General features: G+C 42.9%; 2 protein-coding genes across 2 annotated transcripts; one reads left to right on the top strand and one right to left on the bottom strand.

Moving 5' to 3' along the window:
* Positions 1 to 2,125: 2,125 nt before the first annotated feature.
* PSMC1 (proteasome 26S subunit, ATPase 1) lies at positions 2,126 to 15,604 on the top strand. The gene is made up of 11 exons (XM_046647126.1): positions 2,126 to 2,192; positions 5,731 to 5,784; positions 6,401 to 6,497; positions 8,081 to 8,205; positions 8,432 to 8,617; positions 8,814 to 8,942; positions 10,223 to 10,319; positions 12,585 to 12,774; positions 13,275 to 13,426; positions 14,061 to 14,215; positions 15,249 to 15,604. Exons 1-11 carry the CDS (start codon positions 2,190 to 2,192, stop codon positions 15,381 to 15,383), a joined length of 1,323 nt encoding a protein of 440 aa, XP_046503082.1. The 5' UTR covers positions 2,126 to 2,189; the 3' UTR covers positions 15,384 to 15,604.
* A 1,374-nt stretch (positions 15,605 to 16,978) lies between these two features.
* Positions 16,979 to 61,713, bottom strand: NRDE2 (NRDE-2, necessary for RNA interference, domain containing). The gene is made up of 14 exons (XM_046647125.1): positions 61,589 to 61,713; positions 50,664 to 50,772; positions 49,392 to 49,625; positions 46,162 to 46,311; positions 39,135 to 39,585; positions 37,890 to 38,295; positions 36,396 to 36,529; positions 33,568 to 33,688; positions 28,580 to 28,755; positions 25,527 to 25,913; positions 23,851 to 24,779; positions 22,669 to 22,807; positions 17,962 to 18,033; positions 16,979 to 17,406 (listed from the first exon to the last, which is right to left on the bottom strand). The coding sequence occupies exons 1-14, from the start codon at positions 61,650 to 61,652 to the stop codon at positions 17,281 to 17,283; spliced, it is 3,498 nt and encodes a 1,165-aa protein (XP_046503081.1). The 5' UTR covers positions 61,653 to 61,713; the 3' UTR covers positions 16,979 to 17,280.
* Positions 61,714 to 107,391: the final 45,678 nt, after the last annotated feature.

Consider the following 107,391-nt stretch of genomic DNA (forward strand, 5'->3'; position numbering starts at 1 on the left):
TTGTGGTCATTTCTCACAGCAGCAATAGGAAACCAATACAGCTAGGAAGTGATGGAGTCCATATTCAGATGCAGGTGTTCTGATGCCAAAGTCTGCTACTCTCTTCCCTAGTGGGTTATATTGCTTCAACTCTAACCCCTGAGCCTCCATTGGGAGTTATGCGCTTGTTTTTGACTTCTTCACCACCTGGTGTCTCTAGTATCCATCCCCTACAGCTCCTACCTCAGGGCCTTTGCACTGGCTGTTCCCTCTGCCTGGAAAGCTCTACCCCCAGATATCTGGAGAGCTCACTCTATCATTCCCTCAGGTTTTTGCTTGGATATCATCCTACTTAAAGTCAGAACCACTCACCACCACCTCAGCACGATCCCTATCCTTCTTCCCAGTTTAATTTTCCCCAAAACATTTATCATCAGGCAGCATACTGTATATTTTACTTACTTGTTAATTGTAAAATCCACTAGGGAAAGGCTTTTTGACTGCTTGTTCACTGCAGTATTCCCCAGACCCTGGAGGAGAGAGTGGCACATGGTAAGTGCTCAGAAGTTACGTGCTGAATGACTCGTGAGATGGAATAATGAAGTCTGAACTAGACAGTGATGGAAAGAGAGATGGGATGATGAAATATGGTGGAGTTAAAGCAACAAGACTTGACCACTGAACTGGCTGGGGATGGGAGAGGGAGAAGGGGACCCTTTGGCTTAGGTCTCTGAATGATCTCATTAGCCAGGATAGAATACACATGACGGTGAACTGGTCCTAGGGGAAGAGGCTAAGTTCAGTTTGCGGTACTTATAAGATACCCACGTGTGTATGTGTGTGTGTGTATACTTTTAATAGCTTCTTGAGGCTATTAAAAATTCAATCTGGAGATTCCTTATGAAAAGCTCCAGCAAAGTAAGTTTAAAAGAGCTTATAGGGGCCAGCCCCATACCAAATGCACAATACTATTTTAATGATAATCACAGGCTTTCTGGGACCCCACAAAGCTCACACTCCAGTGGAGGTGGGTGCTGTTCAAATGCTCGAGGGGAGTGGGGAGCTGAGTGGATACCAAGGTTTTTTCCTTTGTTTCCTTTTTTCTTTTTTTTTATTGAGGAAGATTAGTGCTGAGCTAACATCTGCTGCCAATCTTCCTCTACTTTCTATATGTAGCATACATAGAAAACTTCAGAAGTTTTGATTCTTAGCCTGTGTTTCTTTAAAGGTGACCCCATCTTAGGAACCCTACAGATTGCCTAGACATTCCATACAGCTCTGGCAGTGCTTTCAGCATTCATGAAGGGAGAGTCGTCTTGCCCCTAATCTATCATATCAATTCACGTATCATGTAGTTGCCAGATTTTTTGGTGGAGATCAACAGTGTCAAAACTTTCTATTATGATATTTTAGTGATGACGAAAAGGAAGGAGTAATTTCCTGTATTTTGTACCTCTTTTGTGTTAATTAGTGAAATATGTTTAGTGTTTCATAACTAAAATGCCTACATTAATCTGGAACAGCAAAAACAAAAGATCAAACAAATCCATCTCTTCAGTTCAGCAAGACGCAGCATTTTGAGCACCTGTCATGGAAGTTTCCAGAGGCCAAAGTGACGCTTGCCATCTTCCCGATGTCCTGGTGGATGTAATAAATGACGAGCTTTACCAACTGGGTGCAAGGTGAGGAATTTTAAGACATTTGGCAACATCATAAGTCACAAGTCACGAGGAAAAAAAAATTTAGATGACTCATGAGACAAATACTCTCTCAGGTGAGCAGTTAATTCCAGAGACCAAATAATAACTTAAATGTTGGTGCAAAAGTATATGCCAACTTCGCAGTTCCAAATGTCATTCCAGTTCTTGGAAAAATTAAGTCCTTCCCAGTTATGATTTTTGCATATTTTAAATATTTAAAATTTTTACAATTGTCAGTTCTTTGACAGTCGAGGTCGTTTTCTTAAGTTGTTGACAATAACCTAATGGCTGCGCTTTAAATTTTTTTTAAGTAAAATATTTATGAGGTTCCCAGCTTGCTTATAAGTTATTCCCTATCCCGCCCGCCCGCACAACCCCTTGGAGCGCGCCTTCGTCCGTGCGGGATTTGGTTCCTATCGGCTTCCGTAGCGTCCCTCGGCGACTTCCGCCTTCGACGGGCCGTCTGGTGAAGGCACTTCCGGCAGCGGCGGCTCGAGCGGCCGAGGCAAGATGGTGAGTGACTAAGGGTTTCGGCTGCTGGTCGCGCTGCGACGGGGTCCGAGCGGCCCGAGACGAGAGAGCCAGACTGCTGCTCTAGGCACTAGGCAGCCCGCTCCTCCGCCGCCGGCCCAGGCTCCGCGGGCACGGAGGCTCCGGGGACGGCGTCAGGACCACGGCGGGCCTTGCCCGGGGACCTGGGTTCGGGGCCTGGCGCGAAGGGTCCCCGGCGGGCTGGTGGGCGGCAGAGCGGGGCAGGTCCCTCGGCTTCGCTCCCCGCCGACCGGGGCTCTGCTGCCCAGCGCGGGAGTATCGGCGGGAGTCTCCGCCAGTGACTGGGACGGGCGCCTTCTGAGCCGCGGGTGAAGGATGTGCGACCGGAGAAGAGGGGAGGGGTCGTCCCGGCTGAGCGGGGGAGTCGGAGCCGTGGAGGACCGCGGGAGGGGAGCATCTGGAGGAGGCCGTAGAGACCGACGCTGTTGGGATGGGTGGAACTCCGAGGGAAAGGGCCCGTGGGGCATTAGTAATGGTCACAGCCGCGTTTATTTCTGAGTTCACAGAGCGAGTATTTACTGAGCACCTGCACTTTTGGGGACGAGGACAGGCTCTGCTCTAGCCACTGAGGATCCGGGGTTGGGGGGGGCACATGATTGATGAAGTCTCTGCCTCCGTGGAGCTTACGTTCTGGAGAAGGCAGACAAAAAGGAGAGAAATACGGAATATGATGTCTGGGAGCAGGGTAGAGATGGGTGGGGTGCCCACTGTTATATGGCTGCCTTGTAGAAAGGGCTAGGATGGGGAGGAGTGGCTGTTTTACATAGGGTATCAGCGAAGGTAGCTGAGGAGGTGAGATCTGAGCAGAGATCTAAGTAAAATGAGAGAGTAGCCTATGCCAATATCTGAGGAACCCGTGGTCCAGGCAGAAGGAGCAGCAAGTGCAAAGGGCCTGGGATGGGAATGTGTTTGGCCTGTGTTGTGAACAGCAGGAAAGCCAGACCACATAGTCGTATAATCTTTTTAAGGACTTTTGGGTAATATTCTAAGCACGACACTTTTTTAGTATTTTCTCATTATTCCTCACAACAGTTCCTTGAGGTAATTATTATTGTTATCTTCACTTTACCACGGAGGAAACCGAGCCACAGTAAGCAGCTACGCTAGAACACAAACCCTGTCATCTTCCCTGGAGCCCTTGCTGTGATGTGTTAGATAGCCATGCGGCAGAGAAACACGCAGATGTTGGTGTCCTGTAGACTCTCACAAGCTTTGTGACAGTAGGCAAATCGCTTAACCTCTCTGGGCCGTGGTTTCCTTATCTGTAAACTAGAGATATTGATAGTACCAACTTCATAGTGTCTGTAAGAATTAAGTGAGATGATACCCTGAGAATGTTTAGCCCACTGCTTGGCATATAGTAAGGGCTCACTAATGGGTTACTTGTTACTCTTATTTGAGACTGAGAAACATAGTGTAAAATGCCCCAGACGGGAAGAAGTTCGGGGCCCATTTGAGAAAATGTCCTCCAGCGGGGCCAGACTTGTAGGATCGTGAGAGAAGTAGATGAACCTGGGAAAGGTCAGTTGCAGCCAGTTTGGCGAGGGCCAGGCGTGCCGAGCTGCAGGGTTTGGACATTACACCTTGAATACCAGGGAGCAGTTGAAGGTCCTTAAGGAGAATTAAAGGGTCCGCTGTTTGTTTTAGAAGGTAATAGCCAGATTGGTGAGGGGAGAAACGACCTGGGAATCTCAGTTGAGAGGCTAGAGTCTGTAAGATATGATGGCCTGGACAAAAACAGAAATGGAGGATACACAGAAAGTGAAGAACTGAACCAGAATGGATTGTTGCAGAGCCCAGATTTTGTCACCAAACTGAAAGTTAAAATCCTGATGCTAACTTTTCTTACTTGTTAATAATAAGTTGAGGAGTAGTTACTATGCGTCATGTAGATGTCAAGTCGTTTGCCTGTGTTACGTCGTTTTCAGCGAGAGATAAGAGCTGGTGTCGTCCCCACCTTCCAGTTAAGGGCACCCGACTTACCGAGGTCACAGAGCCTGGGAGTGGTGGAGTCGGAACTGAAACCACACCTGGATGCGTCTCATTCTGGAGCCCATGTTCTTAGGCTGTTGCAGTTCCCCATCTAGACGGTGGGAATATGAGCCCTGCCTTGAAGGACTGTGTGGCCTTGAGGAGACAGTGCAGGAGAAGTCTATACAGACTTGGGCACGTGGACAGTAGGCACCCCACACACATTAGCGGCCCAATCAATGGTAGATTTCCCTGGTAGGTATAGGAATTGTTAAAAGCCTGTAATTCTGGCAGCCCGTTGCAGTGTAACTAATTCTGTTTCCCAAAATTTCTCGGAGCCCTTAATTACCTTCTTCAGAGTAAAGCACGGAGTTTTAAGAGTCCTGCATGTGGGGGATACATTTGACCTTAGCTCGTTTAGGTAACCGTGCTAGGGCTGTTTGGTCTTGTTAGTGAACTTGGCAGTGTATTGATTTAGAGGTGCCTGCCTGCCTGGCAGTGATTTGAGGGGACTGAGAGGGCCCCTGTAATCGAGTCAGTTCACTGTTCCTCATTTAAAATGCCATTATTTCTGAGGCGTTGCTCTGTGTTAACCATTGTCCTGTAACTGAGGGGTCTGTTTTAAAATCAGAAATCCCAGTGAGCTTCCGAACACGCTAAGTTCTTGATACTTCAAGGTGATTCAGCTTTTCAGGTCGGAAGAAAGAGCTGCCCGAGAGCCCCTCGCTTGAGGGATGGGACGCATGTAAGTTGCTGTTGAAAGGAAACTCTCCTGCATCTTCATCTAATGTTAGTAAGGAGTAAATGATTGACAAGTGGTTCTTGGAGAATGGGTAAAATGATTTCGATTTCGTGGCCTAATTTCATGAAATAGACTCTTGGTGGCCTCAGTCACAGTTTTATATTAAAGAATGTCAAGCTCTCTACCTTCCCCTCAAGAAGGGAGGGTCTTAGAATCTTAGCCTCATAATGATACATCAGTTACAGCTATTTCTCTCTTTTTTTTTTAAGATTGGCACCTCAGCTAACATCTGTTGCCAATCTTTTTTTTTTTTAAATTATTCTTCTTTCTCCCCAAAACCCCCCAGTACATAATTGTGTATTCTAGTTGTAGGTCCTTCTGGCTCTGCTATGTGGGACGACACCTCAGCATGGCCTGATGAGCAGTGCTAGGTCCACGCCCAGGATCTGAACTGGTGAAATCCTGGGCCACTGAAGCAGGGGCGTGAACTTAACCATGGGGCTGGCCCCCTATACCTATTTCTTAATTGAGTTGTCCTTAATTTAAGAGGCAATCAATTGCAAGGTGTACCACTGATCTACTAACAGCTTTTCAGGACAAAAAGATTCTGCCACACAAAATGTACATGTTGACTGCTAGGTACGCCTAGAGTTCAGAAATGTTAAAATGAAGGGGAGTGTTGGTATCTTAGAATCAAAGGCAAATCAAAAGGATATTCTTTTGAAGTGATCATTTTCGGAATTTCTACCTCTGTCTGATTTTGGATTTTTTGTTGTTGTTGTTCAGGGTCAAAGTCAGAGTGGTGGTCATGGTCCTGGAGGTGGCAAGAAGGATGACAAGGTAAATAAGCCAGATGTGTCTGTGATGTCAGTAAATTGTAGAAGATGTCATAGATCTCAGCTGAGAAGTTCTTTGGGAATTCATGAATTTAAAAAATACAAAATAAATGATCCTGTAGTTCTTTAACCAGTCTGGCCTACAGATACAGTACCCTTTCATGTTTTAGAAAAGATTGTTGACCTAACTATCAAATAGGTATTTATGAATTAATGATTTTTAATCGTGTGAAAGTAATAACATTATAGAAGTGTTAAAATAAATTGCCTGTAATTTTAGTGTTTAATGTCCTGAGATGTGAAGAATTGTCTCAAATTATTTCAACTCAAACTTCTGGCATATAACTCTGAATTCTAACCTCTCTATTCCTTATTGAATAATCTGTCATTGTGTATTGTAAAAAGAAAGATCAGTTACATTCACATATTAAAATTGCAAGAATATAATAACCCAGTTGTTATTGTTGTTGTTGTTTTAAAAGGACAGTTTTTAATAGCATCCTAAAAGATAAGGAAAATTATATCACCTGGAAATAGGTAATGGTTCTACAGAAATGAATTTGTGTTTTAATATGATTTCCCTGTGGCTTTTTTTTTTCCTGCTGTACTAAACACTCAAGGACAAGAAAAAGAAATATGAACCTCCCGTGCCAACTCGAGTGGGGAAAAAGAAGAAGAAAACAAAGGGACCAGATGCTGCTAGCAAACTGCCACTGGGTAATGACATGGTTCCTCCTTGGGGTCTTTCCGATTGATTCCTAGGGGTTGTCTCTGTGTCTGTAGCTTAGAGGTCTCTGAATGTGGAGACAGGAAATGGGGGGTGGTTGAAGCTCTAGCCCTATGACTATTCTCTCCAGTTCTTCTGTGCGGCATTCCTCTAGGTTGGAATAAGAGCTTTATTTTGGTTTTAACAGCATACACGCAGTATACAACTGTGTCTCACTTTAAGAAACTCCACTAGTTTCCTTTAAATAACCAGCTCCTCTTGTGTATTAAAAGTACAGTTTTAGATTAGAAAACTCATGTCGGGCTTGAGTAACTTAGAAACACAGTTATTTCACAGGGAAATGGAGTGCCACTGTGTTGGAATTCACATCATGCGATGCCTGAACATACACGTTTTCAATGGCTTCCTCCTGACCCGACCCGGTCCCCCCTCCATCCTCAGCGCACACCCTGTGCCTCGCTCCTTGCCCATACTGCTGTCCCTTGTGTTCTTTGACTGCTCTGCATATCAGGGCCTTTGCCCTTTGCTGCCCTCTGCTTAAAAATCTTCCCCCAGTCCTTCCCCTGCTGCCTGCTTCTCATTTCTTCAGGCTGCAGCTCAGATGCCTCCCTCACTGCCATCTAAACAAGTCCCTTCCTGCTTAGATGAAATAACTAATTTTAAAAATATTCCTTGGTTAAGAATGAAGATAGTCAGACAGTAGAAATGTGCCATAATCCACCACAATGAATCAATATGGTATTGATAAAGAATGGATCATCAGATCACCACAAGAGCATAGAAAGTCCAAAAACAACATCGTTTCATGGATAATTTATGGTAAAAGTGACAGTTCTGTAGGAAGAGGATGGATTATTATAAATGCCTGGCATCTTTTATTTGCAGTTGAGAGAAAATGGAATTGCCAGATGGATTACAGATATACATATTAAAATAAGTAAATAAATGAAAATTCAGGAATATATTTATTTAACCTTAGGGGAGGAGAGACCTTTTGAAGAAGTCAGGAAACCCGGAAACCACAAAAGATTGATAGATCTGTCTATATAAATGTTAAAATTCTTGTGTAGCATGAGACTTCAAGCCAAAAGAACACAAAAGAGATTGGGGAAAATGTTCACCAGAAATGCTAATACCTGTAATATTTCACAGTCCTCCTACAAATGTGTGCTTGTGTTACAGCTGCCGTGCAACAGTCTGTGCTGACTGAACAGCACATGTAGCTATTTTTATTAGCACTTCTGGGAAGACTAAAGCCAAGCAATCTACCTTTTAGGTCAATGACTGTTTTCTTCTTTATGTTATATATAGACAGTTCAGTTAGTCTGTGTCGTTTTGTGTTAGCTGTCTGGTCGTAGACCTCATCCCCATTTTTACTTCCTTGCTTATAACTGCCAAAATCCCTTTCCCCTTCACATTTAACACCTGCTTACTTAGGGTCAACAAACTTTTAATTTTTCAGTCCAAATAAAATAAGCTTATTTTAAATCTTAACTTTTTTCCCTTAAGAATGAACTGAATTAATTCAAACTTCAAGCTCCAGGTATAATAAAGTTTTATTTTTTAATTACAGTGACACCTCACACTCAGTGCCGGTTAAAATTATTGAAGTTAGAGAGAATTAAAGACTATCTTCTCATGGAGGAAGAATTCATTAGAAATCAGGAACAAATGAAGCCTTTAGAGGAAAAGCAAGAGGTAAATTGAGAAATTAGTGTAACTTCATTTTTACAAAGTGAATTCTACTTAGAACCTAAAACTGTCAACGAATAAATGAAATTCAAGTAGTTGAACCTTTCAGGCTTTTACAGATCATTATTAGCTGCCTTTTAAAAGCACCAGCTGCTTTGTAAATCTAGTGAACTGTCAGCATCATCTACTTTTTAGTTCTAATCTGTTTCCCTTTTGGTGTACTCTAACGTAGGAGGAAAGATCAAAGGTGGATGACCTGAGAGGGACCCCAATGTCGGTAGGGACCTTGGAAGAGATCATTGATGACAATCACGCCATCGTGTCTACATCTGTGGGCTCAGAACACTACGTCAGCATTCTTTCATTTGTAGACAAGGATCTGCTGGAACCGGGCTGCTCCGTGCTGCTCAACCACAAGGTAAGTTGATCGCCTCTACGAAAGCCCATAGCAGTGCTTTGTCCTTCCTTGTTATCGGTCCACTGTTCCAGACCTGTGGACGTAGATTGCCAAAGCACCCCTAAGAGTAGAAAAATTCTGTGGTTGGCATTGCTTTGTTGTAAACGAATTGTGTGAACCTCACATTCCTGTGCTAAAGCTTAACGTTCCCTGTTAGGTGCATGCTGTGATAGGGGTGCTGATGGATGACACGGATCCCCTGGTCACAGTGATGAAGGTGGAAAAGGCCCCTCAGGAGACCTATGCTGATATTGGAGGGTTGGACAACCAAATTCAGGAAATTAAGGTATGTCTAGGAACCAGCTCTGGGTTTTTAGACTTTGGGTTTCTTACTGCTGTCTCATTTAGGGTGCTAGGAGTTGTTTTGCATGTTTTGTTTTTTCTTTATTGATCAGACCAGTAACTGACTCAGAGCTTGTCAGTTGTGGTGTTTTGTATTTGTTTTTTGGTGGCGGGGGGGGGAGCAGTGGTGTGTGTTGTTCTTTTTTCCCCTAAACCAGCCTTCAGCCCACTAGATCTCATTCTTTTTTTTTTTTTTTAATGCTTTTTTGGTGAAGAAGATTGGCCCTGAGCTAACATCTGTTGCCAGTCTTCCTCTTCTTTTTTCCTCCCCAAAGCCCCAGTACATAGGTGTATATCCTAGCTGTAGATCATTCTAGTTCTTCTATGTGGGACGCTGCCACAGCATGGCCTGAGGAGTGGTGAGTAGGTCCACACCCAGGATCCGAACCAGTGAACCCCTGGCCGCCAGTGTGGAGCGTGTGAACTTAACCACTCAGCCATGAGGCCAGCCCCATGTATTTGTTAATACTGAGTTAGGTACTAGAAATAACAATAAATTGTATGATAGTTCTTGTAGCACCTGTAGCTTAATACTTTTTATATCCAATGTTTAATAATTATCTGTGTGAATATATAATGTTTCCAATTGTGTTGGTGTCAGTTGTGGCTATCTAGAAACTTCCAGTGATGTATGGGGTAGGGTGAGTGACACATTCTTACAGAGTGGTGGGGTCTAGAACATAATCCCAGCCCCTGCCGTGGTCCTAGGGTTGGGGGAAAGTGGTCCTCCAGGATGGCTGTGGGCGAGCTCTCTGCAGGTTCTTTCATCCATAGGGAAGTCATTCAGAGCTATCACAGATCTCCACTGGTGACCTCTCAGACAGCTGGGCACTAGCCATGATGTCCCTGGTTGGTAACAGCAATCAGAAAATGTTGCCAGCTCCTGTCTGTAGTTTAATTGAAGAGGGTGAATTTTAGATTTCTCCAGTTCGTTTTGCTCAGAAAGGCTTAATGTTGTTCAGCACTGACGTCTGCTGGAAAGTGCAAGGGGAATTGGGTGCTATTGGGAAGAGGGGATGGGTGCTGGGAGCTCGAGTAGGACAGATGTCCTCTCCAGTATGCCCTTGTGCCTAGTAGCAGTCAAGCGCATTGTCTCAAACAAGAGTGATTGAAATTTTAGTTTATTTTTGTTGAGAGCGAGATATACTCATGATGCCATAGTAGATCTGCTGATAATTTCAGTAAGAAAGCCTTTCATTTTTACCGAGTGTTTGTTTTCTGCAGGAATCTGTGGAGCTTCCCCTCACTCATCCTGAATATTACGAAGAGATGGGTATAAAGCCCCCTAAGGGGGTCATTCTCTATGGTCCACCTGGCACAGGTATGCATGGTCTGCGTTTGACACTTTCCAGACGCTCAGCTTCTCCCTTGAGCAGCAGCGTTAGCCAGTTAGAATTACTTAACTGTTGAGTGAGGATGCCACAGTTCCTTAGGTTAAAACGATGCTGTAAGACATTTTGGACATTTGTGCGTAAGCAACTCCTTTGGAATCATACCTATTACACAAAAGTATATTTATCTGTAAAGTAGATGCAGTAAGAAACTGAACTTAGACTTGAAGTTGTAGACTTCAACAGAGTTAATGTGTTAAAAAAATATAATAATAATTTGTAAGAAAAAATAAAAATAAACCAGGATGCTCAACTATGGCTGTACATTGAAATCACCTTGGGAGCTTTAAAAAATACTGATGCCTCGTCCCATCACTGAAGATTCTGGTATATTGATTTGGAGTGTGGCCAAGAGTCACAGCAATGGTGGAGAACCACTGATTTAAAAGCTATTGTGTGCTGTTCAGATTAGGTTTATTCTCTAGTCCATTGATACTGAATGAATTAATATTGGATGAATAAATAAAGATATACGTACATACAGTCATGCGTCACTTAACAAGGATGCGTTCTGAGGAATGTGTCTTTCGGCGATTTCATCATTGTGAGAACATCGTAGAATGCAGTGACACAAACCTGGACACCACGCACCTAGGCTCTATGGCACTGATCCTCTGGGACCACCATCGTATACGCCGTCTCTCGTGGACTGAGCTGTTATGTGGCACGTGACTGTGTGCATATTTGGTTCATTATGCAATAAGTTGACCTGAGTAAGTTGTCCGGGACTTAGCAGTTCATTGCTGTATAAGTTCCAAAGGGAGAGCAGTTATTTGATGGAGTGAATCAAAACCATGTTCCCAAGAGGATCTTGAGAGCTGAGGACTGCCCACAGTAGGGGGACTGGGAGACAACTGTGCTCAGAGACAAGGAGCTCTTGCAGCCTGTCATCTTACAGCTCAGGAAATCATTTCACAGAGGCCAGTGACGAGCCCAAGGCCCCATTAGCTCTGCGAGTTGAGCTGGTAGCAGGGCTGGAGCTGGAATCCAGGCCTCCTGACCCGCAGCCACGTGCCTTCTTTGGAGCATGTGTGCTACAAGGGGCTGGCTATGAGGAGCTGGGGTGAGGCACAGGGTAGCAGGCCTGTTGGGAGGAGGAGGAGGAGGAGACTGGTTTAGTGATCCTTCTGGCCACTGAAGTGTCCCAGCAGCTGGACTCGGCTGCTTCTGGACTGTAAGATCCCACCCACTTAGAAGGTCCTTTTTGTCTTCTGTTCACCATCTTTAGTTGATGTTCTCAGGGAGTGGTCCAGCTTTCTGAGCCTTTGCACCTGCTGTTCTGCCTGCCCAACCAAAGGGAACATCATTGCCACATCTTGTCGCAAAGCTTAGTGCTCTGTCCTTCTTCCCACGTGGATGAAGTCTTCTGTGTCACTCACCAGCAGCCCCCTCCTCCTTCCCCTGCAGGCCTAAGGTTGGTCCTTTACGAGTTCAACCTCTCACTGCCTCTGCATCCTGAGGTGACTGCCTAGCCCTTTGCCCATTTCCTCTCAAAGGGGCCAAGGTCGTCCAGGTCTCAAGTTCTCAAATTGTGTGCTTGTAGCTGACTCTTGGTTTTGACATGAAAGAGAAAGGGAATAGAGCAGGATTAAAAGGTGGTTTGAGATCTTCCCTGAGATTGGTGGGGGGAACTTCCTCATAAGGGCACACCACAGACAGGAAAGTCTCCTGAGCTTTCAGCAGCGCTTGGTTGTGGCTTTTTCAGGAGCTGGTCCTGTTTCACTTGTCCAGGCCTGCGGCCCAAGCACCCCCAGCAACAACTCTTGGGTCAGCCCGGGGCACTTGCAGGCCTGGTGCTCAGGAACACTGAGTGTTTCCTTAGGTCAAACCTGGATTCCCAGGCCTTTTTTCATCACTGATAGTTTCATAGTTGAGTTTGGCTCTCTAACCCTGGTTGCATGGGTCAGGTTAAAATTGTATGTAACTTGAATATCCCGGTTGTAAGTATTTTCCGACATTATCATGATGAATTTAGGAAGACAGTTAAAAATAATCAAAATGTTATTTAGGTTTTCCTAATTTTCCTCTTACTGCTTTGGAGAACAGAACGTCAAGACACGTGAATGGTGGCACGCCTTTTCATCACAGGGATCCACCCAATTTGATGTCCATTTAAGGTGGTAATGACAGTTTTTAAGTTAAAACAGCACTTGAAGTTATTTCCCTTTGTCTTTTTCTTTTTTAACCTAAAATAGGTAAAACCTTATTAGCCAAAGCAGTAGCAAACCAAACCTCAGCCACCTTCTTGAGAGTGGTTGGCTCTGAACTTATTCAGAAGTACCTAGGCGATGGGCCCAAACTTGTTCGGGAATTGTTTCGAGTTGCTGAAGAACATGCACCATCCATCGTGTTTATTGATGAAATTGATGCCATTGGGACAAAAAGGTAGACTTTCTCTTACCTATTTTGCATCATTTCGAGGTAAAAACCATGTAGCTCTTCTCTGAGAATGATCAGTCATTGGGCACTCGCTGGATGGCCTGCATGTTGGTTTCCACAGTTCCTACTGTCCATGGCTCTCTGGATGGTTTAGGCTCTTCTCTCCCAAGTGCCGGGTAACAGCTCCCCAGGAGTTGTGAATGTCTGGCACCTGGTCAGTGGATAACTGTGCGTTGAGCACCCACTCTGAGCCAGGCACCATTTGGACTCTGGGGACACAGCCGAGAGCACGAGTCTCTGCCCTCAAGGAGCTCACAGTCAGGTTAGGGGATCAGACACCAAATACGGAGACTGAATAAATATTTCAGGCATGAGAACCACTACAAAGAAAATAATATGTGTAATCGGCTCTTGGGAGGGTGTGACACGTGGGTTGAAACCACAGTGTTTTGTTGTAATTCCCCTTTGGCAGTTGGGTCTTCATTCCTTCTTTTTCTCTTCCAAAGGTATGACTCAAATTCTGGTGGGGAGAGAGAAATTCAGCGAACGATGTTAGAACTGTTGAACCAGTTGGATGGATTTGATTCAAGGGGAGACGTGAAAGTTATCATGGCCACAAACCGAATAGAAACTTTGGACCCAGCACTTATCAGACCAGGTCAAATTTGCTTTTATTTCATCCTTGAGAATTAATGTGGTCATATGTATTTGTGTTTCTTAAGCACACTGTGGAGGGATTGTATAAATGATACATAGAAAGGCAAATACCGTATTAAAACTAGAATAACTTACAAGACTATGTCCCCTTGAGATTACAGCTAAGTAAGAGCGTGATGTAGTCTGTGTAGCTTGGTTCTTTGAATTCCAATCTTGTATTGTGATCTTTTCTTTCCCTTAGTTAATATTCCCCTTTTAACCTCAAGAATTTTTTCTGAAGAAAGAATATATAGGATAGCTCAGGTTCATTTTTTACATTCAGGTAGCACCAAAAGCAGCAGTCGCTCATGTTTTTACTCTCTTTTACGTTTTTACTACTATCAATGCGTCCTTTTCCACTAAATAGGCCTTTTAGGAACTCCTCCTTTCATTTGTTTCTAAAGGTACCAGAGCAGGGAGGATTTCTTTTAAATGGGAGGAATTCAAACAGAGGTTTACAAACTGTAAAGATAAATGTTTACATGTTAAGATTTGGACCTCCTTCCCACAGGATGCTGCTGTCTGACCTCTCCCTGAGCTGGGGGCAGCGCCTGGGGCTGCACAGGTGTGTCACTGAAAACCTTTTATACCTGCAGGCCGCATTGACAGGAAGATCGAGTTCCCCCTGCCTGATGAAAAGACCAAGAAGCGCATCTTTCAGATCCACACAAGCAGGATGACGCTGGCTGACGATGTTACCCTGGACGACTTGATCATGGCTAAAGACGACCTCTCCGGTGCCGACATCAAGGTGAGAACGTGGGCTGGATCATACCTCTTAGTTTCATCACATATATGTATGAGTTAGGATGTTTCTTCCCAGATGACCAGAATTTAGAGCAAGGCCTGGCAGCATTGAATGTGGGTGCAAGCTGCTTTTCATCGGAAGACCTGGGTTTTCATGAGGCATGAATGCCGTGGTTAGGTAGGGACGGCACACGCAGGGCCTTCTCATGCTGGTGCCTGTACTGAACTGCGTGTCACTGTCATCTGTGTAGATGAGTATCTTAGTTCGTGAGTAAAACTCTTTTTAAAATTGAAATTATTTTTGAATTTTGCACCAACTTTTTATTTTGAAAAATTTCAAGCCTTCAGAAAAGCTGCAACAGTAGTAAACACCCGTAGGCCCATCACCTCAGTTTACCAAATGTCACCCTTTTGCCTATTTGGTTTCTCTTTTCTACTGAACCATCTTGAATATCCTGAGGGCCAAAACCAAATAGAAACTTCAGTGCCAGGATTAACTGTGTTTTTGTCACATTGTATTACATAGGTTCTTGTTTTGTTCTACTTTTGGCAAGTAATTATTGAGAAAATAAACATATTACCATAAATACTGTACTGAAACTTCTTTAACTAGAATACATGTTCTGAGTATGGGTAAATGAAATGGAGGTATAATCTCTGTTGCCTCTAGATTTCCAGGCCGGGTATAATTTCATCTGTTTTCTAGGAGTATGACTCCCTTTAACGAAAGTGGGGCTGTGAGAACTTACTGACCTGCCAGGCCACACAGCTGTTAGAAGCTGAGCCAGTACTAGAACCTGGAGCCCCGATTCCTGGGCCAGTCCTCCTCTTTGTTAATCACTCCCAGTTTAAGCCACCGCAGATCCTTTGAGAAAATAATTAGAATGCTACAACGTTTAAGAGATCTAATCTTTCCCAAATGATTTGAGCAGTGTGTGCTTAGTCTAAGTGTCTTACACCTTATTTCAAAATGGCTCTTTTAATTGTTAGAATAAAAATAAAGTGTTTCACTTTCTCAACATACTGTTCTGTTACAGGCAATCTGTACAGAAGCTGGTCTGATGGCCTTGAGAGAACGCAGAATGAAAGTAACAAATGAAGACTTCAAAAAATCTAAAGAAAATGTCCTTTATAAGAAGCAGGAAGGCACCCCTGAGGGGCTGTATCTCTAGTGGACCACAGGTGCCTTCAAGGAAATGGCAGTGGGGGGTCCCAGCGCCTCAGAGGGATGAGGCTGGGGAAGCTGCCCCAGGAGTCCGTGTTCCAGTTGGTCTTTATTAGCAAAACATCCCCTGTATGTTTTTGAGCATAAGTGTAGGATGCCCACCGGGCTGCCTTCGTCTGTTGGTCACGTGCAGTGCTCTCTGCCCAATAAAGCGCGCTCTTTCTCTAACAGTTCATCTTCTTTCTGGTGTCTCCACACCTGCTGCTCAGCAGCACCAAGTGGGTGGATCCAGGTGTTAGGGAAGCTTCTGTGAGTGATTACATGGAGTGCAGACTTCAGTACCTGTTGCCCCCAGAGCTGGTGGTGGAGTTACTGTACAACAGCAGCTAATGGGAAAGAAATGATCCTAACCACATAGCCAGCGATCTTTCTTGTTTAAGCAACAAAGTCTGAGTTCATGTGGCTGTGGCTTCAAAGGAAGAAAAGACAGCTTTCCCTTATGGAAGTTCTGTGGGTTCTCAGCACTGTGGGGCCAGGAAGGAAGTACTGATGGTGCGAAGAGATTGAGGGTTCCTTAAAAATCTCAAAAGGTCAGGGCTGAAGAATCCCATACCAGCCCTGCCTGTTGTCGGATTCAGAAACCTCATCTCTCTCAAGAGCGTTTGGAAATGTGTCAGTTTCCCCTTCCTTTTCTTTGTCTGTTTCCTGCACTGCTCTTTCCTTTCTGAGCAGTTCAGGGTATAGCAAGGTAAGCATCCACATGGTTGGCTGGCAACTTCCTTGGGGGCTCTGAGACGCTGCCCCAGAAAGTACTCTATGTTGCCTTCCCAACCAATGTCCGTCAGTTTCTAGCCAAAACTATTCTGCAACACTGGCTTTTCTGGATGAGGTGCCAAGGAAATATGTCTTCAGCAATTCTCAAGATCATGACTTTTTTTTAAAAAGCCAGAGAAGCTGGGAACCCCTCAGAAATCAAAATAACATGGCCAGTCTGGGCCTTCGTATCTTAAGCAGTGCGGATGCATAGCAGAGGAGGGCGTACCTTCCGCACATCTCACAGGCAGGGCTGGGTTTGGTCGGAAGGAGCTGGCTCCATTCCACTCTCCTCTGAGACAGAGGTCACTGGCAGGCTCCCTCCCCTGCAGCAGAGGCCTTATGTCTTTGGGCAGTGCCTTCCACACCAGTGTGCACACAAGTCCCCAGGAAGGCCTGTTCGGATGCAGATTCTGACTCAGCAGTGCTAGGAAGGGGCCTGAGAGTCTGCATTTCTAACAAGCTCCCAGGTGATGCTGCTGGTCCACAGATGGAAGTGTCACAGAGTAGGGCTTAGGGAATAATGAGAAACTCTTAATACACTTGATAGAGGCCAGAACACCAAGTTTTAAATGACTTCCCACTGCTCTGAAGATAAGGGCAAGATCTGCTCTCCTGCTAACCTGCCCAGGGGAGGAGATCCTAGTGTTGAGTAACCAGACCTTTCATATCAAAGGCTGCAAGACCCATAAGACTTGGCAGGACCACCAAGGATGCCAACTGAGGGGGTACACTCACCATGGTGGGGGCTGGCACCGGCTGGGCTAAGAAAGCCAAAGGAACGAGAACTTGCACACACCAACCACAGTAGGTTTTGTAATCACTTAGCGTGATTCTTGTCTACAGACATATATACACATGTGCACATATATAATATGTAAAACAATAGCTTTTGTGTCATCTGCACATGCAAAAAATATGCAAGAGGTGAGAGACTGGTAACCCAGACATTCTCAAGAGAAACTTCTAAAGCAAAAGTCTGTTAACACACGCTTGCACATGTGCATCACTGGTCTCCTCTTGCCCATCCTGGTTCCGACAGGGCAGGCAACGTTGCCTCAGAGATGTGGTCCCCATTCCCTTCCTGGTCTCTAGTCCTCAAGCAGAAGCTCCAGCTCCTCCAGCGGCAGGCGCACCCGGAGCTCCTTCTCAGTCATCAGGTCCAGGATCTCCTGCATCTCATCGGGGAAGTACTCCACAGCGTCCATGTGCAACACCTAGGACGGAGAGCCACCGCCCTCGTCAGCCAGCCGCTTCCAGCCCAGCGATCCCGCCCTCCTGCTGCTCCCTCCACAGCCTGCACTGCCCTCTGCTGTCCTAACTCAGCAGCACCCAGGCATGCTTCAGGAAGGACACCGAACCCACAGAGCAGACTCAAAGTGAGGAAACTCACAAGGAGGCCGCCTCCTTCCAAAGTGGGACAGGAGTTGCTGGCAGACACTGCAGTCACCCACAGTCTGACTTCTGAGTGTCTCCTGACCTGGGACTTCAGAGTGAGGACATGGATCCCAACGGGTCAGCACCTGGGCTGAACTCTGGCAAATGCTGGGAAAACCGCCCACAGCAACACTCCCAGGAAACACCAGCTCCAGTGCAGGGACAGTAGACAAATGCCTGCAGGCTCAGGCTCCATGGGGACCGCTTCACTAAGAAATGGCCCAGGATGTGCCCTGTCCCCAGTGACAGGTGCAGGCCAGGCAGACACTGGCTGGACTGAGGCTTGGCAGGAAAGTCCCTTGGAATCTGAAGATACCACGGTCTTTAGAACTCACCTTTGCCCAAGGACAATTCTGAAGTGCTTTGTAGAACACACCTTTGCTTCTTTCCTTGTTTCCTAAGGAAACCTGAGGTGAGGGAAAAAAACACAAATGTGATGAAACGGAGGCTAAGGCCATAGAAACCACCGCTGTACTGATTCACATGGGGGCTCCTCGGCTGCAGTCAGCCAGCCCACGGGGAGAGCTGGCACCATCACGGTGGCTGCTGGGTTTGGGCCCATGTACCATGGGACGCTCTCGGGCCACTACTGTGTTGGGTCATTTCCTCTCCACCAACGGGCCCAGAGTGTTGACCTTTAACACTGCTGACTTGCCTTTGTCTCCTCCTTCACTCTGAGCCATCATCACACCTTGCGTTACTAACAGTGCCTGGAATGTGGCCTGACTTTATACAAACAGAAAATACCTGCAGAAGCTGGAGCAGCATGTGGCATCTCCTACCTGGGGCCTCTCCCAAGTCCCAGGAAGGGAAGGGATCTGTCGTTTGGTGGCTCCCCCAGAGGATCACAGCCCCCAGGCCGCTCTCCAGGCTGCTGAGCGTCTGTGGCTGTGAGTGGGCACAGGCAGAGCTCGTGGAGCTGATGTCTATCTCTGGGCTTTCCTCCTCCGCATGTGGCCTTCCCAGAGGAGAGCCTGCTAGCAGACACCAGCTCTTCCCACCGGGAAGCCGGTGCAGGGGACCAGGGAGGGCTGTTGACCGGCCTCCCAGAAACCGGGCGATGGCATCTAGAGACTTGTCTTTGGCTCAGGAGCTCGCTCTACCAAGGGCAGCCTCACTGACTCCCTTCTCAGTTCCTTCAGGTTCACTCCCACAGTCACCAAGACTGTACCTTTGGGCTGTAACCAGCGTCTGTGATAACCTTGCTTCAGGCGAGGCTCAGGCCTTCCCAGCCCCCTCCAAGTGCCACCACAGAACCAGCCTCATGGTGGACTCCTGTCTTCCCTCCCTGGCATGAGCCTCGGCCATTCTGAGGTTGGACGTCTGAACTTATACCCAAGGAGCCAGTGTGAGCTGTCCTTCCTTTGCACACCAAAACACTTCAATATCCTCTCCTAAAATACTGACTAAACTTAAGACTTTTTTTCCTTGTTTTTCAAAGAAGAAAGAAAAATTGTATTACTGTTCTTTCTCAACCCCTGCCTTTGTGAGACTCACAGGTACTCCTGGAGCCCAGCAAATCCAGGTGCATAAATTGACCAGCCTCAAATGATACTCGCTCTCTGCGATTTCCTTCACCAATCGGCCGCCGGAAGATGCCTTCGTGTTATCAGGTGTGAAGGGCTCAATGCCAGGTGAAAGCTGGGTGCTGACTTGGTTTCTTCCATTCAGGATTTCATATTCTAAGACATGGCCTTGTATAGATCTTTTCTCTCTCACTAGAGCAGAGCCTCAAATGGGAAGAAAGTTCATGAGCGGTACTCTGGCTCTCTACGTCCTCCTTCCTCACCTTCTAAGTGTTCTCATCTTAGCAAACCATGACTCCTTATGAAATTCCTAAGTCAAGGCTGACATACCACTGTGGGGGACTCCCATGGCACCCGGTTACCCCAGGGTATCGGGACTGAGTAAGCGTGTCTCCTCAGGCAGACCGGGAACATCTTGGGGCACTGACCAGGTGCATGCACAGAACTGAAGACGACACAGCTTGTGAAGGAGCAGAGCTGCTGGTATGGGTCCCCAAGTAAACCGCCAATTCCACCAAGACAGTCTCCAGAGTGAAGTGGGGGCCGAGATTTCACACAGAGGCTGCCCTCTGTGCCCCACACCAAGCCCCAGGAAGCAAGTCTCACACGCACTACATGCACGACTCAGCAAACAAGACCTTTGTAAACAGATGACGCGACCCTCTGGAAAGCCCTCGTGCTGTGGGCCTTCTGCCCAAACCTGAGCTCTCTCGACACGGGCAGGTATGGGGTCGGGGAGGGGCCAGGGGACAGGACCCATGGCAGTGTGGATGGCAGCTGCCCCTCTTCAGTAACAGGGTGTCCAAGCTCTCCATTTAGAGAAGCTGTCTGATGCTTAGTAATCACCTGTTTGGGCATTTCTGTGCCTTCATAGCTGATATGCGCCACCTCCACATGGGGGAGTAACAGCTCTAAGAAAATGAGAAGGCTGACGGTCTTTGGGCTTTTGCAAAATTTGATTCTCTTTTCTTATCTGAGTATAAAGAAATCTAAGTAACTGTGAGCTTATCTAACTTTTTAAAGTAATTTGACAAAACTGATATCCAGCCCTCCCCAAATAAGAACAGGATCCATTTCTGTAACACGTCATCAGAGTATTCATTCCGAGAGGAGGCTGGTGCTCTTGCTGGAGGTTTATTTACTCACCACCAGAAAGGAGAGCTGAGGAGGTTCTCTTCCCTCCCACCAGCTCCTGTAAACGGTGGCCTTTCAATATATGCTAACTGCTGTCAACACAGTGGGAGAAGAAATCATACTGGAGACTGAACAGAAACCCAGGGACTACCAATTCAAAAATGCCACTTTCCCTTTCTATTTCCTGAGACTTCTCTCATCAGGCCCAGGGAATCAGCTAACTGGTTTATACACTTAAATTTCTTTCTTTATTGTGGAGGTAGATGACCAAATTAAAGAACTCTAGGAATCTTAAAAACAACCAATTTTAGCCAAAACAGCAAAAAAAAAAAAAGGTTTGGCTGAGAAAAACAGCACATTTGAAAGCACCCCCCAAGTAGATGTTTTAACCTAAATTCCAACCTTAGCGGAAAATTTCAACTGCTGTTTGTCCAGTTCCTTTCTTCTCCCATATTCTCCATAGCCAACAATCAGTTTTAACTCCTTCATTCATTTTTGCAGGGAAAAAAAGCAATCAAGCAAATAAGCTTGCACGCATGTAAGTATGCTTGGATGCACGTACATACGCACACAGGAAGGCACACACACACGACCGAAGACATCAACAACCCTCCACACAGCCTCATCCTCCCACGACAGGCCCCGGCTCCCTCCTCCCGCCCTCTCCTGGCACTTGCAGCATACACCGTGCATTTTGGTCTTAATTTGATTGTTTTCAATGTGTTTATCAAAGCCTTAGGAGCCTACCCAGATGCCTCCAGAAATGCTAGAGGAAGTCACTGCTCTCATTAATCCTTGGTCCAATAACCTTTCTAAAAAGACAGAAATTCCTTAAGGGCCCCAATCACTTTTTCTAAGTCAACAAGAATCTTTCTATCTACAATCTCACTAAACTTGGCTCATGGCAGATCCTCGGTAGAAATACTTTCAGTCTGCACTCACTCTACCTGTAAAAGTTAAACTGGCAAATTTGCAGGCTCTCCCTTTTTAATTGTAAAGGTCTTTCATTTGCTTGGGAAGACTAACAGAATATCAGTGCTGGAAATAACACGAGCATCTCATCTGCTCCTTCGGCTGAGTGGCCAAACGACAGGAGTGGAGATTCAACTGGAACCCAGTTACCCTGACAGCTCCCCCAGCTGCCACCTCGGATGCACAGGCACGCCTGCTTATAGACCACGAATGCGCCATGATGTGGACTTCTGAAGGTTTCCATTTCACACAAGAGAATCAAGCCATAAAACGTGAGCTTTCAGGTCTGAAGAATAAATGTAAGGAAACACATAAACTCTTGTAGTTATTCATCGTGATACCAACTTCTGCCCACAGAGACGTGCCCATCTGTCCTGGGTGTGCCAGTGAGCTACTGTCCTGAGATAATACGTCCTCCCCAACTCTCAGGCCTTTCAGAATCAGGGGAGGCAGACCCAGATGAATTCTGGAATCTAAGGAGATAGGGGGAGCCCACACTTCTCCTAACCCCTGACTTTCTCTCTCTCTCTCTCTTTACACCTGACTCTGTCATGTGTCAGTTGGAAATGTTCATCTACCTTGATCGAGTTTTGAGAATTTATGCTATGGAAATGATCAGAGATATACATAAGATTTGCATATAAGGAAGTCACTCCTGGCTCCTGAAAGGCACAATGTTCATTGCAGGTCACGTGACTGAGTAGACTTGAACTAAAACAACAGTCACGTGGCCTAGAAGACTGTCTTTCTAAAAAGCATGAAACTTGGCAGTAGATGTGTTCCAGCAAATGAGCCCGTCCCACTGCAGGCCTCTAACCACAGGCAAAGCCAGCGCACAGACCCCGTGAAGCCCCAGAACCACCTTTCAGCCTGCGCATGCTCATTAACAAAATTAAACTGTGTCTTCCATATGCAATCACTATGGTGCTTTTAAGTAAAAACAAAGCTGCTTTAGAAATATCTATTTTAAAAACCACAATCTAGATTGAATCTTATCTTTTAACAACAGCAGAATCAGGACCTGGAAATTCTTATGAGCAGAATGGCAAAGAATTTAGGTCTCTTTCAAATGAAAACTCTTGGACCATTTCCAATTGTTGACTCTACGAAGTCAACTCAGAGAAACCCTATCAAGTTCTGCTGCTCCAAACAGCCCTGTAATTACTCTTCAGTTTCATTCCACCAAACACCTTGAAGAAAAGTGCAACTTTCGACCCCTTCCCAAGTCCTGAGACCTGACATTATTCCACCAGGGTTCCCATTAGGGTTAACAAGGCCAAGAAGCTGCGAGGGCAGAAATAAGCCCCTCTCAGCTTCCCCTGCAGCGGCTCCTGGACACCTGCACTTTCTCACCTGCGAAGGAAGAAGCAGAGCCCAGCATAAAAACAAAAAGTCGAAATATTTTCTTACCAAAAAATTCAAATACATCCTCCACAGTAAGGGGCACTGGCTGCCACTGTCACTCCGCATTGCATTTTCAAACAGGGCTTTGATGCGATGTGTCAAGCCGGTCTCAGGAATTGTGGCGTGGACCTCTCTACCATCTACCCTGCAAGACAAAGGCCCATGTCACCCCGAGACAAGTTCTCGCATCCTACCTCGCAGGAGAAGAGCACTGTCAGGGTCAGCAACAACTGGACTAGAGCGTGTCAGAGGCAGTGCTGGCCCTCGGGACGGGGGGCACTGGGGGTACAGAGGACAGATGTGATGTGGCTCCTCCAAGGCCAGAGCAAGGCAGTGTCCTGGGTTTCTACACCACGCTGAATCTGCCAGAAGTCACAAACAAACTCCTCGCTTCTGTTTTCTAAAGAAAACCTACCCTTTCATCAGCAGAATGCAAATCTGACTTTATGGAAAGGAAAGACCTTGCAAATCCCAATGGAAGAAATAAAAAACAAGTGAAATACTATTCAGAGGCAATTCTGCCCAATTTATAAGGTCAGAGAGAAGCAACAGCAAAGATTCCAGAAGGAACAACGATGTCGACTCGGGCCATGAGACTGTCATTTAACCCTCAGATATAAAATACTGCATCAGAAGATGACAGTTAACACGACACTGTCGTCATCAGTAACAGTAACAGAGGCAGGTAATTCTTCCACACTCTGTCCTCAGCACTTCCCTCACTGGCCCCTCGGAGCAACCCTCTGAGGTAGGTTCTTTATTCCCATCTTACAGAAGGAGAAACTAGGAGAGAGGTGAAGTGACTTGCCCAAGGTCACAAGTGGTAAGTGGAAAAGCTGGGACCTGGATCCAGAGCCCAACTGCAGAGCCTGCACTCGTACCCATGTCGCTTTCACTACAGCCTCTCAGACACGGCAAGGCCTGACAACCACCACCTAAGCCCCACAGGCAACGCTCAGAGTCCCACAAAGCAAGGCCCAGGAAGACAGCCACAAAGCCTCTACTGAAGGCTGCTGCTACTTTGTAAGTCTCTCATTCCTCTTTCAATATGTTATTCTACAACACGGAGCGTACCCAGAGCTGGTGTTCTAGGCACTGCGCCGTTTTCATTTCTGTATTCCCGAGGCCAAGCGGGGTGGTAGGAACATAAAGGTCTGTGGACACATGAACAAGATGCTCTGTAATTACCTCTGAACAGTTTCCACTAGTCTCTTCCTCATTTTCTCGGCTTCAATGGCAAACAACCAAGGCTCTAAGGGTTTAGCAGACCTGGTGACTGCATCAAAGAATCTTCTGGTCTTACTGGCACTGTGAGACTTATTCTGAATCTGTACATATGACCTCCAAAGAACCTGGTTGCCCGGATACAACTTTAAAGCCTCGGAGAGTGCCTCTCGCAGAGGGGCCAGCGGGTAAACGCTGACTTTCATGTGGAATCTGAGCAGGCTGGTGTGCATCAGTGTGACAGCCTCGAGAACACTGCTCGGACGCTGGGTGCCGGCACTGTCATCCTGGCCACAGCCTTCTGGGGAACCAGAGCCCTTCAGTTTTGCAAATACTTGCTCGTATATCCGCACAGCGGCATCGATCCCCACGGTCAAATACTGAAAGAGCATAAAGCATTTGACCAAGCTAGTTAGGCAGTTCAAGGAGTTGGTGGGAGCCGGTCCAGAGACACAGCCCTCACCCAAGCAGTCCTGCAGTGCGTGTTCATAAGCCTTCCGAGCTTTCAAAATGTGAACGGCCAAGACCTGCCCGGCATAGGGCCCACAGGGCCCGTTCTCAGTCAGCCTGGTTAAGATGTGAACAGCTCGAGCTGTGGCGGCCCCTCTCGAGTCTAGCAACAGCTCCACCTCCAGCTCAGCGTAGAGCAGACTGAGCTCACAGAGTTCGTGATCCTTCAGTTCTCTGCTCCCTGCCATGCTGAGTGCTGTATCGAAAACCTTCCTGGCGTCCTCCATGTTGCCAAGCAACCACTCCAGATGCGCATACTGCTTCCAGAGGCAAAAATCGTTGCGGTTTTCCGGCTCCTTAAGGAGATTCTTGGCTAGCTTTTTGCAGTTCTTTCCTTGTGACTTTAATCTCTTCTTGTTTTTAGTGTGCAGACACCAGATGACCTAGAAGTAAAAAGAAAAGGATGGCTCCTAGTGCTCCGTGATTTCACAGCAATCCCTTTGTACTGTCAACTTTAGAAAGCCGCACAAGGCATCTACATTTCTTTCCTTTATCACGAGTTTGGTAAACACCCAGGATTCCTGGGCCAGGAAACAAACTGGAATTTTACCAAGGCTGCAGGTGCGCCCAAATGAACACATCCAGATTTCCATTCAAAACCTCTATGAACAAGGCTTATATACGCCAACTCTCCTTCTCCAAAGAGAAGTGGCCACCAAATTTTATCAGACACTATTTTAATAGTACAACCTCGTGTGTGCAATCTGTAGCATCAGAACTTTATGTTAAGATTCAATACTAACTGGTGGCCAGCAGAGGGCAGAAGAGTCAATCCTAGCTGAATTTCTAGGAGACAGAAAGAGCAGAAATAAGTAGCTTATTTTATCTATTTTAATAAGCCCCTAAATCCTCTAACCCTGCTTAAGCTTAAGCTTGGCTCTTAACACTAACTGCTCATATAATCAGACATCTGCTACCACAAAACTCAACACAATCAACAGCTCCAGTCACCGAAGGGCTGGACTCACTGCAGCCCTTCAGCAGGGCCAGCCGCACACCAGGTGCCCTCAGGGTCCCTGAAAAAAAGGTGCTGTGGCCCGTGCCCCGAGGAACACCAAGAGCCTTGTGATCTCATTTATAAACACCAACAGGAAAGAAGTCCCCACACTGGAGGCGGCGGCTGGAGTTACCTTTGCAATCTCGTACTGTAACCAGGAGAGGCAGAGCTGAGACCTCTCCTTGCCGGAAAACAAAGGCAGCACCAGGTGGAAGACGTTGCGGATGAAGTCCTCGCCCTCTCGACCGTGAGCTCTGGTCCAGCGCCGGCAGCCCAACTGGTCCATGCGGCCAACACAGCTGACGCCAGAAAATGACAGGTTGAGGAAAGTCAACGGCTTTTCATCACAAAGTCCGTTATCAAAGATGCTGTTCTCATCCATGGCCAGATAAAGGCAGGAGGCGGGAGGGCTGACGCCACAAGGCACGCCCAAGAACTGCAGGAAGGCCGCAATCAGCCGAAACTGAAGATCCTGGCTGGAAAGTCGGATCAGAGATGGTCCAATATCATCAAACAACACCTGCAACAAGACAAAACAAAGTGACCTATTCAGGAGCTCAGCTTACTTCATGCAACAATCAAAAAAAACCTTCACAATTTTTCCCACAATTCCTTTTATATGGATATACTGATGATTCAACATTATCAAATGAAATTTTAAACAGACAAGAGCTAGGTTTTCTGTAAGACACCAAATAACAAGAGGCCTCTCAAGGCAAGCCAGAGCTGGAGGATAAGTGCCATTTGCATTCTCACACTTCCTGGGAATTCTTGAAGGAGGGAGAAGCTGAACAGGCTTGAGCCAAATTTCAAAGTATCCTAATGGAGTCGTAGAAAACCTAGAATCATAATCATTTCTGAAAGCACACATAATTGCTTTTGTAGTTACTTTGATAAGTTACAATTGTAAAAGTTTTTTAAGATAGAAGATAAGAACTTTACTATTTTGTTGTTTCTTTGTACAAAATTGCACCAGGAAATGAAAAATATGCTCAAAAATAGATAAACAGTGGGAATGCAAACTGGTGCAGCCACTATGGAAAACAGTATGGAGATTTCTCAAAAAATTAAAAATAGACATACCATATGACCCAGCTATCCCACTACTGGGTATCTATCCAAAGAACTTGAAATCAGCAATTCCAAAAGACCCATGCACGCCTATGTTCATTGCAGCATTATTCACAATAGCCAAGATGTGGAAGCAACCTAAGTTCCCATCAACTGATGATTGGATAAAGAAGATACGGTACATATATATATACAATGGAATACTACTCAGCCACAAAAAAGGATAAAATCATCCCATTCACAACAACATGGATGGACCTTGAGGGTATTATGTTAAGTGAAATAAGCCAGATAGAGAAAGACATCTCTGTATGACTCCACTCATAGGTGGAAGTTAAACATGTAGACAAAGAGAACTGATAGGTGGTTACCAGGGGAAAGGGGGGGTAGGGGGTGGACACAAAGGTGAAGTGCACCTACAACATGACTAAAGATAATGTACAACTGAAATTTCACAAGGTTGTAAACTATCATAATCTCAATAAAAAGTAAAAAAGAAAAATAGATAAACAGCAGCAAGGTAAAAAGAAAACAACAGGACCAATGGACAACATTAAGAGCAACTATAAGAGCCTAACTCTAACTAAATGTTCAGAGCTGATTTCATGCACTAACTCTAAACTGGAGCCCATGGAGACGACCCCTTGCCTCCAGGTCCTGCTTATCTGACTGGTCTTTGTGGCTCTCAGCAAAGAGGAAATCCAAACGTGAGCACAATGAAACTGGACCACTTGGGATTCAACTCACCAAAGCCATCAATTAGTCAGACAGCTTTTCTCCTCCAGGCTTTGACTAGAGAAAAAGCTAAGAGACAAGAAATTGCTCCCAGCAGTAGTTTGCTCCCAAAACAAGCTTCCAGGAAACTGCCTCAAATTTGAGGCTTGAGAGCTAACTTCTGGAAGGGGAACATGAACTCTGTAAAACCCCCAAACATCAAAGGAAGACCCCGCTCTTCCCTAGCACTCGGCTTCAGCCAGGAAAGGCCCCTCCTGTGCAGACTCCCTCACGCCAGTGCGTGCAAAAGCACTCCAGTGAGCTGAGATTCCTCTGGAAGTTGGCCCCTCCGTCCTGCCCAGAGATCACCTCTTTCTCTTTTCCCAATTCTTGGTCCTAATTTCAGTCTGGCCACCCCATTCACCACTCCTCAAACATTCCATGTACTCTGGGCCCTCGCTCATGCTGATCCCCTCTGCGTAGAGCAGAATTTCTGGAATCAAATAGTCATTCAACACCCAGGAATATTAACTGAGCACTCACAGGACCAGCATTGCCTAGGCACTAGTGATTCAGCAAGTGACGAAAACAGGCAAAAGTGCCCAGCCTCAGGACACGTAACTGGTAGGAAAGTATGCCCACAAGGCTCGCTACCGTAAAAACCCCTCAGTCTGTACGCATAACACGTCACGTGTCAAGCAGTATAATTGGTATCTTGTGAAACTGGGTCAATTCCAGGTATCAAAATAGAATCTCTTCCTTTATTTCAATGTAGATCTTCCAGAGCTGCTGGCCACTAGACACCAAGTAGCAGGTACCAAGTCACACAATGACAGTAAAGGAGGTAACATAAGTTAAGTGCCTGGGGCGCAACGGGGTCTCCATAAATGCTAGCTGCCTCCCCAGCAGGACAAGCTGCATACCGACTGTCCCAACATGGCCTCTACATCCAGGCCCTCGTGTCTTCCGGAGTCACATCTATCTGCTATATCTTTGAGGCTCCAAAAGGGGGGGGTGGGGAAACTGGACAGTTACAGAATCTAGGACAGTGATTCTGCGTTGTTAAACCCTGAACCCTCAGGCTTCCAGGTGCAAAATTAACTGAATAACTGGAAGGCCATCTCCAGAGTGGGGACCAGGAGCGCCTCCCCCACTCCTCGAGCACAAGAACTATCTGGTCAAGTGCCTCTGTGCTCCCGCATCACCAGCAGCCAAATTCTACCCTGGTTTTCGGTAAGAGGAAAGTTTCCCCAGACAGGTATAGGAGTAGGCTAGCATCCCCTAAGCCTGGCAAGTGCCCAGAGAGCCCAGCAACCTTCCTTCAGGTAACCACACCCCAATGGGAATGGAGACAAGGCAAACACCCCAAGGCTCGGGTCCCTCCTGGGGTGGGGGACTTGCCTGTCTCTCTGGATCCTCACAGTCTTCCTCAGTCTGCTTCTTGGTCTTATCTGGGCGCCACGGCCGCCAGTGCCTCTGGTCTCGGGACCGCTCAGCAGCAAGCCAGATCTGCCACCTGGGCAGAGTCTTATCTCTTATTTCCTGATCATCATCTTCTGGTTCCTCCTCCTCATCATCTAAACAAGAAAAAAAACTCTTAGCTCACCTAAGCAGCAAACCAAACCACCACCGACACCCAATCAACCTGCTATGCCAGCTCCTGTGGTGGGTACCTGCTGTGTGTGCCAAGAAAAGGAAGACCCAGGCCCAGCCTTCTGGGACACTTGGTGGCATAGAGGGACTCTCCTATAATCAATCAAGATTCCAGGAAAAACTAGCAAATTAGCTGATGAAATCAGATGATTTTTAACACTGTCACAGCAATTAAATGGGCATGACGCCTATTCTAGAATAGTGCTGTCCCACAGAACTTTGTGACGAGGAAAACGTTCTATATCTGAGCTAATACGGTAGTCATCAGCTATATGCGACAATGGGCATTGAAATGCAGCTGGCAGAGAAACTGAATTTTTAATTTTATTTCATTTTAATTAATTTTCACTAAAATAGCCACATGTGCTTAGTGGCTACTGTATTAGCACAGTTCCAGAATGCTAAATGACATTTAATGACAGCATTGCTTTAGATTTTCTTAAGCTATCAGGATTTTTAGCCAGTGGCCTTATGATTATGACCTATGTTCACTTCTTAAAAAAAAAAAAAAAGTCAATTCAAGATAGCCTATACTTTATTTCACTTTGTTTCCTAACTCTGAACATGCAGAATGGAAGAGGAGAAAAGTTGGAGTCTTCCGTAAAGTTCAATATTTTAAAATAAACAGACAAGGTATGTAAAATGGTACAGCCACCCAGAAATCAGTTTGGTAGTTTCTCATAAAACCAAGCTTGCACTTACCACAAGACCCAGCAATGCACTCTCGAGTGCTGATCCCAGAAAAATGGAAACGTACGTTCACACAAAAACCTGCACACTAATGCTCACAGCAGCTTTATTCACAATAGCCCCAAACTGGAAATGACCCAAGTGTCCCACAGTAGGGGAACAGTAGAACAAACTGTGGCATATCTAGACCACGGAACACTACAAGCAATAAATATGAACAAACTACTGAGGCACGCAACAATGGGGATGAATCTCAGGGGAATTATGCTAAGTGAAGAAAAGTCAATCTTAAAAATTTACACAGAGGGGCCGGCTCGGTGGTGCAGCAGTTAAGTTCGCACGTTCTGTTTCGGGGGCCGAGGGTTTGCCAGTTCGGATCCCAGGTGCAGACCTACACACCATGGCTCATCAGGCCATGCTGTGGCAGGGGTCCCACATATAAAGTAAAGGAAGATGGGCACAGATGTTAGCTCAGGGCCAGTCTTCCTCAGGAAAAAAGAGGAGGATTGGTGGCAGATGTTAGCTCAGGGCTAATCTTCCTCAAAAAAAAAAAGTTACACAGAAAACAAGTATTGATGAGGATGTGGAGAAACTGGAAGCCTTGTGCATTGGCAGTAGGAATGTAAAATGGTGCACCACTGTGGGAAACAATATAGCGGTTCCCCAAAGAATTAAACAGAACTACCATATGATCTGGCAATTCTACTTCTGGGTACATATGCAAAAGGATTGAAAGCAGGGTCTCAAACAGATCTGTGTGCATCCATGTTCACAGCAGCATTGCCAAAAGATGAAGCAACAAGTGTCCATCAACAGATGAATGGACAAACAAAATGTGGTATATACACACAATGGAATATTATTCTGCCCTAAAAAGGAAGGAAATATTGACACATGCTACACATTGCATGAACTTTGCAGACAAATAAGCTAGCCACAAAACAACAAATATTGTATGATTCCACTTACACGAGGTTCCTAAGATAGTCAAAGTCAGAGACAGAAAGTGGAGTGGGGGTCGTCACGGGGGAAGAAGGAGGAACGGGAAGTTAGCATTTAATGGGCACAGTTTCAGTTGGGGAAGATGAAAAAGTTGAGGAAATAGAGGGGATGATGGTTGAACAACAATGTGACTGTCATTAATGTCACTGAACTGTACACTTAAAAGTGGTTAAAATGGTCAGTTTTATGTATGTTTTACAGTAGAAAATTGTCTTAAAAAGTTACAAGCCGTATAATTCCATTTACATGACATGTGAAATAACATAACAGATGGAAAACAGATTAATAGTTCCCAGGGGTCGGGGGGAGGGCGGCTATGGCTAAAAGGTACAGCACGAGGGAGGCTCGGGGTGATGAAACAGCTCTGTATCTTGATTGTGGTGGTGGCTACAGGAAGCTACATATGTGACAAAACCGGCTAGTACTATACAAACACACACAAATGAGTGCTTCTAAACTGGGGAATTCTGAATAAATTCTGCAGATGGTGTCAAGTTCCTGGCTGTGATAAATAGTACCACCATGGGGGGAAACTGGGTGGAGGGCAACAAAACCTCCCTGTGTATTTTTCTTTCAACTTCCTGTGAATCTGTAAGAATTTCAAAATAAACAAATAACAAACAAAAACACCAAGGAATTCAAATATATGATATGTGTATGAGCATTTTAAACTTAATATTCTACGCAAATGCTCTTGTGAATTTCTCAAGAAAACTAAAATTTAACTATCACCTTCTTCTAAAGGTCTACATTTAAAGTAATCCTTTAATCTCATTGAAAAACTTATCATAAAAGAAATTACCCCTGTGAGTCATACATCAGACTTAGAGACCCAAATTTATTACATAAGGAAGTCAAAAGATTCCATGGTTTTGGACGAAAATATATATGTAACAAGTACAGACAACCAGGAATTGAGGGTATGAGAGAAGAAATAAGCTGGGATGTATGAATACAAAATACTTCAGAATCACTGATAGATGCCACCTCTTCTCTAAATGCCAACCTTGTCCAGGCGGATAAAGGAATTAAAAATAAAACAAAATCAAAAAATGTATCCACTGGTTTTCTGGAAACAAGAAACTTTCAATCTGTCTTCTGACCCTGCTGGGTTTTTTAAAGACTCCCATTAAATTCATTAGAAAGAAATTATTAAATTCAGTAGAAGATTCTCGACAATGGAAATGTTTGGAAAGCTTGCAGGGAATATAAGCACTAACACGTGTCCCTAGTTGATATTAAAATATCAGGGTTTCAACACGTGCTTTACCTTCTGAGAAAACTAAGTTCCCATCTGCCTGTGAGTGACTGTTAGACCCTAACAGAGAAGTAATGTTAACTCGGTCTCTGGACACTGCTATGAGAACTCTGCCCTCACAGAAATGCAGACTATGGTAAACTTTAGAACATAACTATCGTGCATTGTTAAGAGTACTGCTCATTAACAGAAACAACCTAAAAACACAGAAGCATGCTGAATCTGTCACTCAGAGTTACTACCAATAAGACTTTTATTTTTTGGTCCTTCCTCAATGTGGCCTTGCAGACTCAGTGTCTAAAAGTGCAACATCTACTTCCGTTTGCCCTGCAGATTATTTTCTTCATATACGAAACCACTCGCCAGCCTGAACAACAGCTCCAGTTCTTTTGGGGAAAGAACACTCAAAGTCAAAACAGCTGAGCCTTTGGGGCTGGCCTGGTAGTGCAGCGGTTAAGTTCACACGTTCCGCTTCTCAGTGGCCAGGGGTTCGCTGGTTCAGATCCTGGATGCGGACATGGCACCACTCGGCAAAAGCCATGCTGTGGTAGGCGTCCCACGTATAAAAAGTGGAGGAAGATGGGCAAGGGTGTTAGCTCAGGGCCAGTCTTCCTCAGCAAAAAGAGGAGGATTGGCAATAGTTAGCTCAGGGCTAATCTTCCTCAAAAAAAAAGAAAAAAAACCCAGCTGAGCCTTCAACAGACCAAGTGAGGCATGACCCTCACCTGATGGCACCGCCCAGAGGAGTTACCTGAAACCTGAAGGGCCCCTCCCCCGCCTTAGTGGTGACAGAGATGTCACCTGGCCCAGAGTTCTGCACGGCCACACAGATGGTAGCTAAGCCAAAGTTTTCATTCCTCAGATGAAGAAACCAAGGCCCAGAATGGTTGCCCATGTGAGAAGAAGCGGGCCAAGCCTGAGCTCTTCCCCTCCCACTGTCAGGAAAGCAGGGAGTGACGCAATTCCTGAATAGCTAAGAGCTGGCCAGCCTGCACGGCGGCCGTGCCATGTGGTTCAAGCACGGGAAGGTGGCTGGTCCAAACCGAGGTGTGCTGTCAGAGTAAACTACGCACCAGGTTTCAAATAGTTTGCATGAAAAAAAATGCAAACTATCTCATAAATTTTTAAATATTGATTACATGTTGAAATGTTAATGTTTTGATATACTAGGATAAAGGAAATGCATTATCAAAATCATTTTCACCTGTTTCTTTTTACTTTTTTAATGTGGCTTCTACAATATGTGAACTTACATATACGGCTTGCATTATATTTCTATTGGACAGCACTGTCTTAGAATGTAAATCTGGAAGGTACTTTGGGGTCATTTAGAACGACAGTTATATAAATGCTGGTCAATAATTATTTTATAGCATTCCAAAAAAGGTAAGTACTTTTCAACAGATCTGTTGGTCCATACAAAAAAAAATATCTTAAATACACACTAAAATGGAGGTATGGGGGATTAATAACAAGATTACTTCTTCAGGAGCAACCTATAAAAGGAAAAAATGAAAACTATTTCTTCTGGAAAGAAACTCGAACCCTCAAAGCATCATGTATTGAAGGAACGGGGTGGGGGGTCAACTGCCTTAAACACCCTCAGGGGAAGAAGCAGTCTGTTCTCCCAGGACAGCTACTTCATTTATTTTTGATATTTTGATGTTTGTACAATGTTCTTAAGCTACCGATAAACAGCTTATACATATAAACAAATAATCACAAAGACATAAAAACAAATTCCAGAAGCAAAAGGCATACACATCTTAACGAAGAGGGGCCTCACCTGGACTGATGACCACCCAGCCACCCCGCTCCTGCTGGTGCATCCACGCTCTCCAGCCCCGGGCGCCCTTCTCCCCAGCCCGGGGCTCTCCACTGTCCCAAAAGGGCTCAAAGAACTCCACCTGTTTGGGTTTAAAACATGGAGGTTAGCGTAACTTGCACAAAACTGCTGAGTCACTGGGCAAAACAGGTGCTGACTGGCACAAGAGGGGCTAATGGTTCTTGAAATCTTGCTTGTCATTAGTCTTTGAAGCAGATGACACACACTCCAAATCAGAAAAAATAATTATCTAGTGTGGTTGCAGCCTCCAAGCTAGCCCCCCCAACCCACTTCTGCCTCGTTGTATTTGGCCTGGAAGTCACTAGTGACCTCTTCTAACAAATAAAATACAGCAAAAAGTGATGAGATGACACTTCTGAGATTAGCTTACAAAAAGACCGGCCAAGGCCATCGAGAAGGGCCTGCAGCTGGGCAGGACAGGAATGGCTTCCAGTTCTGACCTCGGAAGGCCAGACTCCTGGGAACAGTGGCACTGCCAGTTCCCCTAACGCCACTGGGCCCCCTAAGACCTGAAGTCAAGTTGCTTTCAAGACCTTTTCAGGGGAAGGGGAGTCAAAGTTTCAACAGGACAGACTGTGAGCTCTTGAGGGCATGACCACATCTCAACTAACTGTACGTTCCTAACACCTGGCACAGTGCCCAGAACACAGGAGGCACTCAATAAATGCTTGCTGGCACAGAGCTGCACACGGTGGGCAGCTGCTGGATAAGAAGGTCTACGTGTTAAAGCCGGGCCCTGTGACCACAGGCCCTCCTCCATTCACGTGGGCACCGGGTCTGCGGAGTGTGGTAACCAGTTCAGTGGCAATAAAGAATTCCCTACGGAACAGACTGTGAACACAGCAACGAACAGGCAAGCGATCATGTTATCAACTGACAAGGACTTGAAAAGTGAGCCAATAACCTGCTCAATGAAAGCTTTTGTAAGAAACCTTTTGAAGAGGATGAGCAGGCTTCTGAAGGGCACCCCATGGGCCAGGATTATGCAGCCTGAGCCCCAGGGAGTGCCACGCAGGCCTGGCAGAGGCTGTGTCACGGGCAGGTGACCGTCCTGACCTGACAGGGCCTTACTCCAAGCGCACTCAGCCACCTCAGGAGAGAACTGGGAGACGACACTCCCTCTTTCTAGGTTTTGCTCTTCTAAGAGGGATGGGGGAAGGCGCACTCAAGGAAAAAAAGGGTATTTTTTTAAAGTGTGATAAACGTATAGCCAATTTATTTATTCCACAGAAACACAGACCGGTAACAGCAGACACTGCCTGCTGTATGTTATGCTACCAAGCTTGTGGTAACAACGTCTCTCCAATGTCTCAGATATGGAGTGTCAGGAAATAAAAAGCTTTATTCCAAAGCAGTCATGTAAATGCTTTGCAATGACACGTGCTGTTAGTATTGAAAACCTCCAGAGGGTGGATCAGGCTCTTGACACTTTAGAAGAGTAGTTCTCGATGCTTCATAGTCCTGGGCAGCGCCCTCCCGTCCCGTCAGTAACTCTGTCCAGCACAGACAGAAAGTTTCAGCAAAAGGGTGAGGACGAGAGTGATTCTGATCCTGACCCCCCAGCCACACACCCAATGCTCCACAGAGTCAGCTAAGAGCCACTTCTGTAGCTCAGCATATTCTTAAAATAGCAAAGCATGGAGGCCAGCCCGGTGGCACAGTGGTTAAGTTTGCGCAGTCTGCTTCAGCAGACCTGGGGTTCATGGGTTCCGATCCTGAGTGTGGACCTACACACCACTCATCGAGTCATGCTGTGGTGGCATCCCACATATAAAAAATAGAGAAAGACTGCCACAGATGTTAGCTCAGCAACAATCTTCCTCAAGCAAAAAAGACGAAGGTTGGCAACAGATGTTAGCTCAGGGCCAATCTTCCTCACCACACACACACACACAAAAAACAAAGCATGTCTTAAAATAACTTTGTTATATGACTTATTATACCAATAATCAGTTATACCAATACTAACCAATACTCTTTAACCCAACTTTGTCTAGAAAAAAATAGATAAAAGTAATGATAGAAATAGTCTTTACAAGCAATTCATGAAAATTCCACAAGATGGAGACCTTAACCTCTCAAAAAAGACCAATAAAAGTTCACCATAAATTTAGACATCCTAGCCATCTTCCACTAGACTATCTTTGCAGACTAGGAAACTGAGTTTTCTTCAGTGGAAAGGGGGAAAAGAAGGTTTTCTTATATGGAGAGTTCTATGGTAAGATTTTCTTATTGCTTCGCAGGCATCACAAATATTGGCAATGTTCACTCGTCATCTAAATGATTAACTCCTCCCCAGTTAGGATGGGTGTGGACAAAGTGCCAACATGTACTTTCATTTGCAACTCCAGCAAAGATTTTCGGTAGCGGAAAGGCTAACTGGGAAGTGACACAAGACCCAGATTAGAATGCACAAGGGTGGGAGAGGGTAGCATGTGGCTTAAAAGGCATGGCAACTGTTTCCCCAGCCGGTGGGGATAACAAGCATTTAAACAAGGGCCTTAAGAAAGAAAGAAAAAAAGGACATAAGTGAGTCTCTATACTGGGGGAGGGGATGAACCTTCTCTCACCTCTACATGTTTCACTACTTTTGTTATGGAATTTTCCTTGGATTGCCAGAATATTTCTGAGAAACAATCCTCAGCAGGACTGATATAAAAGGAGGATATTTAAAAAATACTACCATAACCTCCCATTATCCACACCTTCCCCCAAAAGCGGCCGGGGGGCAGAGAGAGAGAGAAAGAAGGCGCAAGCAGAACTGGTACCTGGCCTTTGGTAGGCAGCCCTTTCACACTGTCCGGTTTGAAGAAGGTGAAGTCGACCATGGCCTGGAACAGAGAGACGGCCTTCTCAGAGTGACCGGCCTGCCGCAGAAAGTGGCACTGCTGAAGAAAGAGGGCTGGAAGCAGGGAGAGTCGGGGGAGGAATCCTGGTTAGCACCATTACAGGGAAAGAACATAATTTCTATAAAGATGCAGTTAAACAGCGAGAACATCTTTTCCCTGAAATTAGTTATATTTCCAAAGCTGTATTACATACATGTCCTGATTTAAAAGGACTCACAATAGTAATCAGAGTATAGTTATTCTCGTTTTTATATGAAACCATCGCAGTATATAAAAATTAACAATAAAAACTACAGATATTACATAAAAATAAAGCAAGAGGTTGGTCTGAATATTGCTTATCTAATACTCAAAGCTCTTTATTACGAGAAAAATTCTAGGAAAAGGATGGCGTAGTAGATTTTTATCAGAAAGCAAAGATCTGTGACAACTGATCACTGGATGGCATTATTCCCCAGGAGTTTTCATCATATGCTCAGTGTGCTGCCAACAAACCAAGGTTCCATGCTGGAAAACTTCAGTTCATCTTAACTGTGGTACAGTTCCATTTACTAAATAACATTAAGCTATTTGTGGATATCAGAAATGATGTCAAATACAAACTCTTTAAGTCAATGTGGTAAATGCTTATTAGTTCTAGAGCAATATATTTACATCTTTAAAAGTTAATAGTAATAGCAAGGTTTCCATCAAATAAATCCCTGCCGTGTGCCAGACACTGAGCTCGACTCACCATATAGCATCTTGGTTAATGTGCGCAATGACCCCAGAAAGCAGGTATCACACTAGTGTTGCTGAGGAAGAAACCGGAGCTTGACCAGGTTAAGGAACCTATTCAAGGTCACACCAGAACCAGTGAAGGGCAAACCCAGGATTCAAGTCAAGAGGGATAGTCTCCAGCTCCTGCATATCATGCTGTCTCCTGGGTCTCACTACTGGACAAAATTTATATTCTGGTCTCCCTTGGGACATGGCAAAAATGTTAATGGCATAATAATACAGATAACCTATATCTATATAGCGATTTCCAGCCAGTGAGGACATCCATGAACGTTACTGCTGAGACCCTGTAACTGGGTGAGATGAGCAGTACAGGCATCTCAACAGCTAAGGCCATCAACAGCCAATGCAGGCAGGAGACTCAACTTGCTTACTTGGTTAATAAGTAGAAAAGCCGGAACCTCTAGCTCGCTGATACTTTCCACACTCTGCTGGCCCAAAGGCCCCACCACCGAGAAGGTGGAGGGGGCAGAATCTGTTACAATCAAAAGGAGCCATAGTACTTTTTTAAAAATCAGTTTTATCAATTTAGACCTTTCTAAAATAAACCAAAAATAAATCTTCATTTTCAACGAAAGCCAAAAGCAAGTATCACTCCTCCCACGTAAGCAGGCCTGGTCATCATCTCCTTACCAAACATGGCCTCCTCGGTGCCGGGCAACTCAGGGTGAGACAAGATGCTGCCATCCTTAACAGCAGACAGGGTACTCAAGCACTTTCCATAAAGACTGTGAATTTTTGATATTGAAAAGGTGCTAAACTGGCTCTGGCAAAATAAAAGATATTTATGCCAAAGGGCTGTATTGTTGGGATGTAAGAATATGAGTTTCTGCCACTCCCTGAGCAGGGTGGCGGGCTCCCAGAGCTCCGTGCAGAGCTGCAGCTTGGCGAGCTTCAGGTCCACGCAGCTCGGGTTGCTTTCAATGGCCCGCTCCAGGATGGCCAGCTTCTTCTCCAGAAGCAGCTTCAGGGACCTCTTTCGCTTTTCCTGCTCTCCTTCCTCGATGGCATACAGGCCCGGACTTTTCATGACCTCGTCCTCGACAACAAAAACATCAATTTACAAATGCACACAAACTGGGGGATCGTCAGGATTTCAACAATGCTTACAGAGCCCCAAAGGGTTTCTCAGCTCCCAAAATGAACTGTTACTAAGACTTTCTTGATAACCACTTGTTTCTCACAATCTCTTTTAAGGAAAACTCAGTTCCTTGGGTGCCTGCATCACCTAGTATGTTTGAGCTTGTGTTTATTTCACCTGATTCACCTGTCCACTCTGTCATTTTAAACTTAGATTTATGTATCAATAACTAACATGCAATGTCTTGAAAACCTCTTCTGAAGAGACAGTTTTAACAATAACACAACCAAATGTGGGATAAAATATGGTAATTGTTTAAGTGGCTCAAAAGAATAAGTGGGACTAAGACAAATCCATATATTTCAGAACGAGAGCATACAGCTCCAAGCAGATGAGTGAAGGAGCAGCCTCCCTCTTTCGCAGTTCTGTGAGCTTTGTGTGTTCTGTTGGTACTTCAGGAACGCCGACCCCTGCCTGGTGAACGTCTCCTCTTCTTTCAAGAGTCTGCTCAACTTTCACCATCTCTTGGAGATCCTTTCTTACTTCCTAGTGCCAAGTCACTTGCTCATTTCATCCCCACATTAACATCTGGCATTTATTACCCCAGATTTCATTCATTCCTCATCCGTCATTCTTCTTCGTTGAACTTTGAACAAGGGCTATATTCTGATAATCTTTATATGCCCAGTGCCGGGTTCCCCTAGCATAGGAACTCAAAAATCGCTACCGAGTAGATTGGTTTGCCCAGGATTAGGAGTGCCATTCTGAGGTAAAAGACCTGGGACAGCGACACTTACCTGAAAAGCAACAAACGCCATCCACAGCTGAACATCCCGAGGATGCTCCCGGACCCTCCTGTTAAACTCCTCCACCTTGGCCTTGAGCAGCGCGCTCTCTCTGTCCACCTGTGAGTCTGGCTGCTTTGATTCTTGCTCTGAAGCACCCTTTCCTTGTAACCACTGTGTGGTGGACTGATCATAAATCCCCAGAGGGTTCAACCAGGCTGTAACAGGAGGAGCCGCATCATCTGAGTCCTTCACTGGGATAAATGAGACGGGCTCAGACGAGGGAGGTGCAGTTTGACTGCTAACGGCAACTCCGTCAATGTTCATTAATCCCACATTCTTCTTCATAAAATAGCGTTCAACACGCTTGTGTGGATGCTTCTTTCCCGTGGAAGTCCCCTCCCAAGATATACACTGCTTCTTTGGGTTAATGCCAAGGCAGGAGTCTCCTTTCCTCTTGTACCTTTTATTTGAAAAAGAAAAAAGGGTTACTCAGGGAAGAGGTGCACTGGCGCTGAATGAGCGAAGGCCCATCCCACTTCAGCTCTTGCTATTAGATGCAAGTTAACTGCATCTATTCAAATCTACTTTACCTTCAAATTGTTCCTATTTAGAGAAATATGAGGATTAGCAATTAATTTTTTCTGCCCCTTTGACTTATTCCTCTAACACTTCAACTCTTCGTTAACGTCTCACGAATTTAAGATCACGCCGTCTTCCAGATCTCAGTAATTCATATTTTCCTGAAGCTCTGTAGTTAAACAACTGTCACATACATTACGTCATCTGATCATCACAATCATACGTGACAGGCAAGGCGGAAATCATCATCCCCTCTTTTACACTGTTCCTAAATAAGGACACTGAGACCAGAGGTGACACTAGGTCATCTGTCTCCTAGACCAGTCCCTTTTCCTCAATATGGTCCTGTGTCCCCCCTTAGGAAGACAACAAATAGGTCTAAGATTCTTTTTTTAATCCTGAAACAAAGTATGTCAAATAAAATTACATTTGGCTATTTTCTACTCTAGAGGAAAAGAGGCTGGGTTCTAAAACGCTTTTATGGAACGTGTAGGCGTCCCCAGAGTTACAAACACGTGACTACTGAATATCTGCACAGCCTAAGGAAAACTGTGCACTTTTCTGTATGTATGTTATACAAACAACCCAATTAAAAAATGGACAAAGGATCTGAATAGCAATTCGCAAAAGAAAACACAAATGGCCAATAAGCACATGAAAAAGTCATGTTCATTAGTCATCAAGGAAATGTAAGTTAAAATCACAATGTGATACACCACATACCCACCAGAACAGCTCAGATGAAAAAGACTGACAATACCAAATGCTGGTGAGTAATCTGTGCAGTAACCAGGACTCTCATCCACTGCTGGTGGGAATGCAAACTGGTAGTGTCACTTTGGGAAAAGGTCTGGCAGTTTCTTAAAAAAACTAACACAGACCTACCCTATGACCCAGCAATTCTATTCCTAGGTATTTACCCAAGAAAAACAAAACGGCATAACTACACAAAGATTTGTGCACAAATGTTCTCAGCAGCCTTATTCAAACAGCCAACTACGGGAAAGAGTCCAAGTGACCATCAACAGTAGAATGGACAAATGGTGGTATGGCCACGCAATGGAAGACTACCGGCAGCGAAAAGGAACAAACTACTGAAATGCCACAACGTGGACGAATCTCAAAAACATTTCACTGAGTGAAAGAAATCAGACCCAAAAGAGTACACATCATATGATTCGATTTATATGAAATTCTAGAACAGACAAAACTATGGGGCCGGCCCCATAGCTGAATGGTTAGGTTCATACGCTCCACTTGGGCGGCCCAGGGTTTCACTGGTTCGGATCCTGGGCGTGGACATGGCACCACTCATCAGGCCATGTTGAGACAGCGTCCCACATGCCACAACTAGAAGGACCCACAACTAGAATATACGACTAGGTACTGGGGGGACTTGGGGAGAAAAAAAAAGCAGGAAAAAAAAAGAAGACGACTGGCAACAGTTGTTAGCTCAGGTGACAATCCTTAAAAAAAAGAAGAGACAAAACTCGTTGTTGGTGGAAAAAAATTAGGATAATTCCTCTGGAGAGGTGGGGTATGGACTGACTGGAAAGGAGCACGAGGAAACCTGTCGGAGTCATATTTTCATAGAGGTCTGGGTTATACAGCTGTATGCATTCGTCAAAACTCAGCAAATGAAGATTTGTGTTATTACACTGTATGTAAATTTTAAATCAAAATATAAAACTAAACAAACCATGAACTCTACTAAATGATATGCACACTGAAGTTTTAGGGGTGGTATACTGAAGTTGGCAATTTACTTTGAAATGCATCAAAAAGTAAGATGAGTTGATGGATAGATATGTGATGAGGAAAGTTTAGTAAAATGTTGATGGCAGAATTCAGGGGGTGGGTATACGAGTATTCACTAAAATGCTTTCAACATACGCTATAATTTTTTAAATTTTCATAATAAAGTGCTGCAGGGAGAAAAAGGCAGGAGAGAGCTGCCGCCATCTGTCAACTCCCAGAAAGCTCCACCTCCACCTCACCCTGGTGCAGCCCCGTCACCTCCTTTGGCTCCCCACTGTCAGCAGGTAGCTGGGGAGCTCTCTCTGGGGCCTCCCTCACTGCGCCAAGTACCGTGAACTCCACTTCAGGGGAAGTCTCTCACACACGTTTCTCCTCAAAGCCTTTCTCTTTGTCCCCTCTCTCAAATGCTCCTAGAGAACCTCAGGATAATCTCTCTCCATTCATGAGTCAACAACAACTTTATAATAAAAGGGGGATGAGATAAAACAGTGCTAAAACAGCTGAAAATAAGCCTACCATTCCCTGAGGAAAAAAATTTAAATAAAAAACTAGTTTCGGGGGCTGGCCCTGTGGCTGAGCGGTTAAGTTCGCGCGCTTCGCTGCAGGCGGCCCAGTGTTTCATTGGTTCGAATCCTGGGCGCGGACATGGCATTGCTCGTCAGACCACGCTGAGGCAGCGTCCCACATGCCACAACTAGAAGGACCCACAACAAAGAATATACAACTAATGCACTGGGGGACTCTGGGGAGAAAAAGGAAAAAATAAAAAATAAATTAAAAAACTAGTTTCATTCTGCTTAATTACTATCATTTTAACAGTACTGTTTCCTCATTTTTCACTGAAAGTGAACAGTATTTTAGATATTCATATAATCTCTTTTTTAAAAAAGTTTACTGAGTTTTCTGACTTTAAAACTGCATTTTGTAAAACTGACTTTAATAGCTGCATTTTGTAGCAAATTAGATGAAAATGATAAAGGAGAAAAAAGCATCTTACAGGTTTGAATTATTAATAGTATCTACTTTCAGATATGTGTGTATGAATATACATTTACATGTATACACACATATCCTTTTAAAAAACAGTTGATATATAGCTTCAGGCTTTCCTCCCTACTTTTAAGCATTTCCTCATACCATTAGTTTTAGAAAATACAATTTTATTGGCTTCAAATTGGTCCACTGGAGGATGTGCCCTAATTTATTTAACCATTTCCCTATTGCTAGACATTTAGGCTGTATCTAATTTATCATAGAATTGTAATAATTGGACAGGACCTAAGATGTAATTTAATGTAATATCCACCCAAATGAAGGTACTTTCCCTATAAAATCCTTATCAAATAATTAGCTAGTCTTCACTTGAATAATTCCAGAGGTTGGAGACCCCACTTTGCTTGGAGGTCAGTAAATGATATCACTAATTTAAATGAACACATATGTAGGCATTTGGCCACCAAAAAAAAAAAAGGAAGAAAGAAAGAGAGATGGGGTAAGGGAAGAGACTATATTTAAATTGAGCACCAAGTCTGCCCTGAATCTACTCAGCAGGTCTGAGCCACAGAGGGAACTGAGCTGGGCAAACTAAATTTGCCTTTCCTTCAGTGAATTCAATTCACATGTGCCTCTCACAGTGCCAGACTGCCTGGGCTGGAATTCCAACTCCGCCGTTTACTAGCAGAGTGACCTTCATCAAGCTATTTTTAAAAGAACAAAACAAAAACTGCCTGTGCCTCGGTTTCCTCATCTGTAAAATGGGGATAAAAACAGTACCTATGTCATAGCATTGCCAGGATGATCAAAAAAAGTTTAGATAGATAAGGTCCTTAGAAGAGCCCTTATAATAGTTTATACATGTAAAGTCCTTAGTCACATAGTAAGGGCTAGGTAAGTTTAAATTATTACTATTATTTTATAAAACTTGGCTCCTAAACATAAGCCAACTATTTCATCTGGTGTATAGCCAAAGAAACAACAATCTATTCCAAAAATGGAGAAAAAACTGACTGAACTTCACTTCACTGACAGACAGTATATTAGTCCCAAGGAATTTTCCAAGGTAATTTAGACTCTGTTACAAACTATCTTAAAAACCCAACTCCCGTTTATCACAGTACTCCAACACGCACCACGTCCTTGCTGGGATGCTCACACCATTAGAAGGTCTGCTTTTGCACTGAGCCAAATCTGACTTTCAGAAACTTCCACTCATTGGTCCTGGTTGTCTTTCCAAGTTACAGAGAACACTGTCAATCCACCTTCCAAAAGATAGTCCAACAAAGCTTAAAAGACAATGATCGGGCTGGCCTGATGGCACAGCAGTTAAGTTCGCATGTTCCACTTCGGTGGCCCGCGGTTCGCCAGTTTGGATCCCTGGTGTGGACCTATGCACCACTTGTCAAGCCGTGGTATGGCAGGTGTCCCACATATAAAGTAGAGGAAGATGGGCACGGATATTAACTCAGGGTCAGTCTTCCACAGCAAAAAGAGGAGTGACGGCAGATGTTTGCTCAGGGCTAATCATCCTCACAAAAAGAAAAAAAGACAATGACCATACCCCTGCTACAGGCCACGGATCCCTGAGCCCTATTCTAGTCCTCAGAGGCTGGTGCTAGCCAAGCTGTCTGCTCACCTTCCTCTCAATGCTCCTGCTTTGTCAGTGTCCCTCTGAAAGTGTGAAAATTCGGTACCTGACACAATACTCCCAACAGTCCTCTGACCACCTCAGAGTGCCATGAGATCAATACCTTTCTAGACCTGGACAAACAGTTGTACAGCTATTAATCCAGGGAGGACTTACCTCACTTATGCTGTAGTAAATTACTAGGAAATCACCCCAGTGCCCTAAGCCATTTACAGTAGTATCTTTGCAGCTTAGATTAATAAAGTTCTCTCTAATTACTTTCTTCCTAAGGTCTGGGCCATTCATTAGCAGAGGCTCAAGAGCACTCTGTGTCAGCATTTTCTCCTTTTCTCATCTATTACTCAATAATAACCCTTTATATTTGCACACCAATTTCTAATTCCATATCAAATATTTCTGATATTTGAGTGTAAGACACAGCAAGAGTTACAGATGCCAATTTACAAATGAAGAAATGGAGGCTCCGACAGGTAAAGCGACTTGCCTGGGATTACAACACTAATAAACAGCAAAGTCAGAATGAGAACTAGTCGTCTGCTTCCCAATCTAGAAAATGTCCTACTGCACAACCTGTCTCATTTTTATCTATGGACAGCGAAAAAACATTTGAAGTCAGAGAAACACAGGGTCAAATCTCAACTCTGCTGCTACCTGGCTGCATCCCCCTGAGAAGTTACTTAACCTCCCTGAGATTCCTTCTCCTCGTTCGTAAAATGAGTGCTTTCCTCCTCACGGGGCAGCGGTGAGGATCAGACAGGGTAACACAAGTGAAGAACGAGCACAGGATCCTGGTACATACTTCACGCCCAATCGGTACCACATCTGTGGCACTACACTGTGGTGGCATGGACAACCAAACAAGACTGTAGGGAGCATTAAAATAATTCAAAAATATACGAATACATTTTAAATGTGAAAGTCATTTACTCTCCGCCATTAGGTTTTCATAGACAGTATGTAGACATAAATATGCTGAAAAATAACTGATAGAAACTCATCATAAAGGAAATTTCAGGGGGAACTGCTTATGTGGTGAGGTATAACATCATGATGAGTGAAAACATGATTAAATGTGAAGATGCAGCAAAAGTAATGGAAACTGAAATTTATTTTTAAAAGTAATTAGCCTATAAAGAATGATAATGATCTTCAAAGTCTCCTCTTGGCCTTATAATCCATGATTCTCTACCTTCAACTTCCACAGCCTGGAAGCTGTCTGGCAATAGAGATTGTGTATTATTGTTCTTGAAGTTCCCAACAGTGTCTTATAAAGTACTAAGTGCCTAAAGGGTTTAATAAGTATTCAATGTTTTATGTGTGTGTGAAGATTGGCCCTGAGCTAACATCTGTTGCCAATCTTCCTCTATTTTTCATGTGGGTGACTGCCACAGCATGGCTTGATGAGTGGTGTGTAGGTCTGTGCCTAGGATCCGAACCTGTGAACCCCAGGCTGCCAAAGTGGAGCATGCAAACTCAAGCACTAAGCCACCGGGCTGGCCCCCAAATATTTTTGATTGATAGATTAGAGGAGAAAAGTTTAAACTCATTACTGAAGCAAGTATCATCACCTATTTTTATGATTATCTGGTGATGTATACTGGAAACATTGTGAAAAAGTCATTACCACTTAACGTCATTTTTTAAATGGCATATGTGAGGAGGGGGTGGATAAATAAAAGGCTTTCGCAACCTTTTTAAATGGCATATAGATTAGACTAAATGGTTTCCAGATAGTTTGTCATAATTAACTATTTCAAGGTATTTTCAGCCTCATTCGTTCAACAAATATTTACTGAACATCTACTATGCCAGGCACTGTGCCAAGCATCACGGATAATAAGATTAATCTGACCTGGATCCTGATCGTAAGGCTTAAGCTTTCATTTTAGAATGTGAGATAAGACATACGCCTGAACAAATTAACAATGAGTAAAACCCAACAAAATCGGGGCGGGAGGTGGGGGCAACCAGATAGAGACAGTGCTGAGAGAGTTCAGAGGGGAAAGAAGGTACTTCCCACCAGTAAAAATCAGGGAAAGACATCATGATGGTTACCTTGCTATGTCTCCACGGTAGAGAGACTTATACTCCCAGTTTGCAGGATCCGGCTTCTTATCTATTCTGAAGGTTTCTCCTGTCAGAGCCTGAACGTCCTCAAGCCAAACAAGGCAACGTCCACTATCAGCAGTGGCATTATTTTGCTGACTGCGGAACAAAGGAAGGTGAAGAAGGAGGGAGGGGCACTTAGAGGTCTTCAGTTACATATGTCACGTTTTAGAAATAGGACAGTTAAACATTTCAAACTCCACACAGCATCCAGCATACCTAAGGACATACAATGTGCACACGCCATAGAGATGGGAAGAGGACTCCTGCTCTGGAAAAGGGGTTTTAGAAAATAAAGCAAAAACTGTCAACACTAAATGGCACTTTACCAAGAAAAGAACTCATCTGATCTCAGAAATTAACCTAAGGGATATGGGCGTTCTTTTTAAACATTTCATTTAAATGATTGTAACTTGAATTGCAAAGACACTTATACACAAGATTTTTTCCTTAAAAAAAAATTCCTATTCAGAGGCACTTTGGAGTGCCAGGCAGAGGTAACTGTCACACCTTCAAGGGTGACATTAAAGTGGGCTGTTCTTACATCTCCTAACCTACTTGAAAGTGCTCAGATAATTTATTCCAACTCAAAGCTTAAAAAGTAAAAAACAGCCACAGTTCTGAACAGCTCAGTCTCAGGTGTTACTTAGGCTTGGTCTAAGTCTCGTTTTTATGGACTGTGTACAGTGTTCAGCCTATTCGTACAGATCTCCTACACAAAGGGCAGAGAGTCCACTGTAAGACAAGACCCTACTTATCCCTTCGACTCAATCTGTGAGCTGGCAGACTTTCAGCTCAGACACAAACGGGACCACTTCCCTAGGAGGCAAGTGAGAGGAGAGACGGCTTCACCGGCATCTCAGATCTTTCTTCCTCTAAAGAAAACCAGTTCATAACGCTGCTGACACATGAAGCTGCCAAAGCAGTCAAAAGAGCCATTAACTGTTGTTCCATCTTTGCTTTTCGGCTCTGCCTAGATAGAAATAAAGATTCTGGAGGCTTCTAAATCATTCTTGGCTGGGAATACAAGGGGATGGTATTTCAGGGACACAAAGTAGCTACTCAATAAATATTTATTGAATGACATGCCTCAGGTTAAAATACATGGCCATTTTAACACACTCTCCTTCAGAACAACTGTAGAGGGTTTTCTGTTGACAGAAACCGTAAAGGGCAGCAAAAAGAGGGAAAGAGATTGATGCATTCCGGAAAGAAATGGAAAACCAACAGGGGGTCAGGAGGGTGGGAAGAAGGGCCAGCTGCAGACGACCCCTGGGGAGTAAACAGACCCTTATCCCACCCCAAGTCAGGAAGTACGATGTGCTCCGGGCTGTGTGCAAGGAAGGATCCGCCTCCAGCTGAGGTGAAAAAGAGTGCAGGCTGGGAAACAAAGGTCAATTAGGAGCTGTGGCCTCTGGGGAAGCCGTCCCTGGATCACCCTGAAATAGAGTCCCACATGGTGTACTACCCGTCAGGAACCCACTTTCCTGACATCATGGAAAGACTCTCACAACTCACCCATATCTCAGTCCCGCCTGTATGGAAACAAACAATTCTTTCCGATCACCTTCCCATAAAGAGACTACAGAAGTAAACAGGAAGAAAGTAAAAGAGAAGGACAATCTATTTTGATCTTAACAGAGATATTGTGCAAAATATTAGCAAACTTAAAAGTGCTGTCTGGATCATAAAACTATTGGGAGGCTGTAAAGATCACCTCTGAGGTAGGCAAACACAGGCTGAAAATAACTCCCTTTCAAGTTCTAATGGTAGTTCCTGTGTGGTTTCATGAAATTCTTTAAAGCTCATTTTCCTCACCTATTAAAAAGGACAAGTAGCTAAAGGTGAGTTTTCAGAAGATACAACAGTTAATGTATTTTGCTTTGAAGACACACTAAAAAGAATATCAATAACATATTCATCTACATTAACAAAAATGTACTGAGTGCAAGCAAGGCGGGCATGGCTCCTGCCCTCATAAACTCAAATTCAGAACCTTTGCATCTGACTCTTTTTTTTCCCTCCTAAAGCAAGCTTAGCTTATAAGTACAGCACCTGAGACACACAGAGGGCTAAGTAAACCTGGCTCCTCTGAGCCACAGAGGCCGGCAGCTCTCTAACAGAGAACTGATGACAGAAGGATCCCGGAAGGCTGTGTTGTTTGCCCCTGTGACGGGAACTCGAGGAGCCAGATTCAAGAGTCGCTCCAATGCAGAGCTCTCGCTGACATCAATGGGACATCAAAGCACACAACAAAAGCAACTAATCCTGGAAGAGTTGCAAAAATCTTAACAGCACTAATTTTTTTTCAAGTATGCCTTGGACAGGTACTTAAACTTTCTCTCTTCTAGTCCGTATGAACAAAGGAAAGAAAAAAGTTAAATGAGAATAGTTCAGGTAGTTTCACCACATACCATCTGTCCCACCTATGGGCGAAGCGCTCCCCTACATAGGAGGATGCTAAATTAAGCAGAGAGGAAGCAATCACTGAGTACCTGCACTGACATCATTTTGCAGAATGACTTGAATATGCTCAAGGTGGACAGCACAGCAAGATGAGGAGAGAAAGCAAACCCTCAAGGAAAGAAAATACTGTGGTCATGAACTATTCTACACCTTCAACACGGGGCTTCTAAACAAACATGAAACAACAAAAGAAAGACAAAAGCAATGATTATTTTAAGTGCTATTAACCTTAACGAAAGAGAGCGTCTGTGTGTGGACATGCTCGCACACGTACACCAAAGGGTTGACGGGAGTGACTGAAAAGAAGATAAATCAAGGAAGAGAAGACATTCCTCTTACTCTTTTTAAGAGTGGAGGCCAACGGCCCCTCAGAGATGGAACCTTTACCCACACGTACCTACTGTGTGGCACATTCACCATCTTTCAAAAGTCCTGAAGACTTTTTATCTGAATCAGATTTTGACACAATATTGTGTCTATTTAACATTTCTCAAATAAAATCATGGCCCTCATTTTTTAAAGAAAGTTTTCTTTTTTTATGTTGACCAAATAGTAGAGCTCTATTTTTTTCCCCCAGCTTTACTGAAATATTTATCAACTCCATTTTGATTGAGTGGCTAGATAACCATTCAAATGTCGACTTTGTGCCAGCAATTGAGAGAGAAAAATTCAAGGCTTAAAATATTATAGGTATTTGAGAATAAAAAACCTACTTTGGTTTCTCTGATTCCCTTTTACTGTCTCTGATGCTTCTGGAAGATCTGTCCTTTTCAGAATCAGTATCTGGCTCAGATCCACTGCTACTCGACTGCCCATGTTTTCTCTTGGTTTTCTTATGATGCTGATGCTTCCTTTTCTTCTTTTTCTCTTTCTTCTTTTTTCTGCTTATTGATTTGAGCTTTCTGTTAGTGTCACTTTCCTCTGATGGCTCTGATTTCAGAGGACTCCTGTTTGGGAAAATCAACATTATTTTCAAAAGAGAATTTGGGAAAAGAATACATAAATAAGCAGACAAAGAAATCTGTAAAAGGGAACCCTATAAATGCCCACACAGACTTACTATTTGCCCATACATCACACAGTATCTTCCTGGATTACAACTCACCTTAAAGACTTAAGAGTGGGACCTAAAATAACACCAGACGAAGAAATTCTAATTTTAGTAGGTTCTAAACCTATACTTTTATATCTATACATTTTTAAAAGGAAATAATCTACCAGTTATTTTATCAAATGTATTATTTTTTACAGCAACGTTTTAAAGGGTTTACTTTCAGGCCTACGTTTTATGCCAGCATGTCCTGAATGCCAAAAAAAGTTTAATTCTGGTCCTTGGTTTTAAAGGTTATGATGAGCTCTTTCACATTACTGAAATATCTATAAACAACTCCCTCTCATGCACCAACTATTCTCAATTTCCAAAGGCTTGTTACGCTTTCAGAGTACATGTCTTCCCAGGGTTCATCATATTCATGAGACCAGCTAGTCTACATTTGCGAGAGAGCTCATTTCTCAATTCAGTGATCTACAACAAGCTTCTTTCAAAACTGGGGAGAGACGTGTGCCATCTTGCTTTCCCCAGTTTTTGTGTGATTTTACCCTACACTATATTATATAAGCTCCTTCTATTTTTACAAAAGTGTTGAAAATGCAACTAAAGAAATATCTGAATTACAATATTCTAAAGGTTACTAATGAGGTTAGTAAGTTACTTAAGAATCACAACGATGCCACTTCCCTCATGGCCTAATTATTGGCAGTAACTGTGTCACCTTCTTGCCACTGCAATGCAAAGGGGGAAAAAAGGGAGCAATCTGTAAGACTGAGGTAAGGGGAAAAAAATCAAGGATCACCTCATTACTTTAAGTAACAGGAGGAGTTTTACTTAGCTCTTTCATCATAGTGTTTTCTAAGGAGCATCATTCCAGCTAAGCTACAGGCAGTACACTGACAAAGACTAAAAATCCATCTATCAAAAAAACTACCTTGTCAGTGGCAACCCTTCAGAAGCAAGAGCTGTGGTCTCTTCAGTTTGTTGGCTCAGAGATGGTATGCTTCCAACACAAAAGCTTGGGTTGCTCAGCCAGTCTAATTCTGCACATGCAAAAGGGAAAAAAAGATCAATGAAATTAGCTCAATATGACTTCTAAAGCAGGAAATCCGTCTTATCAGCTGACATCCTAATTCACAGCCAATGTCAGCCAGACATTTTGAACAATCCACAGAAGGTGAAGGGAATCCATGAAATTTTTATTACAAAGGGCATGGGGCTTTAACACATTCTAAAATATTTAAGACCAAAATCCTCTTGTGATATCAGGCTGCGGCTTAAGCAGAAGCCATGTAACAAGTGTGGCCTAAATGGCAACAAGGCTTTATGACTCCATCCACACTCTAATGAGCATGAACGCTTCCAAAGCATCAGGTTTTAATGACCTCAAATTTGATTTAGACGATTCCAAAAAGTTAAAAAATCAAATCAGGCATTAAAACCTACCATGCTTAATATTACAGAAGATTAAGATATTTTTCTTTAAAAAAATTTATTCCAACGTTTTGTCTTAGTAGAATTTATCTTAATATGAACCTTTACTTTAACACAAACCTTTCCTTGTAACAGTACTCCTTTTTGAAAATAAAAACACAAGGTGTTAACTTTTCTAATTAATGCTAAAATTATATAAGATGTTAACAATGATCGTCGCTGGGTGGTGAGATTAAATGTTCAAAATTTTTCTTCTTTCTGCTTATCCATGAATTTCTAACTTATGCAATGAACTATTTCTGAATTATTCATTTTCTCACTTTTAGGAGTCTTAGCTGTGAAGGAAAGAAAAAAAAATATGGGATAGTAGCAGCAAGGGGGCCCAAGGAAGGGTTTGTATTTTGTCCTGTTTTGTTTTAGGATGGGAGGCAGGAGTAGATTCATATTCTGAGGAGAAAGAACCCATGGAATGGCTGAAGCTGTAAGAGAGAAGGGTAACTGCACTTTTCAACCGCTGTACTGGGGTATACAGATATATCTCAGGAGATATGGCAGGTTCACTTCTAGACCACCGCCATACAGCCAATTATCGCAATAAAGGAAGTGACACGAATTGTTTGGTTTCCCAGTGCATATAAAAGTTACGTTTACACTATATTGTAGTCTGTTAAGTGTGCAAAAGCATTATGTCTCAAAAAACAATATACATACCTTATTTAAAAGTATTTTATCGCCAAAAAATGCTAACCACCATCTTACCTTCAAGCAAGTTTTAATCTTTTGCTGATGGAGTCTTGCAAAAAACACAATATCTGCAAAGTGCAATAAAATGAGGTATGCCTATAATTTACATACCATAAGGTTCACCCATTTAAAGTGTACAATTCAATGGTTTTTAGTATATTTAGAATTGTGTAAGTACCACCACAAAATAATTTCCGAACATTTTCATCACTGCACAAAGAAAGTCCATGCCTATCTGCAGTCACTCTCCATCACCCCCTTTTGCTCTCCTACTCCCAGCCCTAGGCAACCACTCATCTACCTTCCGTCTCTGCAGATCTGCTTATTTTGGACATTTAATATAAAAGAGATCATACAATACATGATCTTTTTCAACTGGCTTCTTTCACCTGGCATGTTTTCACGGTTCACCCAGGCTGTAGCATGTGCCAGTACTCCATGCCTTGTTATTGCTGCAGAATAATCCATTTTATGGATATATCATGTTTCACCCATTCATCAGTTGATCAATGCTTGGGTTGTTTGCATTTGGGGCTATTGTGAAGAACGCTGTGAACACTGGTGTGCAAGTTTTTACATGGACGTATGTGTTCATTTCTCTTTGGTAGATATCTAGAAGCAGAATTGCTGGGTCATATGGTAACTCATCGAGCATTCTGAGGAACTGCCAGACTGTTTTCCAAATTGGCTGCACCATTTTACATTCCCATTAACAATGTATGAGAATTCCAATTTCTCTGCAAGCTTGCCAACTCTTTACTGTCTTTCGATTATAGTCATCCTGGTGGGTGTAATGTGTTTTCTCATTGTGGTTCTGATTTCCATTTCCCTGGTGACTAATGATGTTGAACATCTTTTGATGTGTTTATTGGCCATTCATATTTGAATAGAAATAACTATCCAAATCCTTTGCCCATTTTTAAATTGGGTTGTCTTTTTATTATTGAGTTGCAACAGTTCTTTATACATTCTGTATTCTAGTCCCTGATGATAACTGCATCTTAGTGAGGAGATATGCGAATGCATGCTCCATGATGCCAGGGACTTTGTTTATTCACTGCTGTATCCCCAGCACTGAGAGCAACGCCTGGCACACATCAGCAGGAGTTTGATAAATACTTGCGGAGAAGAGGGAAGGGAGGAAGGAAAATTCCTAAGGAGGAAAGGTACATTAAAAAGCACAGGAAAAAGGGAGAGAGGGGGATTCTAACTTATTAAGTGCCTAACACAGGCCAAGCACCAAGCTAAGCAGTCTACATCCTCACATCTTCTAATCCTCACCACAGCCCTCCACGGGAGGTGTAATGATCTCCAGTGTACAGAAGAGGAAACTAAGGCTCAAAGGGACTAAGTAATTTGTAAGGTCATATCCAGTAAGTGCTAACAACTGTTCACGCAATCTTTCTTCTACTGTCTCCTTTTTCCTTCTGAGGCTGGTTCCCTTCCCTTGGGCCTAATTCCTGGCAAGAGGGATGCGAAAATAGTTCCCGTTGCTCACTGAGATCACAATTACTTCCACAATAATACAATTCTGTTGTGAACAAAAGAAAAGTGGAAAATATGGAACAACAATACGCAAGGAGAGATGCTCTCAAACAATTCTAGTACATTTTTACATAAATATTCCAGGTAGTGATGACAGCTTGGAGGAAATGTAAAGAAACACAGATGTCAAAATAACATAAAGGGTGTGACTCTCCCAAAGTCTTCAGAAGGTGCAAGAAAGGCTTCTTAAGGATGCAATTAAGGCTTTGCCATATGGGACCATTGTGAAAATAAATAGTTTATAAAGAACTAAAACTCTTGGGGTTTGAACTCAAGTCATCATTGACCTCTGTGTGACCTTCATCTCAATCAAGTGACCGTTTGTCAGGGCAAAAGGTATTTTCATCTGACAAGAAGTTGCCACTGCTTCTTCTACTTCCTGGTTCTTTTTCATAGCATGTCAGCAGTGAACATGCATGTAATATTAGAAGTAATCATCATTGAATGTTAGCCTGGAGAAATTTTGGAGATCCTCTAGTCCCGAGATTTTAAAACTTTTTTTAGCCAAAGAGCACACTGCTCAAACAAAATCTTTCAAAGCAGTCTGATGTGCAGAACAGAAAGAGCAGAGATGCTCTTGTCGGGGGTTCAGAGGGAGGGGGTGGGTCTGAGAAGGCTCCCTGGAGCAGAGCCTGGACACCACTCCCCCACTGACAGATCAACAGCTGGAAGCCTAAAGAAGTTAAGTCATGTGGTGCAGGGCACACATCTGCACCTGGATCGGCAAGCTCCATCCGGCTCTCCCCACCACACCACAATGCTATTCTTCACTTCCTCAACTAAGGAGTTGGTTCTCCTAAAGTCTCCTTGCAATTGGTTGGCACTTGGGGCTATCATGGCAATTTTCATATTGTGATCTCATTATCTGCATGTCAGTCTTCCCACTATATTCCAAAAAGGTCAACAACTCAAATCCTTATAGGGACCAGATTACTAATGATTACTGTGACACTATAGGGAGTGACAAAAGAAAAAATATATATCTATTTTGCCAGCTAAACAAATACACCAACTGGTTTACAACTCTTACATTCAAGTTTCCAGCTCACCTCCCCACTTCCCACTCCTTTCTTCCCAAACTAAAGGCAACGTGAGGGCAGAGGCCATGACCACTCACTCAGGTACTCCCAACTCCTAGCACTGTGCCTTGGCACAAAGCAACTGGACTACATAAATATCTGTTGAATGAATAATATGAATGAGGATCTGAACCCTATCTTTGCATCCTTGTATCCCCAGCACCTAATTTACCCAAAAAACTGAAGCAATTTGAGATCGTCAAAAGCATGCCATTACCTAGGTACAAAAAGTACAACTATCATAATTCCTCCAGTCTTCACTGTAAATGTGGATTTAATCATTAAAGAATGAAGTACTGAATACCTACTGTGTGTCCAGGCACAGTTCTAGGTTTTTGGGGTACAGTGGTGAACACGACAGGCCAGGCCTCTGCTCACATAGTGCTTAGATATAATCATAACCTCAACTGTTCACATAATACATTTGGATTATTCAATTACATTTTAGTTACAGAGAATCCTAGAGAAAGTTATCTGAGATTAAAAGATGCTTTATTAATCAGATTGCAAAGTCCTTTTCTCTATTTACTTACATCCTCACATAATTTACAAGTGCCCTTGATAGAAATCAAATATGTAATTAGATCACTGTGTCAATACTAAGCAGGACATATTACAGAGTAATATGCTAAGTGTAACATATTACAGAGAAGACTAGCAGGATACCACATGTCTAGGGTTTAAGATAGAGAAGCTGACTGGCTGACAAACCTTTTGTTCCTTCAGGTTAGTAAATAAATCACAGGTTGGAACTTGCCTGGAAATTAGCACTTTTTTATATGGATGCGCACATCTAAGAAAGGAAGAATGGGGCAACTATCAGGCAGAATAACCGCTTTAGAACTTCTCCGTAACAAAACCCAGGCAGGTATCTGGAAGAAGCACAGCATGTGTAACCTTACAGAAAATAATACAATGAATCACTCAACACTTTACGCTGAAATGCTTTTTGCAATAAGTTTATCATATAACTCTATTTCTCCATCACTAGTGAAAATACTTTAATTCAATGCCACTATGGGCAGAGGGAGGAACGAATCGCCATGAATAGACAAACTTTAAAAACAAATTTCAACTCACAATTAGATAAAATATCCAAGTTCTATACCCTCTCCCCATTCTACTTTAACAAAATAGCACTGATTACTAATTTGTTTAAGTGAGCTAAGAGGTGAGCACCATCTCTCCGGTGATGATAATTCAAAAGACATTTCTAGGGCTGATTGTATAAATAAATTAGCATATATACGTTAGGGAAGGGAGCTGTTCCTTTAAAAAGAGCCAAACTCTTCATTTTGATGGAAACCCTTACTTTCTGACAAAGAATCTGAGAGCACAAACATTCGTACAGAAGGCACCGGGGTGAACACGGCTAAGAACTGCATTTAAGATGGTGATTACGGGGAACCTAAGCAAAGTCAGCCCTTCCAGAGAGCTAACCTACAATTTGAGAGACCCAGGGATCCCAAAGGTAATGTTTAAACAACCAAAACCCCAACATTCCAACATCATAGTGTGGTTTATAACACAAGTTTTGGAGTCAGAAGGACTTATGTTCAAATACTGGCTTTATCGTGTATTAGTTGTGCAACTTTGAACAAAATACTTAATCTCTCTGAGTCTCCTTCCTTCATGCAGCACTTTTTTACCAAGAGCCAGGTACTGTTCAAGGTACCAGGAATACACAGCAAACAAGACAAACCCAACACAACCCTCAGGGAGCTGAACAACCGGCACTCATTCACATGCAATGAGACAAATGCCAAGACAGAGAAAATATGCAGGGAATAATGAGAGCACGCAAGTAGGTTCCCTAATCCAAACTAGGTATGGATCAGAGAAAGCTGCCTGGGAGGACATCTCAGTTAAGACCCAAATGATGAGAAGGAGTTAAGCAAATACGCTGCTTGGAAACATCCAGGCAGAGGAAATGGGCCTGCAAGTGAGACAAGACTCTCTGGGAAACAAAGCAGCAGATGCTGTTATGGCTGGACCACTGGGAGTGGGGGAGGTGGGGGCAAAATGAAGCCGGAGAGGTTTGGGGGCCTTAAACAACACGTTAGAGTTTGGGTTTATAACTAAGAGCCATGGGCAGACTCTTGGAAGCTTTAAGCAAGGGTGACAAAATTAGCTCCAGTGTCTGAAAGACAAGCAGTGAAGAGCAGAGTTTAAGAGCACGCGTTTCGAAGCTAGATTTCCTCAAATCCTGGCTCTGTGACTCATTAGACGTGTGACCGTAGGCAAGTTACTTATTGGCTCTGAGCCTCCGTTTCCTCCTCCTTAAAAAATGCAGATAATAGTACCAACTTCATAGGGTTGCTATGAGAAGTCAATGACTTAACGTCTGTAAAGCATTTAGACCAGTGAATGGCACACAGGACTTTTAAATAAATAATTTTAAAATTCTCGGTACAGTGTGGAGAGTGGTTCACGGGGTGGAGGTAGGACTGAAGACAGAGACTATATAGGAAGCTGTTGTAATAATCCAGGGATGACGGTGGCAAAAGCTAGGGAGCAGCAGTGAGAACAGACAGAAACTAATGAATTTAAGAGTTATTTGGAAGGACTGGACAGAGAACTGAATGGGGGAAAAGCGGAAGTCGAGGTATGTGTCTAAGTTTTGGCTTGGGGGAATGGTGGTGCCATTTTCTGCTATGTGGACACAGGAAGAAGAGGAGATTTGGGGAGAAAAAGACCGAGTTTAGTTTCTTCCCCAAATATGGATAATATACCTGCCTCACATGTTAAGAGGATTAAATAAACTGATATGCCATCTTCCATCCGAACTCTGTCTAAATATTCAACTTCCATGCAATGCTGTTTTAGAGTATACAATCCCAACAAACAATCTGATGGTGTAGGAAGAAAAGCCTGAGAATTGGAGGGATAAGACACCGGAGCTCTCTGCTGCTCCTGACACAAAGGAGGCACTGTATACCTGTTTGTTTAAAGAATGAATGTGGCTGAATCTAGCCCCCCTAGACCATTCACTGAATGTGATGCCCACTTAAATCCTGGCCTAACTCTGAACAGCACCTAGAGAGTGGAGAGCAGAGCCTCTCCTTTGCTTTGGTATTTCCTGTCTTTCCTGTCCAGGAGTGGTTTCTTTTTGTCTTTTTTTTTTTTTTATTGAAACTGCACCCACTACTACTAACACTATCTTACATTTTTATAACATTTTATAGCATAAGGCAAAAAGTGCAGTGCTTCTATTTACAACAGCAAAAGACCGGAAACAGTCCAAATGTCCTTAATAGGGACTGGTTGAATAAAGCATGTGATACCCACATGATGGAGTTCTGTGTACCAGTCAAAAAAAAGACGAAGATCTCTACACTCTGCTGTAAAGTGATCTCTGGGATTTAAGGTAAAATGCAAAATAGGACCCATTTGAGAAAGAGAAGAGAAATGTGGTTGGCTCATATTAACAGGGGAAAAAATGCTATCAGTGACTTATGAAAATTCTAACCTACAGGGGAAGAAACTTAAGAGGTTGGAGGAACAGAGATGGAAGCGTTTTTTTCTCTCACTATACCTGGTCTATATTTTCAACTTTAGAACCATGTAAACATCTCACAACATTATAAAGCAAGATCAAATCAAAAAGAGGAAAAAAGCAATCCTTAAAAATTGAAAATATACCTAACTGTATATCAAATTGGTGACAAAACCACAGAGAGAATTATTTCAAGTGATTTTAAAACACGGTAATTTGACCACACATCCGTCAAGGCATATGTCCTAAGGACAAATAGAACCATAAAGAAATACTGAACTATTTAGTATTAGTCATATGAGTATTGTTATTTTGAACATGTACATAATTGTACTAATGGCACTAGGAACTAAGATTTTCAGCATAAGAGGAAAGAACTATAAATATTAAATCAAAGAAATTAAGTAAAAATCTCACAATCTTAAATTTGGACTGGAAATATCAATATGAATTAATGACATATTTTTCTCTTCCCCGTTCTAACCACTGAAAACGTCTAGAAATAATGACAACCCAGTGCAATGAGTACTCCTGACATCCAATCTGTGGTTTTAACATACCCATACCATTTTCCACTAAAAGAAACCAGGCTTCCTTGGAGAAATGGCCAATTCCAGGCCGTAACATATGTAAGCGATGAACTCTGGCATCTTTTAGGCCAGAAAGTAAGGAAGCAATTAAAGATAACTGGGTCAGGGGCTGGCCCCATGGCTGAGTGGTTAAGTTCACGCACTCTGCTTCTGCGGCCGAGGGTTTCACTGGTTCAGATCCTGGGCACGGACATGGGACCACTCATCAGACCATGCTGAGGCAGCGTCCCATACAGCACAACCAAAGGCACACACAACTAGGATATACAACTACGTACTGGGGGCCTTCGGGGAGAAAAAGGAAGAAAAAAAAAGATTGGCAACAGATGGTAGCTCAGGCGCCAATCTTTTAAAAAGTAAAAAGATAATTGGGTCATGTCAAAAAGACACAAGCACCAACTTGATTAAGCCCCCATTAGCCAAAGATGGGACATTTTGAGCATTAGAAAAATAATATCTGCAATGGACTGAAATATAAATATGGTAAAAATTCATGAGTAAAAATCAAAATGAAAAAAAAGAAACACCTCATTGGTCACCTCTAAAAGTTGCTGGGACCCCAACTCATTATTCTGAAAAGTGACAAAGGGAACAAATCAAGCATTCATCTTGTCTTTCCTACCTGAACTGTATTTGAGGGTGTCCCAACAGCGTTAAGAAAAAGTTCTTTAGGGGCCGGCCCCAAGGCCTAGTGGTTAAGTTCAGCACACTCTGTTTCAGCAGCCTGGGTTCGGTTCCTGGGCACAGACCTACATCACTCGGCAGCAGCCATGCTGCGGTGGCAACCCACATACAAAATACAGGAAGACTGGCACAGACATTAGGGCAAATCTTCCTCAAGCAAAAAGGGGAAGATTGGCACTAGATGTTGTTAGCTCAGGGTGAATCTTCTTCAGCAAAAAAAAAGAAAGAAAAGAAAAAGTTCTTTACAGAATAATTGATGCTAATAAATACAGGAGCAATGCTAAAGTTAGAAAATATCCATATTGTAACCTCAATGAAATACTAGATCTAAGCAATAATCAAAAAGAGCTGCAAAAATCATTAGGTGAAAGGTTGATGGGTAGCTTCATAATGGGTCAATCAGGCTGTCCATGAATCCACTGATCAATCTTAACATCACTAAAAGAGAGAAAACTACACAGTACATCCTCCTGATTTCATTCAATAGCAAATGCAGAGCACACCCAATGAGGTATTCACAACTTAAAAGGTTATACCTGAATCTAATTAACTCTTTAGATCTAATTACCAGTTTACAGGAAATACTGGGATAGAGAAACACGTTAAACACCACCATAAGGATTCAGCGGGAAATGTTGACAGGATAAATGACCCAGTTTCTTCAACAAACAAATCCCAAGGGAAAATGGAGGGGAAGGAGAAACTGTTTTATAGTAAAAAGAGACCTAAGAGACATATCCATGAAATGCAACGTTCGATCTTTTTTGGATCCTAACTTGAATAAACTAAACAGAAAAGACATTTTTGAGACAATTTGGGAAATTTGAACACTGACTGGAAACTAGATGATATTAAAGAATTATACTTTCACTGAGTGATAATGCTGTTTAAATTTTTAAAAATACAGTACTTTATAAAAGCTCTTTTATAAATATTATCCTGATGGTAGATACCCAGATGTCCCACAAATACTGGTTAAGATAAATGACAAAAGCAACACTTCCCTATTTCGTCCTCTAAAAATAAAAAGATAAACCCTTGGGCTGTTATTCAAGTCACTACCCTCCCTCACCGCCAGTCCCAACCATGCTTCCCAAGGCTCCTCTTTATGCCACAGTATTTCCAGACAAACTGGACTATACGCAGTTCTCTGCACAGGTCTCACGCTTTCCTTCCTGCAAGCCTTTGAAGGCCCTGGAATGCCCTTCCACTTTCTCTATTTGTCCAAATCCTACCCTCTTGAAGATCCATCCCAAAAGTTAGCTCCTACATAAAGCTTTCTTTGAACCTCCCATCACAAGTCATTACTTCTGTAGTTTACCTATGACAGCTCTAACACCCTACCTTATCTCTAACCCTGCTATTTCTTCTGTTAAGTACCTACTATTGGTCTGTACCTTCAGCAAGTTATTTACTGAACACCTACTATATTTTAGGCCTTGCTAGGGGCTACCTATGCAGCAATGAATAGCCAGACACTGTCCCTGACCACATGGAGGATACAGTCCAATACAGGATGACCAAAATTACACTAATTATACAAGAAATTACTCACAATTATGAGAAATGTTACCCAAAAAGAGGTGTAGGGGCTATGACAGGATATAACACAGATGTCAGACACAACTGGACTCTGTCACATAGGGCACGACTTAAGACTAAATTACAATTCACTATGTCCCTCCACTTTTAACAAGGCAGATCTCCTGAGAATGTCTAAGGCTTAAATAAAACATGTAATGCCATCATCTGGCACACAGTAGGCCCTCAAGAGATATATATTAGTTCTAATTCCCAGCAGCTGTGGCCATCTGGAGAGAAACTGTGTTTGATTAAGCTTTGGATCATAATCCCCTAGCTCTAGGTCCGCCAAAAGGTATGAACCCAATAAGCATTTCAGAAATAAGTAAAACAGGAAAGGAGGAAAGACGGAACAACACCCCGCATTTGCATCAGGAGTCTCCTCGAGATGTGGAGTACCATTATTCCCATTTTATAGGTGAAGTAACTAAGGCTCAGAGGAAGAATGGGGTCCAACAACATGACCATATGGAAGTCCCAGCTCCAGGGCCTGTCCTTGGTCTGTCTTTCTCCCATTCACGACTCTACAACTCTAGCCCAGAAGCCCGGAGGAGGAAAGGAGCCCTTCCCAGAAGGCTTTGCGGCGCCGCGGAGAACTCTGGGATACAAATGGATAAACAAATCCAAGAAAAGGGCCCAGACCAGCGCCCGAGAAACTACGTCTTAAGCCCGCCAAGTGCCTTTTTTATCCCGTCTGTGTGCTCACCTTTCCTAGAACTTCCGCTAGCGGGAGCTTCACTAACGCCCGCAAAGGCCGGGAACAGCGCCATGATCACAGGCCGCACCGCCGTTCCCCTCCACAGAAATGGCGCCGGTGAGCGGGCGCCGGTAGTGAGGCCTTCGCGGTCGCGGTGCACTCTGGGAAGTGTGGTTTTCCCGGCGCTCGCTTGGGCTTCGCTCGAAACCCGGCGGGGCGGGGCGGGGCGGGACGTAGAGGGGCGGGGCGGGATCGCTTCCCAGTAATAAGTATTGGCGGGCTTCTGTGAGAACCGGGAAGTAACGACTCGGAGATGGAATTGTTCAGAGCGGAGACTAGTAGGAAATTGGGATTCCAATTCGACTCCTGAACTCATACCATTACTTCCTAACTGGGTCAAATTAATCAAACTCTGTAAGCTTTACTTTCCTCTACAATATGTTTAGAAAATTAAATATTTAGGGAAAGTGTTTAGCATGGGCCTGGCTCGTGGAAATCCCTTAATAACAGTTAGCTATAATGTGAGTTGTGACTACAAGTGCCCCTCAAAGCCATGTAAGATATCCAAATTTTAGTGAGTTTACCACTTTAAATATCTCAGGATACAAAAGAATTCAAGGTGCTATCAAGCACAAAGTTCTTTGCTGGTTCGAAAATATATTTACCCGCCTATTTAAGTATTCTTGGCTAAAAAAGAAGAGTTGAACCTGAATCTGCCACCAGAAATATAGGAATAAAGGAAAATTGTAAAGGGTTCATACCATTTGAAAGCAATCAGCCTAATCCAGAATGTGGGAAATTATAGAAAACAATCTGGTTTCTTCAACAAATCAATGTCTTTAACGGGGTGGGAGATTGCAATAGATTAAAAGATTTTAGAGATATATCAACCAAATATAGCCTCATTATGATTCTGACTGGACAAAAAAAGACCTTTTTGAGACACGGAGGAATAAGAGGTGGACAGTATTAGATGGTACCAGGTAATTCTTGTTAATTCTGTTAGCTGTACTAATGTACTAATGGCACCGAGGTTACTTTTTGAAGTTCTTATATATTAGAGATACATATTGAAGTATTTGCAGGTGAAAATATATTTCTTTGGGTCCCAGGGAGTTCAAAGATCTTTAGAGTTAGATAGGAAATACATTAGGAACCAAAGAGATACAAATCTAATCAAGAGATGGATGGACTCTTGTGAAAGCTGCAGACCTGTATGAGAATTGGGTTATGTGAGTCCAAAATGAGTACGCTTCAAGCTTTGAAGGCATCCACACGGTACTTACCAAAAGGGAGTTAGTATGACAGTAGGGGTGGTGAACCCCTGCATGTCTGCAACTTTCACTCCTACCAAAATCTCTAGCTCTAAGTTAGCTCAGTTAATTGGGGCTGCTTCTGCCTGCCTTAGCAGATCACCTCAGGTCACCTGGATGGTGCCAGTCTTCCCCAGTGCTTTATATCTGTCCACTCCAGAAAAATAATTAATATGGAAGATTTAGGAGCATCAAAACCATAATAGTAATGTTTCTGTAGTAAGAAGGAATCTGGACATATTACATATTTTTTGTACACCTTTTGTTTTGCTTAATTAGCACCCTCCTTTCTAAATCTACAAGGTGATCGTGTTAGTATGATGCGGCCTCGCTGTCCTGGCCCTATCTGATTTATCAGAGTAAGTATGTAACCCAACAGGGCCAAGTCTTTAGTTGGTAGGTGCTCCACCCAGATCTGACCCAAACCAGGCCAAGCAAAGTTCCTTTCCAGAAATTTTGGAAATAGAACTGAGAGAGAGAAGCTGGTCTCTCTTTGTGTGTCTAAAGTGCAAGATGTACTAGCTTAGGAGCTGGTGGAGAAGCAGAGGAAACGTGCCTGTGGAGAGAGAAAGATGAAAGCAGATGTGAGTTGGACAGGAGGGTTCCAGAGATTTTAGAACGCTAGTTCTAGTTATCCCCGGAGCCTTATGGTTGGGTTCTGGGAAGCAGCCCAATATCCTTATAATACATTCCTTATTTCAGTTCAACAGATTCAAGTCGACTTTCTGTCACTTGCAACCAAGAGTCCTAAATAATAGAGAATGAATGAGTGAATGAATGAGTAAATGACACTATTTCCACACTCAAGGTCATAACCCCACAGCCTGGAGGTGTTCCACTTAGTGTCAGTGGATGATACTTTTAAACCAGTTTACCCAGAACGTGTAAAAGCAAACTCCTTTCATTTTAAGAAGGAAAGAATCTTCACTCACTAACTCAGGCAAACCGGAGAAACAGGTCTATCAACTCATTCACTCTTAAGGAATTTTCTGATAGTCCCTATGAAGTAAAGAAAGAAAATGTGCCTTTGGAAACCACGGATATCAACAAGGAAATAGAAGAGTCTGAGCCGCTTCATTGGTGTGATTTGCTTTCCATTGTTTTTTTTTTTGGAGAGGGTAAAAATGTCTTAGGTTGGAAATGCCTTAGTATGTGGACACAAGCTCACACAGCAGTTCTTCCATCATAGCTAAAATAGCCTATTTGTGCCAAATCACAATTCACATACTCAAGAATCTGTCTGAAATATGTTAGGTTTTTAGAAGCGGTACAGAAATTAGAGAAGAACGTGACCAATCATGCTTGATAGTGAGGTTTCCATTTAGAATAATCTTTAGGGGGAAACACTTGGATTTACTCTCCTATAAGGAAGGTTGTGTGGTCATTTCCTAAGAGCCTTGGATAAAAGTAACTTTAACGAGAGTTTTAAAGGTTAAATGAATTTTATTGGGTAGCTTATTCTTAAACTAGCACTTCTTCCCAAAATGCCCTGAAAGAATTTTCAGCTTTTGCTGTGATTAGAACTCTTCCAGAAAGTGATATATGTTTTATAAGTTATATTGATAATGAAAGATATCAATGAAACAACATAAACCTCTTATTTTTTCAATTTTTTTTTTTTTTTTTGCTGAGGAAGATTAGCCTGAGCTAACATCTGTGCCAGTCTTCCTCCACTTTATATACAGCTCACTGCCACATCATGGCTGACGAGTGGTATAGGTCCACACCTGGGATCCAAACCATGAACCCGGGCCACTGAAGTGGAGTGCACCACATTTAACCACTACCCCATGGGGCTGGCCCCTAAATAATTTTTTAATAAGCAAATAGTTAAGTCCCCACTATTCAGGCTGCTTTTCTTTGACTAGAAAAGTGACATTTTAACAACTGGTTTGGTCCCAGTCTCCATTTAAAAACTCCTTTTTCTTGTTGACTTTTGTCTCCCTGGCAATTCTCCTCGCTGTGGTCATATGCCTTTTAAGTGTGGGCCACGAGTGGCTGGTTTGTCTCCTCCCCCTTTATTTCCATCTGCACCTTGCTTTTCACTCCTCCTCTCATTGCCAAAAAGAGCAAAAGTGTGAATTTTTTCACCTGTAAATTTCCAGTTGCAGGTGAAAGTGTCTAAATTAAAGTGGTTTTCACCTTTTGCCCACCTATTTGGGAATGCAGAGAGGAACTATCCTCTCCTACTATTTTAAGCATGCAATACATGCTTGATATAGAAAAAGTTTCACATACAGGAAAATATAAAGAAGATGGGGAATAGTCACCCATACTTCCATTAGCCAAAGACAGATACTCTTTTGGAGTATTTCTATGCAGGCTTTTCTTTTGTTTCTTTCTTTTATGCTTTTCCAGTGTCTTAGTTTATGCATATATTTTTTTCATCATAGATGTGATTACTTTTCCTCTTAATATTCTACATAGGCATCTCTCTCTTTTATTACAAATCTCATAAATATGTATTAGGTGTATAATATTTCATCCAGTGGATGGGATCACAATATATATAACCATTCCTTATTTCCAGATGTTTAGCAAACCTCACTTGTGTCATCTCACTGATGTTATCCATGTTCTCCAAGACAAAAGTGGCCGGACAGGATTGTCAGCTACAGGATCTTAAATGGTAGCTCATCCACCAGTAGCCAAGAAGGATGCTTGTAATGATGAACTACCACTGTGCTGGAGCATGAGCAGTAAGACGGCAAAAACAGAAGGCAACGAGAGCAAGAGGACACTTTCTAAAAAGACAAATATCACTTCAAACAATAAAGGCACAGCTCCACAAAACATTTATTCAGCAAAGTAACTATACTCCGTGCCAACAGCACATACTGACATCGCAACAAACAATTCTGCAAAGATCATCCCTAATGAACAAGGAATACTAGCCCCACCGGGGAGGTGGGAATTCACTCTGACTGGGAGGGCTCCACAGAGGTAGCTGCTTACCCCGGTCTTAATAGATGAGGAGGATTTTACTGGATAGATCAAGGAGAAAGCAAATGTAGGGAGAGGAAATAGCATGTGTGGAAGTCCAGATTCTAAAACAGAAAGATGTGCCCAAGGACCCTCGACCAGGACTATGTGGCTGCATGTGGCTGCAGTGACGTGAGAGAAGCTGGGGTGAGCCTGGGAAGAGTGGCTGGGGTCAGGTCCTGAAGAACCCTGATGCTCTATGTTGTACAAGAATTTATCTGGTTCTTGCCTCTGGTTCTTCCTCAGAGGTAAATGCCAAACCCTTGACATTTCCTGAGTGATTCTTTGTTATTCATGGTGGGTCCCTGACCACACCTGAGTTTGTGCTAATGCAATGACTCAGGATGTGGACCAGCCATGCTGGAAAGACCAACCATGTGACTAGAGGGTTGGGGCTTTGAGCCAGCCGACCTCTAGGGCGTGGAGGGGGGCTGGAGACTGAGTTTAATCACGTGGCCAATAATTCAATCAATCATGCCTACGTAATAAAACTCCAATAAAATTCGAGACACAAAGGCTCCAGTGAGCTTCCTGGTTGGTGAACACATCAATGTGCCAGGAGGATGGTGCATCTTGATTCCACAGGGTAAGTGCACAGAAGCTCTACATTCAGGATGCTTCCGGACCTGGCCCTGTGTGTCTCTTCATTGGGTTGGTCCTGATTTATACCCTTTATAATAAAACTATAATCCTAAGCATAGCACTTTCCTGAGAATTCTGTGAGTTGTTCTAGCAGATTATCATACCTTAGGCGGTTGAGGAAATCCCTGAATTTGTAGCCAGCTGGTCATGAGTGCAGGTAGCCTGGGGACCCCTGAACTTACAGCCCGTGTCTGGAGTGAGTACAATCTTGGGGGGACAGTCCTGTTCACCTGTAAGTCTGTGCTGACTCCAGGTGATTTGCATAAGACTCACATTGCAGGATTGCACCATGCTAAGGAATTTGGACCTTCTTTTGAAGGATTTTAAGTAATGAATGTTAAATATTTGTGTCTTAGAAAGATCCCTCTGTGGCAGTATGAAGAATGGATTAGACAGGGAAGAATATTCAGGAGAGTATGTGACAGATTGCCGGAAATCAGGCAGGAGCAAGAAAATGGGCCAACATACAGCCATCCAGAGTGAAGATGAATTACCGAAAATCTCTGTAAAATAAGCAGGTGAAGCGGCCGATCAAAGAGCGCATCCCCAGGGGTTGGTTAAGCAAGGGTGTGTCCAGCCTGCGGTGGGTCAAAGACAGGAATTTATTGGAAACATCACTTTCAATGATCAGTAAGCTAAAAGATTTGGATCTTTTAAAAAAGAATAAAAAGATACATTTTCCTTTTGAGTCTTTGGGAAGAATTTACAGAAGATACAGAATAATACAAAAACTTATCATGTGCTCACTCCTACCCCCAATTTAGCACGTTAACATTTTCTTCTTTTTTCTTAATTTGTTCTATTTGTACTTATTTGTTTTTCTTATAAATCAGTGGCTCTCAAGGAGAGGAGGAAGGACATTTTTCCTCCCCAGGGGACATTTGGCAATGTCTGGAGATATTTTTGGTTGTCACAACTGGGGACTGCTACTAGCATCTATTGGATAGAGGCCAGGGATGCTGCTAAACGCCCCAAAATGCTCAGGACCACACCCACAACAAGGAACTGTCTGGCCCAAAATGTCAGTATGGCTGAAACTGAAAAACCCTGATTTAAATAAAAGAAATAAAATATTATAGATAAAATCGAAGTCCCTGTATACCCTACCCCAAACCCAAACCCACTTCCTTTCCACCCTTTCCCCAAAAGCAACCACTATCATGAATTAGATATAAAAATAGAGTTTTTTCTGTGTTTTTTTTTCTTATTTCTTTTTTTTGCTGAGTTCTTTGAAATCTTTAGTTTAATTTCAGTGTCAGCGCTAACACCATGATATATGACATGTTTCTTGAAAGGTTTTAAAACAATAGGCTTAGTGTGATCACACTTCTGGGAAAAATATCTATGTATACTGGGAAAATAAAGTTTATGCACCCCAAAGTAAACAAGGTAACATCTGTCAGTGGAGTTGTGGAAAATATACACATTCAATTTTATATTTTTATGAACAGTATATAATGAATATTTTTACCTTGATAATAAAAAGAGAAAAAAGTTATTTTCAAAAGGATAGCTCAGGGGCCAGCCCCGTGGCCAAGTGATTAAGTACGTGTGCTCCACTGAGGCAGTCCAGGGTTTCGCTGGTTCAGATCCTGGGCCGGGACATGGCACCTCTTGTCAGGTCACATTGAGGCCACGGTGTCCCACTGCCACAACTAGGAGGACCCACAACTAAAATATACAACTATATACCAGGGGACTTTGGGGACAAAAAGGAAAAATAAAATCTTTTAAAAAAGAGAGGATAGCTCAGACCCAAATTTATTTCTTCCAGGATAATTTAAATAAATTTCAATTTCTGATTACTAATTTTTTGCATAAATAATTGCAAACTATGAGCCAAAGTGGCTCTACAGGGTGCACCAACCAAGAGGCCACTGATGTGAGGCAAATTACAATCTTGAGTGGAAGTGATTCATTTGCAGGAAAATTATGGACATAAATATTAAATAACCAATAGAATTTATGAATGTGCTTAGTGAATACTTAGCAATCATTTTGTTAATTTGATCATTGCAGCCTGTCAAACTAGATAATTTAAGCCAAATGCCCTGTTCGAGTAAACAAATACACTAACAAATGTCAAAGAGAATAAATGCTTTTTTTAGCATCTTGGAATCCTATGCTCAATTTCAACCCCAACCAAATAGAATTCCGAGGTTACATCCACTTTTGCAACTAGGAAAAAACCCAACACCGCGGTATATGTTGGTTTAGCACCTGATTGGTTTATCAATTAATTCCATCCCTGGAGTGACAACTCTTTTAGTGAAAAATCATGCCGATTTGCTACTTCTTTTGAGTTAGTTTTTGTCTTCAAAGAATCAAAATTCAAGTCAGGTCCCTCAAATTCAATGACCCCAGCAGTGAAATGTCACAGAGTGGTGACGGTCATTCAGCCTAAGCGACACTCCCAGTGTAGTTCTCCGATCTGCATCATTAGTGATGCGTATGTCGTAGACGAGCTTCCAGAATGCAGCTTGATTGGCCTAAGGATGAGAAACAGATCTTTCCCTGTTAGACTGAAAGGTGGCATCAAGGATGAAAATTCATCTCCTGATTTTTCACTATCCTCAAATGCCTGGCTAACAGATTCATTAGAACAAGTGACAGCATAATGTCTTTCCACCTCTCTTGAGATCATCAAGCAGCTGATGGCAACTTTCCACAATCCTCCAGCATATGGGTTGCATCATCTATGGGGGATTCTGCAGAATAGGCTGATAATGGTTTCCTCTTTGACATTCAAGTTAATTATCACTGTGGAAGCTTTAATACTTAAAACATACATGGTGCTTAATTTGTTCATGAATCAGTGGTTTAATAAATGCCAGTGTGTATATCAAATTATGTTCATGTTTAATATCTTTTTTCTGAGCAGTCAAAAGTGCATTAAAAATTAAAATAAAATTAATTCCCACTTTCTCTCATTCTTACACTGTAGGTAATGTTATTTTACACTGTGCTATAGTGTTCTACAAATTAATGTTTGGTGCTTTGAATTAATGAACTTTGTGATTTATTTCCTGCCTGGGGTTTTATTCATTACTTTTTCAATTACTGTAAAACTTTATCCATCACGGCATGAGACCCTAAGCAATCAGATAGACAGTACTGAGTAGTTTTTCTTTTAAATGGGATCCTGTAATAAAGATAGAAGACTAAATTAGCATCTCTGTGATGCCAGCCAGCAGCCCTGGGCTCTGTGTCAGTGGGCTTGTAAATAACCTTCCAGAAGTGAACCTTTCAGAATCAGAAAGCTCGGGAAAACCTGGTCTCCTGCCCTTGAGTAACTGTGAAAGTCATGGCGAACCATCGTCATCCTCAGAGCTCAAAAGCAAGAATCTCTAGGATCCAGTATATTCGCAAGAGGCAGCTGAGATTTTGAAAGTACTGACATGTCATATCATCCTACCAACTTTTAGAACTGCCGGAAGCGATTATAATGCTTTGCACCAAGACCTAAATATGTCCGTGTGTTTGATTTCTTTTAATGTTTCTTTTAGTAAGCACTGACCAGATTGCCAGCACTGCCCTGGTCTCTAAGGGCTGAGGGAACATAACACAGAGATGACATTCCCCCAGGGGTTTTTTTAATCTCCTGGAAACTCTGTGTCATTCCCAGGAGGGGCACCCCAGGTAGAACATAGCCCCCGCCAGAAAACTCACCGGGAGGTGAGGCGGAGGCAAGGAAAGGTCAGAGGGGGCCTCCTGAACTGCTCCCACAGTCACAGAAGAGCTGGAAGAGCAGTGGGGAGGGAGATGAAGCCGTTGGCAAGGCGACAAAAGCAGCAAATGGGCCTCCGTGGGAGTCCAGATTCAGCACCAGCGAGCCGCCTGCCTGGCCGCGGTAAACACACAACCATGCAGGGCCCCGGCTTCTTCCAGCTGGCTCAGCCCACTCTGCCTGGTGACCCTAAGTCTGCAAGTATTTCAGATGTGTCAATAGAAAGGGAAGCTTTTCACTTGGCACAAGGGATTTACCATTCCAAGGTAAGGCTGAAGGCAGGAAGGCAGGCCTGTTATCACCCAGAAAAATAGGCCTGATAACAAGATGCTGCACTACTAATATCCCAGAGGCTGGGTAACGCCTCGGCTACTCAGGCCATTTGAGACCAGACCACACAAAACACCAGAAGGAAGCCTGTGCTTGAGACGAGGGAGTAGCTGTGTAAACTAACAAGCATTTATTAGTCCTTTACAAAGTTATACAAAATACCCATGGCCCAAGCAGATTTCAAACTCTCATTTTAGGAATTTCACTCCTGCATCAAAAAATATAACCTCAGTTTTCTAGAATTTTCCTTGTTAGTCTGTTCTGGCGTATTTTAGTTGGCCAATCTTCCTTCACACCTTTGGTCACCCCCAGTTAGAACACGTTCCCCCCAAGGCCATTGCCTCCTCGGTCACAGATCTGGTCCCAATTCACTCGTCTGTTATACAAGCATATATTTGGTTGACCCCTCAGTTCTTGTCCCCTAACCTGCCTTCTGCTTACAGCCTTTCCTGACCCTTGGACCTGATGCTTAAGACAGCTTCTCTGGCTCCTAACCGTGGCTTCCTGCTTTCTCCTTAATTTAAACCCATCCTTTTGATGAGGCCTATATAAACCCCTCGGGCAGCCCCTTACCCAGGACAGGTCCCCACCAAGTTGGCCCTGGTTCCTCCAGCTGAGCAGACCAAGGCAGTTCCAGATAATTTGCTTTTTAGGGCCAAGGAGAAAACCTTATTTTGCTTCAACTCTTATTGTAAGTAACGCTTCTAAAGACCTAGTGGATTTATCATCTGATCCTTCATCAGTGGGGAGGGACGGTGTGTCTCTCAGGGCTCTTATTCCAAACATCAGTGAAGGCGACACAGAATTATGGTTCAGCCAATAAAATGGTTCCCCAGCTAACAGGACCATGCTCTGGAATCCTTGGCTAGAGTCACCTCTCTGGTCATTTGATGTTTTCTAATGAGATAAGCGCTATAAAATAAACAAGCAACAGGGATGCAGTTGTTGCAAGTTCTGAAGAGCAGAAGTCTTTAAGGCCTGTTATGCCATGACCATCCGAATGGGTCCAGAAAGCTTTGTAGCCCCTGAGACATAAAGATTATTTTTGACCTTGAGCTGCCAAAGACAATTATCTTGGTATGTAAATTACTCTGCCTGGAAATGGCCAGATAATTCATTCTACAGTATGTGCTTTCAGGTCATCTGAAGAACCTGGACGTAGAGACCTAACACAGGTTGTAGTAAATAGAGGGTGTGGTTCTGAGAAAGTCACGACTAGTGCTCACTTCCAGGGGGTTGAGGGTATAGCATAGTTGGTCCCAGCCTGAACCCACGCAGGGTCCTGGATGGCCGGTCCAATGACCACCAGACCCTTTGGGAAGGAGGAAATAGCCTGGGAGGGGGACCGAGGGAAGACTCAGGGATGCGGTCCACCTCATTCTCTGGAAGAGGTGTGTCACTTTGGCCCAAGTCAAGAGAACTGATGCATTCCCCAAATCCAAATGTCAGAGTGATGGTTCCTTGTTTAGAGTGGACAACAGAAATTTCGGGAAGTAACCATAAGATTCTCTTTTATCTCTTCTGGGAGGGCAGGCTACTCCTACACATCTGTTCCTGGGAGACCAGTTTCTAAAGAACCCCCACCTGAGTGCAGGTTACAGGGTCAAAAGATGCTGCTGCTTCAGCTGCCAGCTCGGGGTGATGTGGGCAGAGAATCTGGAGCAGCAGAAGCGTGCTATTTTGACCTGCACGGCTGCCATTGCGGCATATAGACACCATGAAACAAGTTTGAAAAATGTAGACATCTGGATGCATCTGTTCATCTTAAGCTCTTTTTAATAACTATAATTTTAAAAGGGCAGCTTCTATCCTGATCTTGATTCTTACAACTTATTTTTAAGCTTTATAATGAATATTAATGAAATAATTTAGTTAGGAACTCACCTAGTATCTATTTCTTTATGTATGGTTTTTATAACAGCAATCCCAAACTCTTGTAGGAATATTACCTGCATATTTAGTGCCTCATTATTTATATTGGGAAACACTTGATTGCTTTCTGCTTCTTCATTAACTCAGGGAGCTCATTCATTCTCAAAATGTAAACTCTTACAGTTGAGTCAAAGGACTCAGGTCTCCCCCTCCAGCCATGCTGTGGGGTCTCTCCTCACAGCTCCAGACATGTTCAGTGGCCCCAAGCCCATCTCCACATCTCCACATGTCCTGTTGAATGAAACTAAACCTGTTCCTTTCTTTCCCAAACTGTTTCCTTTTGCAAGTCTCCCCATTGACCTCTGCCAGTTATGCTGTACAAATATTCCTATTTCCTTTGGGGATCCTAAATCTATTTCATCACCACTGGGACCAATGAACGCCCCACCCCAAATGACACAGAATACTTCGTACATTTGTGCATTTTTTTCTCTTTTTTTTTTCAAAAATTGGCACCTGAGCTAACAATTGTTGCCAATCTTTTTTTTTCTTTCTACTTTTTCTCCCCAAATACCCCAAGTACATAGTTGTATATATTTTAGTTGTGGGTCCTTCTAGTTGTGGCACATGGGACACCGCCTCAACGTGGCCTAATGAGTGGTGCCATGTCTGCGCCCAGGATCCAAACCAGTGAAACCCTGGGCCACCGAGGCAGAGCACGCAAACTTGACCACTCGGCCACTGGGCCGGCCCCTAGTGCATGTTTTTTTGGGAAAAGACCCATAGCTCTCATTCTATTTTCAAAGGGTTCGTGACCTTCTCCTCCTCCAAAAGGATCGAAATGGCCTGTCATTTTAATCCATACTATCATTATGCTATACTTGCAATACTAAAACAGCGTTCTGGCTCATCCCCCTGCCTCCAGTCCCCTTCCAGTCCATTCTGTTCACTGACGCCACCCCGCTGTTTCATCTACTGAACACAAGGTTTAACTGCTTTGGCTCTCTCACCCTCCTGCTACAGGAGGCTGACAGTGGCGCCACCACACCCCTTTTATTCCTAATTCTGTTTGCTGCTCTCCTACCTGGAACACCTCCCATGCCCCTCTGCCCACACCCATCCACCCCCCACACTGCAAGGCCCAGCAAAAGGTGCCTCCCAGACTAAGAGCATCCCAGCGGTAGGGTCTGGTTTCAGATGACAGAATATCGGAGTGGGGATGGGGGCCTGGAGGCCTCCAGGGCTGGAAATGTCGATTTGAGAGTTGTCTGCACAGAATTTGAAATCTTGATAAAGGACAAGCTCTCCAAAGTTTCAGCCTTGAAAATGAAAGCTCTCTCCAAGGGAAATAAAAACAGAAAGCAGTCAAGTGCTCATTCTCAATTTCTACGGCACTTAGGTGCCCGGCCCAGTCCTCAGCAAAGAGCAGCACTTGAACACTTACAGAATGAATATGGAAAACACACCTGATGGCTGGTGGGGGTAGTTTCAGAGGGTCCAATTCGCCTGTGAAATATTTTGAACTGGGGCTGGCCTGGTGGCGTAGTGGTTAAGTTTGTGTGCTCTGCTTTGGTGGCCCAGGGTTTGCTGGTTTGGATCCTGGGCGCAGACCTACACACTGCTCATCAAGCCATGCTGTGGTGACATCCCACATACAAAATAGAGGAAGACTGGCACAGACGTTAGCTCAGCGGCAATCTTCCTCAAGCAAAAAGAGGAAGATTGGCAACAGATGTTTGCTCAGGGCCAATCTTCCTCACCAAAAAAAATTCCAGCAATGTCCTTTGTAAAAAATAGGTGAATTAGTGCCCTAGTCATTGCATCAAAAATTGTTATTTATAAAAGCATTACAGTTGATAAGCAGTTCAAAGCAGTGCAGTAAAAGCAAATGACATCCTCAGTAGGTACACATTAAATATACATCTTTCTGTTAACGTTTTTCATAGATCTGATAATAAGGTAAATCTAAAGTGGAGAGAAAGAAAATATACTTTGAATTAATAATTAGTAAATAATTGTATCTGGCATTTGCTTAATTAATGTCACTTAAGCAACTAACCCCAGGCATGATTATTTAGGAAAGAATTCATGTCTTCTTAGCAACACATTCCAAACCGATATTGTTGGTCTCTAAGGAGTAAATGCGTCTGCAGTTAAGTTAGGTGTTTAGTATTATGAGTCAATATTAATATTAAACTTGGGGCTGAAGCGAGAATGAAAAACAGAGGCTGGTGCACAGCTACATAACCACACTATGGTCTGTTATTTATGCAGGCAACCGTGAGTTGCCAAATTAGGTGTTACTAAAATGGAAGACCAAGCAGGAAGCTGGCGGCTCAGCAGGCGGGGCTCACTCTTCGCGTCAACCATGCTCACCAATATAACATTCCCACAACGCTTCATCTTCTTCACTTGCAGAGGAAAACAGATAATATCATTCTATCCACCTGCAGAAGGTCCTAGTCTCTAGGCACACAGCCACCGGGGAGCCAGGCCTCTCCCTGATCACCTGCTCTCTCCCAAATCTGCCCCAGTTTATCTGTAAATTTCCCCCAGGGCTTAACCATGCCTTCTGGCCCTCCACACACAGGAGCTCTTCACAAACCTTTCAATTAAGCTCCGGAGAGCTCCTCAAACCCTCATCCCTAAAGCTGGCTGCCTCCAGCATTCTGCCAGTGTTCAGATCACAGAGCCCAACTGTGTCCCAAATCTCAAGAAAAATCTCGAAGGAGGAGAGTCTTCAACAATAACTGCCCTTGTCATTTGTCATGTGATGAGACAGAAGTCTGGAAAATTCAAGATCTGGCCCAAGATCGAGCAGCTGGCTCATGGCATGCCTGGGCCAGAACGCTGACCCTCTCCCAGTCCAGAGTAGGTTCCGCTATATCCCAGTTCTTCCAGCTGTTGGTGATGTAGGGGATACCCACCAAAGTGCAGCTGGCTTTTCAGGAGGTGAAAGTGAGGTCCCTGAGAGTTCTGAGCATCTGGGGCTTTTGAATATTATTGGAAAGACATTGCTCCAATTCACTGGAATTTTTGCCTTTTATAGATTGACTCCTGACCTTGCCAATCCCTCCTCATTCACTTCCTTTAGAAATGGTCTACTTTGACATCCCTTGACATTATTACCCAGCTGTGGGCAGAGGAGTCCTGTCTACCAGACTCCCATATACATTTAGAAAGCACTAGCAAACAACGGGCAGAAAAGATTGGAGCTCCAGAGGTTTTATGAGGCAGCCAGCGGCCAAGTCCTTGACATGAAACCTGCCTAGGATGCCCATGTCTTCAGGAAAGGCTAAGCTTTGGGCAGTCCCTGTCCTGCATCGTTTCCACCAATTGAAGCTCCCTCACCCCCTTCACTCTTCCTCATTGGTTTAGGCAGATGGCCCAATGTGTCAGCAACCGAAGCAGAGACGATAGGCTGAGCTGACTCATTTAGGAACACAAATTCCTTCCAGGAAAGATTTCCCATTCACTTAGACACTGAAGCAATTATTTGCTGGCTGACAGTTGTAATTACTTTTTACTGCAGGTAGGTAACTGTTCTAGATTCAAGCTAATAGGATTGCTGGTTTCTAAAGGGCGTTTGGAACAAGTAACTTTCAAATAGTCAATGCAGCACGTTCAATGAACTTTCCACCAAAGGTAAATGCCTTCCTCTGTGGGTCCTCACGGCAGGCAAGGTGTGGGTTCTTGGATGGGTTACTTTGGGACTGCAGTGGCATATTTCTTCCATGCTCCTTTGTTTGACGTGGGACTTGAGCAAGTCATGCTTGGAGATATTTCATGAGCTTGCACCTAATCATTCTTCTAATTTTCAATTACTCTGAGAACTGGCATTAAATTATATCAATCAGCCAATCGCCCTTTTTAGCAATTGCTGCGTAAATTGCTTTCTCAGTCATGGTATCCCACAGTAACCTCTCCCTCCATGCTACCCATTTCCCAAGGGAAGTTAAGGGGAAAAAAACCCTAGAAAGCCTTTTAGCCAAGGTTTCTAACAAGATTCCCAACTGGTGTAGACCGTAGATAATGATTTTGCAATAAGCTTCTCAATTTGATAAGAAAAACCCCTTTGAATCCTTGTCAACATTTGATCCTATCAGCTGGTTTGACATTTAACAGTTTAAAAAGCACATCCATGGTCTGTTGGGACAATAATTTCTTCTACTGAGAAGTTGTCTGAGGTATTTTTGTCATCGTGGTGGTTGTACTATGATTACTTAAACGTTCCCACCCTCTGCGTTGCATTCCACTGGTTAGCTGAACTTTGGTTTTGAGTGGGTCATAACTATTCTCTTTGTGTCTACGAGTTGGGCTGTCTTGGCACCTGCCCAGGAGAAGCAGCAAATGCAAAATTATATGACTGGGCGAAGACTGGGCCTAATTTAAGTCCAGCATCTCAAGAAGACACAGTTCTGCTTTGAAGTAGATGAGAACACTGAGTTGTTGAGAACCAAGAGAGGATAAACTATACACACTGTTGATCTGGAGACTATTTCTTTTCCAGGTTTATTGAAAGATAATTGACATATAACATATAGTTAACATATAACACTGTATAAGTTTAAGGTGTACAATGCCATGATTAGATACGTGGATATATTGCAAAATGTTTCCCATAATTAGGTTAACACTTCCATCACCTCGCAGAATTACCATTTGTGTGTGTGTGTGGTGAGAACATTTAAGATCTACTCTCCTAGCAACTTTCAAGTATACAATATAGTATTGTAAACTATAGTCACCGTACTATACATTAGCTCCCCAGGACTTATTTCTCTTATAAAAGGAAGTTTGTGCCCTTTGACCAACGTCTCCCCATTCCCCACCCCCCAGCCCCTGGCAACCGCCCGTCTACTCTTGGTTTCTATGAGTTTGGCTTTTTTAGATTCCACATATAAGTGAGAACACACAGTATTTGTCTTTCTCTGTGGAGACTGTTTTTCACTCTTTTTGACATATGGTCAATGCATAGGAACTTGTAAAGAAATATTATTACAACTAATTTGTGCTATTAGCTTGGTTTGCTGATTTGCAAATTCCTTAGATTCTGGGGTCCCCAGACAAGGAACTGTAACTCCACAGCAAATTTTCTTCGCAGCCCTTCGAATTCAAAATCTTCACTTCTTGTTAGGAAAATTAAAGGCATGCTAGATCGCTGTTCTCAAAGCCTGAAGAATGCTTAGCTGAAAATCATAAAGAAAGTTTAAGAAAATTTTTACTATTTAATATTACACAACCTTTGCAAGTCATTCTGATGGGGGTGCTAAAGTTACTTTCAATTGTAGGACCCCAGCTTGAAAACATCAGGGGTGTAAAGTTTGCACATTGAGAGTTTTTGAGTCAAAGCACAAGTTTGGAATCAGAACTGGGTTCAAATCCCACTCTCCCACGTCCTGCGTGGGTACAATCATATCTACCTTGCAAGGGTGGTGATGTTGTGAGATGTGAAGCATTTAGCACTATGCCTGGCACACGGCAGATGCTCACAAACTGTGATCAACACATTAGTTACACTGATGGATCATGCTTCCTTCAGCGACATGCCCATCCTCATTTCTGAACAAAGGACACTGGGTCACTAAGTGTGGTCAGCGGGCCACTGCACCAGAATCACCAACAGTGCATGTTTATAAAGCTGGTTTCTGGGATACACAGAAGGCTGGCTGTATTGGTTAGGATTGGCTAGGCTAGGCTTCAGTAACAGACACACCCTAAAAGCTCGGTGATTTAACACTGAAAGGTTTATTTCTCACTCATGCAAAGTCCACTGTGGCTCTGAGTGTCCTCCAGGGAATCTCCTTTCCAGCAGGGACTCAGGGACACAGGCTGCTTCTCTCCTGTGACTCCACCATGGAGACGAGGCCTCTTGCTGTCGATGCGGCAGGGGAAGAAGAGTCACAGGGGCTCCAGGCATATCTACTCACAGTCCATCGGCCAGAACCTGTCACATGATCTCACCCACTGCCAGGGGCTGATGAGGGGGGTGCCTGGATATTTGGTGAACATTAAGTGTCTCTGCCTCTCCTACTCACCGTACTGATCAGTCTCTGGGGGTGGGATCCAGGACTTTACATTTTCAAACTCCCCAGGGGACATAATGCAGCATTAGCCATTGCAGCGCTGTGATTATCCACTGCTGGCAATGTTCCTTTATGGGATGAACAATTTGAAATAATGGAAATGAGAGAGTGACTCCAGCAATATAATAATTAAAACGAGAGTCTAAGAGTCTAAGAGTCCAAAGCATTAGGCCGTCTTCAAGCTGTCATGTAAGTGGACCTCTTAGATACAGATGCCTCTAGAATCTATTTCTGGCCCAGACTCTCACCTGCACCTAGACCTATATACATCCAGCCAGGGTCTTGCAGGTGCCTCAAACTGTTTGTTCATCTCTGCAAAACCTGTCCCCACGGCCAGGGACAGTACCAACATCCACCCTCCCAGGCGACTTCTGAGGCTTCCTGACTTGGGAGTCTTCCTGCCTCTTTTCTTTCTTTTACCCTTCATCCAGGCATCAGGACCGTGTTTCTCTCTCTTTACCACATATCGTATCTGTTCCCATCTCTCTTCCTCTGCTGCTATTCCCCCAGTCCAGGGTCCTATCATCACTTGCCTAGTCTCCCCACTCCTGGTCCAGCTTCTCTCTCCTCTTTCTCCCATGTTGCTATTAGAGCGATGAATTCCCTCTCACCATCAGCATTTCCTCATCTTTTATGACTCAGCAAGACTCCTCTTCTCTATGAGCCTTTTCTGATCTTATTCTTTTTCCCTCCACTCTTTCTCAACATACCTCTCTCATGCAGTTATAGCTTGTATTCATCTGTATAGATGTGCCTCTCTCTACTAGACTTCAAGACCCATGAGGGCAGATAGCAAGTTTGCCGCTCTCCACGTTGTATCCTCATAGTCTGGCACTGTGCTCGGCACGTGGTAGGCATGAAGGAAGAAAGGAATGGGAGTGGGAAGCCACATGGTCCTTGGTACATGGTAGGTGCTGCAGAAAAGTCTGCTGAATGAATGAATAAGTGAATACCCCACCACCCTCATCTGCTCAGTTATCTCAAATATCCATTAAAGAATTCCACCAAACCCAAGATAATAAACTAATTAAAACTGACTATTCATTTATATGGATATGGCAATTTTTCTTTAGAAGATGATAATCAAATCCATCTTCACTAAAACCACGCTCCGCAGCTATGATCAAAGATGAGAATAAGAGATGAAGCGAATCATTATGTTCAGGGTGTCTGAGTAATATTGTTTTGCAAGCAGAGCTCCATTTTAATTTGCAGAAAAACAATTTTGAGAAAAATCAAGTGAATTAAAATAAAATCAAGTAAATTAAAAATAAACTGCTTGAGTGAACTAATTCGCAGTTCAAGAAGTGCTAACAACTGAAAGTGACATCATTTTTCTTAATTCACTAATCCATAAATATTTGGGGAAGTTAAAATAGTAGTGTTAATATTTGTTATATTCCTGATCTCTACACCAGTACTCATCCACACATAATAAAAAAATGAGCCAGAAATATACTCAGAGTGTATTTCTAGGAACGTGTTTGTGAGCCACTTATTAGACAGTGTGTCTCATGTCTTAAATCATAGAATTTTATTACGAAAGTTTGAGATAGTTTAGTCTATTTTCTTACCTTTAAGTCTATTCTTTCATATGCTTAACGCGAGACTTAGCACCTCTATTCACTAAAGATTTACAAAAAGTGACCCCAAAATTGGAGACTCTATGTAATGTTTAAATAAGTAGATGTAAAGAGATGAAGCAAGATCAATGGGTTAGAAATAGCACCTGGCAAATATGAAATTATTTTAACATAATTTTTAGTAATACATGAAATATTCAGAAACTATAGACAAGCAAAAATAATAAAATGAAAATCATATCTGCCCAAACCAGATAACTACTATTAAAATTTGGGCTTTTCTCTTATGAATAAGCACATTCTAGGGGATAAAAAGTAGCGGCTTTGCATGGTACATGATGCTTCAGAATCTGATTTTTTCATTTAACAGTATCCCATGAGTATCTTTGCCTGTCATCATTTCTATAACATCAGTGACATACTACAAACCCATTAAAACTATGTTGTTGTACCATGATTCATGAGTCACTTCTCTCTGATAGATTGTATCCCATTTTTAAAAATTATAAATAAGACTGAAATTAACATCTATGAATTAAATCTTTGCACACATCCATCATTATGTCCTTAGGATAAATTCCAAGAAGTGGAATTTCTGGGTCAGAGGGAGTGAAACTTTTAAAACTTTTAATACATATCATTTAATATATAAGGTTGCTTAGCTCCAGAAATATTGACCAACTTACACTTAAATACTTATGGTCCATTGTGTTTCTTCTTTGGTAAATTGCTTAATCACGACCTTTGGCATTTTCCTATTGGAGAGTGTCTTTTTCTTGTTTACTTGTAAGAATTCTTTATACATATGCATATAGGATGTTACACAGTTCTATTATTTATTACATAAGTATATTGCCCCAGGTTGTTTATCTTAAATTTTGACTTACGTTGGATTTTCTTGCCATGGGAAAGTTCTTATGAGGTTCTTTTAGTCAAATCAGTTTATTTTGCTTTGTGGTTTCTAGCCAAAGCTAGAGTGTCATGCTAAGAAAAATCAAGGCCAACTCTAGGATATATAAATATTCACTGAAATTTTCTTTTAGTACAATCTAGTTTCATTTCTTACATCTAAATTTTTGATTTATCTGAAATTTCATCTTGAGGCATGATGTAGGGTAGAAACCAAACTATACTTTTTTTCTGAATACAAGTTAGCCAATTGTCTCAATGTAGATCATTGGGTAAAGCCTTAGAAAAAGTTAATTTCCATTTAAGCAAACTAAGATTGAAGCATGTGCTGTGTCCTTCAAAGCCCAGAATTTTAGATTTCTGCTTTCCAGAGCAAGGTGTCTGTGTTCCTGGACATCCAGGAACCCAGATGTTGGCAGATCCTCCTGTGACCCTTTGCTTTTGCCACATTTCCCAACTTTCTTGGTTCTCTAACACGGATATGGCAGCATTGGTTGCCGTGTTGCCAACCCAGCCCCCAGCCACCTTCCCCTCACTTGGCTCCTTCTTTCAGAAGCTAGGAAGACTAGTCAAGGCAGAACAGGGAGTTCCAGGGCAGCGCTCGCTGGGGGAACAGCAGAGCCAGAAGGGTGCCACAGACGTTTTCCAAAAATTTGATTGAATGCATATGCCCAGGATACCACTACTTTGAATCTAACCTAAAAGAATACTTTCACTTATGGACCAAAATGCAAGGGTAACTCTGTCCACTGCAGCATTATCAATTACAACAAAAAACAAAAATAGGGAATTGGTTACATAATGATACACCTATATTATGGAATACTTTGCAGTGATTAAAAAGAATAAGAGGGAAGAAGGGAGGGGGAATAGAAAGACTCCAAAAACATATTAAATGAAAAACCAAGTTAGAATAATATGTATGATATGATCTCGCTAATGTAAATAAAACCTCATAAATGTGTATATGTATATATACATATATAAATATATAAAATGTAATATGATATATAAATACATAAAACCTGTGTATCTGTTTATATAATATATAAATATATGTAAAATAAATAAACATGTGTGTGAATACATATATATACACACACAGGTATATTTCCAGTATTTATGTACACGAACCCAGAAAAGGTACTGAAAAGATGCAAACCTCGCTTTGGAAACAGCAAATGGAACTGATAGCAGAAGTGTTGGGAAGAGAGATGGTGGAGAAATTTTTTTTTACATCTTGCTATAAATACTTCTGTATTTTTCTAATCTTTTACAATAATATTTTCAGGGAATGCCTATGCAATTTTTTTTTTTTGAGGAAGATTAGCCCCGAGCTAACATCCGCCACCAATCCTCCTCTTTTTGCTGAGGAAGACTGGCCCTGAGCTAACATCCGTGCCCATCTTCCTCTACTTTCTACGTGGGACGCCTGCCACAGCATGGCGTGACAAGTGGTGCATAGGTCCACACCAGGGATCACACGAACCAGCGAATCCTGGACTGCTGAAGCAGAATGTGCAAACTTAACCGCTGTGCCACCAGGCCAGCACCCACCATGCAATTTTTTTAAAAGACAAAAATAAAAATACAGAAAAGGAATAGTTTCATGGAAATCCTAAGGCCACTTATGCCAGTATGAACTAGAGTGTTCCTGAGCCCCTACCAGCCGGGGCCCATTCTTTCTTTCTCAGCAGATTCAACAAACAGGAACAGATGCAGCTGAAGGCCAGTCCACAAATGCATACGTGGGACACAAAGCTTAATACAGGAGACACAGAATGGAAATACATTAGGACAGGAGAGCACGGAGGAGTCCCAGGAATGCTTATATTAAGGTCCAACCAAGCCCAGGATTTAAAAAATGAAAGAAGCCAGAAATGATGAATACAGCAAAACGAATTATCACCCAGATAAAGAGGACGAGATGGACTTTGTTCTGGGTTGGACTTGACTACACCACGGCATGGAAAAACTTATATAACCTTTTCTTTACTGCCGCAGAAATAGAAAAAGTGTGCCTTGAAGTGACTGAAAATCATAAACTTTTATTTTAAAAAGGGAAAATGATCATCTATTTTGCCACTGTGGCATATCTTATGATTTATTGACTAGGTTACCAAGACTGATTTACTAAAGACTTGATCTTTGGGTCCTCCTGTATTTATAGCAGCTGCCAGATTAGACTCTATCAAACAGAGGAGCATAAAAACCTGCCCTGGGCTGCAGCATCAGCCCGGGTCTGAGGACCATCTGAGGGAGGAGGGGCGTGGGGGAAGCTCGCTTTGTTTTATCACCCAGGAAAACCAGGGCAGGAAGACAGCCAGCACAGTGCTCCCCTATCCGTCAGCTGTCACAAGCAGAGCACTTGAAGGGACCCTGCTCCTCAGATGCTGATTTCTGCGGATGGAGGAAATACGCAGGAAGAGGGAGGGGAGCAGAGAAGTAGTGGATCACGAGGAAAACACCGCCACCATCTTTTATAGATCATTTCCTAGAAAACTGAATTTTATTTCCCCGTTTCCACCTCACCCCTGCCCAGGGCTGGGAGGAGGTAAAAAATGATTTGCTTTGATACTTGAAAACATTAAAACGTGCAGACACTGGAGTCTGCTCCTCTTCTGCACCGCAGGTGCTGCAGCGACGAACCTAACGGGAGAGATCCTGACAGTTCCGAACACGGTGGAGAAGCTCTCCTCTCCACTCGCAGGTGAAGTGGTCTGGGCAATTCCACACCACTTGCTGTTTTCCCCAAAGGACAAAATCCTAAAGAATCCTTTTAAATGGGAAAGTGTCTCCTTTTCTATCTAAGGTCACTCTTTCTATTCTGTTTTCTCCTTGCTGTATGCTTTCAATTACCCTTCTTTGGCTCAAATATTCACTCTTTCCCCCTCAATTGCAACTTTTCAGTATGCTGAAGGCACTCCCAGTTAAAAACAAAACCAAAATACTTTCTCTTGCTATGGACTGAATTGTGTCCCCTGCCCTTGCTCCTCCAAGTTCCCATGTTGAAGCCGTAACCCCCAATGTGATGGTATTTGGAGATGAGACCTCTGGGAAGTGATTACATTTAGATGAGGTCATGAAGTGGAGCCTTGAGGATGGAATGAAGTGCCCTTATAAGAAGAGATACCAGAGCTTACTCTCCGTTTCTCACTTCCTACCATGTGAGGACACAGAGAGAAGACGACCACTACAAGCCAGGAAGTGGGCTCTCACCGGAAACCAACCATGCTGGCACCTTGACCTTGGACTTCTAGCCTCTAAAAGCACGAGAAAATAAATGTCTGTTGTTTAAGCACCCAGTTTACACCACTTTCTTATGGCCACCTGAGCTAAGACAGTCCCAACCCTGCTTCCAGCAACCACTGCTTCCACCATTTCAAAACTTCTGGAAAGTGGCAGTGTCTATACAGACTGTCTTCATTTCCTTGTGCCCCGGCTCTGCCCCCACCATTCACTCCTCAAACCCCTCCAGTCCGGCTTCCTCCCACTTTGCTACACCAAAGCATCTTTTTCTAAGGTTCCCAATCACTTCCATATTGCTACATCCAATGGACGTTTTTTTGCCCTCTCAGCTGTATCTGAACATTCCGTCTTCCCCGGCTTCTGTGAAGTCATACTCTCCCAGTTTTCCTCTTCTCTCTCTTGGGCTGCTCTGCCTCAGTCTCCTTCGTAGGCCCATTTTCTGCTACTGCCCTAGATCCTCTGCTCTTCTCTCTCTAGACTCTCTCATCCAGGGTGCACATCTTCAACATCACTTACATGCCAATGACTCTAATTTTCATCTTCAGCTGGGACCTTCCTTTAAGCTCCAGATTCACAAATGTTTATCTGACATTCCACAAGGAGCACCCCAAGCCCAACATGTCCAACACAACTCACAATTTTGTCCCTTAACCTGGTTCTTTCTCAGTGTCCCCTCCATGCATGCAGATAAACAAGACAGAATTCTAGGAACGAACCATCCTTGATGGTTCCTCCTTCATCCCCACATCTGATCTACCAGGAGGCTCGCTGATTTCACTTTCTATTCCCTCTATGTCCCTTCCTCTCTCACCTGCTCGACTGCAGTAGCTTCCAGCTGGTACACCTGCACCCCTTCTTGCTGTCACTGACCCATTCTGCACACTGTAGCCAGGACGATTTTTTCAAAGTGCAAATCTGATCACATCTTGTTTCTGCTGAAATTCAGCAGTAACTTTTCATTGCTTTTACGTTATGACCAAAATCCCTAATGTAGGCCTAACAACTAATCTTTACTTCCTCTCCAGCTTCCTCTCGCACCACACTTCCCCTCTCCATTCCACACAGGCCATGCTTCCTCCCACCAAAGGATTTTGGCATATGCTGTTTCCCCTGCCTACTCATCCACCCATCTCCTCCTTATCTTGTCATGAATTGTGACCCCCCCCCAAATATATGTTGAAGTCCTAACCCCTAGTATCTCTATAAAACCAGTTGGCTCAAGCTAAATTTTACACTGGTACCTTATTCTTCCAAAAGTAATTGCCTAAAGATTTTAATTGCATATTTAAATGGAAGGCACATAATTGGCGATGATTTAATTTTTGGATTTATGGCTACTGGAATATTCTCATGGCAGGAGTAAAAGGAAACTAAACTTTGAAATGTAATAGGTAGCTATACACTTATGTTTCAACATGTAAATTACACATTTGCATTCCTTCTCCAAAACCAGGTTTTATAGCATTAGAATTATTTCAATCTTTACCTTTTTAAGTGAAACTTGAACCTCACAAAACACTTATTTGTGAGATATGTTTCCTACAGTGATTTATTTTTGTGAACCATTTCGTTTCCATAAAATGCATTGTTGGCACTTGACATAGTCATTTAATTTTATAATAACAGCATATTTTAAGAGTAAAAGCACATGTAGATGATTTAGAAATTCTGAAGCATGAATTGAGCAGCTGGAAGTAAAAACCAAAAGCTTTGTCAAGCATGTTTTAAGTAAATTATTAGAGTCAGACTAAAAAAATATACATTTTTATCTTCAACTAGAATTTTAAGATATTTTAACTATTTGTAAAAATCTACAAATACATAACCAAAATAAACAGAAAAATATGGAGGTCACAGTCTTGATTGGGCTCAACGTGGAAATAATACTTTAAACTGTTTCCTGGAAGTCAATAATAGGACTTAGCCAAATAAGAGGAGAGAGAATTCTAAAGAAATGGGGTCTGATAATTAAATCATGAGATGATGCGAGAAAGCATTAACCTTCAGGAGGCAGCAGGAAGGAGGTAATCTCAGCCCATGTCACTATTCAGCTAAAAAATGGAGCCCCGAGAAGCTAAAACGGTTTGGAGGAGAATCCCCCTATATTTCTCTACGATTGATATGGGCTGCTGCTGTTTGATTCAGCTGTAAGGATCCATACCAATGAAAATTAATTACAGCAAGTGCTTGCACCGTCAGCCATGTCCAAATGCTGCCTTCTACTGTACTATAATAATCACGTTTCAGCTGGAAAGGGATTAAAACCTCCACAAACACTGAAGCATATTGCAAACAAATTGAAAACCAGTGGGAAACAGAGCACGGTTTGAAAAGCTTCATGAAATCAGCAACCTTAAACAGAAGAATTACCATTTTTGCCCCAAATAAAATTTCAGGATGCCCATCAAAAGCAATCCTTAGAATATTTCAGTGTCTCAAATTATATTAGTGGGAAGGGAGGCAAAATAACTTTATTTGGATCTGTTTTGGACAAAAGAAAGTTAATTAGAGACAAATTCCACAATTCACTTGGGAAGCAGTCTGTTTCCCTTGGTCTTTCATTTGCAATATTTTAAAGTTACAGTTTTGAAAGAGTTGAAAAATGTTTCCTACTGTCTAACTCCCCCGTGTTCATTGTGAACAGAAGTTCTGTGTTTTTGGATCCTTTATGTGACAGAAGAGAAATGCTAAGGTGTGTCAGCAGGGGGTGGAAGGAGAGAATTCCACAAACACTCATCCAAGTTGCATTGGAAAACCATCCATTCTCATCACTTTTCAGCTATATAAAAAGAGAAAAGGAAGACTGTTATATTTCACAATCGTTGATGAGTAGCTGATCACAGCTTTCATAAAATATGCATGCCAGCACTTCCATATAACGCTTCAAAGAACCATTCTCTTGATCCAAACAATTTCAAAAGCAAAGGAACTACCTATAGCCATTTAGAAAATGAAATGTTGCCTAGAAAATACTTATTAGGACCAATGAACAATTAAAATTGGATGTGGGAAATAGGAAAAAATCTTAGATTTACTCGGATTCTCTTCTAGAGAGTTAAAATTAAGAATTGTCAAAGAAAATAAATTTCAAAATACTGCATAAACTCTTTTGGAAACAAACTACATATACCTAAGCAGGTATTCTCTTAATCTGTGCAAAAATCATCTCCTGACTCTGACAGATATACTACCCTGCATTTCGGTAGTACCATTTAGGATCCATAAGATGGCAGGCCTAGATTTCACAGAGATATTCTTAAAAGTGTAAATACACCGGTTGCATTGAAATAAATAGTGCATATTATCAGCAGCAAATGGCTAGTAATAATATTAAGAGCATCTATCAGATTTAATTGTAAATTAAGAAACATAAGAACTATAAACAAGCTAATGCATTCTATTAGTTCATAATGAACCACAAAATATTATAGCCAGAAGGAAACACAATCACCTATTCCAGTCCTGCCTTTCTCCATATAAGGATATCAGAGCCCAGATTTCAGTGCCCTGCCCAAGGTCACATGGCAAAGGATCAGCAGAGAGAGAAGCAGAATCCTGGTTTCCTTCCTCCCAATCTGCCTATTGTTCACTGTATTTCTCCAACTCCTCATGGTGGCATCAAAGTCCACAGGACTGCTCTGCTCCACCTTACTGCACTCGAGTGCCACTTGTGCCCTTCTCCACAGACTGCCTTTTACTTGTCAGCCACTCATGAGTTACTACACTTGTTCTGTCTGGACCCCAAGCATGGAATTCCACCAACTCTCTTCATAAATTTCTTCACATCTTTCTCAAACTGTGGGGTGGTGATGTACAGTGGTATTTGAAGCTACAGGAAAAAATAAGTTTTATCTCTTAGGTGGTTTTTAGGGGGCCAACATCTTTTTAACCAATAAAAACATACAATGTGTATGAATTTTAAATACGAAATACATAGTTTTAAAGAAATGTGCAGCTTTGTGTATACCAGCTCAGGCTGCACCCTCAGGCCTGTAGCTGTAACCTCTTTGGTCCCCTCTCCTATCAGGGACACTTGGGTAGAAAGTTTAGAGCAGTACCTGTTAAAAGGTTCCTCTCCTTTAGGACATAGACTGGAGCCCAGCTTGTCTTCCGTGAAGTACATAGGTCACATTACACCTGTGTCCTAGACAAAGTGTCACACTGCTGTCTAAATACTGTGTAGACGGTCTTAAGACACATTTAACTTCTATATATAACAAGCATTACATTTCAAATAATATAAATAAAATATCTATGATACACCTATTGTAAAGGATAAATATGTAATAGATAGAGACTACTGGTAGGCAGAATTCTTAAGGGCAAACCAAATACAGAATTAATATAGATTTAATATAGAATTAAAATACAAATATACCAATTCTATACAAATATAGATAGAATAAAAATAAATCAATGTACAACTTTCAGAGTTTTATAATGACTTTTTTCCACTGAGCATTACATGCTATAGAGAAAACTACAGAGATCCAGGAATCAGGAGAGCTGGAGGACTTGTGATCAATTACCTAATCTGTCTCATTCTGTTTTCTATTTTCTCAACTGTAAAAAAACATGGATTGGGTTAGTATGGGGGAAAAAAGTCTAGAATTCTAAATTGTTTTTTCTCACCTTTTGTTCTACCATTTCTTTGGGAATGAATTTTAATGAATATAACATAAGATAATTAGCATCTAAAAATTCTCCTGTGTATCATGACAGTGATTAATTCAACTATTTGAAATATACTTCTTCCTTAAAAACTCTCAGCATGTTGATTGGTTAGAAATCAGTAAATTAGTCAGTGTTGTAACAAAGACAGATTAAATGAGACTAGACACATGACACCTGAATGCAATGCGTGATCTGGAATTTTATTTTGCTATGAAGAACAGTATTGGGACAATTTTCAAAATTTGAATAAAGACTATAGATTAGACAATAGTAGACAATGGTATCATGTTCTTTTCCTGATTTTGGTAATTGTACTCTAGTTATGCAAGAGAATGACCTTATTTCAGGAATTACACACTGAAATTTTTAGGGACAAACGGACATCATGTCTGCCGAGAGGGGAGGGGGGAATGTGTGGGCACGAGTGAGCACAGGAGAACACGTGTGACTGTGCCAATGTGGAAATGTTGACATATGGGAAACATGGGTGAACAGGACATGGAATTCTTTGCGCCATTCTTGTAACTTTTCTGTAAGTCTTAAATTATGTCAAAATAAAAAATTAAAAGAAATCAGAAAGACTACTTGATGGCTGTGTATAGAACTGCAATGGAAACCAGATGTAGAAAGGTTAACAAGGGGAAAATTGTCCTGGAAAGGAACTCTGTTAATTTACAATATGGTATTTCTTTGGAATTTATGAGTTTATGATACTAGACATAATAGACTATAATACGTATTGTATAAAAGGATGCACCTGGTACATATTGACGTAAGAATTATTTGATACGATGTTACTACAATGCCATTCTGTGTGTCGCTTGGGTCTTTATTTTTCTTTTATGTTCTGCTTTAGTAAATCTTTACTTATAGCCAGTGTTATAACTCAAAATCTCTTCAAAGAAAACTCACAGGGAGAGTTTCACTCAGAATCTATGCAAAAACATAGCCCAAACGATTAAAGACAGTTTTGAGACTATGAAATAGGAAACATACATGACAAATAGAAAAGCAATTTAAAGCAAATTTCAAAAAAATGACATCTCAAAAATCATTTTACACCACCAGAGGGAAGGAAAGGCAAAACAAGACCCTAGGAAATGAACTCTGGTTCATGCCTTCCCTGTGTGCACAGGTAGACTGTTGTCATGTACCCAGGATTTGGCACATAGAAGTAACTTTGCTTACTGTTTTTTGATGATATCCAAAGGGCCTGTAATAAATGATCTTCCACATGACTATTAACAAATGTATTTATTTTTCATTCACTTACTAAATGTGTAATCTTCTTCTTTTTTTGTTTTTTTGTTTTTTTCTGGGAAAGAGTCACCCTGAGCTAACATCTGTTGTCAATCTTCCTCTATTTTTCTTCCTCTTTTTTCCTCCCCAAGGCCCTAGTACATGGTTGTATATCTGAGATGTAAGTCCTTCTAGTTCTTCTATGTGGGATGCTGCCACAGGATGGCTACTGACAGATGAGAGGTGTGGTTCCATGACTGGGAACAGAACCCAGGCTGCCGAAGTGGAGTGCGTCAAACTTTAACCACTAGACAGGAATTGGGTGGGGCTGGCTCTAAATGTGTAATTCTTAATAAAGAACTACATAGATTTGTCTTCTGTAAAGCGCTGTTACTGATTTATACATCTCAAAGTTAGACCACCCCTGAATTGATAATGCAGTTCAGGCTGGGGATGAGGCAGGAGGACCACATTGGGGAAAACACCAGCATTTTCCACAGTATTGGTAATTTTCTAGTTATTTGAATAGGTGGTGGGTTCACTGGAGCTTATTTTAATATTATGCCTAAAAATGTACATTTATCATATATGTTATTTTGTATGTGTCAAATAACACATAAGGTGTTTTAAAAAAAAGAACATAATGTAACATTTTTCTTTTTAAAAGCTACGTTACAAAACAGAAGCTTTCCTTCAACTCTTCTATTTTTTTCTCTCCAATTATTTTAATAGATGTTGATTCAGATGTTCAACATATATTTATTTAGCAACTATTATAGGCAAGACATGGTTGTAAATATTGAAGGTGTAAGAAATCTGAATGTAACAAAACCGACATAAATAAAAACACGGTCCCTGCCCAGGTGTGGGTAACAGTCTAGTTGTGAGCACCTAAAAGACACAGCCATGGGTGATGCTTTGCAAGCTTGGTACCTCCCAGAGTGACTTACCCTTGAAAGAACCTCGATAATGTTCACTGATGATAGTGATGATGTTTGCACTGCCTGGGGATCTTTTTCATGGGTAGAAGATTCTTTTTGTTTTAATCAGGTCATTTTACCATTTAAAATAGACTTAATCCTGGGCCGGCCCGGTGGCGCAGCGGTTAAGTTCGCACGTTCCGCTTCTCGGCGGCCCGGGGTTCGCTGGTTCAGATCCCGGGTGCGGACATGGCACTGCTTGGCAGCCATGCTGTGGTAGGCGTCCCACGTATAAACTAGAGGAAGATGGGCACGGATGTTGGCTCAGAGCCAGGCTTCCTCAGCGAAAAGAGGAGGACTGGCAGTAGTTAGCTGAGGGCTAATCTTCCTCCAAATAAATAAATAAATAAATAAAATAGACTTAATCCAGCAGCAAAGAATTCTGTCCCACTGGATGCCTAAAAGTCACTGGAAATCTCATCCTTTTTGGGAATCTCAACAGCTTTGTCTTACTGAAATAATAATCATTGCCACAAGTTTCGAGGTAGAGGTAAGGAGCTGCGGATGACGGTAAATCTCGTTGTGTCCAGTTATTCCATCATTAATTATTCACATAGAGAAGAAATTCTCAAATGATAGTTTCTGTTCCCTTTCTGCACCTTTTACATGTACAAGTTTTATACAAATTCAGAGAACTCAGGTTCCAGATGACAGGGTTTCTCTTTGCCAGTCTTTCTGCAATAAAATCTAGCAAATGCTGATGCTAATTAGGGAGAGCAGCACAGTGGAAGTAATACAAAGAAACCCACTGGTAAACTGTTCTGAAAATAACTCATGTACACTCTACTCATTCTCTTCAGTGAAAACAAATAATTTTTCAAGATAATAAACAAACATTGATTAAAACATCAATTATAATAATCTCATGGGAAAATGTGCTATGAAAAATCTCATTTATGTACTTTAGTTCTCAGTTGAATTTGATTATATATGTTTCAGATGGCACAAAAGTTAAAACACAAGGCAAACATTTCAAAAACTAGGTTTACCAATATGACATATTATAATTTGAAAAATGCTTTTATCACTGAAGAATCAGACCTCTTACCTTAATGAAAAAATGATGCTGTATTGTATTTTGCCTTCCAAATTCTAGTGGCAGAAAGACGGCCATTTCTTGCTTTAAAGTCTTTATGATTAAACAAAATAGTTTGGGTCTGGCCCCAGGCCTAGTGGTTAAGTGCAGCATGCTCCACTTTGGCAGCCAGGGTTTGATTCCCAGGTGTGGACCCACACCACTCATCAGCGGCTATGCCGTGGTGGCGACCCACATACAACATAGACGAAGATTGGCACAGATGTTAGCTCAGGGCAAATCTTCCTCAACAACAACAACAATAAAAATCAGTTCAAATATTGAAATAGTTCCCTTAGTGCTATATGGTCAACCAACTACATATGAATGCTGACACATTTTGTCTATATAGATAGATCATACGTGATAATGCAGTGGTAATTCCTAAACATGTCACACTGAAGAGGATTTTGGATTTTTTCAAATGGTTTTGGTTTTGATCAAGTCAGAAAGTCTAGACCCTATGACAGGGTTGCAGCATTATTTTATTATGTATGTGTTTCTGAGAGAAGGTTTCAATGGCTTTTATTAGACTCTCAAAGGTGTTGATGACCCAAAAAACACTAAGAATCATGACCCCAAGAGATAGTAATCAGCACTAACATTCAGAGGTACCTGACATATAGAATGAATCTAATGAACATTGTTGAATGAATAACCTTGTTCTAGAGCATCTTTGAACTTTTTAATGAGAAAAGTGTTGAGTAGAAGAGATAAATCAGAAAAAAAGAGGAGAAAAATGACAAATCAAGACTGAATCACTACCATATTCAAGACAATCGTGCAGGTGGTGGGAGGTCTTATTTTTTTTAAAGGTGATTTCTGTTTTTAAGGAACTTACGGTCTAATCAGAATAATAAAACATATACAAAGTGATGTAAGAACATTAGCCAAGGGGAAGAGGTACTCAATGTATTATAAAAGGTATACTTGAAGTTTAGGAGATGAAAAGCTTTTCCTGAGTTTGAAGGATTGACATACACAGGGTTTAATTTCTCCAGCTACATCAGGAGAAGACCTGAAGTATAAAGGGCAAGGAGGGGTGGAATAGAAGGGACTGGAATAAATGAACCTTGCCCCTGCCTGCTCCTCTTTTTACAGTCCTCAGCGATTGCGAAGAGAGTACCAAAGAGATGCAGAGCAATCTCGTGGTTCCGGAAGGGCACACTCACTAGCTCTTCCTCTTTATTGCTACCTTGTTTTGTTTGGGGGGGTGGGGGGGGCGGGTGGATGTTGCTGACTTGACCAGAGCCTAGGACAATCACTCCTCCAGTGCCCTGAAACCATTAAACATCTTTAAACAGGTACTAACGCAAGAATGGTCTTTCCCCTAGAGGCAAATGCCTTCAAAAATTCCAGTTCACATTCAGGAAACATCCCCAAGAGGAATATTTGGAAGCAGAGCTTGGTACATCTCCAAGCCAGTGCTGTTGCCACTTTCTTCTGCAAGGTTTCTGAGGAGTCCAAGTAGAAGGCCAAGCCCAACTAGTAACTATACCCTTTCCCCATTTTGGTATTATGAGTTTTTGTAAAGTGAAGCAAAACTGTCACAACATATTTTGCTTACTGGTGTCTTATTTCTTTACTATAGAAACACATGTAGGGGGTTGGCCCCGTGACCTAGTGGTTAAGCTTGGTGTGCTCTGCTTCAGCAGCCTGGGTTCAGTTCTGGGGCATGGACCTACACCACTCATTGGCAGCCATGCTGTGGCAGCAACCCACATACAAAATAGAGGAAGATTGGCACAGACGTTAGCTCAGGGTGAATCTTCCTCAGCAAAAAAAACATTAAAAAATAAAAGAAATCTATGTAGGAGATACATGATGAGACCAATACTGGTGAAGACAGTCCAGGAATTTAGCCCAACCATGGTGATATTTATTGCTTTTTCATTCCTCACCTCAAACTTAAAGTACAAAAATACTATCACTTAAAAAGAATATCAGGGGCCGGCCCAGTGTTGCAGTGGTTAAGTGTGTACATTCCACTTTGGCGGCCTGGGGTTCACTGGTTCGGACCCCGGGCTCAGACATGGCACTGCTTGGCACGTTATGCTGTGGTAGGCGTCCCACATATAAAGCAGAGGAAGATGGGCATGGATGTTAGCTCAGGGCCAGTCTTCCTCAACAAAAAGAGGAAGTTAGTTCAGGACTAATCTTCCTCAAAAAAAAAAAAGTATCACTTCTTGGATCTTCCCCTCTAATTCTACTGCTAACACTTTCAGATTATAGCTAATTTGTAGATCAACTACTGGAGACAGTAAAAGGGTTCAACTTCCAGCTCTGTCACCAGGGGTAAACCTGGACACCCACATTCTCTAAGCTTACATTTTCTTATTTGTGAAAATGAATGAGTAATATTTGTGAGCAATAAATGAGATATTGCAGGTAAAGGTATTGCACGGCCCTCTGTAAGTGCTCAATAAATATTTGTCGTTATTCTTTTTATGTGTATGTGAGGAAGATCGGCCCCAAGCTAACATCTCTTCCTCTATTTTATATAGGATGCTGCCATAGCATGGCTTAACGTGCAGTGCAGAGGTCAATGCCTGGGATCTGAACTTGCGAACCCAGGGCCACTGAAGCTGAGTGTGTGAACTTAACCACTACACCACCAGGCCACCCCCATGTCCTTACTCCTTGTTGCGTTATCAGTCTCCTTGTTTACAGTGTCTCTGTAAAATTTGCCTCCCACTTTGCTGCCACATAATTATTCTTAAATCACCTTAATTTTTTCAGTCGCTTGTTGAAACCTGTCAATGGATTCCATGTGTACAGGACAGTCTTATCTTCTTGCCTGGAACATGTGGCCATTCTCTAGGCAGCCTTAACAAACCTGACACCAGCCCGGTCTTCCATGAGGCCCCTTATTAACAGACAAAACTTCACCTTTGCCAACACACCCTGCTCCTTTCAGTCTCCTTTCTTTGTTCCTGGTATTCCCTCTGGGTGGAATACCTTCCCTGTGTACATCCACATAGGTCGCTGATCCTCCAAGCTAGCTTGGACACCACCTCCTCCACAAAGCCTTCTCTGATCCCTCTAGCAGAGTGAGTTCTCCCTCTGGACTCTTGAAATACTTCTTTTCTTCCACCTTGAAAACAATGTTACTTAGGTTCACATTATCCCCCAACCTAAAATTAAGTCCTTTGAAAACCAAGATCCAAATCGGCTTCATTTTATATCCCCACGGACCCTAGTACAGGGCCACACTGACAACAGGTACTTGACAAGTATTTATGGAATAAGTATTAAATACTCATAATAAAAGTAGAATGTGGTAACAGAATAGGATGAAATAAAGTGCTAAGAGAGTCCAGCATAGGAACAGGTTATTTTAGCTGATTTCACATTTGAAGTAAGCCTTTAAGGGTATTAGAACTTTGTCAGGCAGAGATGGTGGAAATCAGAAATCTAGGTCAAGAGAGCAACGTGGATAACGGATGGAGGGAGAAAAACACAAAGATTGAGGAACAATTCATGTGGCTGAAACTTAGGAGATGCAAACGGGAGTAGGTGATTAGAAGTAAAAAGGTCAAATTATGGAGGGCCCTAAAGGAACTCCTAAGGAATCTGGACTTAATCCCAGAGGCCATGGGAAGCCATGGGAGGTTTGAGGTGGGAAATTATACAGTCAGATGCATGCTTTAGAAAAACTACTCCATCAGCTGGGCATAAGATGGAACTAGGGGTGGGAGACCAGTCTGCAACAGTTCGTAAAACAGTAACAGTGTCTTGAACCATGGTGGTGGCAGTGGGAACGTAAAAGGGGACAGTGGAAAGAGAACTGCATTGGGGCAATGGAGAAGGAGCAGAGGTTCTCAACATGGACTCATGGAGACAATTCAGAGGGTCCATGAACTTGGATGGCAAAGTAGACGATCTTTCTTTTCACTAACCTCTAAGTGAAATGTAGCATGTCTTCAACTATGAATACGGACAACAAACTATAGCAGTATTAGGCTTCATCAGACTGGCAAAGGGGTCCATGGCATAAAAGAAAACTTGTGCACTCTAAAGTGACTAAAAGCTCAGTAAAGCTTTCACCAGAGATAAAGATCAGAATTAAACAAGAAATTTTTAAAATGTGCAGGAACTGAGAGAAGGAAGAACCATAAAGATGAATAAAATCATCAGTGTGACTTCGGACGTGCTGAGTTTCAGGTGTCAGCCCACACTTATCATACGGGCACAAGGACATCCATTTTCTTGTGCCCAGTAGCCTCCAGCTGCAAGGAAACCTAATTGCTTCTACATGGTGGGATCTTCACTTCCCATTCCGTTCATCTTCCCATTTTGCGGCACTGAAAACAGTACAAGGGTGACCAAGTGTCCCAGTCTGCCTGGGACAGAGGGCCTTTCTAGGACACGGGCCTTGGATACTAAAACCACGAAAGTCCAAGGCAAACTGTGATGAGCTAGTCACCCTGAGAGCCCTCAAATCTGGCACTGCATGCTAATAAGGCTCTGTAATACTACGCCTTCAATTAAGAAAGAACTATGCCATTTAAAGTTTATTTTGGATCTGAGTTTGGCCATCTGTTCTTCCCACAAAGTAGAAAAATCTCGAAAGAAAATCTTCCTCTCACAAGGTCAGACAGTTACGGGCACTCAATAATGCTTTAGTAACTGAATATCATTACGTCAATAGTTCCACAATTTACACAGTGCTGGCACACTCACGTCTCATGCAATCCTCACAAGGACTCTGAGATAGATTTGATTCTCTTCATACTGGAGAAGAAATCGAGGCTCCAGAAGATTCAGTCCTTTGCTGTACTTCACACAGCAAGCAAAGTGGCGACTCCCAGCACTGCAGCTGCCAAAGAACACTGAATTACTGTGTGTTCCACAGAGGCACAAGTGGTTGCTGCTACATGGAGATTATGCAAAGCTGCAATTTTCTTTCTTTTGCAAAGTCCACGGACTCAGGGTTCTGGCATTATATTCATACACAGTAAAATGGAGTGTTCGTCTCAGGCAGAAGGCACCCTACGATCAAGTGATAGTTTACGGGGAAAGGCATAAAAGCCAAAAGTTAAATGTTAAAATTGGTAAGATTAGGTAACAGTAGCGATCACATACACATCAACATGTATGGCAAGTGGTACCAAAACTATGTTCCCACATGCAGCATTGATCAGAAAAGCTACACGAGGCAGTGAAAGCACCTGTTAGTCAACACAGAAATCGACACGCCCATGTGTGCCTGCATTGATCAATTCAGGAATCTTGGATGGGGTGGGAATACTGAAAGCCAGGATATATAAACCAGGGTAGTCAATTACCCCTAAGCCTTCACACATGGGAGAGGCCTCGCCTTGCTGATTTATTGGCCCCGCAATTCACCAACTACCTCTCCCTGTAGCCATGGCAACACCCACACCAAGGCAGCGCCAGAAGTCACCTTTGAATAGCCACAATCCACCGAATTTGCACCTACGCAGTGCAAATAAAACCACAAGGACATCGCCTCCCGCTAAACCAAGACAACCAAGGCTTTTTCCGTTTCCCCATCTCTAACTCATCCAAGGAACCTATTCTTTAACTCTTTTCATCCACATCCACCGAAGGGAGGGTGGGTCCTGAACCACGATCACTTCTGATACAGCAAAACAGCATAGAAGAGTTTCTTCTTTTGCTTTTTTACGGGGGTGGACATCAGAGACGAGGGAAAACCGGATGCACACACAAACAGTAACAGTTGCCTAAAAAGGCAAATAAACTGATATAATCAAAATAATTTTCAGCCAACAGCTCCGAGCTTGTCTGTTAAGGCAGGCTCACTTTTGCCCCTGCAGGCCACTGTCTCTGGAGCCGAGAACTTGTTCCCAAGAGGGCCGTTTGATTTACACTTCTCAACAACAAAACCGCAGTCCGTGCGGGCGGGACCGCGCACGGCGTGAGCAACAAGCATGACGTATTCGAGAGAGCTTTCCAGAATTGCTTTCCTGCGAGAGCAACATGCCCAGGAAGCAAACCTCACTGCCGCTTCTGGAAATTGAGAGGAATCAAGTGTCCCTCCCAGCGCATGCCGAGAGCACGCAAACCGGGTGGTTTTACTGCAGCGGCAGCTAAAACTCCAGTCACGCCCTCTCCGCCCTGGGGTCCCTCTGCCCTGAACTCCGAGCCGCGAGCCCTCACAGTCTCCCTGCACCGCCTCCCTGGGGCCAGAGCAAAACCAAAGCCACCCACCGCAAAGTAGAAAGGGCAAAGGAACCCCAAACAAAACTCCTGTGATAGACCCTTTTTCTACTGGCCCGAGAGCGCCGTGAAAAGCCCCGGTGCGTCCAGGGTGGTCCGCGCTGCCACTAATAAAGATGGCGGCCCTAGGCGGAGCCGCTCCCTGCCCCGCCGGCCACGGCCATTCACGCGGAGCCCTCCACGCCCGCCGCGGCTTGACGCATTGCAGGTGCGGCGCGGCCAATCAGGCGGCTCGACGCTTTCCGGCCAACCACTGCAGGGTCTCGCTGGCCTATCAGAGCGCCCTTGTCAAACTGACCGAGGAAAGAAGCCTCAGCAGCGCCAACTAAGCAGCCGGCTGCAGAGCGCGTTGTGGGGCGTGTGCCGAGAGCTGCCGTGTGCTCCTCCGCCGGGAGATATAGTGCCCGCTCCCCCGCCCCGCCCGCGCGCGCGCTTGAAAGGCTGAGGCGCGAGGCTGCCTCCTTCCCTCCCGCTCTCAGAGTGGAGACTAATCTCTAAGAAAACAATACCAAATTCTATTGTCGCGACCCACGGCCCTCCGAGGGGCGATCTCAAACCGCCCTCGCCTTGCCCCTTGCTCATCCAGGCCGCGCACGGTGCCGTCCGCCCGGCACGTTTGGTGAAATCAGTTGCCTCGGGAGAAAGGAGAAAGTCCGCCCGCATCTCGAAACTCCGGCTCGCGCTGCCGCCGAGCCGACCCTTCCTGTTTACGACCGCAGGCCCAGCCGCCTGAGAAGCACCCTCGTGGGCACGCTTGTTTCGAAGGATCCGTTTCCATTTCCCTTCTGTGGCTTCTTTATCTCCTTGCTGGGCTCGGGTTTTCAGCCCAGTCTGAGCAGAAGGGGGCCCGAGGGGACGCGGCCATGAGCAGGCGTGAGAACTCACACCGCCAGGGTTCCCGGACACGGCGGTGTGGGGGCCACGCGCGGGCGAGGGTGGATTAACAGGAGTGGCCTGAGGGCCGCTCGTTAGCTCCTGGGCAGACGGAGGGGAAGCTTCTCGTTTCCACCGGCATGGAAAGCCCCTGCTTACTCCTCTGGGAAGGCTCTCCTAGATAGAGGAGAAAGTTTACTGAAATAACCCCTCAAATGTGCCAGACCTGGTACCATAGTCTCTTTAGTGCTAGAAGGTACCTCTAAGTCATCATTGCACAGTGCAAAATCTAAGACCCAAGAAGGTCAATCTACACGCCTACAGTCACATAGCAATTTAGGAGCAGAGCACAGAATAGAATGTAGGTTGTCTGTCTCCCCAGGCCTGTGTATTTCAACTCTACCATCTTCTAGATGGTAAAATATAGTTATGTCCTATAGCTGTGTAGTTACAGAGATGCGAGATATAGTCGTGAGATGCTCAAGCTTTTCGGGAACTTTATAACTGAAGGAAGGTGTAGGAGCTTAGGGAATAGTTTTCTCTGAACATGATTTTCAGTGTGCTACAGAGAAAGTAGCAGAGAAGTGTCCTTACATTTCTAGCTAACAAAATGAAATCTAGTGGATTTCTTAGAACTGCCATTTTATCTCACATTCCCTATCTGTGATTTTGGCACAATAGGGCTTAGATGATCCAATGATTTTTGTGCTTGAGTATTCGCATATTCACATATTCACATCCTGTTTCTAAGATTATGCTATTAATGGTCTTTCCTGAGTTTTTACAACCAGTAGTCTGTCTGCACTGCACTCGTGTAAAGGTTATTCTTTGATCTAAGGCCGTAGTTGCCAGTGCTGTTTATTGCTGCTGCTTAAATTTTTACTCAAACCTTTGTTCAAAAAGGAGAAAAGCTGTGGTTTTCTTTCTGTAGGCGGCTAGTAGTCATCCCCAAAGATGTTTGCCAAGTGAGCAAATACATGAACTTCCGAATGAGCATCTCACCATAAAAATACCTTCCCAAAGAAACAATGCATCATATTTCTTTTGCAATGTATACACTATAGGAAATATGTACTGTGACTTCTTCCTATCAAGTCAGATCACGATGTGAGAAAAGAGATCTGACTGTGCCACTAACAAACTGGGAATTCTGGGTAAGTCCCTTTGTCCTGGGGACCTCAGTTTTCTACTCTGTAGATGAGAGGGTTGGATTAGATGATTTCCAGATTTCTTTCCAGCTTTAATATTTGATTCTGCTGTGAAGAAGTTGGACCACAACTTAATTGGGTCATTCTATTTAGGCTTACTTGCTCCTACTTATAGTGCTTTTGACTTTTTAAGTCACTTTTGCATTTATTTTCACATTCAGTCTTCACAATACTTCTGGAAGGAAAGCCCCCATTTACAGAAAAGTTAGGTTTACTGTAAAGTGTGTCCCAGGTTTACCTAAATGTGAATCAGTGTGTCACAAAATATTCCTCTGCGTTTATTCCCTCAGTCCTAGTACATTTCAAACCTGGTGCTTTTTGGTGGTCAGCAAATTAGCTCACTCAATTGTGAGCTCTGTAAGGACAGGGCCTACCCAATTCATTCTTATATTCGCAGTGCTTAGCTTAGCAGAAGCTCAGTAAAGATTTACTGAAGGAATGAATGAACGATAATTAGGATAGTGGTAGAAGAAACCAGATGTGAAAGCATCTTTTGAGTTCCAAGAAAATCAATCAACCAATATTTATTGAGCATCTACAATGTATATAGTTTTGTATATACAATGTATATAGTTTGGTATAGTTTTGTTTTTCTTTTTTTTCTGCTTTTTTTCCTCCCCAAATCCCCCCAGTACATAGTTGTGTATTTTAGTTGTGGGTCCTTCTAGTTGCGGCATGTGGGACGCCACCTCAGCGTGGCCTGAGGAGTGGTGCCATGTCCACACCCAGGATTCAAACCAGTGAAACCCTGGGCTGACGAAGCAGAGCGTGTGAACTTAACCACTCGGCCACAGGGCCGGCCCCCATACAGTTTCGTTTTTCAACACCCCAATTTTTTTCTCCATTCGAGTTGTCTCCACTTTTTATTTTTAAATTAAGGAAATATCATTATGGGACATTAATAACATCTTAAATCTCAGGGCTTATCTCCAAGCTTTCTTTTGTATGTATTCTGTTACATTCTTTGAAGAATACAAAGATTTAGAAGAAAATGATTTTTTAAAAAATCGACTCACTCAGACAAAATTGTTCACTTTTTCTTTCTATTGTTGCTTTTCTGGTCTTTGTAAAGAGATAATATCCTCCACCCAGCTCTTCATCTTTTTTTGGTAATTTTTGGAAATAAATGTCAGGATTGATCAGTCAGTTTGCATAGGCATGGCCTAGTCTGTTCTAAGTATTTTAATAGAGTATCATTCAACAAAGTAGGAATTCTATAATCTTAATTTTTGCCATTTATAAAAAGATGTAACTCAAGTCAAGACCCCTATGACCTTAGGTCTATTTATATCCACATCTCCAGGGGTCTCCTAGTTACTAGAGAATTCTGTACAAGTTCCTCACAAAATTCATGAGCAAAATATTTAGAATCATAAATCTCTAAGTCTGGGAGGAACCAGAGAAAGTCCATCTGGTCACCTTTTTCCATTTTGCAGATAAGAAAACAAAGTTCTGAGAAGTGACTAGTCAGGAGTGAGCTTCCTCATCATTCTAGAGTGATCTTTCCTTTGACCTTTGAAAACGTTGTAGTCAAAGACTCATCGTAATGAGAGGAGCAGAGGAATGTTATCATCCACAAGGCCTCCCAGAGAGCATGGAAAATCTTGCAATGACTTTGGTTTGGACTTTGTTATTCCGTTTAGGGATTGGCTGTCCTGAATTGTTCTCTGTGCAGCTGGGCCTTATCTATACTGCTTGTTTAAAATCTTTGACCTTCATTTAAATTGCTGACACTTTCCTGTTGTTAAGCGTTATCATAGTTTCTTATGCCTTCTTCAGGCTAGCAGTATTTCCCTTTGATAGCCCCAAAAGAGCTCAGACAAGCCAATTTTTTGAGATGGGTAACAAACAAATGATAAGGAATGTAGCTATACAGTTATAATTCTTTCATAACATCCTGAAGTATTTTTTAGAGTATTGCAAAGTGCTAAGAAAGAATAATCATGGTTATATCTTTATTTCTCATTATACAGTTTTCAGGCTGGCTCCTAACAAATTTGGTTCTCTTCTCCAGCTGATTAAAACAGGTATGACTGGACTCGTTTGGAGCATGGTGCTCTTTCACAGAAAGAAAGCATGTTCCATGGCTCCAGCATCACCTGACCCCCTAACCTAGCTGGCTGTCTAGCAAATGTTCGTGATCAAAATAAGTTTAGAAAGTAAGAACGGCTTGGTGGGAGCCAGTGGTGTCACCACACAAAACACAGGCTGAAATGCACGGTCAAACCTCACAGTACCCCAAATACAAAGTTCCCACAGGTACAAAGCGCTGAGTAGTTTTCATCAGCTCTCCACCTTTCTTTGAGATTTGAAAATCAGAAATGCCTCTATTAGAATCACTTTGTCAATAAGCCATTGAAAATATGGCTTATCTATTTTGCTGCTATTCAATTTTGAGGTCATTTCCCAGGTTTCCAATTTGGCGTGAAACAGGTGCAACTATGAGACTTCGTGTGGCCAGGGAAGAGCTGGAGCAGCGAAACATGAAACTATAAATCAGTTCTCTGAGTCACAAATCTCTTAGGCTGCTCTGGAGGAAGGTGATGATTCAGCAGCATTCCGTCGGAGTGGTGGAGGAACGAGGCTGCCCAGGGCTTGCTGCCTGGGGCACCAGCCTGTTGGGGCCGCCAAACGATGAGATGGGCGACCTTCTTGGAGCTTCCCACTGGGGAGCCATTAGACAGACTGCCTTAGATTCCCTGACTGGTTCTGAATTGACTTCTGACCTGACTTTTGCCCTATCTAGCTGACTGATACTTTAAATATTATAAACAAGCACACCTTATATTTGTCGAGGGCTTACTGTTTACTAATTTACTAAACTAATTTGACATTTTTTTCTCTCATACAACCCTCACACAAGCCCTTGAGGTATGTTGTTGTTATACCCATTTTACAGATGAGCTGTCAGAGTCTGTGTGGCTAAATGGCCAAGGAAGCAGCCGTTTAACCTAGCAAATAATATTCCACAATATTGGCCTCTTCTTGGGAAATAACTGTTTTCTTTCTCAAAACAATAAAAATAACAAAACCTCCAGTAACTTTTCATTGAAATAAGACAAAATTTCTGTCTATCTTCTTGGTTTCTGGAGGAGAATGTGAGAAGGGAGGGGCATACCAATACTCAATTGTACAACTTGAAAACACTCCCAAAGGCAAATCTTTTCGGTGACCAAATGACCCAATCATCCTGTTGTGATGCCTAGAGTTGGTTTATTAGCCACTGACTCATAGTCTCTACTTAGAATCAATAAAACTCAAGAGGCATCCTCACTGGACTCAGACAGAGAGAGCCCCAGTTTTTCTGTTAAGTACATCATACCTTGGGCCATATTTTCTCCATTACAGGAAGCAGGGAATGGATCCAGTTATGTGAAAGTGGGGAGAGGATTGCTGAAAAAGGAAAAATCAGTCCAGATACATACTTGCTCGGCGTACAAGCATGACGGGTACAGGTTGGGATCAAAACAGGAACAGTCCAGCGTGTTCCTGAGGAGGTGTGACCTGCCTCCAAATCTAGGGAGACTGGTTTCAGGTGGTAGTGGAGCATTGGCACATAGGACTTCCTTTTCCTTTTCTCTCTACTTTAGAGAATTCACGTCTCATATCTTCTCCAGTTCCAGGAGTGAATTGAGCTCAACACTAATCAACTCAATAATCTATTGGTAATGTATTGACTCAGGTGCTATGCTGAGTTCAGATAGTGTAAGATGGTAGCTTCTGCAAATATCTGGTGAGGAGATAAGAAAAAGGAAAAGACAATTATCAGGTAGAAATGGGTGAGAAATAGCAATTCAGGAGAGAGGAAGTTCATTTGGACTATGATAATCAGGACAGTTTGAAAGATGTAGGATTTAAACTGAGCATGAAGGACTCATAGGGTTTAGACAGGTGCTGAGGATATGGACAAGCATCTAGACACTGGGAATGGCATGGAAAAGGCAATGAGTTGGGAGGGCACAATGTCTATTCAGGGGACAGAGGGTAAAACAATTTGTCTGAAGCAGAGAATTCATTTCTGTAGAATAACAAAAATAATGCTGAAGAAGTAGATCAACAAACTGTTGAATGGCTTTGAATGCTAGGCATAAGGAGTTAGCATTTTATCTCCTGCAGGCATTGCAGGAGAGAAAATTGCAAGAGCCACTCAAGGTTTTTGAGCAGAGAACTGACAGGATGAAACTAATCTGGTGACTGTGTGCTGGATGGATCAGAAGGTGACAAGCTCATTGGGATGAACAAAGAATCATCGACTGGTATTGAAAATTTGGGGACACTCAAGATTCTTGATCCAGGCAAACATAGATGTTTCTTTCCTTTTTTAAAATTCTCAATTGGTGCTGTCCAATAAAACTTTTGTGATGACGGAAATGTTCTATGCTGTAAAATATGGTAATCACTAGCCACGTGGGCCTATTGAGTACTTGAAAGGTGGCTAGTGAAACTGAGGAACTGAATTTTTTAATTAATTTGTATTTAAATGTCCACACCTGGCTAGTGGCTACTGTATTGGAATTGGATAGCGTGGCTTCAGGAGGTGGGACAAAGGCTATTCATTATGATTCAAAACCAAACCACATAGTTACCAAACTAGATCTTAACTCTGTTGGAATTGGTAAGGCCCATTCTTTGATATAATCCACAATCAGCAATTTATCTGACTTATCACTGTGGTCCAGTTTTCTGCATATCAAGACCTCACTGAAAGTACCAATTTGTGCCAATCACTGGCTCTGCTGTTCAGGCAAACTGAGTCACCCCCAAACCTGCCATTACAGCTTTCCACTGTGGCCACATATCCCTCAAGTGAATAGTTGGTAAATCATTCATAAACTGCTAAATGCCTATTGCTGCATAGATGTCTTAGACCTGCTCTCTGGTTTATCCCCCACTCTAGCACACTTGGTAGAGAAAAGTTGCTGGTTACTGTTTGGATGTTGATTAAAGTTACTTTTGCACTTGACTTTTTTTTTTCCTTGCTGAGGAAGATTTGCCCTGAGCTAACATCTGTGCCAGTCTTCCTCTATTGTGCATGTGGCTTGCTGCCACAGCATGGACACCAATGAGTGGTGTAGGTCCATGCCTGGGAACTGAACCCGGGCTGCCGAAGCAGAGTGTGCTGAACTTAACCACTAGGCCATGGGGCCGACCCCATGCACTTGACTTTTGAATTAATAGGGAAAGTGGTGACAAGAATTTCCAAAATAATATGACTTCGAGAATACATTGCTCAGTCGGTCAGCTGCATGTTTTTTTAAACCAGCTTGAATTTAGTGTAAATAACCAAAGCACAAAACTATGATCTTATCCCATTAGGCATTTTAGAATCTGAATTCACATACTCGGTCCCTAAGTCTGTATAACCATTGGCTGCCTGTGACTTAAGAGCTCAGTTGGTTAAAGCACAGAGCTAATGAGGCCCAAGTCATGGGTCCAGTCTCATTAATGGCCAATTATTTTGCTCTGTTCTCTATCCCTGACCCCAGCTTGCTGTGTTGCATATTCATGACCTTGGTCACAAGGGTGGACCAGGCCAGAGAAGGAATAGTGCAAATCCATCACCAGAGCTACTAGCAAAACAAGCACAAGCCCTGTAAATGGAGGGCAAGGTGTGTCCTCCACAGACAAAGGAAAGCGTTTTTAAAAAACAAGAATGGGGTACATGCAAGGTGAATGGTGCAGTTTGGGAATACTGTATTTTAGACCAGTAACTAAATATAATGATGAGCACTGCAAGCTGGAACACACAGCAGGACATTTAGTCTGGTTATGATTCACTTAAAATGACAGGACACTAAATAGACACCCTATATGCTAAAATTTTTTTCTCATGGTACAAAGTCATGGCCCAACACTTGCTTATTATGTTCTGATGGTAGCATATGTTCAAATTTCAAGGTAGGGGCTGGCCCCGTGGCCGGGTGGTTAAGTTCGCACGCTGTGCTTCAGCGGCCCAGGGTTTCGTCGGCTTGGATCCTGGGTGCGGACATGGCACCACTCATCAAGCCATCCTGAGGCGGCATCCCACATGCCACAACTAGAAGGACTCACAACTAAAAATATACAACTATGTACCAGGGGGCTTTGGGGAGAAAAAGAAATAAAAAAAAAAAAACTCAAAAAAAATTTCAATGTAATGTTAAAATTCTCTTTTCTATTCTTTACCTATGAGTCAATCATAAAAGATAAAAGCCAAAAACAAACAAAAAAGAGATAATAGCAAAATTTAAAATGGAAAAATAATGAGGTATTTTGTTTGTTGATAGAGATGGTAAAGCTTTTATAATAATCCTGTATAACATTTAATGAAATGCAAATCCACACTCAAACAACAGGAATCTGTTCTGGCTATTGGAGGTGGTTAGTGAGGTAGAGAATTGCAAATGGCGGATAACCATCAAAGTGCTATTGGACCATGAGGGCAGAGAAGGAGGAAGTCAGGGAGGGTGGAGAGATAAAAGACAAGATTTCTTTCCTATGAGACAGCTCAGGAGAGGGGCTCTAGTCTGGGATTATAAATTTCTTGAGGAAAATCCTGTAACTAGATAATCTATCCATGAAGATGCAACTGACTATAGTTATATGTCAGTTAATGAATTATTCATATTCATTGTGTCATTAATGAATTTAGACTGTTACTTTGTAAAAACCATCAAACCAACCAACCACCTCTCTCTCTCTCATATACACACAGTCATTTTCTCAAAAGAATGCAAGCTCCATGAAGGCAAGGAGCTCTATCTATCTGCTGTATTCATGGTGCCCAGAAGAGTGTGGGTACAATAACTATTTAAACAGAGTCTTGTCCTGAGGCAGATCCAAATATGTGAATATATTCTCTGAATATATATAGTAAAACTCAGGGC

Source organism: Equus quagga, chromosome 20, assembly GCF_021613505.1.
Source record: "Equus quagga isolate Etosha38 chromosome 20, UCLA_HA_Equagga_1.0, whole genome shotgun sequence".
Lineage (NCBI taxonomy): Eukaryota > Metazoa > Chordata > Mammalia > Perissodactyla > Equidae > Equus > Equus quagga.

Bases quoted from the DNA above. Each gene is read 5' to 3' on its own strand.
- NRDE2 (XM_046647125.1), bottom strand. From the start codon at position 61,652: ATGGCGCTGTTCCCGGCCTTTGCGGGCGTTAGTGAAGCTCCCGCTAGC. The intron at 49,626-50,663 runs GTAGTTTTTTTG...TTTCCCAAACAG, and splicing joins GAAGGGTTGCCACTGACAAG to GAGTCCTCTGAAATCAGAGC. The intron at 24,780-25,526 runs GTAACTCCAGCC...TTTTACTTCTAG, and splicing joins TACAGTACGAGATTGCAAAG to GTCATCTGGTGTCTGCACAC.
- PSMC1 (XM_046647126.1), top strand. The intron at 8,618-8,813 runs GTAAGTTGATCG...GTTCCCTGTTAG, and splicing joins CCGTGCTGCTCAACCACAAG to GTGCATGCTGTGATAGGGGT. The intron at 10,320-12,584 runs GTATGCATGGTC...AACCTAAAATAG, and splicing joins CTATGGTCCACCTGGCACAG to GTAAAACCTTATTAGCCAAA.